The sequence below is a fragment of the Heteronotia binoei genome, chromosome 19 (genome assembly GCF_032191835.1).
Source record: "Heteronotia binoei isolate CCM8104 ecotype False Entrance Well chromosome 19, APGP_CSIRO_Hbin_v1, whole genome shotgun sequence".
NCBI lineage: Eukaryota > Metazoa > Chordata > Lepidosauria > Squamata > Gekkonidae > Heteronotia > Heteronotia binoei.
In genome coordinates this window covers 23424590-23560307 of record NC_083241.1, presented here as the reverse complement: position 1 = coordinate 23560307, position 135718 = coordinate 23424590, and the positions used below count along the sequence as shown (strand labels likewise).

At 42.7% G+C, this 135718-nt stretch overlaps 2 protein-coding genes, 1 long non-coding RNA gene and 1 other non-coding gene across 5 annotated transcripts in view; all 4 read left to right on the top strand.

The window, feature by feature from the left end:
* Window positions 1–7326: 7326 nt before the first annotated feature.
* LOC132587874 (uncharacterized) lies at window positions 7327–11138 on the top strand. Its single transcript, XR_009556474.1, has 2 exons — window positions 7327–7456; window positions 10834–11138. It is a non-coding gene; the product is annotated as an uncharacterized LOC132587874 (long non-coding RNA).
* Window positions 11139–15969: 4831 nt separating this feature from the next.
* On the top strand, window positions 15970–16074 carry LOC132587995 (U6 spliceosomal RNA). The gene has a single exon (XR_009556482.1). It is a non-coding gene; the product is annotated as a U6 spliceosomal RNA (small nuclear RNA).
* Window positions 16075–35050: 18976 nt separating this feature from the next.
* Window positions 35051–127271, top strand: LOC132587966 (transient receptor potential cation channel subfamily M member 7). The gene is made up of 40 exons (XM_060260378.1): window positions 35051–35364; window positions 62077–62156; window positions 63785–63823; window positions 65716–65914; window positions 67499–67712; window positions 70117–70241; window positions 70835–71006; window positions 73292–73466; window positions 73660–73783; window positions 75261–75333; window positions 76915–77015; window positions 77789–77923; window positions 80169–80222; window positions 80908–81048; window positions 81703–81837; window positions 84234–84514; window positions 85834–86062; window positions 88739–88894; window positions 88987–89130; window positions 89787–89915; window positions 91552–91836; window positions 94817–94991; window positions 98344–98476; window positions 98672–98856; window positions 100826–100958; window positions 103059–104155; window positions 105599–105675; window positions 107532–107591; window positions 107735–107831; window positions 108734–108804; window positions 116329–116366; window positions 116577–116602; window positions 117173–117223; window positions 117537–117602; window positions 118190–118473; window positions 120048–120130; window positions 122477–122682; window positions 123823–123874; window positions 124271–124377; window positions 125329–127271. The coding sequence occupies exons 1-40, from the start codon at window positions 35362–35364 to the stop codon at window positions 125457–125459; spliced, it is 6066 nt and encodes a 2021-aa protein (XP_060116361.1). The 5' UTR covers window positions 35051–35361; the 3' UTR covers window positions 125460–127271.
* Window positions 127272–132768: 5497 nt separating this feature from the next.
* Window positions 132769–135718, top strand: part of LOC132587743 (putative ubiquitin carboxyl-terminal hydrolase 50) — a 21501-nt gene continuing 18551 nt past the window's right edge. The window contains exon 1 of one of the 2 annotated variants that reach the window (XM_060260101.1): window positions 132769–132993. In XM_060260101.1, coding sequence (XP_060116084.1) covers window positions 132980–132993 — 14 coding nt within the window. In that variant the 5' untranslated portion in view covers window positions 132769–132979. Of the gene's footprint in view, window positions 133105–135718 lie in introns of both variants that reach the window. The other variant, XM_060260099.1, reaches the window with a different exon arrangement.

Genomic DNA, 135718 nt, shown 5'->3' with positions numbered 1-135718 from the left:
AATGGTGTTAACATCGCAAAAATGATCAGGTAAACTCTTATAACATCTGCTATATATAAAACTTTACTTTTCTTAAAATAACTGATAATAATAATACTTTTCTTAAAGTACGTAATAACTATGTATGAGAAACTCCCTTTGAATGGGGACGATATTAATTATATAAAAATAATAATTAATAAAAAGTTAACAAAAATACTCCCTTAACTGGAGAAATTTCAGAATCCCCCAAATGGGGGGGAAAGGGGAAATGGTTTACTGAACCCCCTATCTGAACCTAGAACCAACAGTGCAGGGCATTGATTTCCAAAAGGTATATTCACTTAATCCTTCTTCCCCTCTATCTTTTCAGGTTTAAATAACCAACAGCCTGCCAGTAGAGTTCAAAAACTAAGATATATACTGTTAACTCACAGTAGGGCTGTCAGTATTGTTTTGTGTATCATAAACTTCAATAGTTTCCTTATAACCAGTTTTTGTATAAAATTCCAAAATATATATAATCTTTACGTTATTACCCAAAAGAGATTAAAATGTGAAAAAAAGTTTTGTTCTTATATAAGCAGTTGAAAATAGGTAATAAAAGTGGGTTGAAGGAAAATTATAAACAAAATTATAAACAAAAAGTTATTACTACCAAATATTAAGTATTAAAGCTGTATAATACAAACTTCAATGACTGATAAGCCCCTTTATGTGTGTTACTATCAATTACTGTCATCTCATATTAAACCAACTGTTATAACTCCTCAGCCTTAGTCATGCATTCATGTTAGAGTTTTTAAATTCTTCTTCTTCTTCTTCTTCTTCTTCTTCTTCTTCTTCTTCTTCTTCTTCTTCTTCTTCTTCTTCTTCTTCTTCTTCTTCTTCTTCTTCTTCTTCTTCTTCTTCTTCTTCTTCTTCTTCTTCTTCTTCTTCTTCTTCTTCTTCTTCTTCTTCTTCTTCTTCTTCTTCTTCTTCTTCTTCTTCTTCTTCTTCTTCTTCTTCTTCTTCTTCTTCTTCTTCTTCTTCTTCTTCTTCTTCTTCTTTCAAAAGCTTTTCCTTCTCTGCAGTAGGTTTAATGTCCAATTAATTAAGCAAAGCATGCCCAAAAGATGTAGTTGCTGCTCTGAGTAGCATTTGGTAGTTATATACATGAGTTTCTGATGTTGTAGTCCAATAGAGCCTTGACCAATTTCACACTAGATCTTTAATCCTGGTTTAGCCCTGTCCCCAAGCTGACATTCTACACTAAAATCATGGAATCATAGAGTTGGGTTTACTGATCCTGTGATTCTAGTGTAGAATGTCAGTTTAGGGACAAAATTAAACCAGGATTAGAGGTCTAGTGCAAAATTGGTCCTTGTCTTGAAATTGTATAGATGTCACACAGCTTAATTTTTTTTTTTTTTACAAGGCTTCCTGTGAGAGATTCAGTAGGATTTGAATCTTTTTGCCAGAATGTACTAAAGATCCTCTCTTGTGTGCTTCCATGAGGATTTGGGCTCTATTTCTAAGATATAGCAGTAATATCAGAACATCTCTGGGTTGGTTTTGACACACACTTGTTAGGGGACCAAGTCTAGAGAACTTACCTAAGCCAAGGCCACCCCATTTTCCAGTTCAAGGGCTTTCTCTAGCCTTGCAAACAACAAGATGCCAAGTCCCCTACAAAATCAGTGTCTTCATCCAGCCCCCTAAATGTTGAATTATAATCCTTCCATCTGTTTTCTAACATTAAAAGTCCATATATTAAGTTGTATTCTGACCTGTGTAGTGGTTGAATTGAATTTTTCCCATCTTAGGAACTTTGATTTCTGTAGCTTGCTCTGCCATCTTAGCTGTTTCCTTCAAACTGTTCACGGTTTTCTTTATCTCCACTTTTATTGGCTGGAGAGCTTCTTCCATTAATTTCTTTAAGGTTTTCTCAAAATAAGAGAGAAGGTCTTGTCTGAAGTCCATAAAGTCTTGCCGACTCAGTAAATCATTGTTCTCTGATCGTTCTCTCTGCGAGTAGTTGTCAACAGGTGCCATTTTATGATCTGCCGGGGAGCCCTGTGCTGAACTTTTCATTACTTTTCCTGACAACATTTACACTTTCACTAAGTCTTTCAGAAATGACTTAAATATGTGTCCTGTAAGTCTTTCCACTACTGGATGCAAGATTCTTTGGCTGCTGTGATTTAAAAGGCTTTTTAGAAGAGAATGCCGGAGAGCTCAACTATTTTCGTCCACCATGAACGCACCATGATGCTCCACCCCGCCCCCAAACATTAGCATTTTGTATATTTTTTTCTTTTTATTTTCTTTGGAGTCAATGCAGCCAGATGAGCAGAATAGATTTTGTTCCCTATTGTGAAAATGAAAAAGGCCTAGATCTCGCTGAGGTGGTGGCCTTTGCAACTTCAGACTGCTGGTGAGGGATCTGTAACTTGTTATATGTGGAGAAATCAGGATGTCTGGAAGACCCTCTAGTAGACAGAGGTTTTTTGTTTGTTTTTTTAAATGAAAGACTTGGATCGTATTGAGCCCTCCGCTGCCAAATCAGACCTTGGCTTATTGTCTGAAGTGAGAATCAGGCCAAAGGATCTGCAGTGTCTTGGGCTGTATTTATAAACAGAATTTGTTTGAAAAAGTAGTAGAATTTTCCTGGTCTCTATTCTGAGTTAATTTTTTATATGCATGTGTCAGTCAAGTGCAGTAGTTGCATGTAAAAGAAGGGGAGAAACATTAACCTCTCTCTAGCTCCATTTTTCCTCTCTCCTCCATTTGCCCAGTCTTTCTTTCTGTTTGTTGGCCCTCCAAGGCAACTGGTATGTGAAACAAGATAGTGGTCTAATCCAGCAAGGCACCTCTCAAGTTCTTTCCCTCTCACAATTGCCCACTGGCTTGATCTTTCTGCCTGATCATATTTCCCTCCAGCCACCCCTCCTCGTTAACACCATTCCACCCTTCCCTTTACTCACCACCTCTTCCTCCTTCTGATGCCATGCCAGTTTTAGCCAGTGTAGTATGTACTCTCAATGGAGCAACACACAATGGCAACTGAGATCTCTTGAGGTGTTCTCATGAGATCTGGATGTGAAAGAACTGTTTTTTCTTTTAGCATTGTCTGTACACGTAGAGATATAACTTTTACATTTTTGGTATCCCCCTCCCCACTTTTTAAGCATTTTTCTGCAAACCTGTGTTGTAGATGTATGTAGTTCTAATGTACAGTTTTAAAAATCTACATTGGGGAGCCATACCTGGCTCCTTAGTTTATAGATTACTCATCAATACAAAATGAGAATTATTTTAGTGAACATTTTGGATTTTTTTAGTCCTATGAGCATATGGCATGTAATGCAGAGAGGGAATGGTTGGTGTGATGTTAGGGCTGCTGACGAGCCACCTCCTTGGCGTAGCGGAAATAAGTAGATGCATCTGATTAGGATTTGGAGAAGTCCCAGTTGATTCATACAGATTTTAATGGCAGCTGAAGAACTGCAATTTCTTCCACTGTGCAATTTGTACTTCTTCTCTGGCTTCTGTGATCACTTTCCGGAGTGCAAGGATGTAAGCCAGCGTGTCTCAGAAACCACTGAAGCATGAAATATTTTAGTTCTGCATAAAGTTTTTGTCTTTGTTTGCTTACCAGAGTTGCTCTAAATACTTCAGTCTTAAGTTTTTGCTAACAAAAGACTACTCATACCTCAAGCGACAAGGTTCATTATTTGCAAGTATTATGTTGCCATGGCAGTTGTTTCATATGCAGTTCTCAATGGTTTCTTTTTTGAAGGATTAAAAATTGCTTTGAACTTTGTACCCTTGTGTCCGCTTTACTTAGTTTGGAATGAAAATTAAAACTCACAAGTTGGGAATATGATTGCACTTCAGATATTGTGCAGAGATTAATTAGATCATTTAAATTCATGCCCAGCTCCAAGAACTGTTCTTTTAATTATACTTTATTCCGTTCTTTTGCACTTATAAATTTTTACAAGACTCAGTATTTTCCTGTGTAAACCCAGTACTACTAATACAATGGATCTTTCAGTCAACCGTGTATTCTTAGGAAGGGTCAACAGTTTTGTTTGGGGAACATCATTTACACTCCGCCTTTCTCCCCATTGACCATCCAAAGTAGCTTACTTTGTTCTCCTTTCCTCCATTTTATCCTCACAACCACTATTTGAGGGTAGGTTAGGCAGAGTGTGTGCAACTGACTCAAGGTCCCCCAGTGAGCTTCCATGGCAGCATTGAGTATCCAGACTTGGATTTCCCAGATTAAAGTCTGACACCCAAACCACTACACTACACTAGTCCTTTTGTCTTTTCACTGACACAGGTTATGAGCAAACAAGATGGATGATTCTAGTATGGAATTTATGTTTTTTAGTGATACTGGTATGTTTTTAAAACTGCTGGTAGCTGCTTTGAGGATCATTGGTCATAAGACAAGATATAACTGGAAATGGCACCGAGAATTTGTCAGCCACACAGCATTGTCTGTTACTGCTCTGCTGTATCCATCTTGTGTTGTTTTGTATATCCCTAGCAGCAGCACCGTTAAGGCTAGTTGAGAGTTTCCTTACATGTTCCTAGCACCAGTCATTTCCGACTCTGGGGTGACGTTGCTTTCATACGTTTTCATGGCAGACTTTTTACGGGGTGATTTGCTATTCCTTTCCCCAGTCATCTACACCTCCCCCCCCCCCCCCCCAGCAAGCTGGGTCCTCATTTTACCGACCTCGGAAGGATGGAAGGCTGAGTCAATCTCGAGCTGGCTACCTGAAAACCCAGCTTCCGCTGGGGATCGGTCTCCGGTCGTGAGCAGAGTTTAGGACTACAGTATTGCAGCTTTAACACTCTGCGCCATGAGGCTCCTTGGATTGGATGTAAAGGAATGTAAAGGATGTAAAGGAATACCGGTGTTACCAGAGGTTTTACTGACAGCTGTTGCTAGAAAACATTTTGGTACTATTCTTGATGCAAAAATGCAAGCCAAACATTACCCCCCCCCCCAATCACATGAACTTCTATGTGTTTGCTAGTCGGTGCTATCATCTAAACAAAAATTATGACCCATCTTAATGTCCAGCTCTCCTGTCTTCATAACTAGCTCACCTTTGTTTGTTTTTGGCCTAAGTTGTCAGCATAACTTTCAGGATGCACCCTGTGCTGCGTCTTGCCAGTAGGAGAGTCCAGTGTCATTAGATAATATGTCAGCGGGGAGCCAGGTTCTGCTTTTCAAACGAAAGCAGAGAAGTATTTATCTCTGGAAGCACTATGCATACTGAACTTGTATAGTATTGTCTCATAGGGCTGTCCTCGCCTTCCAAGTATATCCTCCATCCACAGAGCAGGGAACTCACTTCTGCCAGAAAATGTCTCTCCTCTAGTTACTTTTGTATTATCTTCTTTCTGCACCACTTTAAAATGGCTGTTGTCAGTGGCTTTAGAAGAATGCAGCTCTCCTTAGGATCAGATGCAATATATTTGATTATGCAAATATATTTGGCCAACAGGCAGAGTTTCAAAAAGAGTAACAAATCCATCTGAGCATCTGGGAGGGCTGCAAGCAGAGGGCAAATGGGGGGAAAGCCAGCCTGGGGCCCCTAAAGGTGTGGGGGCCTAGAGGCCAGGGCCTTCTTGGCCTAATTGTTAATCCAGCCCTGAGAGTGATTAGGAGAGGCCATATTTGCCTGCATGTGGCAAGCATGATAGTCAGATACAGGCTTTTATTGTTGGTTTTTTTGTCACCACACAAAAGGATATTAAGTCCTGGCAAGCCAGCCTCCGTTTGTAGCTTTGCCTCTTTAATGCCTCTTTCCACATGGGGGCAGCCTTGTATGGCTTCCCTGTTGTTGCTGCCAATCATGACAGGATTCCCTCAGCTTCCCTGCCCCTGTTCCCTGGCAGAGCCTGACCATGCCACCAAGGCTTTCCCAGAGTTTTTTGGGGGGTGGGGTGGGGTTTAATGTTCTAATTGGCCCTGCAGAATTTCGCAGGATCTATAAGATGGAGATGTTCTGCCAGGCTTTCAAGTAAGGACAGTGACGCTGGCACCTTATTCTACCATCCCTTTGGGCTAACCCCTCCCCACTGTAATGGAACAACAGAATTGAGAAGAATCCATCAGGGTCCCCATAAGAGGTGATATTTTATTCGGGATGGTTTAATGTTTTTAAATCAATGCATTTTTGTTGTTGCACATCGGCCAGAGCCTGGCTTTGGGCAGGATGGGATGATTAATTAAATCTAATAAAATAAATAAATAAAATAATTTGCATATCAGGTTCTCTGAATCCCCAACTTTCATTATTTAAAAATTAAATCTGTATCCTCTTTCATTGCAGAGATATGGTTATAGTTCCACACCAAAAAAGGCTTGAGTCTCACTTTTTATTTTTAAAAAATAAAAGTTGGGGGTTCAAAGAGATTGTTTTAATAGTATTCAGTTACCAGTTAAAAGCTGCACTATAGGGCTGGGGGCAAAGAAAATGGCAACTGGGTGGCCAGAAGCAGGAAAATCCAAACTTTCCTATCCACAGGGGAGCCATCCAGACTTGGCTACAGTCTTTCCCAAAACCTCACAGCAAAGCAGGTTTGGGAAGGATCAGAGAAAAGCTGGGGAAGATCTGAGAGGTGCACAAATGCAACATGATCCTATAGAACTGCATATGGAAAAGGCGATGGTTATCACATGGAAGGAAGCTTCCCAGCACCTGTACTGGCTGCAAGTCCTTAACGCAGCTTACATGCAGCTGTTCTTGTGGATGCCCTTCCAGGACTTTCCTCACCCGCATGGCTTAGACAAGGAGAGACGATGTGTACTCACGGTGTTTAATGCAATGTTATACTGCATTTTGGCAGGGGAAACAAGAAATTCAGCCAACTGGCGATGTTGGTTCTAAACGTAGGGCAAAGATGGGGCTGAAAAATAAGGATTCAAGATGCAGCTGTCTTTACCTGTTTTAGGGCCAGGAGCCACAGTTCGTATTCTGAATGATGCTAAATGTATCCCTCTTTTAGACCAGGGAGTACACTGTGAACCACACAGCTGCAGGCTAAGCCTGTTTACGCTCTGCACTGACCCATGAGATTAGTGTGCTTCGGCCCTGAATGCAGAATATGACACAAGTCCACTCAATTTTTGTACTTTTCTTGTTCAATAATGGTATGAATCACTGTAGGCTGGAAAATGCTGGGCTCATTGAACATACATGCTTGGCTTCCAAAGTAAACAAGGGCTGGCAAACGATACCTTAAAGCATCAGAATTTTATTTTAAAAATTCCAAATGTGAGTAACGTCTTAAATCCCTCCTGTCTCACAAGCGTAGTTAACCTAAACAGCTTTTATTTTTTTGTCAGGAAAACCGCAGTCAGTCAGGTCTATACACTGAAGAAGAGCCCGTGGCAGCAGTGTAACCAAAAGACAGTCAGGGGTCGAGGTCCCAGGAAGCTTTTGAAGATCTAAAGGGCCAGACACAGGTGCGTCGTCTAAATCAGGTAGGGGTAGGAGTCCCCAGGGCAGCAACTGAAAGAGAGGAACAGGAGCTTTAGCCAGGAAACAACATCACCTGAGAGATGGAGTGGAGTAAGCCCTGAAGCTAGTGCTTTATTGGGCCTGATGAGCTCAGGTTGTCCCTTGGGATCTGTTGATAGAGAGCTCAGTCTTGAAGTGCCAGGATCACGCTGCCAGAATGGCAAAGGAATAAGAAGCCAGGCTGCTCAGAGCTCAAATTTACCCTGTGCACGCATGCACAGGGGCACCTTACAATTTCATATTACTATCCAACTACTGAATCTTACCACTTGTTTACTGGGGGAGGCATGTCTGGGGTTGTTTGTTTTTCCTACTTGCTTACAGACTTCCTGGTAAATGTATTAATAGACCATACAGCAGGCCCTTTGCATGAAGTCATTCTTGGTTGTTTTTCTTTTCCCATTAGCTTTGAGCAGACATTTGCCCACTGAAAGAAAAATAATGACCCTTATTTACTCTTAGGGCAGTTGGGAGGTGGTTTAAAAAAAAAGTGTTTTTTTTCCAACTCAGCTCTAAACTATTAGCCACTGACTTGGGGACCAGACAGCCTGATGTGCACCTTTTTGTATTTAATGTCAAACTGAAGGCGATTTAAGCATGATGGCACAATATGTGAACTGCATATTCTGTCTATACTTTAGATCAGGGGTCCCAGTGTGGTGCCTGTGGGCGCCCTGGCACCTGCTGACACCTTTTCTGGCACTCACCAAGAGTTTTTAGAAAGTAGGTGGGGCCAAGTGGGTAGGGGGTTTTGCCTGCCAAGGCTTCTGAATGGCTATTGGAGATTTGATTGGCTGGGCACATTTTTTAAAATGTTGCTTTGGCAACAGCTGCTGCTACAACACAAGAATCTTTACTGTGTGACTGAAGTAAAGCTATGACAATCATTTTGCGGCTGGCTCCGCCTCTGGCAGCAACCATTTCAGCAGCCATTTTGTGGCTGAGCCTACTATGCTGTGTCAGGATTCCAAAAGTAGGGGACCCCTATAGAAAAATCGTGAAAGGCATATGATTATCAGCTGTAAGGAAGGACATCAGAATTTTCTTTTTTTTTTTAATCCGCTTATAGCAAAACCTTATGCATATCATGGGTCTACAATTCTGTGTCCAAAAATAAAAGTTGCCAGAAAGCCCTAGGAGAGCCAGTTTGGTGTAGTGGTAAAGTGTGCGGACTCTTATCTGGGAGAACTGGGTGATTCCCCACTCCTCCACTTCCAGCTGCTGGCATGGCCTTGGGTCAGCCATAGCTCTAGCAGAGGTTGTCCTTGAAAGGGCAGCTGCTGTGGGAGCCCTCTCCAGCCCCACCCACCTCACAGGGTGTCTGTTGTGGGGGAGGAAGGTAAAGGAGATTGTGAGCCACTCTGAGACTCTTTGGAGTGGAGGGCAGGATATAAATCCAATATCATCTTCTTCTAATCTGTAGGATACATTCATTTTCATTTCCTGTTACCTACAGTTCTGGCTCTTCATCGCAACGAATACATGGAAATTATCTGCAAGGATTTTAGGGGAAGTTATTATGTGGGAGCAGGCCCCCACTTCATTAGGATCACAGCCTGTTCTATGCAGTATTACATACAGAGTTCCTGTGCTGGTGTAACTCCTAAAATATGGACTGTCCTATGTTAGTGTACTAACCTATGTTAGTGTACTAGTACTCTCACAATACAGATTTCATTTGCAAAAAGGTAACAGATAGTAAATCAGGCACACTCTTCTGTCTAAAGTAACAGGAATTAAAGGTAAAGGTAATCCCCTGTGCAAGCACCAGTCATTTCTGACTCTGGGATGATGTTGCTTTCACAATGTTTTCATGGCAGACTTTTTACGGGGTGGTTTGCCATTGCCTTCCCCAGTCATCTATACTTGATCCCCAGCAAGTTGGGTACTCATTTTACCGACCTCAGAAGGATAGAAGGCTGAGTCAACCTTGAGCCGCCTACCTGAACCCAGCTTCCGCCAGGATCGAACTCAGGTCAGAGCTTGGACTGCAGTACTGCAGTGTACCACTCTGTGCCGTGGGGCTTCTAATTTCTAACAGAAATTAGAAAGTGTAATTATGGTACTATTTACACCCAGGTGAGCAGTAAGAACAAAGTACTTCAAATTTGCAACCAAGAAAGATATTTAAGACTCTGTCCTCAGAGGAGGGTAATTTCTGCCATTTTTTCATTTTGCTTGGATGGAAGTAGTTGATCTCTTGGCCTTGATCCCTGAGGTTTTTTCACTCATTTGAATGAAAAAATGCCAGAAATTAAATTCTTAAAGTTAGGTTTTCTGATCATTTCAGAGCCTTGTAAAGCCAAAGAAATGGCTGTGATCCTGATCCATGAGTGTATTGGAGGGGGTTTTTTTGTCAGATTCCCTCCATGAAGACTTTTTTGCTTAAAAAAACGAACAAAAAAACCCTCATCAGACTTTCATAGAATCACAGAGTTGGAAGGGACCTCCAGGGTCATCTAGCCCAACCCCCTGCACAATGCAGGAATTTCACAAATACTTCTCCCCCACACCCCCAGTGACACCTGCTCCACACCCAGAAGGTGGCCCAAAAAAACCAACCCTCCAGGATCCCTGGCAAAACTGGCCTAGAGAAAAATTGCTGCCTGACCCCAAAGTGGCAAACATCATTCCCTAGGTATGTAAGAAAGGGAAATGCTGTTCACCACTTTGGGGCCAGAGAGCAAGTTTTATCCAGGGATCCTAGAGGGTTTTTTAGAAACTGTGGGACCTACCTGCACTACACTGTTAACTGGTTTTATGCTATTCTTACTGCCAAGTCTTTTCCCCTAAACTTAAAGAATCCTTCAATCAGACATTGTTTGTGGATACGGTTTTAAGTTGTTACTAATAATTCACTGTTATCTGCTGGCATGCAATGCATTGGTACTACTTGATCTTTATATCTATAAGTGTTTTCAGTGTTTTTATTGTTGTGTTGTTTTGTTAAAAATAAGAAAAACCCAATAAACAGAAATTGAAAAAAAAATCCTTCAGATAGTTAGAAAGGGAGCCGATAACTCTCTCTTGAAGATTCTTGGCTTGCTCACTGAAACGTACCTCCCTCTTCCCCTCCCTCCTAGATTACAGGTTTGACAGAAGAGCTGCTGAAAGCAAAACTCATTGGGGAACACAGTCCAAAAGGCTTGAACAGTTGCTAGCTTTTGTGGGTTTTTTCACGTTGCTGGATTACAGCTTGTGACTGTGGATGTTTTCTTTATGTCATCGAAGCTTACTTTGCTATGTGATCTCTGAACTCATCCTTGTAAGTGGCCTGGCAAGAGTAAACAAAAAAGACTTTAAACTGTTGCTTTCCATTCAGGTGATGGACCCTGCGGATTGTGCTACTACTGAAGAAAACTCCACGCTCTCCAGTGAACGATGTGGAGGAGAGTAACTGGGCACCCAAAATAATCCTATGAAGACTTTTGTATGCAAATAACAGAAAACTTGTTTGATTTTTAAATCTGAGTATTTCTTACAATTTATTACAAAAAAAATTGCCTTGTTTTTACACTTGCACATATATTTTTGTGAAAAGGATACCATTATTGACGCTATCAGAATGCTTAAAATATGCTTGTTTTTCAACTGGTGGGATATATTCCATATACCTGTGCCTTGCCTCACTGTCAAAGAGAGTTGCCTATGAAATAGTGTTTTCACATATCATCTCAGTTGCTGCCATGTATCAGGCTTCTTGACTAATATTTAAAATATTTTTTGCTGCAGGCTGGCAAGATCTAGAAGCCACTCACAGAGTTTCTGGCATTAAATGCAATATTATGCTTTGGAATATAGGCAACGATTCAACTGTATGAAACCCTGGATTGCCAGGAATTCAGAAAATGGAGGAGAGATGGGTGGTTTATTTTGCCATAACTTTGTTTCAACCCAGTTCATACACTCTCCTGTCAAGCAGCTTTATTTTTTTCCTACCCAGTTGCATGAAGACCAAGCACTTTTTATCTATCCATTTGCATACAGACTGAGCAGTTTAATAATAAGCACACACCCAGTAGATGATAACAAAGAAAACAGACATTTGTTTTTGTTTTTAAAAACAGAATTCCGGTGGTAGGGGTTCATAAATGTTGCTATGCTGTTTAGCTCCTACTTTACCAGAGGTGCAGTGAGGTCACCTGTTGCTACAAATAAAGGGCTTCCCTTTTCTGGAATTTGGAGAAAGATTTATTTTTTTTTAATCATAGTAACTCCTGTAAATGAACATATCCATGGAAGCTAAAGCCAGGCCTCCTTTTTACATTTTTCTTGCTATTATTTTGCATGTTCTTGATTACATTTTTAAGCATCTGGTAAAGAAAATAAATTATTATTGTGGATTTAAAAAAGATTTAGTAACTGACAAAATGTTTTCAGGGGTTTTTTTTGGGGGGGGGGGGAATGGAAGTACAGAAAAAGCACAAGGAATTGTGTACCAGATCTTTTAGAGCAGTAACATGTTTTAAGCCAAAGATATTGGGAACATCCTGCAAACAGCTAACTGTTAGTAGTGCCTTAGTCCAACAGCAGCAGCACCTTCCATCCCTGCTTTTTAAAATATATATTTCAGTACTAGTAGCAGAGATAGATCAATAATCCAAAGATCAGATTCCATGAGTGATACTAGTCAGACTCTTAAGTGGACCAGATTGCAAGGTGGCCTCAATTCTGCAATGAGAGGGGAAAGGGGGAGGGATGGGGCATAGTTTTCTAACCTCCTTAAGTATAGGGGCAACCCCTATGTTTTGGTAAGCAGTTTCCAGTGAGGGATCTGTCCTCTGGTGCTCACCAACCTGTACATGTGGGAGATGCCTCTGAAGTAACCACGGCTACGAAGCAGCAGTTAAATCTGGTAGCTGACTGAAAAGTGTTGCATGCCTGAGAAACTTTAAGTGACAGCCATCAAGCTGTCACATCCTAGCACCAAACATGAGGCATCTGTTTCAGGTTATTCTTTAGACAACGCAAACTACTTCAAATGCTGGCAGATAGCAAATCTGTCTAGTTTAATCTTACATTTCTAAGCCATGTCAGATTGTATTTTGGAAGGGATCCAGTGGAGGAAATATTTGGCAAAATGCTTATCAACGTATAAAGGCGTCTGTATTGCTTAAGCTTTGATGAATATTCTGGGAGTTGTACTGTAATTGATTTAGAAGATGGTAAAAAACTACAGCAGTTGCTTGGGTTATTAAAGAAATGTTAAAAGTTCGTTTAGCATCATCTACTGAGAAGCATGCTATTAATATAGTTGACTAGGACTGACTTTGGAGACTTATTAGAAATGATAAATGTTAAAAAATGCAGTTGGCTTTTTCTATTTATGAGCCTTAATAGTAATTCGGTAGTATAATGGTACAATAATTCTGGCGTTAATAATAGTGATCAGTACTGACAGCTACCCCTTTCACCTGTGGAACTTTGTAAAGTATGTTTTTTTTAAAGAATGTTAGAATTTAGAACAATATCTGATATTTAATAAACTTTTCAACAATGCTTGGAGTACTGTCCTTATGTATTCCTAGTGTAGCTTAAATGTAAAAGGCCTTATTCATACAAACAGAAAACAAGTTAGCCAGGGAACTAAACAGATGAAAGATTCTTCTATCACTACATGTTCAAAGCTAGCTTAACTAAACAGCTAGACTCCCCCCCCCCTTCCCTGGCATCTTGTTTTCCATGAGCATGGGTCCCCCCTCATGATAGAATATGACCATAAGATTTCCCCTCCCCCACCCCACCCCGTCTGAAGTGGTACAGCCTGGCAGCAGTTCTGCAGCTTATTACCTATTTGTTAATATTAAAAAGATAGTCCCCGGTGTAAGCACCAAGTCATTACCGACCCATGGGGAGACGTCACATCACAACCTTTTTGTTATGGGGTGGTTTGCCATTGCCTTCCCCAGTCATCTACATATTTCCCCCAGCAAGGTGGATGCTCATTTTACCAACCTTGGAAGGATGGAAGGCTGAGTCAATATATAGGTATACACTTTTAGGTTATATACCAAGGTACCATTCTGTGGAGGGAGCCTGTTTACTGAGGTTTCACAAAATCTGCATGCTCTGAAACAGCACTGCAACTTTATTTTCAATATACATGATTTATTTTTTCATTGTGAGACAGGAATAAACTCACAGATAAAAGTGTATGTAGCACATCGCAAACATTTTAAGAAGGCAATCTTGTTCATGGACGGACAAGATGGGGGTGGGGAATCCAACGTTCAGCCTTCCCCTACTTATACTTCTCATCTAAGGTGCTCTCTGGAAATGAACTAGGTTCATTCGGCATGTGAAGATTGTGCTGTGATTGCTCATCGAGAGTACATCCATCTTCACCAAAGAGTGAAGCACAACAAATAATGGAGCAGATACATTATAGTTCTTGTTATTCTGCAAGCCAGAGTGGTACATTAGAAAAGATACTGTTTCGAACTTGAAATTAGTGTCAGGTTACATACCTGTCACAATATTTAACTGACCTGCCTGTGTTTTGAAACAGGTTCATTTGATTACTACCTGGGCACCACTTGATCATATTGCATTTTTGATCAGGAAGCTGGAGGAGTTGAACAATGCTATTTTATTTCCTCTTTGGATTTCCAATTACAAAATCACTTCACAGGGCAAGGAACAGGTATAAGAGCACTCAACTCAGTAATTCCCAACTTGTCTTTACACAGGACTACAAGCAATACAGCTCTTGGCAGGAATGTGGAACAACTTAAAATGGAAAAAAAAAAAAAACAATTGGTTTCAATGACCTTATCACCACTGCATACCAGACTTTGCAGAACTATTAAGAAAGGCTGCCACCAATGTTCCCTCTAAGCTGCAGAGTCTTGTGAGCAAAAATTCTACTTTGTGAACTACTGCATACATTAGTTTGCTCTGGGGTCATCAATCCTGAGCTAAGACAAAAATGTGTGAGCTGGAGGCTTAAAAAGCTGTGAGCTAGCTCACGCTAATTCAGCTTAGAGGGAACACTGGCTGCTACCCATGTGTTGACTTACAGTGCTGTCTTAAGCAAGGTTACTTCCTTCTAGGCCCATAAGGTGAATGGACTTTAAACGGTGTAATTCTGCTTAGGACTGCACTGTAAAAAATATTCAGGATATGTAATCAAAATTCATTTACCATTTATTCACAAGAAGGAAACCTGCTGCTAGTGGGAATGATTTTCAGAGTATTGGAAGTTGAAAATTAAGGGCAACTGGCAACAGAATTAACACTTCAGGAGATTGCAAACAGAACTAATTTGTACTCTGAAAACTTTCTACTTTAAAAATGGAAACAAATAGCTGGTAATTTGGAAAGCTATACAATATAAAAGTTTTTCCACTCTCCAAGTCGGCTGAACTTATTATTATTTAGTAGTTTTTCCATTAAGTGTTGTGAAACAGTTTTTAAAAAGTCCCATTAAGATTAGTGTGGAAGCCTTGAACAAACGAAAAGGAAGGACTTCTCTAAGATCTTCATTAATCTGAAATTAAAACAAAAAAAACTTAAAAAGACGACAGACGAGGGTTGTTTGAAAATCATTCTCTACTGATGGCCTAGGGAGAATCCAGCTTCTCTTAAAATATCATGCAACAACTATCCTTTCTTTTTAGGGTGGTTTTTTTTCTTTGTATATCTATTTGTGTGTGTGTTTGCGTGTGTCTGCACTTGGAAGTCATGGTGACTTCTGGGGACTGACCCCTACTGGGGGCCTGGAGGATATTTAGAGAGGTGGCTGACTAGAGCCTACCCATGTCCTCTCAACTGGGTATTTCAAGGAGGTCTCCCATCCAAGTACTAACCACAGTTGACCCTGCTTAACTTCTGAGATCTGACAAGAACAGGCTTGCCCTGGCTTTTCTCTTTAGTTTTTTAACTCATCTGAGACTAGGCACATTTAAACTTAAGACATCCTCTTCTTTTGTTCTCCATATATATATGGGACACCTATACTTCTCCTAAGCTCTGAAGAGGAATCAAACTCCAAGGCCAAATCTGACGTAAATGTTACTTTGTTGGGCCAGGCCATGTGGCCATAAATTGTAATGCCAGGTACCTCAGATACAAACTTTATAAATTACACAGGCAATGAATTACGTATATTTTTTATACAAAATAGTAACAAAAACAATTGATTCCTAGGAGTGAAAGCAATGATTTTCTGGGGAACCCACAAAAGCCCCAATAAATATATTTAAACATAAGCAAGACTAGTTTTTTCCCCAAGGGATATCATAAAAGGGATATTGTTCGTTCGATTTTAATACGGTCAATGACCAGCACAAATCAGAACAAGTTAACAAAAGCTAACAGACAAAGCTAAAATACTTACAAAATACTCAAGTATCACTTAAAATGACAACAGAGGAATAGAGTATATAAAATAACAATTAAAAATTAGCTTCAGAACATAATATATCTTTGCAAACTTTACAAGCAATTGGAAAAAACTTCGCTTTGGCAGCACATATACTAAAATTTGAACAATACAGAGAAGATTAGCATGGCCCCTGTGCAAAGATGACATGCAAATTCGTAAAAGGGATATCTTACATTTCCATACAAATTAGTTTGATTTTTGTATATATGGCATTTTTAGGAGACAAGCTATCTTCCTTGCAAGTAAACAAAAGTTAGAGTCCAGTGGCACCTCTAAGACCAACAAAGTTTTATTCAGGGTATGAGCTTTCGTATGAGCGCACACGTCTTCAGCTCCCCACCTGGATCTTCCTTTTAAGTAAATAAGGTCGTTTTTCAGCACCCCCCCCACCTCCACATATATCCAGCCTCAGCAGCTGAGCACTGCTATAATCCATCTCTCGTTCTTTGTTTCCTCTCTTCCTCCATCCTACCCATGATCACACATTGGACTCCGCCCCCCCCCCCCCACGGTCCTCTGAGGTGGTCCAGGCTGTGTGACAAGCCCTGGATGACCCAGATGGCATGGTCCTGGCTCAGGAGGAGGACAGGTCTGAACCTGGCTCTCTTAGATCCTCCCATTCCCAGTTCTCATCCCTCCTGCATTTCCCACAGAAGTGGTGGGGCTGAGGGGAAGGCCTGGTTAAAAGGCTGTTTCTGGAACCTCCAAGGGGTGCTTTGTGTCCTCCTGTGGCCCTGTTTCCTTCATGGGCTGAGGACAGATGGAGAAAGAGGGGGCATGGTGTTTTTTCCCAGCCCTAGGAAAACAACTCTCCAGTTTCCCTAAACTAGTTCACTAGCCTTCAAAGGAAGAAAAAGGAAATTCTGGGTTTCTGTTTACATCAATGCATCTGTTATCTGCAAATCCTTTCTAACCTCCCTTCCAGTCTTTAGGACTTTCATTCACTAATACTTCAGTAACCTTTTAGCCATGTCTTCTATGGGGCTTGTAAGGCAGAGATGTTCCACCAGGCATTTGATTTAGGATAGTGATGGTTGCATCTGTCTGGCACTCCCATCCGCCCTGCTTTCCTGTGGGACAGTGGCACTGCCGTCGTTAACACCATCTTTTTAGGCTAGCTATTGTGTTTTATTAGTTTTGACATTTTAATCCTGTATTATAGTGATCCCTGGCCCGAAAGAGGTCCGGCTGTCCTCAACGAAGGCCAGGGCTTTTTCAGTCCTGGCCTCAACTTGGTGGAACGTTCTGCCAGAAGACATCAGGGCCCTGTGGATCTTCTCATTTCGCAGGGCCTGTAAAGCAGAGATGTCCCGCCAGGCCTTTGCACGAGGACAGCGACGGTTGCCATCCTGGCACCTTTTCCTCCCCACCCTCTCTTGGAGGGATCCCCCCACCCCTGATGTGATCCAATAACTGAATAAGAACACTTTAAAGATGCCATCAGGGTTTGTAATTTTAATGTAATTGATTATATACATGTTGCATGTTAGACCTTTATTGGCATTAATGTAAGAATACAGTATAGTTTAAAACCAACAGTAACACTATAGAATATAATAAAACCTTAAAAACCAGCAAGAGTTAAATGACATAAACTAGCTGTGAGCTATGCATGAGTAAAAGCCTCTCTGATTTGGATCGCAACCTGTAAAAAGCAAGCAACGTGAGTAGTGACAAAGTTGTGTTTCCCGTGGAGTAAAAAGCGGACCTTGGCATTGTCAGAAAAGCCTTGATGGTCGGAGAGCAGTGCATCTAGGTATCTTGCTCGTGGACTGCTATAGAAAGAACAGTCCAGAAGAACATGAGGGACCATTTCAATGAATCCTTGGCTACAAGGGCATCGTCTAAGATTGTGGGGGATTCTGTGGAATCTTCCGAAAAGGATGGCCGATGGTAATGCATTGAATCTAGCCAGCATGAGTGCTCTTCTTTGGTGAGGATCAGTTAAAAAGAGGAAATAGGGAGCTAGAAGCCCAGGAGTCTGGAATAAACCCAGGTGACTTGGGGAGCAAGATTTCTGAGCTGCCTCAGTCAGACGTTGCAACTGGATATCTAGTAGCCTACGTTTGATGGATTGAAATACCGCAGAAGCAGAGGATAGATAAAATGCATCCAAGGAAATTCCTATGGATGTAATTTTCTTTTGGATCAGGGTCAACCATTTTGATGCATTGATTATATATTATTAATAATTATTATTATTACTAATTACTAGTGTTGTACATAGCCCTGAGCCCTGCGTTGGCAGGGGAAGGCAGTTAGTGATATAACGCAATGATATAAATAAATAAATATTCAAATGGGAAAATTGGGAGTGAGGATATCTTCTCTGAAAGCTGTCAGAATACTGCCTTTCCAAGCTACACATGAAAGTGACTCCCCCAAACTATCTGATCTATCTGAAGAGCCAGTTTGGTGTAGTGGTTAAGTGTGCGGACTCTTATCTGGGAGAACCAGGTTTGATTCCCCACTCCTCCACTTGCACCTGCTAGCATGGCCTTGGGTCAGCAATGGCAGAGGTTGTCCTTGAAAGGGCAGATGCTGTGGGAGCCCTCTACAGCCCCACCCACCTCAAAGGGTGTCTGTTGTGGTGGAGGAAGGTAAAGGAGATTGTGAGCCGCTCTGAGACTCTGGAGTGGAGGGCGGGATATAAATCCAATATCTTCATCTTCTTCTTCAAGGAGAACAGAATTCCTGGTTCACAGGGAGGGGCTGTGACACATTGATAGAGCATTTGCTTTGCATATGGCTAGATTCCCAGATTCAGTCTCTGGGATTTCCAGTTAAAGGTAACAGTTGTCATGAAATACCTTTCTCTGCCAATATTGAACTAGGTGGACCAATAGCATGACAATAACAACAATCCAGCAGTAGAGAACATATCAGACGTAGCACAATCAAAACAAAAACAACCCTAAAGGCTCAATAAAATCACTTCCTGCCTATACACAAAAGCCCATCTCGTCTGGATTCAGGTTTAGCTTGTCTCACCTTAGCCACTTGACTTAGCTGCTGAAGACAGTGACCTAGGGCACAGATAGTTGCTTATGGAGGCTTCTGCATGTCATCAATATGCTGGTAATGCAGAACTGGAAGTATAAAATATCCAATAACTATGAAGCCACGTAGGGTTGTTAATTCCCAGTTGGGAAACCAACAAACTGGGATCACAGTTCACATTACAGGCAATACAGGAAACAAACGTTGTGATATACTGGCTAACAATGTTTAGTAAAACCTCTAAGAATCATATAATCTTTTTGTACATTACAACATTACAAGAAAGGTCCATTCAATGAGCACCTGGATATAGGCTCATTTCGTCAATAAACTTCCTCAGGAGTATTCCTTCCTATTTCCTTCAGGGTTATCAGCCTCTTGTTACAATTCAGTGTTAATGCTCTCTGCAACATCTTTATTTTCTTCAAGATCTCTCTCCTGGAATAAACAATGGTAATTACAACGAAATACAACACAAAGCTGAATGGAAGTGGATAAGTCTTTAATTTTTAAATCTTAAAAATTAGTCATTTTAAATTTTAAGAATGGTTAATTGGCTCTTCATAAGCAAAGTATATCCATAACTGTATTGTCGTCTGTAGTCATAAATGTACCTGTAAAGGTAAAAGTGCAAACACCAGTCGTTTCCGACTCGGGTGTGACATTGCATCATGACATTTTCATGGCAGACTTTTTAATGGGGTGGTTTGCCATAGCCTTCCCCAGTTATCTACACTTGCCCCCTAGCAAGCTGGGCACTCATTTTACCGACCTCGGAAGGATGGAAGGCTGAGTCAACCTTCAGTTGGCTACCTGAACCCAGCTTCCACCGGGATCGAACCCAGGTCATGAGCAGAGCTTGGACTGCAGTACTGCAACTTTACCACTCTGCACCATGGGACTCTTACATGTATCTATAAACATATATTAATTCATGACTGTACTAACTCATGCATTGGAATATCAATATTCACTATCCCTAAGACATGCTCCTTGTATTCTTTAAGGTTTTATGTAAAATAGTATTGGTAACAAGACAGACCACAGTGGAGGGAAGCCAGGGCCTAATCTTGTCTCCCGAGTAACAAAAGAATAAGTACCAATGAAAGATGTGTATGAGTCGGAATGCAACTTTAGAGAAAGTACTGCAGCCTGAGAAATAATTCAAAGACTTTTGAGAATTAGGCAGGAGGGGTGGTGGGTCATTAACCTGTAACCTTTATTTGGATTATAAGTTTCCTTTTATATCAGTCTGGCAAGGTCAGTAGTCTTGTGTACACATGCTACAAGTGTTTCCTATATGTGTCTTCATTAAAGCTTCTTCTGCATTTACTCAATAAGTCTTGCGATAGATTCTGGGCAACACCTTACACAGCCAACCCAACGTGTGTCTTTTCACTGCTCTTGCCACCATCATCACCCTCCTCTTCCTTATTCGGGGCTGGGCCAGTTCTGGCCCCTGGGCAGTATGTTTGACCGCCCTGACAGTTTCCAAAGTATCCTCAGAAATAGCCCTGTGTAGAGCACATTACAGTAGTCCAGTCTTGAGGTGACTGTTGTGTGAATTACGGTGGCAAGGTCCACCCCAGACAAATAGATGGCCTGGAGTAGATGGTAAAACACAGTCTTTGTCATTGAGGAGAGCAAAGACTCGAGCTACACCTCCAGACTCCTGAAAGAATTGACCATAGAAACTGGGGACCCATTGCAAGGTAGTAGAAGTAACCACCTCAATGGTCTGGACTTACCCAGCCACAGGGATCAGCTTCAACTAATTCTTCCCTAGCCACTCCACCACCGCAACCAGGAAGGAGGTCAAGACTGGAATTGCAGCTGTACAAATGAACAACAACAACAAAGGGTTTCCCTCACCCAGAATTTCCTCATTTTTTTTCTCCCAGGCTTTCAGTTCTCTACACACAACTCTAAAACTCTGGATGATTTCATATAGCTACTGACAATAAATAATGCAAAGCATCAGGGATAACACTGACCCTTGTGGGAAAAGTAAGTTCCAAGTAGCATATTTGGTGTCATTAATAAGCCCTCTCCGTATACACTCAGAAAAGAGCATCATTCCTCATGCACCCATCCTAATTTGTAAGGGTCCTGGAGATCTCCCATTTTTCCAACTGATTTCCAGCTGGCAGAGATCAGCTCGCCTGGAGAAAATGGCCGCTTTGAAGGGTGGACTCTATGGCATTGGACCATGCTGAGGCCCCTCCCCTCCCCAAACCCCATCCTCTCCTGGATCCACTCCCAAAGTCTCCAGGTATTTTCCAGTACAGACCTGGCAACCCTAATATGTTCATGGGATAAGTCCAGGAGGTTCCCTAAAATCTCATATATATTTAATCTCATCCCAAGGATGTCAAGCATGCAATTTTCAAAAGAACCAGTCCTTGAGTTGAAACAAAGTATGGTTTATTGATAATCCATGTGGCTCTATTAAGCTAGGTATTGGAACTGATACAGAGTAACAGTAGAGTGCATACTTAAAGATGGCACATCAAAGGTTCTCTAAACATTGCTACAAATTCTAAACAAGCCTGCATTCACGTGTGAAAGTTCACACAGTAACTTCCTTATCTCCCCTATGGTCATTCGTCCCGGGTCCAGGACTAGCCTGGGAAGCTGTCCCTGGAGGCCTTATCTTCAAAGAGCATGTGGAGAAATGCCATCTTAGTTAATGGTGGTGCTTGGTTGGGAGGGAACATGAAACTGCTAAGGCAGGCTTTGTGGCCTACCCTTCCCTTCATTCCCTCCTCCCTTCCGGAGTTAAACCATAACCTCTAGGGGGAAAGCCTCCTAGAGGGGCAGGAAGTTCTTTTTTTTTATTGGAGTGAGGTGGGAAAAGTTCAGTTCTCAGCTGGCACTCAAGGAGAAAGGTTGTCAGTCTGTGGGCTCCTGACTGTGGGAGAGGCCTTCTCCTGAGGGAGAGGAGGAGTGGACTCCAGGCAGTCAGACCGAGGAAGTCATTCACAAGGCAGGGCAAGTTTAGACCAGGGACAGGAGGATGCGTTTAAACCCACCTTTTATTTGTCCTTCTGGTTGCTGTTTAGGTGCTGTGCTAAACTTTTACATGCAACTGCTTTTTTTTCCTCTTCTAATTAAATAGTTTTACTGTTTTGAATGCTGGCAGTCAAACTTTGTACCACATAGATCTCCAATCGCTTTAGACCACGCTGTTTTATCAAGGGGGCCCCGGGGAAAGGCATGTAGTTGGATAAGGTGCCAATCCTCCAGGGGTTCCTCGAAGAAGTGCTGTGGCCTCTGTGATACCCAGGTACAGGGTGGCAGAGGACCTTGAGGCCTGGCCTCAGAGCTGGAGAGGGGGATTGGGAGTCCTGTTCCTCTCAATTCGAACCCCTGGGCTGAGCAGATGGTGGCAGCAAGCCCAAGTGGCCGGAGGAGAAATAGCTCCCACCAAAAAGGGGGGGGGGCTCGAGGAACGGGGTCTGGTAGGCAGACTGTGGCCGTTCCGTCACAGAGCAAATTCCCGCATCTGTTAGTGAAAGCGAAATAGGCATGAAAGATCTGTCTCTACTTTTCTACTTTGATGTGCTCAGGTTTAATTCAGAGTTAGTAACATCTTTATAATATATTGGTTTTATTCAAGCAATAAAAGAGAGATTAAACCCCGTTCGGGGTACTAGACAAGGATGTCCATTATCTCCCTTGCTCTTCATTTTAACATTGGAATTCTGAATAACAAAAATAAGGGAGGATGATGGAATTAAAGGTACTAAGATCAAGGGGGGAAAGTACAAAGTACGAGCCTTTGCTGATGACTTGTTACTGATATTAGAAGACCCCATCTTTTCGATAGAACATCTGATGAAGAGATTGGAAGAATATGGAGGAATATCAGGCTTTAATCTCCAGAAAACCAAATTCTTGACCCAAAATATGACCAAGGAGGAATTGCCCAATTAGAAATGAAATCTGGCTTTAGCCATGAAAAGAAGATCAAGTATTTAGGTATTTATTTTTCAAATTACTTTAAAACTTTACAAAGAGATAATTATGACAAGATCTTAAAAGAAATGCAATTAGATTTATACAAATGGAGAGACCTACAAATTTCTTTATTGGGAAGAGTCACATCAATCAAGATGAATATACTACCAAGAATCTTGTACCTATTTCAGACGATACCAATCATTTTGTCCCAAACATTCTTTTATCAACTAAATAAATTGATTACCATTTTTATTTGGCAAAACAAAAAACCAAGAATCAAATTAAAGGTTCTACAAGACAGCAAAACACGAGGAGGGCTAGCTTTGCCTGATTGGAACACATACTATAAGGCGTGCTGTTTAGTATGGTTGACAGACTGGTTTGCACTGGAAAATAAAAGGTTATTGGTACTGGAAGGTGTAGGTTTGGTTAGAGGCTGGCACTCTTATTTGTGGTATCAGCCTCCAACAAGGAATAATATGTTTCTCAGACATGAAGTAAGAAAATCGCTATATAAAGTATGGAATGAAGTGAAAAATATGATTTATTCAAACATACCCTCTTGGCTATCACCAGTAGAAGCTTCTAGCCAACCCAATTTATATTGTTGGGAAAATAATTACAATTACGGATACCTACTAGACAAAGAGAATAACCTAAAACTGGACGACAATGTGAAATTGGATTGGTGGCTGAAGAACCAAGTTAAATCTAAGTATCAATTAGACAAGGAAATAGGATTTGTTAAAAAACCAAATGAATTTGACATGATAATTTGTGACAATCAGAAACTTATTACTAAAATCTATAATTGGCTCTTACAAATTGAAATGCAAAATGAAGTTGTTAAAGAAAGCTGGATAAAATGGTTAAAGGATTTTGGATATAGTATTGAGATGGAGGAATGGGAAAAAATTTGGAATCAAAACTTAAAATTAACCAAATCAGCAGTGTTCAAAGAAAATATATATAAGATGATGTGCTGATGGTACTTAACACCTGAAAGATTGAGTAAAATATACCCTAAGTACTCAAACAAATGTTGGAAATGCAGGAAAGCAAAGGGGTCCCTCTACCACATTTGGTGGCAGTGTGAATATGCAAAAAAATATTGGGCCCAAATTAATTTCTGGGCACAAAAAATTTTAAGAATAAGGCTTCAACATACTCCAGAATTATAATTGTTGAATGTGTATAAAGGGAGTTGATCCAGACAAGAAAAAAAACTGTTGTTGTACATAATAACTGTCACGAGAATTTTGTACGTGAAATACTGGAAAGTCTCTAAATTACCGGACAGAGATGAATTTTTACGAAAACTATTTGAAGCAGCTGAGATGGACACATTAACTGTAAGACTAAGAGGAGGTAATCTACAAGATTGTAGGAAGACTCGGGACTATTTATATGTATGGATAAAAAGCATGGAATTTACTATGAGAAAGTCGGAATTGTGTTATGGTGAAGCCCCTTAAGCTCCTTGGTTTGGAGGGATGGGTGGTGGGTCGAGTATGTTTGTGTATAGTTTATGTTTAGTTTTCTTTGTATATGGAATTGTCAAATAAAGGATTTCTTTATATTAAAAAAAAGAGAGAGATTAAACAATGCTTGACAAAGGACTCAAGACAGTTATAACAAGTAGAACAAAATCATTCTCTTTCCCTACTAAAAACTGATGGGCCTGACAACATATCTGAAATCTATGAATGAGAATAACTGTGACTTCTACAGGATTCCAGAACTCAGAATGGGATGCTGAAATGTAATATTTATATTTTTAATTAAGATGGTCCACTGGTCCACATATAGACATGAGGCATTCTTATGAATTCCCAGTGGGAATTTATTTGCATATTAGGCCACACCCCTGACATCACCATTGTTTTACAATGAGCCTGCCTTTGGCAGGGGAGGGCGGGATATAAGAATATATCCCACTTGTGGGAAGGGCGGGATACAAATCATAAATAAATAAATAAATTTATTATTATTATTATTATTATTATTATTATTATTATTATTATTATTGCACAGAGCTTTGTAGAAAAAGCCCAGCAAGAACTCATTTGCATATTAGGCTACACCCCGACACCAAGCTGGCTGGAACTGTGTTCCTGTGCGTTCCTGCTCAAAAAAAAGCCCTGCATAGTTATATGTACATCAAGGGTTATAAAAAGTCTATTTATACAAAGAGCACTCAGGCACGTAGCCACAGAGGGGGGCGGAGGCCATGGCCCCTCTATTAAGACCCCTCTTCCCCCTGTGGGCACCTCTTTGGAGGGTCTCCAGGGCTGCTGCTTCTCAGTGGGAATTGCATTTGCATGGAGGAAAAAAAAACAGAGGAAAACCCCCCAAGAGATTGTTTAAAAAAATCAAAACAAAAGCAACTCGCTCCAACTGGGGGTGGCTTTTTGCGCTCACTCCTGAAACTGACAAGGCAGCCACAGGTCCCAGCGGAAGAGAGAGGTGTGTGAAATTGACAAGGTCAGCAAAGTGGGAGATTCTCTCCATCCGACAGCGTTTCTCCAAGCGCACAATATGGCCAGCGCCCCGGCAGATGCCAAACCGCTCCAGCTAGCACTGCAGGTGGGAAGTGAAGACTTTTCCTTTGTTTTCATTCGTGTTGGAGTTTGCACAAAGGGCTCCTCAAAAGGAACCCTCCGTGCAAATGGGGCCATCTGGCCCCGTGGCCCCCCACCAAATTTCTTACCTGGGAGGCCCCTCCACCCAAAATTTTCTGGCTATGGGCCTGAGAGCACTTGAACAAGGATCAAAAAAGAAATATTGGAATGCAAACACTGGACAAGTTTTTACAAAACAATTTAGGCTGTAAACCAATTTTTGAAGAGGAGGCAAGGTAGAAGCATCATAAAGCCAGCCATTATCAAGAATAATTTAACATGATTGTAACTGCCATATCATGTAATGACTTATCAGTTTTACCTTTCCCACGTACACACCCTCAGAATTTCTCTTGGCCTTATGTAAGTCTGACACTACAGGAAAGCACACGTAAATATGAAAGATTGGTTTTATAACATTTCAGACTGTAGGTACCTACCCAAGCTATAACCTAGTTACTACTTTGTAACCTTACTGTATTAGGAAACTGCCTGTGTGCCAATCAGATTTAAATTTAAGGTCATTACACTCCCAATATAATCTTACAAGCCTAATCACTTCACAGAAAATGGCTGAAGGCATCTTCAAGAACACAGTCATCTTGTGTCCTACATACAAAATAGTAGGAAGAAATCAGTTGGGTGTCGGTAGTTAAAATGAACAGCACCTCACATAATGATGTAACTCTCACATCTGACCACACTGTAAATTTAAAAAAAACTTTTTAGCAAATGCGTACACCAGGGAACTTGGAAAACTTTGGCTAGTTCAAACAAAGTACATTTTGTTCTTTTGCACTGGTTTGTGGGCTGAAGTGTTAAACTTAATTTAACTATTTGTATGCCAACATTCGCTGGATTATGGAGAAAGCACGAGAATATCAGAAAAAACGTCTATTTCTGTTTCATTGACTATGCTAAAGCCTTTGATTGTGTGGATCACAACAAACTGTGGCAAGTCCTTAAAGAGATGGGAGTACCAGACCACCTCAAATGTCTCCTGAGAAACCTGTATAAGGGTCAAGAAGCAACTGTCAGAACGGGATATGGAACAACTGATGGGTTTAGAATAGGAAAAGGAGTTGGACAAGGATGTATATTGTCACCCTGTTTATTTAATTTACATGCAAAATACATCATGAGGAATGCTGGCCTGGATGAAGCAGAAGTCGGAATTAAGATTGCTGGGAAAAACATCAACAACCTCAGACATGCAGATAACACTACTCTAATGGCAGAAAGTGAGGAGGACCTAAAGAACCTCTTGTTGAGGGTGAAAGAGAGCACAAAAATAGGCTTGAAACTCAACATCAAAAAAACTAAGATCAGGGCATCTGGCCCCATCACACCTTGGCAAATAGAAGGGGAAGACATGGAAGTAGTGACAGACTTCACATTTCTGGGATCCAAGATCACTGCAGATGGTGACTGTAGCCATGAAATTAAAAGACGTTTGCTCCTTGGAAGGACAGCTATGCCGAACCTGGGCAGTATAATAAAAAGTAGAGACATCACCCTGCCAACAAAAGTCCATATAGTCAAAGCGATGGTATTCGCAGTAGTAATGTATGGCTGTGAGAGCTGGACCATAAGGAAGGGTCTGCACAGAAGAATAGATGCTTTTGAGCTGTGGTGCTGGAGAAGAAACTTGAGAGTCCCTTGGACCGCAAGAAGATCAAATCAGTCAGTCCTAAGGGAAATCAACCCAGACTGTTCATTGGAAGGTCAGATGCTGAAGCTGAAGCTCAAATACTTTGGCCACCAAATGAGAAGGGAGCACTCTCTGGAGAAGATCCTGATGCTAGGAAAGACAAAAGGCAAAATAAGAAGGGGACGGCAAAAGATGAGATGGCTGGACAGCATTACTGATATAACAAACACGAATTTGAGCAGACTTCGGAGGATGGTGGAAGACAGGAGGGCCTGGTGTGACTTTGTCCATGAGGTCACAAAGAGTCAGACTCGACTGTGCGACTGAACAACAAATGTATTTACAGAAGCTTCCTTATGCTGTCAGACCTTTGTTGTGTTAGTTTAGTAGTATTTATTTGCATACATTTTAATCTAATTTTTCTAAGAAGCTCCAGGTAATGTATGACTCCCTTCCTCCATTTCGTCCATCCAACAGCAATGTTAGGCTGAGAGAATTACTTGCCCAAAGATGGATGGCAGGAAGGGCTTTGAACCCCCTGTTCCATATGGGCTTGTCCTCTGAAAGGTCTCAGGGTCAAAACAGGTAGGATGGCAAAATAGCCATGAATGGTACTTCCATGGCTTTAAAAATGTTAGTAGTAGCTGCAGGGGAGTGAGGAGGATACTCTCCCTGTAATATTATTTGAGTAATATTTTTATTTGTAAACCCCCTTGCAAAGTCTCAGGTAGTCTCAATAAGACTTATTGACTTATTAAAAAGGAAGGTGGATGAAAAATGGAGTAAAATGGATAATGGAGTAAAATGGATAATAAATGGAGTATAATTGGGGAAAATATATAGGCACTGTATGGCTCAACAAGCAAATGTGTGGCCTCTTCCACTCCTCTTAAGTAGAGATGTCCCAAGCCATTTAAAGAGAGCATCTTCGACAAGCCAAACAACTAGCACCCTATCTGGCCCCTAAGGACTCAGCTACAGTGATCCATGCAACAGTCACTTCCAGGCTAGACTACTGTAACTCGCTCTACGCTGGCTTGCCCTTGAGGCTGATCCGGAAGCTCCAGCTAGTGCAGAATGCGGCAGCACGATTGCTGTCTGAATCGCCTGTACGGATGACCAGTCGGCTGATGTTGCACAGTTTGCACTGGCTACCAATCGAGTACCGGATCCACTTTAGGTTTTAGTACCAACATTCAAAGCCTTGCACGGCCTGGGACCGGCATACCTGTGGGACCATCTCTACCCATATGAGACCCGGAGGTCATTACGATCTGCCAGCCAACATCTTCTGAGCATCCCTGGCCCAAAGGTCGTCCAGCTTGCCTCGACCAGGGCCAGGGCTTTTTCGGCCCTGGCCCCGACCTGGTGGAATCAGCTCCCTATGGAGGTTTGGGCCCTCCAGAATTTGTCACCATTCCAGAGGACCTGTAAGACGGAGCTGTTCCGCCGGGCCTATGGCTGAGGCAGACGGACGTCCTGTCATTTAAATGGGCCCCCCTGCACTGATTCCTTAAAACCGATACAGTTGAGATTTGGACATCTAGGTTGGGACAAGTTCTAATCGATCTGTCCATACCATCTATGCCGCCTTAACTAATGTGAGTTGAGGCTTAATTGTCTTACCTTTAAACTGTTTAAACTGTTTTAATTGTTCTTAAACAGTTTTTGATTGTTTTATTATGTTGGAAGCTGCCCTGAGCCCATTATGGGAAAAGGCGGCCTATAAATCTACGGAAATAAATACAAATAAATAAAATACCGTTATTGGCAGTAAAGAGACTTGAATTTTCAGCATCTAATTTACTTAGTTGACTTCGGTAGGACTAACTGCTTCTGGCATGGGGACCACTTGGAAATATCCCCCCCCCCTCCTCTTAATATTGTACTTTGCAATGTGCTCTTGATCCTCTCCTCTGCATGTACCTTGTTCCTACAGCCACTGGAAACAAAATACTGTTCTTATTAAAGCTCTTAGTTACACACAGCAGCTTCAAAATGTGATATCTGAATTGTTCAGCAACTTTATTGGTATGAAGAAAGCCCCTTTTCCTAATTTTTTTTTCTATGTATGTTTCTAGCACAATTGCCCCTTGTCCTCAAAACATGTTTATGTTAGGGACTTTTTTTTTTTGCTACCAGTGGTTGCTGTATTGCAGCAAGATCAAGTTACAACTGGTTTAGTGAGCTATAAACCCACAAGATAAAGAGATACTCAGGCCTAGGACAATTTGGTTGAGATCAGCTGGAGGAGATTGTGTGTCAGCTTCATTAGCGACACAAGGAAAGCAGCATATGTAATTGCCTGAGATTAGGTGCAGGTCCTATAACCAGCTGCAGCAGGAGTTCTAAAACATTCTACCTTCCAAGAACCCTTTCCCTAATTGAGTCCTTTGCCAACAAATGCATGTTATTGGGGAGGGGGGGGGATGTATGCTTGTGTTGGGGGAGGAATTTCAAGAACCTTAATAGCACTCCCAGGAGAGAGTGGAGAGTTCTGGTGTTCCAGGACAGAGGGAAAAGCTCTATATCCGGTTGTTCTGTATCATGCACAGATCTAAAAAATCTGCTGATACTTTTTACATCATAAAAATAATCAAACATTTTATATATATATATGTTTGTGTAGTGTAAGACTAGGAACTGGGAGAGCCAGGTTTGAATCTCTACCCTCCAGGGCCATAGCCAGGATTTTAAAAGTCAGGGGCCTTTTTTAAAAAGTCAGGGGGCCCCTTTTCCCATCCACTGTAGGGCTTGCCGCTTCTCAGAAGCTTTCTGGGGTAGGGGCAAAAGCTGGAAGCTCTGAAAGTGGCTAAGTCACAGCAGCCAACCCTAAAACTTTGGAGTCAAGAAGGGACTGCACTTTGCATGCAAGCGGGGGGGGGGGGGGGGTTCCTTCCACCTCCCTCTCCCCCACTCCAGCACTTTGCAGTCAGCAGGTCCATCCGTCCCCCCTCCCCAACCCATTCCACTGGGCTTCTGTTTCTCACTCCTCCACCTCTCTCCTCTCCGCCTGATGCTTTTGCTACTGCAGTGCACTGGGCCCTGATCAGCTCTCTGAGCTCTGGCTGCCACTGATGACACTTCAGCAGCTCAACCATGACAAAAAAGAAAAACGCAGGCTGCCCCCCCCCCCCGGAGGTGAGGAGGTCCTGTCTGGAAGTCAGAGGGCAGTGCCCTCACAAGCCCCCCTGTGGCTGCAGGCCTGCTACCCTCTCATGGAAACCTGCTGAGTGACCTTAGGCCCATGACACCGTCTTAGCCTAGCCTACATGGGCTATCCTTGTGATAAGCCTACATGGGCTATCACAAGGATAAAAAGGAGCAAGGAAAATGGCGTGAAACCACTTTGGAGAGAAAGCCAGGATATTAATATAATTAATTAATATCACATACGTCTTCTGGTAGTCTTAAACAAATTGCAGCTCCATTACAAATTGGCAATAAACACGAAAGGGAAGGAGAGTGGTATGGGGCCTATTCAAGAACACCCAACAGAGATACTGGGAGAACGATCCTAATCATGTCTATGCAGAATCATGTTCTAACACTGTTACTACAAGACAATCCTAAACAGAGTTATATCAGTTTATGTTAATGGAATTCAATGGGGTTGGAAGGGCATAGCTCTCCCTAGGGTTGTCTTGCCAATACTGGTTTTGCAAAGCACCAGTGCATGTACTGAGTACAGTGACACTAACAGCCCATGAGTCTTTTCACACCAAGTTGGTATGTCTAGGAATGCAGCCTTACAAGTGTACAGAATGCCCAAAGAACAAGATGCATATAAACCAATAATAAAAAAATGTTGTAAGGCAACTATCCTGATATGACTGTTCGTACAAAAGACCATGAGACCTTGTTCAAGTTGTAACCAACACTGGACAGGATGCTTGAGTAATCTGAAGATTTGTCCTTGGCAGATCTAATCTGCAGAGACACCAAAGGTCAAAAAAGAGTGTGTGAGCTGAACAGCAGCACTTTATGACAAGTGTATTTACAAAAAGCAAACATGCAAGTTGTTAGTAATTGTGACAATTGCAGTAGGAGTAAAATTCTGTTCTGAGGTCAGGCTGACATTTCTTTCATGCCAGGTGTGGAGGGAAGAAAGGCCATCTGGTCTTTGAACTTTCTAACTTCAACCCACCTTCTGCATCGACTCTTTTGTGGAAGAAAGTGGTAGAACAGTGATATTCCTTCAGTACATTTCAAGATTGTTGAAATACAAGTCAGAATGAGCCCGTTTATGGGAAAGGTGGAATATAAATCTGCTAAAATAAAAAAAAAAATGAGCCATACTGTTAATGGTTTATTTTACCAAATATTGCTGTCTGAGGACCCTTGCCAAACTGCATTCTGGCCTCAAGTATTCACACATGCAGTTAAATAAGAATATGGCTGCTTTGCAGGGTGGGTTCTTTGGCACTGTAACCCACTGAGGTCCCTGTTCACCCCTGGCTCCATCCCCAAATATCTAGGCATTTCCTAACCTGGATTTGGCAACCCCCCATCCCCCTCCCATCCCCAGGGCGGGACCTGGAAACCTGAAACAGGAAACAGAACAGAGAGAATACCCTTTCTGTTACATTCACAAGGGATCACATGATCCCTGCATCATGCACCATGCTGACATGTGAAACTAAGGACATATGAACATATGAAGCTGCCTTATACTGAATCAGACCCTTGGTCCATCAAAGTCAGTATTGTCTACTCCGACTGGTAGCGGCTCTCCAGGGTCTCAAGCTGAGGTTTTTCACGCCTCCTTGCCTGGACCCTTTTTAGTTGGAGAGGTCGGGGATTGAACCTGGGACCTTCTGCTTACCAAGCAGATGCTCTACCACTGAGTCACCATCCCTACAGTGGGGACATAGAAAAAAGGATCACCTATAGCAGGGGTGGCCAACGGTAGCTCTCCAGATGTTTTTTGCCTACAACTCCCATCAACCCCAGCCAGCATGGCCAATGGCTGGGGCTGATGGGAGTTGTAGGCAAAAAACATCTGGAGAGCTAATGTTGGCCACCCCTGAGGTATTGCTAACTCTCTTGCTTCTCTAGAAAATGGGAAGCAAAGGAATTTGGTTCTAATTCCAGCATATTATGTCATCCTTATTAAAAGTATGACTGTTGTTTGTATCATGAGGATTAGTCACAAGTTCTGTTGTCTGTTAAGGCAACCTAACTCTAGGTGGAAAACAGACTTTCCCATTCCACTGCCTGCGGATTTACATTTCATCTAATCAGCACAGGAAATTAGCTTGAGTGTACCTGATGGCCTATCTCGTGGGAAAAATTCCAGCAAAGGAGTATGATTTCCCCCTCATTTCCATTTGATTTTTCTTTACTGATGCTGTGTACCTCATTACCCTTCCAGAAGGTCTATCAGTGTGGAACTATCAGTCAACAAAAACTGACACCACAGAATTTGGGCCATAGGCACAACTATGAAAACATTCCATGCCCCCCCCGCCCCACCAAGCAAGATTATGTGGGTTGAAGTCAATTGTATTGTTGGTGCTTACTGGCATGCAGAAAAACTTCCTGGCACATCAGCTTGTTGGAGAATGGACATTATGTTTGTCTTCAATAAAAAGATGGCTGAAATAAACAAACAAACAAATAAAATAATTAATCTGAAATTGTGCATTTATTTATAGTCTGCCCTTCTCACTTTCTTATGGTGGATTACAAAATTAGAAAATAAATGAGAAATACTTTATGAGAAGTCAATGAATTAGAAATAAGGAGCTCTGTGATCCAGATGGCCTCACAGTGACTCCTGTGTCTCTGCATAATTTCCTGCTCTGGTCTTGCTTTCAATTAGTGAGCACATGCAATTGCTGCTTCTGCTGCACCTTTGTGATTGGAGAATCCAGATTGGATAACTGAATTGGATGCAAACAAGGTCTGCTTTCACATGGGCTTATATGAGCCCGTTTGTACATTCTGCTCTACAGGTGAGCCCCCCCCCCCCACTCTGTACTACCCCACCTGCAGTATGGTGGGTAGTCAGCAGTACCTTTTTAATACTGATACTCAGGAGATCCATTGCAACCCCATATATCAGGGGTGGTCAAACTTGCTTTATGTAAGAGCCACACAGAATAAATGTCATGTCTGATCACATTGGAATGTTATGCAATTTACATTTCATCCTATACTTCCTGCTTTTCATGGCCATTTGACCTCGTATTTTTTATGAAGTTGTGAGTTACTGCATAAATTAATTTGCTCTGGGGCTATTTTCCCTGTGCTAAGTTAAAATTGTGGGAGCCGGAAGGTAAAAAATTATGAGCTAGCTCACACTAACTCAGCTTAAAGGGAACGCTGCTCCGACTATTTTTCAGATCTCAAGAGCTGAGCTCTAGCCCAAGAAAACTAGAATAACATTATCGTTGGTCTTTAAAAAAAAGAGCCCCATGGTGCAGAGTGGTAAGTTGCAGTACTGCAGTCCAAGCTCTGTTCACGACCTGAGTTCTAACCTTGCAGAACCTGGGTTCAGGTAGCCAGATCAGGTTGACTCGGCCTTCCATCCTTCTGAGGTCGGTAAAATGAGTACCGGGGTAAAGTATAGATGGTTGGGGAAGGCAATGGAAAACCACCCTGTAAAAAAGTCTACCGTGAAAACGTCGTGATGCGACATCACCCCGGAGTCAGAAATGACTGGTGCTCGCACAGGGGACTACCTTTACCTGGTCTTTAAAGTCCCACTAGAATGTTGTTCAAATTCCAATCCAGTATGTTGCAGCAAAGAACTCCACAAAATCCTAAAAATGAATACTACCATGTATGTTTTGCTGTCGCAAACTAATATGACTGAATTTAAACAAGAATCTTGTGGTACTGTAAAGATTAAGGGTTTTTATGACAGGTTTTTGTGAACTACAGCCTGCTTTGTCAGATCTAAAGAAACAAACAGGACTCTTATGGCTCATGCACAATAATACAACATCTAATTTGAAAATGGACACAGGTAGCAGAGCCTACAATAAACCCAGATGCCCACTTTGCTGCCACATACACCCAGACAATGCAATTGCTGGACCTAACATCAACTACACCGTCTCAATGGCTTCCAAGTCCCGCTGGAAGCATAGGGATGCCATTCTCCAGGTGGGACCTGGAGATCCCCTGGAAGTATAGCTTCTATCCAGACTACAGAGATCAATTCCTTGGAGGACTTTATGGGTGGAGCCAGGAGCAAGGGTGCGACAAGCATAATTGAACTCCAAAGGGATTTCTGGCCATCACATTTAAAGGGACCGCGCATCTTTTAAATGCCTTTCCACCATTGGAAATAATGAAAAGATAGGGGCACCTTATTTTGGGGCTCATAGAATTGGACCCCCCTGATCCAATGCTTTTGAAACTTGGAGGGTCTTTTGAGGAGAGGTATCGGAAGCTATGCAGAAAATCTGGTGCTTCTACCTCAAAAAACAGCCCCCCAGAGCCCCAGATACCCGCGGATCCATTATTCTCTAGCCTCTTGTTCTGTGTGCTGTATCCTAAGCATAGCTTTGAGGTAGGACTTGAGTTTAGCCCAAGAACCTAGTTTAGACTTATCCTTCTCAACCCACATTGTAAAAGCAACAGAGCCTCTGAACATGTGCAGGATGCAACAGAGAATAATGAGTGCCCAGCAGACATCTCCCCCCCCCCCCGTTTTCTGATGACTCTGAAGCCGGGGTGGGGGAGGGCCTCCAAACCGGGGGATCCCCTGCCCCCACCTGGGGATTGGCAACCCTAACGGCGGCCTGCCCCCTCCCTACAACCAACCGCCACGGCCTGGTTCGCTGAGGGGAAGCCGCCCACGTCGGGGCCGGCCGCGCTGAGGGGAGGCGGCGCGAGCTGACGCGCCAACGCCGCTGCGCTCCAGCCGGGCCAGTCGCACAATTATGAGAAAGAGCCGCCAGGCCGCTCCTGCTCCCGCTCCTGCCGCCACTCTCACCGCGGCCGCCCGCTCCGCAGCCCCAGCCGCAGCCGCCTCCTCCTACCTCGCGCCTCCTCACCGCCTGAGGCCAGCCCGGGGCTTGGGCTTCCTTCTTCTTCTCCTTCTTCCCGCCAGGCCCCGCCGCCGCCTAGCTGCCGAGCTCAGCGCCGATAGATGGAGACAGGCCCCGCCACCGCCGAAGCCGAACCACGAGCAGGAGCCGCTGCTGCCCTCATCGCCCGGCGTGAGGAGAACCAGAGCCGCCGGCGCCGAGACCCAGCCGCCGGACCCTGAGGAGAATGGTGAGGGGACAAGGAGGCCAAGGGAGGAAGAGATGGGGCCCACGCACTGTTATCTCCGCAGTCTCTTCCTGGCGAGGGCTTTGTGTCCTTCCCTCCCCGCCTCTGAGAACGTGCAGAGCGCTGCTTGCTTCCCCTCAGTCAGTGTATTGGGGAGGGACGGTGGCTTAGTGGTAGAGCATCTGCTTAGTAAACAGAAGGTCCCAGGGTCAATCCCTGGCATCTCCAACTAAAAAGGGTTCAGGCAAGTACGGTAGGTGTGAAAACCTCAGCTTGAGGCCCTAGAGAGCCGCTGCCAGTCTGAGTGGACAATACTGACTTTGATGGACCAAAGAGGGTCTGATTCAGTATAAGGCAGCTTCATATGTTCTCATTACAGTCATTGACCAGAACATGTGAGTCATTTAGAACAGCCTTAAAAGGACCTTATAAAGAGGCCCACAAAGAGCCTATGTATTAAGGTTTGATGAATTGAGGGTTGTAAAACTAAAAAAGAATATAACAGATTATTATTTAAACCTTTTAAAAAGTCACTTTAAAATTTGTTGAAAGATTTACAGTTTGGCCTGTTTGTCTCACTTTTTGCGTTCTTTATAAACCTGGGAACAGAACCTAGCCACTTGTCTTGTTGTCCGGTGGTTCCTCTCTGACAGAAGATAATCTAATTTGAGTTACTTGCTCCCCCTCTGAGTAGCCAATGACTGCTCTCATGTGCATGGCCTTGAGGGAGGGAAAAGGTTTGGGAACCTGTTTCTCGCCCTGGTTCACCAGGGGCTTGGTGAAAAAGTGCCAGTAGATGGACCAAAGTTCTGACTCTTCGTGTGCCTAGTACCCCCTTTTTTTTGGGGGGGGGGGCACAAGTCATAGGTAATTTATGGCGACCCTGCAGGGTCTTCAGGAGACTTTTGGACATGGTTTGCCCATTGCTTGCTCTGGACTTTGCTGGTGGTCTTCTCTCCAAGTACTAACTGGGACCAGCCCTGCTTAGCATCCAAGATCTGACAAGGTTGGGCTATCCTGGGCCATCCAGGTCAGGGCAGATAGTACCTTAATCAAAGCAACAAAAGGATCCTGCCTCAGAAAGATTGCAGCCTAAATATTGCTCTGGATGCACTGCCCTAACTGTGAGTTTTAGTCAGAGATCATACCTAGAACTTGGCTTAATTCCTAGTAGTGGTCTGGGTCATGGGAATGTGTAGAGTGCAGTTGCCACATCACTGATGAATCATTCTTCGCCTTTATCCACAAGGCATGAAAGGGAAAGGTTTTGGAAACCTGGTCTTCACTCTAAAGGAGTGGAAGCTGCTACTTGTTGGAGGTGACTCATGGTTTACAAAAAAGGGGGGGGGAATAAAGAAAAAAAAAGAAATGACTCCCCTTCCAATGAGTTAACAGTTTAAAGACTGTTCTGTATGCAACATCCTAAGTGTGGATTTGATGGGGGACCACATATAGAATATTTCTTCGCTTGGTGGCCTGAGAATATGCAGGGTGCAGTTGCCTGGCCAGTGAATAACCATTGCTCATCTTCATGTGTATGGCCTTAAGGTGAGAAGTTTGGCAACCTGATTGTCATGCTGAAGGCTATTGGAGAGCAGTGGTGAGAAGAACGTGCCTGAGGGCCACTTCCAGTTAGAGCTGACAATAGTCAGACAGTGGCCTGATTCCCTCTGTAGATAACACCACATGCACACTGTAGTATTTAAGCAATAAAAAGACAGTATTCTGCCCCAAGGAGTTTTACTTGTAGGCTCTGTTTGTGACACCTTCAGCAGGGGTTTGAGTGCAATGTCTCACAGCTGAATAGTCAATGCCCACCTTTATGCAAATGACCTTAAGGGGTAAGATTTGAAAACCTGATATTTGCTATGAAGGATCTTGAAGAACAGGTGTTGGGAATGACCTGTCTTAAAGGCTGCTGCCAGTCAAAGTAGGCAGCAGATAGGCCACGAGTCCCACTGCACAGATAGGATAGTCTACATGCAAAACAGGTGGGCCTCTGCCCCAAAGAGCTTAAAATTTGAGACTGCTATGTATGTGATGCATGGGCTTGAGGTCAATCATTTGCTTAGTCCTGGAACCTTCATAAATTACTAGTATTTGCTTGTGTTGTTAAAGGTGAGAAGCCTCTGGGAATGGGCAGAAGGCAGTTGCCGCACCACAGGCAGCACTGAGGCATATGACATTAAGGGGTAAACAGCTTCTAGGCAGATTTGAATCCTTGAACCTTGCTCTGTAAAGACCATGGTGTATGTTAAGTAACTGTTAGAGCCTATAGACCTTTTCTGCTAACTAATGCACATTCCTCTGGTACTAGAAGCTCTTCCACTGAAGCAAGACCTCTTGTGTTGGAGTTCTATCGATTCCAACCCTATATAGTTGTCTCAGTGTATGCTGCATGTTACAGATTCACATAAGCAAAGCAAAAACATGATTTTTCTCCAATTAACAGAATCTGAAGCTTGTTCTGTGTGCTGTATCCTAAGCATAGCTTTGAGTCAGGACTTGAGTTTAGCCCCAGAACCTAGTTTAGGCTTATCCTTCTCAACCCATATTGTAAAGGCAACAGAGCCTCTGAACATGTGCAGGATGCAATACTATAGGCAGCATTCATATACATGGTATTCATGTGTAAGAGCTTCTAGGCAACTGTTTGTCCCTGAATCTCAGTGTGTAATGTATAGTCTTGTATTATTAGCATAGCAACATAATTATTTATTGGGCTTAATTGTTATTGTTGATCAACATATGTAGACTTGTCTTTCAACAAGTATGTTTATGTGCTGATTTGTACAATGGTAAAACATGTACAAAACCAAGATTTAAATTATTTGAAAACTGTAGTAAAAATATGAGCAACAGATAATTCTCAACCCCCCCCCCCTCCGAGGTGTAACTATGTAAAAGGCAAAAAGATGGGTCCCTGTCTCAAAAGAATTTACAATCTAAAGAAGGGATTTTTTTCATGCCTGACCCATTAAACACATCTCCAACCTTTCCTTGAGCAGGCAGCTTCAAATTAAGACAAAGGAGGAAACTCTTCTTGTAATGGGTCTGCATATTCATATCCTCACAGTACCCTGCTTTGCAGAGAGACCTATTAAACTCACATCTTCTTGTGCCTCCTCTCTTTTGGACACATGATGATGGAGATTTCTTTAGAGAGTGATAAAACAAGCAGTCTCAGACCTCACAGGAACTCTTAGAAGATTCTCTGCGATCATATTTTGTTTGCATCTAAATGACAAATAGACAAAGAATCCTTGAACACACTTCAAAATGGGATCAGCCATAGTACCACAGAAACAAGCATTTCTTAAAGCAGAAATTGGGCAATTATCACATTTTCCTAAAATCAGCTTGATGGAGAAGACATTTCCTTCCTATTTCAGATCCTGTAGAGCAGCCCAAAGTAGAAAATGCATATCTGAAATCCATTTCCAAACCTCACACCTTTCCAAACTAGCTGTAGAGCAAGTAAGTGATGCCTTTCAGCTCTTTAGGACCTCATAGGGCAATAGCCCAACAGCCCTTTAAAATTGGTTGTTGTAGATTTTTTCCGGGCTGTGTGGCTGTTGTCTTGGCATTGTGAGACCTGACGTTTTGCCAGCAACTGTGACTAGCGTCCTCAGAGGTGTGACCCAGAAAACTGGAGTTCTCTCTGGGTCAAATTGAGAAGAAGTTGTTAGGCAGGTAATTTATATCTATCCAGGCAGGTGGGGTAGGGCTAAGTCGTTATCTTGTGCGAGCTTCCTGGGCTGTGACATGCTAATGGAGGAGCTTACCTGAGGGGTTTCTTTTGTATATGGATTGGCTATAGATATTTTAATCTTATCTGTAGTGCTGTTGTGAGCTGTAGGGCATTTTGTGTTTTTCAGGACTGGAAGCCATGGCCTATTCATTTTTAAACATCCTGTTGAAATTGTGTCTATGTTTCTGGATTTCAATGGCTTCTCTGTGTAATCTAACAGGGTAACTGGATGTGTTGTCCAGCATTACAGAGTCTTGGAATAAGATACTGTGTCCTGTTGAATTAGGCTATATTCAGCCACTGCTGATTTTTCAGGTTGGCCAAATCTGCAGTGTCTTTCATGTTCTTTTATTCTTGTCTGGATGCTACGTTGTGTGGTCCTGATGTAAACTTGTCCACAACTGCAGGGTATGCGGTATACTTCTGTAGAAGTGGGTTACACCTCTGAGGATGCCAGTCACAGTTGCTGGCGAAATGTCAGGTCTCACAATGCCAAGACCACAGCCACACAGCTAGGAAAATCTACAACAGCCAATGGACTCCTGCCATGAAAGCCTTCGACAATATATAGTCCTTTAAAATTCTTGTGCATCTCTCTTAATTTGGAAAACTTTATCTAAGCAACTATAGGATTCACTTAGGCAGGAGAAGTGAAGGTTCCACTGAATGCTAAAAACAGCTTTCTCTCTAATCCTAAATATATTTGCTGATAAAAGTGTTGTTAGAATTTGTGATGGGAAAGATTGCTGATGGTCTAAACCCTCACTCCTGTGATGATATGAATAGCATCTTTGTAGGTACCTGGCTCCTGATTCTGCAGTATTTAGCTGAGAATGAGATTATTCCATCTAATATATACTTCCAGGACTGGATAATTTCTGAGTGTATGGTTACTAACAGTTTCTCTGTTGGGGTTATGTACTGACAGGAGCGGCCCTAGGGCACATAGCACCCTAGGCAGATTGGGAGCCTGCCACCCCCTGCCCCCGTGGCACCGCGCCCCCTGCTGCCTCCTCCCTCTCTCCCCCGCCATGTCTATTTCAATGCCAGGGAGCCATGGTCGAACGCTGCTCTCCCTGGCTAACCAAAAGGCCCTCCCCATTGCCAATCAGCTGGATGGGAAAGAAGTGGGGAGGAAGCGGTGGTGCGCTTTCAGGCTTCGTGCTCCTTCCCACTGTTGCTTGCCTGCCCCAGGCACTGACTGTGAGCACGCTGTGGTTTTACCCACTGATCAGCTGATCGGGGGGGGGGTGCCTTTAGATAGCTGGGGAGAACAGCATTCAACCGTGGCTCCCTGGAGTTGAAATAGTCATGATGATGAAGGGAGGAGGAGCTGGGAAGGAGGCAAACTAGGCGTTTGCCTAGGGGGGAGCCCGAATTCGGTGCCCCTGCCCTGCTGGTGCCCTAGGCAGCTGCCTAGTTTGCTTAGTGGGTGAGCTGGCCCTGTGTACAGAATGCCCCTAATAGCAGGAGCATGGTGCTTGCCCTCCTTTTACTATGAAGGTGTTATCATTTCTTTCCTTCACCAGTGTTTCCCCTGATGATGTGTTCTTTAATGAAGTAAAAATCTTACAAACAAAAGTGTTAGAATGACTAAAATTTACTTTTAAGAATATATTTAGAATTGTAGTGTAAGGCTGGCAGTTTATAATGTGTTAGTCATTCTCATGTTAGTTTCAGTTCCTCACATAGGTTTCTTAGATCCAGTGTGATTACACTGTCTTCACAGAGTTCATAATGCAGTTCTTCCAACGTTTGTGATTTTATTAGAAGTAAAATATTTTCTGCTGTATTCTCACAATACATACTTGAAGAGAGGAGATGACATGCAAAGCGCAACTTACTGTCTTACAGAGTTAGGTGCACATAACACCCACTGAAATAATTTCATATAAATCTGTATAGGAGCAGGCCATTAATGTTTTTTCTTTGGGGATGGGGGAACTTGCAAGCCAGAATTAGGAACTGCCCTTCTCTAGATATTTCACAAATAGATCTCCAGCTGTTTTCCATGAGGGGGCGGGGAAAGAGAGAGATAAAAACGTAGGCCTATATAAGGAAATCACCACTAATAACCCAGTATTTGAATGTCCATGTACTTCTCCAGTACAAACTGAAATACCATTTGTTTTTCTCTTTGTACTGAACTGTATATTCAAGGTATGAGCTTTTGTGTGCAGGCACACTTCCTCAGATACATTGAAATGCAGCTGTAGCTAGGGCCAGGCACTTACGAGAGACTTCTTTTTTTCTGTTCTGTCCAAGTGGTGCTCCTGACCAAGGGGATAGCTTGACTGTCTTGGATACGATGCTTCATGCTTTAAACAGAAGATTTAATTATGAACAGTATTTTGTAAATGCCTACTCAAAATTGAGCTTGAACGTCCTTTTGGAGATATTAATTTCCGTCTGCTCTTTTCTACCTGACAGTGGGTCTTGTGTATTCATTCCGAGGTGATTGTAGGTTGCTGTTGGGGGCAGGAGAATATTTCAGCCACTGTCCCCTTTCTATTGGGTCACAGGTCATGGTGCTTGTCTCTGAAACCTTGAATAAGAGAGAACAAGCTTACTTTTGCTCTTATGGTTGCTAATCCTGAGATATAGAGGAGTGAATGGAAGAGCCCCTTATCTTACTAGGGTTTCTTGGTTTTTTCTCATCTCTCTTCAAGCTCTGGTTCAGTCTTTGAACACTTACAGCCTGTTCCTTTTTATGTTTAAGCAGAATTGGATTTAATAGGATTTATGTCTGAATTAGTGTGGTTAGAACTGCAGCCCTGTATAAATCGGTGAATTCAGGGGTTGTTATCGCAGAGTAAGTGATTTCAGCAAACAGGATTTAATAAGCCTTTTTATCCTCTGCAGTGCAAATTGCTAGTTACATTAAAATTGTTAAATGAAACTATGCCAGAAGCAATTTGAGAAGGATGTATAGTTCTAGTTGGTTTCATTCTGCTTAGGTGTGTGTTTGTGTACAACATGATCTCTCTGTTTCAGAATATATCCTTAAACTAGGTATATATTATCTGCCTGATGCTTGCGTACTTTCAAATCTCAAGAATAAGCTAAATATGACAAATAGTTCTCTTCTAAATATTTAGAGTGCCATGTGACTTGTACTAAGCGGTAGTTTTCACTAATTACACTATATCCCCTATGCTAGCATTTAACTAAATTTTTTTTTACGAAAGTATAGTCATAGAACAGATTTTGAGTGCAGTGGCACCTTTAAGACCAACAAAAATTTATTCAGTATATGAGCTTTCGTGTGCAGGCACACTTCCTCAGATATACTGAAATGAGAAGGGCAGATTTTTATTTCACCCTCCCCAAAGAGACTCAGGGCAGATCACAACAACAAAAACAAACTACAATAAATTACATCAATCTAAAATAATTAAAATAATATTCACAGGATAGCAGCAATTTTCAGGACCAACTATTGGACCACATAGATGGAGTTAATAAATACTTTAATGGAGTGGGAATTTGGGAAATTTGAGCAGGAAGGCAAACTAAAATGGATGCCTGCTGCCTCAGCCAAAAGCCTGGCTGAACGGCTCCATTTTACAGGCTTAGCAGAATGATAAAAGGTCCCGCAGGGCCCTAATCTCCAGTGGGAGCTAATTCCACTGGGCTGGAGCTAGGGCAGAAAAAGCTCTGGCCCTGGTCAAGGTTAGGCAGACGTTTTTTGGACCAGAGATAACCAGCAGAGTGCAAAGCTCTTTGGGGCACATACAGAAAGAAGTGGTCCTTCAGATCTGTTGGTTCCAGGCTGTGTAAGGCTTTAAAGGTTAACACCAAAACCTTGAAGCAGATCCAATACTCAATTGGCAGCCAGTGCAAATGGTATAATGCCAGCTGGATGGTTGTCCATATAGGCAATGCTGTCAGCAGGCATGCCGCTGCCTTTTGTACTATCTGGAGTTTCTGAATCAGTCAGGGGCAAGCCCAAGTAAAGCGAGTTACAGAGTAATCAAGCCTCAACATAGGGGAGCAGCAAATCAGCATACAGCTTAATTAAGATGTTTTGACACATGCAAAGACTAAACAGCAATAACAAGCTAAGTTTATAGGTTGCAATATGTTTGGATTTCATTACAGGGGGAAAAACAGTGGAGCAATAAATATGTCTAAGCAGGAGACTAATGTGTAGAAGTATTCTTCTTAATTGTTAAGACTAATTGAGACTCTGTTGTTATCCCCATTTGTCTCAAGCATGGAGTTAGCTAACAGCAACCTGTGTGCCTGTACCTTGAATAAACTTTTGTTGGTCTTAAAGGTGCCACTGGACTCAAAGTTCATTCTGCTGCTTCAGACCAAAATGGCTGCCTATCTGGAAATATAGTCATGTTGCCTTTCAGAGGTTACACATTTTTGTATTATGCTTTCCTTTTAAAAATTCAGCACACTTGTTTTATTTTTTAAAATGTTAGAAATTCATAATTCAAATATGGCAGTGAATTGAATGGAAGTGAATTTGAGTTATATCTCTTTAAGAACTTATTACAGAAGATTGACTGTTGTTACCCTGCAAATAGTAAATCAAATCAATAACTTCCATTGTGTCAGCTGTTTCTCAAAGTCAGTGCAACCATTGCATGACCAAATTTATATTTTCGTCATGCATCTGCAGAATTGTGTGTATCACTTATATACAGGCTCAAAGCTATTACAAGGTTAAACTTTTTTTTTTAGTTTAAATGTCTCTGTTTTCATTGTGGGTGTTGGAAATACTTGGAAACATTTTACAGTGTGACTCCTTGTCCTCTGCATAGATAATTGCCTCTGTGATGGTCTGATAAGACTTGCTTGTTTGAACCCTTTATGTAGCTGACAACTTTAACTGTAATTCATTTTACCTTTTCCTAGTCTGTGCCAAGCTCACAGCATTCAGTGGATTCTTTGATTTGGAAGTGAATCAGCTTGAGGTAGTTTTTTCATGTTGTTTAAATAAGTTATGAAAAATTGTAAACTGTTTTAAAATAAAATCAATTACTCAGGCTTTCTTAGGATAGTTCATCTCTCTGCTATGATTATTAAGTTGATGGCTCCTTTATGTTAGCGTTAAAAGGTAACAACAGCCTTGATGACTGCAGTTTGTCCGAAAGGCCCGCTTTTCTGTTAAGTGTGTAATGCATGATTGATCTTAGAGTTCCCCATAGAAATACATGCGCTGATTAGGCTTCAGTCCAGGGAACTTCACGACTTGTATTGAGCAGTCCACAATAATCTGTAAGCATGCACATTTCCTCTGGATGCTCACAAGTGCTTAACTTGATGTGATATGAATGCAGGCCTTTTTTTGGCAACTTGTTTACAAGCTGTACACTTGGCAAGGAATGGCGGTCTCTCATTGCTTCCTTCACATTATCAGAAACAGTGTAAAATAATCAGTCTTTCCTTTATGAGGGCTAGCCAAGAAGATCCAGCCTGAGGAAGACCTGTGTTGTTCAAACGCTTATGTTAGTGTTTTTCATGTGGATAGATCCAAGTGGGCAGCCGTGTTGGTCTGAAGCAGTAGAACATAGTAGGAGTCAAGTAGCATCTTTCCCCTCATCTGAAGAAGTTTGCATGCATACGGAAGCTTACATTTTGAGTAAAATTTTGTTGGTCTTAAAGGTGCTACTTGGCTCCTACTTTATATATAGTATTGTAAATGTTGGTTGATCTTAATAAAGATGACATATTCCTATTCCTTTGGATTATGTGCTAGTGGACGAACATGGTTACCTGGCTTTAAAACTTAGTTTCTTCCTAAATAGTATTTTAGGGCTGTTCACTCAAGAATTTCAGGGAATGGCAGGACCAAAGAATGCTGAATATTTGGTTAGTGGTGCTTATATAAAATTTCTAGAGAGCAACGTCACTTTGTGATAAATGCATGAATGTAAATACATTGAGGGTGCTTTTTTTAAAACTAGCATTTACTTCAGGTTTACTTTGTTCTTAAGAGCAGTTCTGTAAGATAGGGCATTATTATCATTGGATGGTTTCGATTAGAATGGCGATAAGAACCACTCTTGTTGTGTGCATCTGTTCCTCTGTCCAGTAGTTGTCTCTGCCTGAGCATTTTCAGAATCTTTCGTTAACCTCTGTTTTGGTTATAACACTTGCATTTTGCATTTGTTTAAAGAAACTAATACCTTTTCCTGCTAGTTTGATGAAAAGATTTAATAATGGAAGTTGGCAGTGAAATTGGCTTCCTGCGTATTTCCCAGAATTGGTTATTCAGATTAAATATCATTTTCCAGTTTGAGCACCTTTTATTTGGGAAAGAAGATCTGAGCAGTGAAGTGGGCATTTGTTGAGAAGCACAAGGAAAGATGTACTTAAGGTGATTTAAGATTCTAGTCTAAGAAAACTAAGGAAAAGGAAAGGAAAGGTCCCCTGTGCAAACACCAGTCGTTTCCAACTCTGGGGTGACGTTGCTTTCACAACGTTTTCACGGCAGACTTTTTATGGGGTGGTTTGCCACTGCCTTCTCCAGTCTTTTACACTTTCCCCCCAGCAAGCTGGGTACTCATTTTACCAACCTCGGAAGGATGGAAGACTGAGTCAACCTTGGGCTGGCTTCTGCAGGAATCGAACTCAGGTTGTGAGCAGAGAGTTCAGACTTCAGTATTGCAGTACTGCTGCTTTACCACTCTGTGTCACGGGCCGCTAAGGACTAAACAAAGTACTATATTTTGAGTGGTTGCAATAGTGACTACTCGATTCAGCATCTCATAGGAGAACAGGAAGACTTGAGAGCAAGTTTGGTGTAGTGGTTCAGAGTGGCAGACTCTAATCTGGTTTGATTCCCCACTCTTTCATATGCAACTGCTGGATGACCTTGGGTCAGTCAGTTTTCTCAGCACTCTCTCAGCCTCACCTATCTTACAGGGTGCCTGTTGTGGGAAGAGGAAGGGGAGGGCAGGGTATAAATCCAATCCTCCTCTTCCTCTCCCCTCCCCCTTGAGCAAATAGCCATTACCCTTATTTCCAGATGACAACCTGTCCCTATATATTGTTCCAGTGTTAATGAGTGGTGGAAGTGGGAGGGTGGGCATCAGGGAGATAATTTAAAGAAAGACTGTTAATATTTTAAGCATGTTTGTATTTTGAGTAAAAAAAATACTTTTATAAAGTTTATATCTCTGATACCTGACACAACATTTTATGGCACACATGGCCCAGTCCGACAAAGTGACGCTTATGTCAGATCCAGCCCTTATAACAAATGAGTTTGACACCTCTGTTCTTTATTTTTCTGACACAGATTTGCCATTTACTGGGCATTCTTTTTGGAGTAAGGTTATAAATCCCAGGCCATATTTCCTTGGTTAGTTCCAAATAGGCAGCCGTGTTGGTCTGAAGTAGTAGAACAAAATAGGAGTCAATTGCACCTTTAAGACCAACTTAGTTTTATACAGAACGTAAGCTTTCATGTGCATGCACACTTCTTCAGACGAGGAATGAGGTACAGTAAGCAGAGCCACATATAGCTGGTGGGGTTTGGAATGCAAGGTGGTACAAAGTTAAAATCCAATAGCAGAATAATAAAATTAACAGATTCAGAAAACCTTTGATCTGGGTTGCATTAGCGTGGGAAACCATAAAACAGTAAAATGTCAGAATGTGAGAATGCCTGTTAATTATTCTATTGCTAATAAACCTGGGTCAAAATGAGGGCATTTCTTTCCCAGAAGTTTTTCCTGTCCAACTAATTTACCTTTTAACATGTAGCATAAATATATACATCATTCTAGTTTGCCATTAGGAAAAAATACATTAAAATATAGTGGAAGATGGGTTTAGTATATGTAATGAGATAAACAGCCAATATTGCTTGTTCGAGTATGTCAATACAAAAGCATTATTCTGATACACTATCCTAAAAGAGAAATACATTGGAATACTGTGGATGTATCATTATACTTGGTGAAAGTGGGTTTAGCATATGTAATGAGATTAAAAAAACAAAACAACATCTCTGTTCAGTCCTGGGGAGGTGTTTGTTCCAAATTTCATAATAGTTTGTAATTCAGCAATTCCCCTCCATTCTGTTCTTGAAGTTTTGAGAGTGGGTTTAGCATCTGTAATGAGATAAAAAAACCAATATCCCTGTTCAGTCCTGGGGAGGTGTTTGTTCCAAGTTTCCTTGGTTAGTGTTAGTATTCCACTGGGGCTCTATCCAGGAACATTTTCTGGACCAGAGGCTTCAGATGAGTAATCCATCTTGGATATGTTGCTCAGTGGTAGAAGATCTGCTTGGCATGCAGGAAGTCCCTTGTTTAATACTTGGCAGCTCTAATTAAAAGGATCTGTGAACTGGTTATGTTAAAAGACCTTTGCCTGAGACCTTAGAGAGCTGCCAGCAATCTAGACAAAACTGACCTTGGTGGACCAATTCTCTGATTCAGTATAAGGCAGTATATTGTCAAATTCTAGTTCTGGCCTAGATCATGCTGAAGAAATGGGGAATGTTCCCTCAGAAGGGACCCCTTCTACAGTTGGTGAACAGGTATCATTTTGCACCAAGTAACCATTCTTGGTCAGGGATGGAGGCGGGCGATTGTTAGTTGGTGGTTAGGCATGTAGACGGATCCTTAGGCATGTAGATAGATGGGTTGCAAACTTGCATACTGACCACATGGTGACTTGCCTGCCTGGTGTGAAGGTAGTGGATATTACATGTGGTCTAGATAGGCTGGTAGACAGTGCTGGGGAGGAGCCAGTGATCATGTTGGCACCAGCAATGTGGGGAAATGTAGTTGTGTGGCCCTGGAGAAAAAATTTAGACTGCAAGGCAGGGGACTCAAGACCAGGAGTAGCCTTAGAAGTGCTGCCTGTTCCACATGCAGGGCCAACTAGACAGGCACAAATTAGGAGTCTCAAAGGTCGTTTTCGCACTTAGCGTTTGCTCCCCTTATTCCGCGGCGCAATTATGTCCGGATCATTTTTCTCGTTTTCGCACATTGCCTCTTTTGTGGAGTCGCTTTCCATGAAGCCCCGGCTCAAATCGTTTTCGCACTAGCATCGACTTGAGTTCGATGCCCTGTCAATCATTTTTTTTTAAGCGCAAGTCTGGTTGCGTAACTACGTAACAACGTAACAAGAGCGTCACGTGTGCCGCTTCTGCTTATGGATTGGCTGCAGCTGTAGCATCCTCCACAGCCCTTTATGTGTTAACAGAAGCATTCACAGTGGAGAATCTGGATGTCAACTTCCCGCCACTGATGGTGATTGGCGGGTGCTCAGCGCGCTCCGCGGAGTCGTCTGGGTGTTCCCAGTCGCCTCCGCTGGCTGCGTGGACTAATGCTATTTCGTTATAACGAAATGGTTGCGCCATAATGAAATGGTTATGGCGACACACTACACGTTGTTCAAACTGGAGAAAGCTTTTACATTTAAGCCTCCCAGCACTAGTGTGTGTGAGTTTGGCAGGTTCTTCCCTTCCCAGCCTCGCTCCCTCCCGGGTGGCGAAGCTGGGATTTCCTCCGCACTCTTCCCCCTCCCCGGCTGGCGCTTTCAGCTGCAACGGGGACCTAACGAACTAACGAAATGGTTGCGCCATAATGAAATGGTTGCGTTATAACGAAATGGTTATGGCGATACACTACACGTTGTTCAAACTGGAGAAAGCTTTTACATTTAAGCCTCCCAGCACTAGTGTGTGTGTGTTTGGCAGGTTCTTCCCTTCCCAGCCTCGCTCCCTCCCGGGTGGCGAAGCTGGGATTTCCTCCGCGCTCTGCCCTTTCCCCGGCTGGCGCTTGCAGCTGCAACGGCGACCTAACGAACTAACGAAATGGTTGCGCCATAATGAAATGGTTGCGTTATAACGAAATGGTTATGGCGATACACTACACGTTGTTCAAACTGGAGAAAGCTTTTACATTTAAGCCTCCCAGCACTAGTGTGTGTGTGTGTGGCAGGTTCTTCCCTTCCCAGCCTCGCTCCCTCCCGGGTGGCGAAGCTGGGATTTCCTCCGCGCTCTTCCCCCTCCCTGGCTGGCGCTTGCAGCTGCAACGGGGACCTAACGAACTAACGAAATAACGCAACAGCGGAAAAGCAATAATATCGCTATTACGCAAGAAATATGAAGTTTAAAAAAAAAATGGCCGTGCGGGCACTTTTGGGAAGCGCCGCGAAGGGCTGATGATTGGCCAAGGGGGTGGATGGGGTGGGAGGACGGAAAGGGAGAGGGTGACGCCCACAAAGCAGTCGATCCGGCGTGGATGGATTTCCCACAGCAAACTCCGCAGAGTGGATCCGGAGTGGATCCAGAGGTTTTCAAAAACTCCGGAAGCAGGTGGATCAAGATACTCCGGCGTGAAACCCCTGCAGCACCGGAGCAAACCACAGCGCCGGAGCAACAGGTGCGAAAACCAGGAAAAGATCCGGAGGTAAATGGGGTGCTACGCCGGAGTAAACGCTAGTGCGAAAACGGCCAATGTGTGGATGAGGCAGTGGTGTAGAGAGAAAGGGTTTAAGTTTGTTAGGCTTTGGGATACTTTTTGGAACAAGCAAGATCTGTACAAAAGAGATGGCCTCTACATGTCCCAAGAAGGAACCAGGCTGTTGGCACAAAATCAAAAAGGTGATAGAAAAGTTTTTAAACTAAATCTTGAGTGAAAGCCAACAGGAGATTAAATGTCTCTGGTTAGGAATGGCTTGTCTCTAAGAGATGGAGGGGTAACTGTTCTAGGAGGAAATGGATTCTGACAGCCATTAAGAGTGTGACAAACAAAAATGACTTCCTGACAAGGTCTAGAGGCCACAGGAGGAAGATTCTGGGCTTAATGTGCCTGGAAAATTATAGAGATTTATGTACAAATACTAGAAGTGTCCAGGGTAAAATACGGAAGTTGGAACGCTTAGTGTTAGAGAAGAACATAGAAATTGTGGACCTTTCAGAAACTTAGTGGGAAGAAAATAATCAGTGAGATACAGTAATTCCTGGATATAAATTATATAGGAAGGTTAGGAAGGAAGAGTTGGAGGTGGAATGGCTTTGTATGTCTGCGAGGGTATACAGTCCAGTAAAACTGGAAATGTAAGAGAAGTAGATTCGCTTACAGAAACATTATGCGTGGTAATGAGTTCCCAAAAGGAACCTTAACTTTGGGAATTTGTTATCATCCACAAGTTAAAGGTTGGAGGATGACTTAAAAACAGCAAAAGAATTAATAAAGCAGCCATATGAAACAGCTGTGATGTTGACGTACATTGATTGTGTCAATATGTGTTCAAGTTGGAAGAAAGAGAGTGGGTTTCTAGATGCTAGTTCATATAATCCCCATCTTTAAAAAGGTTCCCGAGGGGATCTGGGAAATTGCAAGCTGGTCAGTCTAACATTGATACCAGTTAAGTTGGTGGAATCTGTTATTAAAGATAGAATTAGCCTGATCCAACATGACTTCCTTTATGTTCTTATGTAAGGCAGCTTCATGTGTTCTGAAGAGATCCAGTAGGAGAGGGGATGGCTAGGATCTGCAGTCAAGCCATATTCACTGAAACCTTATTGACTCTTCATCTGTTTGAAACATAGATGGGGCAAAAGTGGAGCCAACAATATTCCACCCCTTATCAAATTCAGAATGTTGCTTTGATGTTAAATTGCTCTTTGCCTGACAGCTTCCTCTGGGTACTTTCCCATCTTTGCTAAATGTGTAAACCTGTTACTTATGAGTAAATTCCTGAGGGGAATTAATTTTGGGACTTGTTTTCCAAATATTTTTATTGGCTTTGAATATGGATTATAGAAATTCGTGGACAATACTCAGGGTAACTGAAATCTCAATGTTCAAAGGTGGTGTATGTCTGAATAGTAGTTGCTGGGACCAGTAACAGGAGAGATACTTTAGCAAACTTTGTGTCTTGTCTTTAAGGAGTACTTTATTAGTTTTAGTTTGACTTTTATTTTCTGTGCTTGTGTATATCATAATAGGATGTTTGATTAAAGTATTCCTTATTTTCCATCCAAATTCTCATGCTTTCCCATCTTTAAAATGTGGCTGGCCCTTTGTGCTATTGACTGACATGATAATATTTAACACGTGGTTATGCCTGCTTTCCTGGGATCCAAACAAGGATGGTGAAATAATGGGAACAAGGATTTGTTTAGATACTCTGCCCCTTCTCCAGTCCTTTCATAATAACCAGTGTATGGTTTGAGTGGGGTGGGGGTGTTTCTGGTGGCATCACAAAACTGAATTTCTCTGCCTGGGCTTGTCCTGAATGTGTCATCATCTTTCCACCTAATTGTGTTTCCTAATCAGCTACTGTGGACTCCCACAGCAAGCAAAAATTAATGTTGCAGTATCACTTTAAAATGGTCATGTTCACTTGCACAACCAATCATGTAATATAGTGTGCTTTCTTCGGTAAATATTGCCAAACTCTAGTTCTGGCCTAGATCATCTTATCTCTGGCCACTGTAGTCTTTTCTCTAGCTCAGCATTTCTCAAACTTTAGTAACCATTGTTTTGATTTTTACCATTTTCATATATCCCTGAACTTTCCCTATGCTTAAACAGCCCCTCCTCAATTACTTCCTGGCAAGATACATGTGCACCAGGGGAGGATTCCATCCATGGGGAGATTCATCAGGAGGGCTTTAAACTGATACCACTAGGGGAAGGAGACAATTAACAATAAATCAAAAGTAGGTTTGCAACTTATGCACACACACTCTGAATAACACCTGAACAGCACAATTGTTTCCAGATTTTGATGCAATTCATTGCAAGAGGTGTCAGTTATCAGAGACTGTTAAATAAACAAATATTGCAAGAGTGCTAATCTTTTAAGCATGATTTATTTTATGGTTTTTTAAAAAAATTAATTGCGTTTGTCTGTGTCCTTTATAAAGTTTCTATCTCTGCTACCTGGCATTACATTTTATGATATGCATTGTGCGGCCCAACAAGATCTCGTTTATGTCAGTTTCTGGCCCTCATAACAAATGAGTTTGACACCCTTGTTAAATTGTGTTTTTGGCTGCTGATTCATTATATAATGAAGCTGTTTGCTTGCTCTTTGCTGATTGTTTGATTTGATCCAGTTGAAACAATGCACATGTTTCCTTGTACCACCTTCTATAACCTATGGAAAGATTTACTTTTAATTGCTTACCCATCATTAAGCTGCTAGGACTTTTATTTGAATGATAATTTTAATCATTTAAAAACAAATAAACAAGCCTACCTTTTAGTTTGTTCACATAAGTGGAATCCCTTGTAGATGTTCAAGAGCTACATTTCAAAAGAACAACGTTGGAGTCTAGTGGCAACTTTAAGACCAACAAAGTTTTATTCAAGGTATGAGCTTTCGTGTGCACACATGCTTCCTCAGATACATTAAAAAGGAAGTTAACAGTTCATATAGGCAGAGAGTTGGAGTGCGGGAGCGGGGAGGGGAGGATGGGTTGTTTGCTGCTGCTGACTCATTCAGTTGGGAAGTTGCTTAGATATGAGCATGAGGCTTTATGGTGATCTGGAAAATATGCAGAATTTGAATCTTCTACTGCTTTCGGTTTAGCCAGATTATAGGGTTATATCTTAGTAAGCATGACATAGAACAAGGGGCTTCATAGATAATCGCATCTACTTGAACCGCTTCATGCCTCCAGTAAGCTTTGTGTGAAGCTGACTTGCTTCAGTTAAACAAGAGGGTATTAAAGTAAATATTCTGTTCTGCAAGAATGTCATTCATTGCTTAAACATTAGGGGTATATTCATTCTAACTCCTTGTTAGACTTAATGATGGGCGATAGCACCAGAATGACTCAGACTTTCAAACTGATCATGGCTCCTCTGGTTTTCAGATTTCAAAACATTGCTTATGCTTTGAAAAAGGATTTGTATTCTTGGAGATGGGAAGATGATACTTGGTGTAGGGATTTCTGTTCCCATAGCAGCTAAAAAAGAAGATTTAAAAAAAGAAGAAATGCCTAAAAGTAGCATTCAGAGAGTAAATTACAGCTAGTGTAGTCTAGATTTAAACAACTGGTGAAGGATAAATGTGGAGTACCTTTTTTATTATGTCTCCGTAGCTGCTCTGTATATAATATTTTGCATTTAGTTTTTTGCCCCTTCATCTACCTAGTCATCAAAGAGTGGCTTAAGTAAGCAAGACAAGGCAAAATCCAGGTTCACATAACTCTGGATGGTGTTTACAGGTTTCACCTTGTTGCTTAGATTTGACTATCAGCAGGCTTTGGTGAAAGTGATATGCCTACTGAAAAATACTTTATTTGATCACCTGACAATTTTGTTTCAGATTTTATTCGGCTCTTTGATGTAAAGCTCCATTATGTTTCTCCCCTTCCATGGGCTATATTTTGGTCTTTCTTGGATCTCTGTGTTTGGAGAAGAGCTTAAGTATAGCTTGGTGTGTGAGCTTGCTAGCTAGTGCTTCCTTGTCTTCAGGACTTAGTAATTATAGAAATAGGTAACTTTAAAATTGCAGTGAGAGTAAGGAAGCGAGACATCTGTGGGGTTTTCTTGGAGCCTTAAACTAACAACTGAAGAAAACATGAAACTTGAGCATTGTTCCTGTCTATTACTGAACTAAAATAACGTTATTTTATTAGGGTGGTTGTATTTAGGTAAAACTAGAATTTCTCAGTGAAATATTTCTGAAAGTTCGGGATAGCCAATGGCAAGGACACAAGGAGTGTTGAAACAGGAATTCATTACAATTCTGCTGCCCTAGTGTCAGTCTAAAAAAACTGAAGTCCAACTTATATTGGAGTTGATACGTTATTTTGCAGTTGCTTAGCTTTATAAAATATTTATTCGATCAGGGTAGTGTAGGTTGGCCATATGCTTTTTAGGTAGCTTTAGTTTAAACATTTCTGCCTTGTCTCCATCTCTCTTTATTGCTGGCTCTGAGACATCTTATGACATGGAAAACAAAACAACAGTATCCTAAATACTAATAAAACAAGCATCAAATATGTAATAAAACCTACAACTAAAATAGCATGATAAAACAAAGAGAAATATAAAACATTAATATCCTAAAACTAAAATAACCTATAGTTATTATTCCCCAAGTGTGTTTGGGAATAATTAAAGCCACAACTTTAGGTCCAGAGGTTTTGAGAGAACCTTTGCCTGGTGTCTAAAAGAATAAAAACTCAGCAACAGGTAACCATCAGTGAGAGAGGGAGTTCCAGATTCTAGGTGTTACCAACAGAAGCATGATTCCTGGTGCAATCCCACCCAGCACCAGAAACAGGGAAACACAGATTATTCCTTCTGATGACTTTAATTGTTAGGCAAGTGACTTGCATTATATAAACTATATCATTCCCCTTCAGTAATATGAAAAGTAATAACCTACACCTCTCTTCTGATGATTTTGTAAGATTTACTGAAATAAAGTGGGTTGCAGCACTTTGACTCCAGAAAAAGTACTGTTAAAATATTAAGGGCTACAACATATGAAGTGATCTTGACAGTAGCTGCAGGTCATGAGAATGAGGTTCTCCCTCTCCCACCCACTCTTGTCAGGTTCACATCAGTGGCATCTTTAACTAGGATTAACTCAGAGTTAATGATAACCAGAATCAGGGCTTTTTTTTGTAGCAGGAACTCATTTGCATATTAGACCACACACCCCTGATGTAGCCAATCCTCCTGGAGCTTACAGTAGGCCCTGTATTAAGAGCACTGTAAGCTCTTGGAAGATTGGCTAGATCATGGGGGTGTAGCCTAATATGCAAATGATTTCCTACTGCAAAAAAGCCCTGGACTAGAATTATCTATTAGCCAAGATGTTCAAGCTGGTTTAAGAGTTCTGATTTCTAGCAAACCTACTGAGGACCCACCACATTGTATCTGGAAAAAAAAAATCTCTAGATCATGGAATTTTATTCTGGGATAATGTATTTGTAGTCTTTAGGGTGCCCCTAGAGTCCTGTTTGTTTCTGAGAAAGGAAGGCAGCTCATTCAAATGGAAAAAAAATGCATTATGAGGGTATAATGTTCTCATGGGCCATCTTCAGGGTAAAGTTTCCTGGTGGTATCATCATTGTACACAATTAAGAATACTTTAGAAAAAGTTCTGATACTTTGTGCATATCCTTATTTAAAATAAATGGACCTTGTAAGCACTGCTATTCATGTTTGTGTTCTGGCAGGAGAAAGAAAAAGATGTGCTTGTTAACGAGCTACTTTGTATGTGTGAACTTAATGTGCTATAACATCTGCATCAGGTGCTCCATTTCTGAAATGAGATTCATGGGTTCTAAGCGATGATAGGAAGATAATGGAGGTTTATGTTTAGAATTACTGCCTTGCAGCTATTGCTGTAGAAGGCTGTTGAACGTTTGAGGTGTTACAGTCAACTGGGCATGGATCACTGCTAAGTCCCATGATCACCATGTGTTTGACTGGTAAGGGATTTTGTTCTGTTGAGCAATGACTTGTAAATGGAATATATAAAGGTATGGAATATATACCAAAATGTATTTCATTGTGGAGATCTGCAGAAAGTATTTGCTGTTTGCTTTAAAGCATTCAAAGAAGAGCTGGTGTCTGCTACCACACTGTACTTCTGAGGTTGCAAGTTGGCATGGAGCCATAGTAATTAAACCTTTCATGTCTGAAATACATGGTGGTGTTAGACCCTGAAGCTGTAAGGCAACTTTTCAGGCCATGTAATTGTGGATGTTCAGTTTTCTTCACACAATGCCTCTGAGCCCTTTCCTTCGCTTCTCAGGTTGCAGTTGTATCAGCTGTTTGCTCTTAGGCAGAGAGATGGGTGGAGTGCTAGAACAACCATGCTCAAAGAGCTGTTACACACAGTAGAGCTGCTGCTTTTGCTGTATTATGCAGTATATTGAGGCCTCTATATTGTAGTGTCAAGAAAACTGCTTTGGTATAAACATGAGTTCAGTGCCCTTTCCCCTCTTGAAGCAAGGAAATGAGAAAGGCAGAGTAGGAGTTGGCCCACTCATCTTCTTGTTGTACACAGATGTTCACGCAGGGATATGAAAGGGTGGAGAGCAGCATCTAAAGCAGCCTTGTGTTGTATGAGTAGGAACTTGCAAAAGAAGACCAGACAATGAATGGGTTCAGACATTATGTCAGATTATGGTTTGGTGTTACATGAATGAGCCTTGGGTTTTCCCTTCTTTTCTTACTCTTCTCTTTCAAGCTCTGATTTCTTCCTGATTTGTGGCGAATCAGTTAACTATTACATCCAGGCTAGTAATACTGTGGCCTGGGCATGCAAGAGAATGAGGTGGCAGAATTCTGAGGTGGAGGAAATGGCCTTTTCACTTTCACTTGTAGGGAGGCACAGGTTCAATGCTCCTTCTTGCAGATAAAACACAGTATAGCAGACTAAAATTCAAGCCTGGCTCTTTGCAAGCTGTGCTAGTTTTCCACTTAATGGGGGTGGGGGGATTAATATTGGGGAACTCTGAAAAATATATTGTACATGAAGCTGCCTTATCAGCTGCCTTATTGAATCCTTGGTCCATCAAAGTCAGTGTTGTCATGTCAGACTGGCAGCAGCTGTCCAGGGTCTCAGGCAGAGGTCTTTCATGTTACCTACTATGACAGCACCCGCCTCACGGTCCCACTGGATCGCTTCTATGTGCTGTTTATGGCTACCCCAGCCCCTCAGTTTCTCCTCAGTTCTTCCTTTTTAAACTTTCACCTCAGGACCATATAAAGGGGTGGGTATGATATGGATTTCACTCTTCCAGTCTCTTCGGGGTTTTTGTTTTCAGATAGATATATAATTCGTAGGGGACCACAGCAGCTTTGACAGTTTTCCCAGATTAAAGCCACCAGAGAACTTTAACGTAAACCACAGATATTTATTTTAAACACAAAGTCTTAAACTGGGGATATGGGTGATATATATACACGGGCTATAAAGTATCTCACGTAGATAACAAGTTGCTCAGTCACTTCAGTCTTTAGAATATGTTTCCTTTCTTAGGTCTCTCAGGTTCACAGTTCCTAAATAAACACTCTCCAACACTAGCAAAGGCTGGCCTCTTGGGTGTAATGTGCCAAGTCTCTCGACTGGAGCCTCTACTCCCAGCCCTTCAGACTCCTAGACCCACATATATTCTCTCAACCACCTCTCTAGATCTTAAGAGATGTATATAAGTGTTTGTGACCGTTCAGGTCTTCACAGTGACTCTCCTTTTAGTCACACACAGCCCCTTGCTGTTTTTATAGAGCTAGCAGTCAGCTTTGCTTCTCATTAAGACTCTCCACAGCTACTGCCCCAGCTCCTTCTCAAAGACCAACTCTCTCAGACTCTGCTAGGCACCAACTCTCTCTGGCTCTGTCAGGCACTAACTGCCTGCCTCAGCCGTTAGCTGTCACCCTCACCCTGAGAGTTCCAAGCACTCTGGCCCCCACCCTCAGGTCACCTGACGCAGGCTCTATGTGTCCTTGATTTTCCTTGGTTTTCTGTTTAAACCATACCTTACCGTCACACCTACCACTTGGTCCTTTTAACTGGAGATGCTGGGGATTGAATTTGGGACCAGCTTTGTCTAATCAGAGTGGCTGCAGCTTTACAGAATCTCCAGCAGAGGTCTTTCATATCACCTTATGTCTGGTCCTTTTTAATTGGATATGCCAGGGATTGAATCTGGGACCTTCTGCCACTGAGCTACAGCTCCTCCAAGGGGATTGAACCTGGGACCAAAGCAGAGTCTCTACCACTGAGTCACTCCCTCTCCCATAAATCCTTAGTCTGCAGTCTGAAGTGGTGTACTCCATTCTGCTACCTCCATACTACCGTATGCCATCTCAGTCACTACCTCATTGTGCTGCATGTGTAGAGCTGGCCAGGCCTGTTATATGTCCCCAAACAGATATGGTGGAGGAACTTGAAACATGTGATGATTCTGTATGAGGGAGTGCATGAGCTTGATGCTAGCTCACATTACAACGAACTATGATTTGACTTTATAAACCAGTGTTTCTCTTTCAAGTTAATTGTTTGCTGCTTTTCTTCTCCTGAGAGCCAGCGTGGTGTAGTGGTTAAGGGAGGCAGATTCTAATTTGGAGAACTAGGTTTGATTCCCCACTCTTCCATAAGAAGCCGGCTTAGTGACCCTGGGTCAGTCACGGTTCTCTTAGAATGCCTCACCTACCTCACAACATTCCTGTTGTGGGGAGAGGAAACTACTCTGCAACATCTGGCTCATTAACACTGACTGCAATCCTGTGCATGCCTTGTGGATGCTTTCTTGGGAGTTAACCCTATTGAACTGATGGACTGACTTCTGAGTCCCGAGGCTTCTGAATGGACAAGACTGCACTGATTGGAGGATTAACTTTTTGCCCAATGCTGCTTTTCAATCTTCCTCCTCACTTCAGTATCATCTGATTACAGCAAGCTTCATCCTGTGTTGCTTCTTCTGCTCTTGTTTGATCTAGCGCCTACTTTCCTAGATGTGCCTAGAGATATACAGTAGGAGGCATAAGCATTCACAGAGGCACCTCCAGTTTTCCTAACACAGTTCAGAAGTCTGAGTTGTACTAGACAGCCTGTATTGACAAATTATTTGTGGGGCTCATAGCTTGGTTTGCTTGACTATTTTGCTCACCACAAGGCAACTTTTTATTTATTAAATTGCGTCTCTGGATAAATACTAGAGGCAGTGTACAGACTAATATTTCAGTAAGTTCTTTTAAGGCCAGCTTAATAAAGGGGACACATGAAATAAAGTCTTAGAAATGGGTTTGGCATTCAGCACTTCAGTAACCTAATGGTGTACCCCCTTCATATTTGGCATGATATAATTATCAATCAGAAGTGGGTGAAGCTTGGCACTAGAAGTAGGAAGATCCATATGTAATATAGGTGCAGTCTCACCCAAGGGTTTCTGAATCAAACACTGACTTCCAATGCATGATTCATCTGCCTAATTCCACAGTGTGGGCGGGCTCCATCTGGCTGGCCAGCCATTTTGTATTGTCAGCTGTACTTCTTGGCAGCCACCTCACAGGCTCTTAATAGCCAAACATGATTCAGTAATTTTCAGACTTTTGCATATTAAATATTAAGGAACTGATCACCGCAACTTGGAGGGGCTGTAGCTCAATGGCAAAACATCTGCTTTCTATGCAGAAGGTCTCAATTTTTGGCATCTCCAATTAAACAGAGAATGTAGCAGGTGATGTGAAAGACCTTCTCTTGAGACTGTGGAGAGTGTCTGCCCATCATACTAGACAACACTGATCTTGATAGACCAATAGTCTGATTCAGTAGGAAGCAGCTGCAATGCATTCGAACTTTGCCTTTGTTAAAAATGGCAGAAAATGCCCATTAATGTGTTTCACTGATTCTGAGGAACCCATGTACTTTCATAGCAGAGTTACTTTCATGTGCCATAGCTTGAAAATGGAGCAGTGGATATATTATAGAGGATCCCCTGAATATTCATCTTATACAAAGGCAATAATAGGATTGTCCCTCTAATGTAACATTAAATTATTTTTAAGGTCTGATCTCATCCTGCACTTTAGAAGCAGCATGTTGTTATAACCTGTCATCTCCAAAGCCTTAAATTAGAGTAAACCGTGCGGTATAAGATTGATCCTCAAAGGAAACTTGCTAGTAGTTCAGCATGGATTTTTGCAAAGAAAAAATAAGATGGACCTTGTATCTTGAACAGGTATACTTTTTTTAAAAAGCATTCTCTTGCTTCAGATATTGTGATACGCAGAAATAATTATAAAGAACGTCTGAAAAAAAAATGATATATGATGTTTGTCTGTACTCCGTAAAACAGATCTTTACAAGCCTTTTCTTCTTAAGATTAGAAAATTTAGAAAATAGTTCTTCTGCTGTGCTTGGTGTTTAGGATTAATTTTTAAATTTATACTTAAATTTGTAATGCAGTCCTAAGCACACTTACTCAGAAGTGGGACATATATCCAGTTAAATCCGTAGATGGAACAGCCTTTACTAAAATTCACTTCAAACTATATTCTAAAAATTTGTATGAATGCCTTCAGTTCAGATGCCTCTAAACTGGCCATTTATGTTTTAGAATAGATATAGTTCGGGTGGTAAATATGACAAAGTTCATGTAATTATTTTGTATGTTTCATCTTATAGTGTTTGTGTACAGTGGGCATGTGGAAAACTGCCTCATTTTGTATAACCACAAAGATAAATTTGGAAATGTCTTAGTTGAAAGAAAGACTTCCATTGAGCTGAAAGCACTTTAAGTCTCCCTGCATTACCTAGTTAGCTGGCACATTGTAGTTCTGTAAAGATGATGCGAGAAAAATGCACCTCACCATAATATGTTCTAAATGTCTGAAAAATAGGTTCAGTGCTGATGGGAGTATAAGGCGCATCATTGGCATGATGCTGTTTCATGTATCTGTGTGATCTGTGCAGAGATTTTCAGCCTGGACTATTGTATTTCAGTAACTAATGGAATGTTTGTGAGGCTATCATGGACTTCTCATCAGTGGACAGAGGAAAAAGTCTACTTGTTGAACCAAAGGAGTTAATAGATTTGTTTTGAGAACAAATTTTAACAACTTTTTGCACCTGCTCAGAACTTCTTTGAGGAAGGAAGTGGTAAAAAGGGAATAACAGTAATGTTAAGGTTACAGTTTTAAAGTTTCTAGTTTATATTTTCCCTACATTATGACTGAATATTATTTTACTTTAAAATACTGCTTATTTTTATTTTATACTACTGTACTTCATAGAAATATAAACTTCTGCACTGTTCCATTATAAATTTATCTGAAAATGCAAGTATATCTGCTTAGAATAAGAAATCTGTGCTAGATACTAGGCAGTTAGCATTTCAGACTAGGGTCTGAGGGACCCAGTTTGCATCTCCATTCTGTCATGGAAACTTGCTGGGTGACCTTGGGCTAGTCATTCTTCCTCAGGCTAAGCAACATCACAGGGTAGTTGTTATAAGGATAAAACATGGGGCAGCAGGGTGGGAAATTGTAAGCTGCTTTAAGTTTTCTCTGGGCCCATAAATCTAAATAAATAAATATGGTGGTGGAAAATGCTATCAATTTGCAGCTGATTCATGGAGACCCTGTAGTGTTTTAATACAGTAGATAATGGGTGGTCTCAAGTGCTTGTCCTCACATCCATTCATATTGCTGCTGTTTGCTTTCAGTAAGCCATACCGTGGGCTGCCTCCAAAGGTGCCCCTCCATATGTGGAAAGTCTGTCCTGCTGCTAGTAGTATTTTGAAAAGAGACATTTCAAAGAGCAGTCCTGAGCAGGGCTGTTCTGAAACAAATCCCATTTAATTTAGCAGGGTTTATTTCCAGGAAACTGTTTTTTGGGGGATGGCAGGCTAAATCCACAGAACATCTCATGAGAAATGTAATACAGCCTTGTATGGACTCTTGCAAGTTCCTGCTGAAATGTTTATGGGAGAACAGTAGTAGCTGTTTGCCTCTCGCTTATGATTCTTTGGATCAAATCCTGTTGTTATTGCCATATAGCTCTTTGGTGTGTGATCTCTTTCAGTTTTGGCTTTTTTATATCTTCCAAGTGTACAGGGTTGGGTTTTTAAAAATCTTTTAGACAGCTTTTGGGATATTTTCCATGCAATGAAATATTACAGCTGCTAATTTGTGCCTGATACTCTTGGGTTCAGTGAGTGGGGGGGCAACAATGAGAGGGCTTCTAGTTTCCTGACCCCACTGATGGACCTCCTAATGGCACCTGGTTTTTTTGGCCACTGTGTGACACAGTGTTGGACTGGATGGGCCACTGGCCTGATCCAACATGACTTCTCTTATTTTCTTATGTGTGAACTATTGAACCAAAATATTCAGCAGCAGCATAGTTTATTCATCATAGAATATATTTAGCAAAGAATTAACTTGTTACTGAAAAAAAAACCGGATTAATAGTATGAGCGTGTGCTCTGTTAAATACTTTGTTTTTAATGCTACTTGACAATACTTGTGTTTTGACGCTCAGAATATCTTACTTTGCAGTCCCAGAAATCTTGGATAGAAAATACTTTTACCAAGCGAGAATGTGTGTATATTATACCAAGTTCAAAGGATCCTCACAGGTAAATTATAAAGTGGCACAGGGTTTCTCTATAAAGACAATGCAAAAATACGTGTTAATTCTGGGAATACTTGAATTTCAGCTTCTCAGAAACTGCTTATGGGTGAATAGGAAATAGCCATTAATTGTTTTAGTTTGCAAAACATGTTACTGTGAGTTCACTGCATTTCTTGAAGCCATTGAGCCCTGAGAAGGTTTTGCTATGATTGGATTGAAACATACGGAAAACTTTTAAATGCCAATTGGATAACTGGGAAATTGTTGTTGAGAATATTTCCTAGCTAAGAGTTCAGTGTTTTACTTGAGCCCATATGTGCTACAATGCTCTTTTGAATGAATTCGCAAATAAGATTCCTAAATAAAGATGATAGGAATTGCTTTTTTAAAAAGTAACAGTAATTTGTAAATCACATTCATTTATTCTTGGAAGAACCTTGTCCTTTGTGGTTTTGAGAAGCACAATTGTAGGTAGCTTTTTGATTGATATTTTTCTCATTTTCACCTTGCAGAATAAACTCTTCAGCACACATTATTTTTTAAAAAATATGTGTTCCTAAGATTTGAAGCATGTCTCTAAAAGTGTAAATAGTTAATGTGGTAAATACTTACCTCATACAGGGGCATTCATCCATGTGATTGGTTGATACTCCATATGCAAGGTATAATTTGTGGCAACCGTAGGTTTAACACTTCACAGTGGCTTCTTTCAGACATCATGAAAAGTCTGTTTGCCTGCGAGACGCAGGGATGTACCTTGTTACGCTCATGTAAACCTCTCTTCAGTTGTCTCATGTATGGAACACAACTGAATTTTCCCACGTTTGGGAAGCCTTCACTCCAACACCATTTTACTATAATATCCACATTCAGGTGTGTAGGTAAATAGAGTTTTGTTTCTTCCCCACAAAAAAACCCCCTGGGATTCTGAATTAAGGTATAATCCCGGTTTCTGCAGAAGAAAAGAGCTTCAGTTTTACCTCTCCTCGTATTTCATGGCATACAGGAGTTTGAAGGGTTCTGAAGACAGGAAATGTTCTCTTGTGTTCCAAATATGTGGGGAAGAAGGAGGAACAAGTTGTGAGGGACCATACAAGTGTAGCAACAGGCTTTTTTGGAGCCTCCCATGAACAAATGGATGTTTCCTGTGATGCCTAAATGTGACCAATATTTTGAGGGATTTACTGTCAATACAAATTCAGTGTAAAACATGGCCTGCCAAACGGAAGGTGCTTATTCATTATCTATCATGACTGCATCATGTGTGCTTGTTACTTTTGCTTGTGGTGCAGTTCTAAACAAAGTTATACCATTGACGTTAGTAGGGGATAATTCTGTTTATGAATGTGCTGTTAGAGACATAGTGTTGCTTATTATTTGTCAGGATCAGCTGCCATGTTACTTCTGGAACACTTTTCCAAAATCACACCAATAAACAATTAGTACTTTTCACTTGCTAGCTATGTCCCAAAACTAACCATTTAAAACTGAGCTATAAACAATCTTGTGTAAGCCATAAGAAGTGGAGACATGAATATTTAAGGATAGTCTTCTTCATATTAAGGCATAAATTCTTGGGTGTGAAGATGAGATGGGCAGAGTGTTAAGATACTGTATTGTATTCTTTAACAGATGCCTTCCAGGATGTCAGATTTGTCAGCAACTTGTCAGGTAAGTAGAACTCTGTTCCATTTACCCCTTGGATTTTTTCTCTAAAACATACAGCTTTGATTTAATATTAGTAAAATGTTTGAAAATTGGCTATGGTATTTAAAAGTAACTGGAAACAAAAGGTAAGGGGAAATATAAAATAGGTTTAAACAAGCATGCTTATATGCCAGAAATAGACTTGGGAAACTAGACCTAATATTTTAGTCATTTACTGATGCCGATCATTAGGGATGGATAGGAACTGAACTAGGAGTCGTGATTTGTGCTAAAAATGGCTGGTTCGTGATTTGTTCCGAACAGTTTTGTTTGAGCCCGCTGCACCCAAACACAAAAACAAACCAGCCTTTTTTCTTGGCATGTGGTTTGGTTTGTGTTTGGTTCATTTTTCCAGACAGCCTGGCATGATTCCCCAGCCTCCTGTGTTTGTGGTCAGTTTCCAGTGAAACTGACTAAATGGGGGGCACCTGCTTTGGGGGGCTGTAGCTCAGCCCCCTGAAATCCATTTTGCACCAAACTTGGCAAGCAGGTAGAGGATAGTCTGCTGAAGAGTTTGCCACAAGTTTGGCATCTCTAGCCCACTCAGGGGCCATTCTACACCTCCCTGAACTGAATGAACTAATGAACCAGGAATCATTTGGGAAATTGAAAAAAAACACAAACCAAACCACTGAATCAGGCAATCCAGTGAATCACAAAATGAAACGAGCCACAATTTTGGATTCCATGCCCATCCCTACTGATCATCTGGGTCTTTGGAGTATATTGATCACCCACTCCACAGTTTTTATTCTCATTTTCTAGTATTCTGGTTTTTATTATTTTTCTCTTGCATGATTATTATGAATGTTATGCAGATCTCTGATCTAATTATTTTTAACCAGAAGAAAAATTAGAGCCATCTCTCTGAGAATGGGGGGAGGGGTATTTGTACCGTAAATCTCCTGCATTGTGCAGGGGGTTGAACTAGATGACTCTGGAGATCCCTTCTAACTATGATTCTGTGAATGGGCTTTAAGGCAGCATGGCACTTCCCTCTTAAGGAGGAAGTTTTCTGCTTGTGGGGTTTTCTTGATCAGACCCTATGGCTAGATGCTAAAAAGACATTGGTTTCTCATAATGCCTTTTACAAACTATGTTTGATAGTAAATGTAGTAAAATCTTGTAGCATGTAGTAAATGTAGTAAAATCTACTGCGTCTTTCCCTGTTTTGATTGCATGAAGACTTTCACTGTTGTAATGCTCTCTGTATAGGGATGCCTTTTAATAACTGCTGGGAATAATACATGGCCTAAAATACTATGGTAAGGAGGTTGATAGGGAAGCGCCTCAAAAACTGTTTTGTAAGTTTTGCGTTGACTCCTAGTTTGTCTCCAGGTCTAATTCAAAGTGCTAGATTTGATTTTTATAGCCCTGCTTTGTCTGGGCCTATTATATCTGAAGGGCCATTTCCATTAGTATGAATCTGCCTGTTCGCTTCTTTAGAGGTCTTCTCTAGATGCCCCCCCCCCAAATGGAAGTGAGACAGGTGGTGACCAGGGACAGGGCTTTTTCAGTGGTGGTCCTGTATCTCTGGAACACCCATCGCTGAGAGGTCCTCCTGGCATCTTCATTGCCTGCTTTCAGGTTCCAGGTGAAGACCTTTCTGTTTCATCCTTCTTTTGGTTGAATTTTATTTTTTGGCTGTCTTTTGGTGGTGATTTATCGGTTGTTTTGTGTATTTTTTAATTTGAGATTTTTACTTGCTGTGTTTAAGATTCTATTCTGCTCATTAATTTTATTGCGTATTGTTGTTTTGATGTGAGCCACGTGGAGCAACTAAAATTGACAAAGCAGCATTGTGATATTTTAAAATAGATAATATTAATTCTCTGGCTTGTGTTGATACTCTGCAGGTGCTGCTGTGGCCGTTTGGTCCGGCAACATGCTTGTTTCACAGCGAGTCTTGCCATGAAATATTCAGATGTGAAACTGGGTGAAAATTTTAATCAGGAAATAGAAGAGTGGTCAGTGGAAAAACATACAGAACAGAGTCCAACAGATGCGTATGGTGTCATTAACTTCCAAGGAGGCTCTCATTCTTATCGAGCTAAGGTACGTTTCAAATGTCCCAACATCCCACTCCTGTTTGTCATTTAACCCCAGGCTTGATGGGTGCTTTTGGAATAATGTGCAGGTGACGCACCCAGTCACAGAGTCGACAACATATAGAAAAATCAAGTTCTCACGTGACTGAACTGCACTTTAAGGAAAATCAATGGCTGCTCAAGATTGAAGCCATATTTATTATTGAAACCCATTTTCTGTCCAAATTATATGCAATTTTTGATGTGAATTGAGTTAAACAACACTATTTGTGTTCTGTCTTTTGAAGAGAGTTTAGTGCTGATAAGCAAAAATAACAGCATGATTAACAGCACTTCAGATTTTTGTCATCTCTCTTCTACAAATTGGAATTCTCTTTTTCAAAAGGTCTCTCTTCTACGAATCAAGTCTTGCTTATGTGTGTTTTGGTCTTTTAGTTGTTAGGCTTGCCAGGTCCCAGCGGGGGTTCTTCCGCTTTCCCAGACTCCTTCCTGCCCGCAGTCAGCTGGGGCGGGGGGAAGCCCCGCCCCCAAAGCCACCATGTGATTTTTTTCCTCTCCAGAGGCTCTAGTCTCCGATTGGAAAGGCTTCCTCTTGGGATGGGGTGTCTGTGTTACTTGGAAGAAATTGGCTGCAACTCGTGAGTAGAGAGGACAATACCTCACTTCAGAGTCGCCAGAAAACGGGGGCGGGGGAGGAGAGAGGGGAGGAACATCTGCTGAGCACTTCATTATTCCCTATGTGGAGATCGATTCTCATAGGGTATAATGGGGAATTGATCTGGAGGTTTCGGGGGCTCTGGGGGAGCTGTTTTTTGAGGTAGAGGCACCAAATTTTCAGTATAGTATCTAGTGCCTCTCCCCAAAGTACCCCCCAAGTTTCAAAATGATTGGACCAGGGGGTCCAATTCTATGAGCCCCAAAAGAAGGTGCCCCTATCCTTCATTATTTCCTATGGAAGGAAGACATTTACAAAGGTGTGCTGTCCCTTTAAATGTGATGGCTAGAACTCCCTTGGAGTTCAATTATGCTTGTCACACCCTTGTTCCTGGCTCCACCCCCAAAGTCCCTAGATATTTCTTGAATTGGACTTGGCAACCCTATTAGTTGTATAGTTGTTTCATATTTTGTTACAGGAAAATTGACAGTGTGCCACAGAGACTGTGGCCAGTTTCAAGTGTCATGCCCAAACTTTTCTTTTGCCTACTGAATGTGTCCCACCCTCACTTGCTCCCTTCTTTACTTCCTGGTTTGCAGAAGCCATAATTTGTCTCTGAACCATTCTGTATGTGGCTATGCTCCAGTGAGTGTAATAAATTCTGTTTTAATAAATGCACTTTGGATTTTTAGTGTTTATACAATATTGACAGACAGAATGATGTGATGGAGTGGACAAGCCATTAAAACACAAGTTTTTGAAAAATTATTACTGTGGAGATATATATTCGAAATCTTACATCAGTTCTGAAATTTCCATTAATAATGATGAATTTGAGAAGAATGCATGTTTACTTCTTGCACATCACTCTTAAAAAGTGTGAGCTATATTATGCATGTTAAAGCGGCTAACCCTTCCCAATTCTTCCATTCTTAGTATGTGCGGTTGTCCTATGATACAAAACCTGAAGCCATTCTCCAGCTTATGCTTAAAGAATGGCAGATGGAACTGCCCAAGCTGGTTATTTCCGTTCATGGAGGGATGCAGAAATTTGAGCTTCACCCACGCATTAAACAGTTGCTTGGTAAAGGCCTTATAAAAGCAGCAGTGACAACAGGAGCCTGGATTATAACTGGAGGAGTGAACACAGGTAATATTTTGACTCCATATATACCTTCTGGATATCATAGGTGCATATAAATTGGTCTAGTCTCCTTTCTGTAGGATGGGGGTAGCCAAACTCTGGCTCGGGAGCCACATGTGGCTCTTTCACACATATTGTGTGGCTCTTGAAGCCCCCACCAACACATCAACTGGCATGGAGAAGGCATTTGTCTCTTTAAATCACTTTTCCAAGCCAAGCCAAATCAGCTGGTGGCTTGGAGAATACACTTAAAATTCAAGTTGCTTTCTTCCACCTCTCTCTCCCTCCTCCCTCCACATTTATTTTCCTTCCTTCCTTCCTTCCTTCCTTCCTTCCTTCCTTCCTTCCTTCCTTCCTTCCTTCCTTCCTTCCTTCCTTCCTTCCTTCCTTCCTTCCTTCCTTCCTTCCTTCCTTCCTTCCTTCCTTCCTTCCTTCCTCCCTTCCTCCCTCCCTCCCTCCCTCCCTCCCTCCCTCCCTCCCTCCCCTGTATTGTGGCTCTCAAACATTTGATGTTTGTTGTATGTGGCTCTTACATAAAGCAGTTTTGGCCATCCCTGCTGTAGGATATGTTTTCTCCACAGTGATATTGTGCAGGGCCTGGGAGGCAGCAGCCTTGGAATTTCCATGGGTCATAAATGGAATATTAGAGCTTGGTGTGATAGTATGTGTCCACCATACAAAGATTTGGCCCTCCATGTAATAAAGTTGCAACAGTTGTTCACTGTCTTCCCACAGGATAAAAGACCCCACGGGAGTTAATATCAATAAAACAGGGATGCCAGCCTCCAGGTGGGACCTGGAATTACAGCTTATCTCCAGCCTACAGATATAAGATCCTCTGGAGAAAATGGAGGCTTTGGAGGGTAGACTCTATGGCATTGTACCCCACTGAGGTCCCTGTCCTCCTTTGGCGCCATCCCCAAATCTCCAGGAGTTTCCCAGCTTGATCTACTTCCCCATCCCCCGCTGGTAGCTAGGAGAGACCCAGCAGCCCTAAAACCAGCTTCAGACTACAGTGTAACATATGAGTTTGTGTCCTAGTTGAAAACTGTAGGAGCCAAGGAGGCAAAGAATTTCAGACAGGCAAGCTATTGTCACAGCCGTTTCAGGCAAAAAAGGGTTTGAATCTCTTGATAGAATTAGAACATTATGGATTCCTGAGTTAAATACTCTCTTCAGGAGTTGGGGAGGTCAGAATAAATGACTGATGAGAAGAGGGAGAGTAAGGTCCTTCTGTCCGCTAGCCTTCCTGGCTCATGTGCCACTCCCCCCTTTCCTTGTGGGCTCCGTTAGCAAACCATGCTTCAAGAGAAGGGGAGAGAGAGAGGACAAGATCCTTCCATTGACCTGATTTCTCTAATTTATGTTCATGTTCATTAGCCACTTTGAGGGTTTTTTCCTCTTGCGAAACATACCTATATCGATCTATCTATCTGTCTGTCTATCTTTTCTTCTTTTTTTTGCCGTTAAGTCACAGCTTACATATGGTGACCCTGTGAGGTTTTCAAAAATGGTTTGCCATTGCCTACCTCTGCGTAGCAACCCTGTACTTCCTTGGTGGTCTCCCATTGAAGTACTGACCAGGGCTGACCCTGCTTAGCTTCCAGTTCTGACTGGGCTATCCAGGTGAGGGCAGAATTTAAATACTTAATGTAGAAATTCTGGATCTACCTATGGAAGATTCTGTTCATGTTCTTTTGAATGCCTCACAAATAGAAAAACTCCTATCTTAACCTCAGTATTTCTGTATTTATGTCTTCACACAAAGCCAGTGCGTTCAGTATTTCAAAATCAGCTAAAATGTGTTGTTTTTTTACAGTTTTAGATTATCAGTAGATACCTTTTAACTGAGCATGGGTGTTGCTGCTGCGGCTAAAAATAGCATGCAATATTTGGCACAATATTCTGGTGTTTTTCTTGCAAAGAACATCACTTTGTGTAATGCCTTAATTGATATGCGTCATGACCACATAAGCTTCCAGTCAAACTTTTTAGAAGGGGTTTGTTTTTTAAAAAAAAAAAGTCTGAAAGAACAGTGTGTGATTAGGTAAGGAAATTAAGGTCAAAAGGGGTCATGTTGGCAGGGTTTCCCCCAAAGTATTTTAAAGGAAGAAAATAAGTGCTTATCATACACAGCAATAGTAGAAGTAATGGAGTTAAATTACAAGAAACATGTTCACAAAAGAGTTATGACTGGCTAGGGAAATTTGGCCAGAATTGGAATTAACTGTCAGAAGGGAGATTCTCTAATCTTCCAAGGAAGTTTTTACAGAAAGCCTGGTCAGAAATATTTTTAAGACAGTTTAAATAGACATTTGTGGTTTTTAAGAGGGTGGGTTTGTCTATTATTATTATATGATGTTTGCGCTGGTAGAACATTATTTTAGCGATATTCCTTGTTCTTGGACAGGAGTTGCAAAACATGTTGGCGATGTCCTCAAGGAACACGCCTCTCGATCATCTCGCAAGATTTGCACTATTGGAATAGCTTCATGGGGAGTGATTGAAAACAGAAATGACCTCGTTGGGAGAGATGTAAGCTGGTCCATATGTTGTGCTCTTAATTGATTGTGAAGAATTAATTATGGTGAATCCTTCATAACTGCATTCATAGTGCTGTCCTAAGCAGGTCTGCCCAGAATACTACTATGGTCTGTTTGATGGAACTTAGTTCCAGGACACTGTTCTTAGAATTGCACTATAAGACTTTGGTCTCAATATAAGTCTAATTGTGTAGCGTACAGGGCTTGATGTTGTAAAGATTCTTGTTGTAATGGGTGTACCTTCCACAGTAAGAGAACTCATACATCCTGTGCCAAGGGCCTATCCCAACTGGCTGTGGGCATACCAGAATCAAACAGTCTACTTTGCCTTCATTGAGATATTGTAGAAATAGTATTCCACCTGGTGTGTGTGTGTGTGGGGGGGATAACTTTTTAGTAGTGCAGCAGCTTTTCTAAAGGAACAGAGCAGAGAACCATTGCTGGCAGATAAACAAAATGGGCATTAAGCAAGCACGGGGCCTTTTAAAGCCTGATAAATCTTGGAAGCAGTTATGATTTATTTCCACCTTATCCTTTCCTGAAGGTTAGATTTTTACAGGGGTTTGTTTGTGTTTTGACCTTTAGGTGGTTGCTCCATATCAAACCCTGCTAAATCCTTTAAGTAAATTAAATGTCCTAAATAATCTTCATTCCCATTTCATACTGGTGGATGATGGAACTGTTGGAAAATATGGGGCAGAAGTTAAACTTCGACGAGAACTGGAAAAAACTATCAATTTGCAAAGAATCCATGCAAGTATGTGGGTGTGAAGCTGGGCTGTGCATGTTGCCTTGCGTTGTTGTTGTTGAAATGTGAAAGACATGTGGCTGAGAAATGGATGGTAAAATGGTGAAGCTGTGGGGTGGAGGGGTTAAATGTTTGACTTCTACCTGTAGAGTAGTCCCTGTACCTAGAAAAATAGTCACCTAGAGAAGGGGTCTGGCTAGTCTTGCTCATGATACGCTATTTTTCATTGTGTTGAATTTTATTTGAGGAGGAGCATCCACATAGCAACCATTCCTTCACCAACTGCAGGATGTGGAAAAGTTCATGAAAAGCTTTCGTTCTACTGAATGTAGAAACTCTAATTTAACTCTTTGAGGTGGCCCCAGCCATTAAGAAGATATACAGGGATCATGAAGGGTCATGACTGGTTCTTATTGTCCTGTGCAGGGCCTTTTTTCCTGGGAGAATGTGGTGGAATGCAGTTCTAGAACCTCTATGTGGAAACAAAATTCTCCAAAAATGTTTAAAAGTTCATGAGGGGCATGTGGGTTTCTCCTTCATTTCCCTCTTTAGAGTTTTGGAACCCCTTTTTCCAGAAAAAAAGCTCTTGTCCTATGTAATGCCTGATGCTCCCTCTCTTTTTGGGGAAGGTGGTGGTGATAGAAGTAATTGTGAATTTGAACCTGTATGTGACTGATGGGAAGCTCTGACTTCTTTCAGAGCTTTTTGTCATCTGTAGAAGTTTAGAGTTTAGGGCATCGTTTTGTGCTATATTGTTAACAAGTGATAGTGTATGTTTGTCCATTTACTGCTTACTGTTCTTTAAAAAAAATGATCTGTTTTGATGAAGAAGGTGGCAAGGAGAAGGTGTACAGCTCTGACATCTTCTGTGTTTATTGTACCTATGGGCTACATTTTACTGTGCAATGTTGTGACATGTTTGCAGTTTCTGTGTTCCGTTTGTGTGTCTGCTGACTTAGTTGGCTGCATTTTAATTATGTCTTCATCAGGCATAAACCACACTTCAGGCCTCGTGTATGATTAGCTGTATTTAAAATGTTGCTCAGCAGTTTAACTTGTTTTTGCAACTGAAGGGGTTATGTTGAGCTTGGTATTACAGTAAGGTTGCCAACCTCCAGATGGGGCCTGAAGATCTCCCAGAATTACAACTGATCTTCAGAGATCTGTTCTCCTGGAGATAATGGCTGCTTTGGAGAGTGGGCTCTGTGGCATTATAGCCCGTTGAGGTCTCTCTCCAAACCCTGCCCTTCCCAGGCTCCACCCCCAAATCTTCATGAATTTCCCAATCCAGAGTTGGTAACCCTATATTATATTGTAAATATTAGGTTTCTGATTTCTGTTTTACCTATATAGGTTTTGATGAAGAAGGGAGGTTAAAACAGTGAAGTAATTTCTGAGTAAAATTTGCTCATCCTGAACTAAAAATTGTCACTTTTATTTCATACCAGTTATTTGTGAAAAGCTATTCCACATTCACTCTACTTTTTAGTGGGAATTGATGAGTTTTTCATCTACCTCTGTCTGTGTTAGTCTATTATTTGTCCTGGTTCTAGGGTACCTTCTGGAGGTCTCTGTTGGGGGCAGTGTACTTTAAAATTGGTCATTCACAGTAGTTCGCATACACACAGCTCTGGTTGCTGTGATTCCACAAGAATCCTCAAAAGCCACAGAATGTGGTATTGGCCATAGATTTTAGTTTCCTAAGTATCTGAGCTTTCACAGAGAAAGGAAATATGAGCGGAGCTGTGCTTTCCCCCCCTTGCTTCTTCCTCCTGAAGCCTCTTTTGATCCATGAAAACGTCGCTCTGGAGACTCTCAGGAATGATACAGGCAGTAGTGCTGGAGGGGAGGGGGCAGGTGACACGTCTTATGCTCTCACAAGGAGTTCTTTGGATCTCTCCCACCAACTGTGGGCAGCAATAAGAATCCCAGTGGTCTGAGAGCAGCTTTTCAGTGACCAGCATGTCCCTTCCTCAGTTACAAGCAGCAATGGAACAATCTGTGCAAAATGATAGAAACTGCAGAATAAGTGATTATGAGAAACCATCTGCATTTTCTTCGTTTGGATGCACTCTAAGCTGCAGTTCTGTTTTTGTTGTCCTAGAATTTAGCTTAGCTTGAATGTAAGTTTTTAACCGCAGGGCATATGCAGCCTTGATAGTAACTCTGGTTCATTTAATGTGCTGAGCACAAAAGATTGATAATTGGCTGTTAAATAGTGGGATTTTAATTTTGTAAAAAATCTGTGTACGCATAATAGATCTACATAATTTTCTTTTACTTGTCTGGTTTAGGAATTGGCCAGGGTGTCCCTGTGGTGGCACTCATATTTGAAGGGGGTCCCAATGTTATCCTCACTGTTCTGGAATACCTGCAGGAAAGTCCTCCGGTGCCAGTGGTGGTTTGCGAGGGCACTGGCAGAGCTGCAGACATCCTGGCTTACGTCCATAAGCAAACAGAAGAAGGAGGGTAAGCCTGTGAAAACATCCCATGTTGCAAATACTCCACACTGTAAAGTGAAGAGCACTTCCCTGAGGGATGTTTTTGGATGAGAATCCCATTCTCTGAAAGACAAGGCTTTGTTTTCAAGCTGCTTTGAGCCAAACCCCAAACGATATACTGCATTTCTATGAATAAAACCGTGCTTTCTGGTTTTTTTCAGAATTATTCCTGATGGGGCAGAACCTGAAATAATTTCAACCATCAAAAAGACATTTAATTTTGGCCAGAGTGAGGCAGTTCACTTGTTCCAGACGCTGCTGGAGTGCATGAAGAAAAAAGAACTTGTAAGTCCTACTCTGCTTTGTCACTTTGCAGGAAGCACTTTCAGAGTATTACACAGTCCCATAGTAATTGAGGAGGAATCCTGCCAGCTATTAGGGGGGTGGGGGTGGAATAACAGCTGCAACTTGGCTTTTTTTTGCTTTGACTTATTTCTGGGCCCACAGCAAATTTTGCGTTGCCAGTTTGTCTGCAGGTCAAATGTACTCCTTTTTAAAAAATGCTTACCTTATCTCTTTTTGTAATTGATTTTCATTTTGGTTCTCTGTCAACTGCAGATATTTGGTTTTTGTACTTCTTACTTTGGATTATGTCCAGCATCTAAAAGATCTGCTCAATTTGATTTATGAACTCAAGCATGGCTCGGGCTGCTGTTTCTTGAGTAGCAGTCCCCATGTTGAATGGCAGCCCCCTCCCCTTCTTTTTGACAAACCAGCCAGAGTAGTTTTTCAAAAGTGATGTGTGATACAGCATGTTGATCGGGGTGTGTGTGTTTGTGTGTTAAATTTTTGCTAGTTGGATGAAAGCCCTTGGCCTGACCCAAGGAAGCTGTTTAGATCTCCAAGTGTCTTCCTTACCAATATTCGTAAAACCTGATTTTTCTGATCAGTTGTGGAATAACTGTCTAGCTGCATGTCTTAATTGAAGCTATAGAACTAGTATTCGGTTTTCCCACTTTGTAATCCCAAGTACACAAGACAAGGACTTCAGTTACAATTTAGAAACAGTTGAGCATGTTTTATTTCTGTTTATCTGTAGGGCGTAAGTGCTTAACTGAGTGAAGGGTTTATTGATTTAAACTGTGTACATAACCTACCCATCATTTGTGATCATCATCCTCATTGGAGGGCTTCCTCCATCAACCTCCAGTAATTGAAGTAAGGTGGTTTGATACAAAGAAGCTGCGCCTTCTAAGTTGTTACCCTTCTTACCTGGAATGCTGTCTTCTTGGCTGCTCTCACCTGGGGCTGAGTTACTTGAGCTCCTGGCATCAGGCAAAGATGTATTTGCTTTGCTCGAGCTGTTTGTAAATTCCTCATCCATTCCCACAATTCTATATTTATTTCATATACTTTTGTATATATTTTTGCCATTTGGTTTTTGTGAGTTCTTATTAATGCTCGCTTGCTTTAATATTTGCCATACTATATGTGCACAATGTGATTTATGGTTAATGCTGCTGCTGTTTCTCTTCTGCTCTTCTAAATCCTGTTGTTTTCATTTATATGCTGTTTTTGTTAGGTGTACGTTTCTGCTGCCACCATTACTTTTAGTTTGTGACTTAATATTTTATAAAGTATTTTATTGTTTATTTTTTGTTAGCCGCTCAAGAGCTTTTAAGTATCCTAAATAAAATAAAACAGGTTGTTTCTACTTCTTAGATTCCAATTTATTCACCTTTTTAAAAGGTTATTTTGTTGGAGACATATAATAGTTGTTAAAATATTCAAAAATGCTAATATGAAACACGTTTCAATGCAGATCACTGTATTCCATATTGGGTCCGATGAGCATCAAGATATTGATGTTGCAATCCTCACAGCACTACTAAAAGGTCAGTTTAAAAACAACTTTAAAAGCATATAAAGAATTAGGACTGCCCTGAATGTGGCCCTATGAATGTGTTTGTAGCAGCAGCGGAACTGCCAAGTGAAGCAGGGGGTGGGGGTGGGGGGCAACTTGCTCACTTTTTTTGCTGCTGCTTCATTTCCCATCCAGTGTCTGCTGCTAATTTTGTTCTTTGTTTTAATAGCAACTTTTTGTTGCTGAGAACACTCATCCCAACTTTTTTTGCTCTCATGTGATGAGCGCAATAAATGCTGTGTTGCCAGTGCCAGAAAGCTTTGAGGCTGATAACAAATGCTTTGGTTCCCTTTCTCTGGGCTGTCTGAAATGCTGCTGAAAAGGAGGGAACTTTTTAACTTGACAAGATGCCTTATTAGTGTGGACGCTCACACATACCCTGTAGCTCATCCTTAATCATATTGCCAAAATCAGTTTAAATTAGGAAGAAAATATGTATTGTTCCTTTAATATTTTCAAATACAAATATTTTTCTGCAATGTTTAAGGGGTACATTTCAAGATGGATGTGTAAATGTTGGTTAAATAAAAATCATAATTAAACAATAAAAAATATAGGATGAGCTAGCTTTGTCCTGACAGTGGTACTTGCAAAAAGGATCTAGGGGTCTTAGTTGGCCATATATGAGCTAGCAGTGCTGTGCGGTAGCTAAAAAGGCAAATGTGATTTTGAGCTGCATCAACAGCAATATAGTGTCTAAATCACACAAAGTGATAATATCACTTTACTCTACTCTGGACTTGGAGTACTGTGTTCATTTTAGGACACCACAGTTTAAGAAGGATGTTGACAAGCTGAAATGTATCCAAAGGAGAGCAGTGAAGGCAGTGAGGGGTCTGGAGACCAAGTCCTGTGAGTAGAGGTTGAAGGATCTGGGTATGTTTAGCCTAGAGAGGAGACAGCTGAGAGATGATATGATATCATCTTCAAGGATTTAAAGGGCTGTCATATACAGGATGGAGTAGCATTATTTTTTGTTGCCCTAGAAGATCGGACCAGAACCAGTGGATTGAAATGAAATCAAAAGAGCTTTCAGCTTAACATTAGGAAGAACTTCCTGACAGAGCATTTCCTCGGTGGAACAGGCTTCCTTGTGAGGTGGTGGGCTGTCCTTCTTTGGATGGTTTTAAGCAGAGGCTAGATGATCATCTGATAGCAATGCTTATTCTGTGAATTTAGGCAGATGGTGAGAGGGAGGACAGGAAGAGGTGAGCCAGTCCTTCGGCACTTGTGCCACTCTCTTATTGCCCAGAGTAATGCTGTTCACCACTTTTGGGTCAGGAAGCAATTTTCTTCTAGGCCAGCTTGGCCCAGGGATCCTGGAGAATCCTCTGGGCATAGAACAAGGTCACTGGAGGAGGTGAGGAGTGTAGTTGTGGATTCCTGCATTGTGCCAGGGGGTAGGAGTAGATTATCCTTGAGATCCCTTCTAGCTCTGCGTCTCTGCTTCTGTCTTAGAGCTGAGATGAATAAATTTGTCACTTGTGAAAACGGTTGTTTAGATGAGCTATTTGAAATACAGATCTGCTTTCTGTATTTTGTTTTATTTTAGGGACAAACGCCTCTGCATTTGACCAGCTTGTGCTTACTCTTGCATGGGACAGAGTTGATGTTGCCAAAAATCATGTTTTTGTTTATGGACAGCAGTGGCTGGTAAGTGAATGAAATGAAAAGAACAAAATGACTCTTAAGAAACAGTCTGTTGATATTGTAGAAATAACTTGGTGTAATAATTGGACTTCTTATACAGTTCTAGTATGTATTGCAGTTTTACTTGTTTTTATCTTGCCCTTCCTCCAAGGAACTCAAGGCAGTATACAAGGGCCTCCTACCCCTTTTATCTTCCCAGCAACCCTTTGAGGTAGGTTAGGGTGAGAACAGTGACTGGGTCCAGGTCACCCAGAGAGCTTCAACACCGAGGGGGGAATTTGAACAACTTACAATTACGACCTGGGCAGAATGAATGCTGCTGTATTGTAACCATGTGGATATACAAATGTCCCCCACTCCTTCCTTTTTTGGAGTAATTTTTTTCCTAACTAATTGAAGTTAAGGAGGACATACAGTAATGTTTGCACCAGATAATGATGAGAGTGCATCTGAGAAGAATGGAATTGTGTGTTCCACTTCACAGTTTGCTCTCTGAATGACTGTATTTTTTTCAAATATCTTAGAAAAATAATTTAGTAGAAATTATAGAATCTTCCACAGTGATAGAATTTCATATTTGGAGATAATGGCATTTTTGCTTCCACGCTTCCTTACTTAGTTTTCATGCCTTGATTTTTTAATTGGCATCTTTCCATTCATTCAGTTCCAAAGATTCAAGGAGCGCTTAGGTTTTCAGAAGAGGGGGCAGGGATCTTTATGGCAGACTCAACGTGTCATTTAATTTTAATATAAAGATTATGGTCTCATGTCTTCAGGTTGGATCTTTAGAGCAGGCTATGTTAGATGCCCTTGTGATGGACCGAGTTGCCTTCGTGAAACTACTTATTGAGAATGGAGTAAGCATGCACAAATTTCTTACAATTCCCAGACTGGAAGAACTTTACAACACTGTAAGTTGACAGTAATTCTGTTGAAAGATATCCTTTCGCCAGGGTCGTGTATCTAATTTTGGTTATATAGACATTCTTATGTTGTTAGGGCATTCATGGCCGGGGGGAGTTGCTTTACAGGTAAAATACTACTTGAAACTGATTTGGGTAATTATATGGAAAAATAGTATGTGAGAAAGGTTGTATTTTGAAACAATAATATAATCAGGGCTTTTTCTACCAAAAACGCCCAGCAGGAATGCATTTGCATATTGGGCCATACCCCCTGACATCACCATTGTTTCACACAGGGTTTTTTTGTAGAAAAAGCTCAGTAGGAACTCTTTTGCATATTAGGCCACACCCCTGACACCAAGCCAGATGGAAGTGCATTCCTGTGTGTTGCTGCTGAAAAAAACTGCCCTGAATATAATTAATGGGACATCATGTGAGTTGTAAAATGTCATCCACCAGAAACTCAGCAGCCATTCTGATGGATCAGGAATTGGAAGTTAATGTTTTTGTCCTACATTCAAAAAATTGATGATGACCTTGTATAATCTGTACAGGAAGTCTCAAACATGTTTCTATGTGACTCAGATCACATAAGAATATAAGAGTACTGCTGGATCAGAGCAATGGTCCATCTAGTCCAACATCCTGTTTTACATAGTGTTGAACCAGTTGCCCTGAAGAGCCAGCAAATGAGAACAGGAGGCTAAGGTTGTACTTCGAAACAATAATATAATCAGGGCTTTTTCTACCAAAAAAGCCCAGCAGGAATGCTATCTCTTAGCACTGGTATATGGAAGTTTCCTTTGCTGGCCATGGCTAGTAGCCATTGATGGACCTCTCCTCCATGAATCTACCTAACCATCTATGCTTCTGGCCCTGACTACATCCACTGGCAGTGAATTTCATGTTAACCTTTAATTGAAGTCAGAAGCTTAAGTGGAATAAATTATTTAAGACATTTCAATTAATATTGCTGTACATCTTGTTGGTCTCTCTCTTATAGATTCTGCAATTAGTTGTTGCTCCTCTTTTGAGAGGCTGAACAGTTGAAGAATGAAAAGGGAACAGAATTTAATGGGGAAATAAATACAACAAAGCAAAAGAGTTGGAAATGAAATTCAAGCTAAGATAGACTGATTAGGATGGAATGGGGAGGCATGAGTTTGCAGATGTTACTCAAGTGTCAGGAGGTTGCTGTCAGAATGATTAAAGAAAAGTCTAAAGTGGGGGGAGAGAATCTGTTTCTGGAGCTTTTCCTGCTAGAGGCTAGGTTGCTCCTTACTTATGTCTTCTCCTAGATTACCTCTCTTACATGACTGAGAAAGGTGGGATCATAGAATCATAGAGCTGGAAGGTACCTCCAGGGTTATCTAGTCCAACCCCCTGCACAATGCAGGAAACTCACAAATATCTCCGCCTAAAGGAAATTGTTTTGAACTCCCCAGAAGATACACCACAGAGGTTAATATTAATCTAAAAGACTAGTTTTTGTCATGTTTACATAGGACCTTTTTCATATAATACTTGTTGCTGTGAGGTCTTGAAGTTTTACTTCTGAAAACTTCAGCTAGGCAGTGCAGTACTTAAAAACCAAGGGGTACAGTACTAAAAGAGAGCACCTCTATTTAATAGGTGTTGTTATGGATAGTTTAGAGTAGGGGTCCCCAACACTTTTGAGCCTGTGGGCACCTTTGTAATTTTGAGAGCCCCAAATGGCTTCTACAGCAGGTGGAGCCCAAACCAAAATGGTTGCCTAGGGAGCCACAATACCTTCCTCCTTCCTTTGCCCAAGAATTTCTGAAGGGCAATAAAAAGAAAGGGAGGAAAGTGGGATGAGGAGGGAGAAAGACACTGGGGAATAAAAAGAAAGGAAGGAAAGCAGCATGGTGAAGAAGGAAGAAAGAGAAGGGGAACTGGAACCATGTAATAACTACGGAAAGCTTGGGTGCCTCCTGATCCTCCAGGGGCTGCGGGTGCTATTGTAGAGGAAAGTCCTTTTATTTAAATGAGGACTGTCAATAACAAGCTTTACCTTACAGTAGCTCCACCCACTTTCTTAAAAGCTTGGCAGTCGCCAAGGGAAATAATGGCAGGCACCATGGTACCTGAAGGCACAGTGTTGGTGATCCCTCATTTAGAATCTTGAAACTTTAATACAATCTGCAATACGATATTCTATTTATAGTGCTGAGGTTTTTTTGTGAGATGTCTCAAACTATCTAAAAGTCTGCATTCTTCTCTTTGCATCAAGAAACAAGGCCCAACTAATCCAGCGCTGTTTCACCTTGTTCGAGATGTTAAACAGGTATGGTTTTTGGTGACTAAAATACTTCAGTGGTTTTAGACACATTTAAACAAAAAATAATGGTTAATATATCTTCTCCCCCCCTCCCTCATATGATGATGCTGGTGGTGTAAGGTGTTGTCAAGTCACAGCTGACTTATGGCAACCCCGTAGAATTTTCAAAGAAAGAGATGTTCAGAGGTGGTTTGCTATAGTCTGGTTCCACATCATGGCCCTCAAAGTCTCCCATCCAAATACTAGCCAGGGCTGACCAGACAGAGCTAGTGTGAGCTGTCCAGCTCAAGATATAATGATGTCAGCAAAAGGGTTTTAATTACTCTTTGCAGTAACCATGATGGAAGACTTCAGAGTAGTTTAATTCCCTTTCTTCTTTCCTCAAAGTGCTGTTTGGCATAACTTAAATTTTAAATGTACTCTGAAAATTATGAATACCTGTTGCTTTATGATCCAATATGGATCAAGTCTGCAATCTCATGTACATGTACCCGGCAGTATATTCCATTTTAGTTGGGGGAAGAGGCTCACATTTGAAATCTGTAAAATTATTTGGATAAAATTTGTTTGTGGTGCCCCGAGGCTATGTAACCTTGATTTCCCTTGCTCTTCCTGATAATATACATGTGAAAGTGATGAGTAGAGGCTGAGGGGTTTTGGGTATTCTAAATTAATAATCTCTTGCTCCCAGGGCAACCTTCCTCCAGGTTACAAACTCACTTTGATTGATGTGGGGCTCATTATTGAATATTTGATGGGAGGAACGTACAGATGCACCTACACACGAAAACGCTTCAGAGCAGTATACAACAGTCTCAGCGGCAGCAATCGGGTAGGTGGTTTTTCTCAGTCTAAAGGAACAGAAGCACAATGTATTGTTTCACAGTCTCAAATGTGTTTAAAACTTCCAACAATCCAGATCGCATATCGTAACAAGTTGATTTCTGAAAAGAGTATTTCCCTCAAAATCTCTAGAAGGGTTTTTTGAGTGCAAGTTGTACTAAATTGCTGTTTAGTAGTAATAGCAGTTATTAGGAAACATGCAGTATAAATATGCAGGGCCAATCCCGCCAAATATAAGCATTTAAAGTCCTGTTGCTTTTAACAGGAGAAACATGTGTGTGTTTAACTCTCACAACAGTCAGTGGGATGTTTCTCAAAACATTTGGCATTCGCTGTCTCGACAAACCTGACACCAGCCCTGTAATGTGTCAGCCACCCTCATGTTACAGAATGAGGGCTTAGACAAGGAGAGTTTTCCAAGGTCAGGCAGTGAACACATAGTTGATGTGAAATTTGAACTGGGTACTTTGCCAGCTCACAGCCCTTAACCCTTGTCTATCTATCAGCCTTTACCAAGTAATTTCTGTTTAATTTTTCATTTATTGTTTTTCATCTTGGTTTAACATTAGAATTAAGATTTAGCAAATGGAAGTAATGTAAAGGATTTTGGGATATGTCTCCCCTCCCCTTCTCTAATTTTTAGCGGTCTGGCCGAAATGCTTCAAGCAGCACCCCTCAGTTACGTAAAAACCACGAACCTTTTGGTAACAGGGCAGATAAAAAAGAGAAAATGCGGCATAACCACTTCATCAAAACTGCACAGCCTTACAAACCAAAGGTATGAGTACACACCATATTGTAGCTTTTTTGGGGGGAAGATAAATTAAGGAATAGGGGGCCCAGGGCTTTTGCCTTTTCAGGATTTTCTTGGCAGTGTTCAGAGTCTTCCTTAAATAGCACATTATAGTTCAAAGTACAGAAAAGGCAAATGTTCTGATATAACAGTTTGATCAATTCATTTTGCCATCACTGAATCTACTTTTCCAGAGTTCAGTAGATTCACTTTTCCATGCATTTCTGTGGTTCCTTTCATAGTAAAACCATTTTTGTTAATGAAACCACAAGCCAGGTTCTATTAGATCAGTCCTTGACCAATGGTGAGAACGGCGATTTCAATTCTTGTGTTTCACACATCCTTGCTGCCAGTGAAAGAGCTGCAGTTAACTCCTAATCAGGGCTTCCAGTCATATTCTTCAAATATCTCAAGTGCTGTTTCTGGATTGTATGGAGGTAATTTATCCTGTCGTTACATGGATATTTGCAAAATACATGAAATACATCTACGACAATACTGCCAGTCCACACTGGCCAGTCTGTAAATACACTTCAGCCAGAGATGGGTCGGATAACATTAAATGCACATCATGCTTTCTATAAATGAGGAGTGGAAGCAGCATTGTGTTCCACTCTAGCTGAAAGCACAGAAAGTGGGGTGGCTGAATAAAATGGGGGACTGCCCTTCAGTGCTACCCCTTATGAATAGTGGGAATGAATGATGGCAAAAAGAAATAAAGATACATGCATCTGCTTATTTTGCAAAACTTTTAACAAGCCACAGACATAAGCTTTCCTTGGTGGATAATTTCAGTTACCTCGGTGAAATAATTGTAACTTTAGCACAGAATATGTATAGAACTGCTGTGCTTGGCCACTATCACAAATTCATTATATGTGCCAGAGAGCAGTGGGGTTGTGGAGGGTTCGTATTGCAGTCACAGAGAACCAACTTTGAGGGCAGAAAGTTCCAGGTGTAGTTACAGAATCCTAGGGAGCAGCATTGGGAAAGACCTTTTTTAATCCATGTTGGATGGTTGGAAGTTAGCATACACTATTGATCTAATTTGGCTAACGGTCTGACTTTGACATATGGCAGTTTCAGATGTTCATGTATTTTTTAATCAACAAATTTTAAGACAGAAAAACAAAAATATTCTCTGTGTTGTTTCTGTTTTCAATTTCTGGACCCTAATTGCCACATTAAACTGTGCCATAACAGTCTTTTTAAACCAGCTTTCCTCATTCTGCAGCACATGGAGAGCCAGCTTCACAAATACCATCATCCTAAAGAACTGCATTTATTTCCATGCCTTGTATAACACCTGGCAGTGGCTGTTTCAACACAAACAGAGTGCCACGCCCCAAACTGTGCTTACTCACGAGTAGACCTTCTGGCGAGAGTGCTTACTCTCCTGCAGACCACGCTGGGCCCATAACCGATGTCAGTAGTGCGTAGAAGTCCTGCAGTATGAGTGTGCTGATAAGAGCAGCCTCTAGTAAATAGTCTATAAATACACAACTCAGTAAGCCGGTTGAAAACAGTTGTATTGGGGTTACAGCATAAGAGTGGTTAAAGGCAGTCCAAAGTAGTCAACATACAGGAAGTCAGTCCATCCAGGTCAGAGGTACACAGTCACAAATCCAAGTCTTAGTCTACACATACCAGGGTCATTGCCATCATCAGTCAAACGGACAGAGTAACAGTCTCTGTAATCAAATAGCTCAACACGTCTCCAACACTCCTTCCTCCTCATCAACCCAAGGCAAAGTCTAAGGACTAGGTTGTTGGTTCTTATGGTAGAGCTGGCCTATCATGTTCCACCCTACTTAATTGGCTTCACATGCCTCAATTAGCTTCACATGCTTCTCATTGAGCTAGTATAGTTGGAGTTACATAATGTAGCATCAGCAGTTTCTATCTTAAAGTGCCTGGTGCTAACAGTGGGAACTGCCTGCCATCATAGTCCCTTCCAGACAAGGACTTTGTCCCCTGAAAAATGGCACAGGTACCACATTGGAGACACTGAAGAACCACAGGTGGCATGCCAAATAGCTGCATGTGGCTCTTTAACTACTGAGCAGCAACTGCTTGAAACTATGAGCCATTAGGGTTGCCAGCCTCTAGATGACAGATGGCGATCTCCCACTATTACAACTGATCTCCAGGCTACAGAAATCAGTTCTCCTCGGAGAAAAATCGCTGCCTTGGAGGGTGGGCTCTATGGCTTTATACCCCGCTGAGGTTCCTTGCCTCCCCAAACCCTATCCTCCCCAGGCTCCGCCCCCAAAATCTCCAGGAATTTCCAAACCCGGAGCTGGCAACCCTAGCCACTATGATTCAACATTTCTTTATTCCCTATAACCCTTAATTTTCTTTCAATTTAATTTTTTTTAAAGGTCGATACTGTTATAGAAGAAGGAAAAAAGAAAAAAACCAAAGATGACATAGTAGATATCGATGACCCGGAGACACGGCGGTTTCCTTATCCTCTGAATGAGCTGCTACTTTGGGCGGTGCTAATGAAAAGGCAAAAAATGGCCCTCTTCTTCTGGCAACATGGGGAGGAGTCCATGGCCAAAGCCTTAGTGGCCTGCAGGCTGTATCGGTCGATGGCCTATGAAGCAAAACAAAGTGACCTTGTTGACGATACCTCGGAAGAACTCAAACAGTATTGCGAGTAAACAGCCTTCTGTCTTTTTAAAGATTTTCTGAGCTATCAGTTTAAAATGCCCATTTTAAAAAGAAAGTATACTTTCTCCAAATTTTAAATTTGATCCTGGGGAAAGACACTTTCTAAAAATTATGTATTAATACTCCTACTGTGCTCTTCCTCCAGAGGATTCAGAGTTGCTTTTGACATAGTTTCCCATCCTGGTAGTTTTCTGCTTCTGAACTGCTAACATTGATAGCAAACTTACATTGTTTGGTGGCTTGGATTGAGGAGACCAGATTCAAATCTCTGCTCTTGTAATTCTTAGGATGACTTTTGCCCAGTTTACTCTCAGCATAAAGTACTATGTAGGGTTGTTGTAGGGAGCAAGGATATAATGGCTGGACTCTTTTTCTAGCAGAAGGTCCTCTTCATATTAGGCCACGCCCTCCTGATGTAGCCAATCCTCCTGGAACTTACAGTAGGCTAACCGAACTTGGTGCCATAGAACGTGCCAACAGCTTTCTTGATGCCTGCCAAGTGTTTTAAGAAAATGGGCAGGGCCAGGTTGGGCTTTTACCTAGTAATGCTTCTGATTGGCCATCAGAAGTTTGATGGGCTGTGCAGATCTTGCAAAACATTATAGCTGCCACCATAGCACAAGGATATATATTGTGTAATTGATGGCAAGCTGTGCCAGTCATTTTGTGTCTGTGTCCACTATGCTGTGTCAGAATTCCAAAGATGCCCGCAGGCTCAAAAAGGTTAGGGACCTTTGAGGTCAGCCATCCAAGCTGCTTGGGAAAATATAAAGATAAAAATAAGAGACCCCTTCATATTGAAAATCAAAGTGCAGTGCATGTAAAAATTCACATGTATCCGGATCCTATACAAACATTCTTTCAACAAGAATAAAATAGCCAATTCAAATTACTATCCAACTTACACCTACTTTAATAAATTACACTCTTTGATGTTTTGTGGATATAGGTTGGATACCCATTTCATTTGAGTTGGATAGTTTATCCTTGTTGAAAGATTTTTTTTTGTAGATTATATTGTATTTGGGACCTTATATCATAACATTGCATATAAAATTCTGGTGCCCTGGTATATCATTAGCTACTAATGGCGTTGTCAAAATAATTTTAAGCATTGTCAGAATATAGTCCTTATTTATTATTTGTGGGCTCTAGGTGGTTCATTTGAGAATAGCTCACCTGTATTTTGCACCCTTCTGTATCTTGTATTTTGTTTTTTAAGATAAAAACAGTACAGGCAAAAATAACCATGGTTGTGTATCCTTTGTATCCTCTAACTTGTGTGGGTGTGTGTTTACTTCCCAGTGAGTTTGGACAACTGGCTGTTGAGCTGTTAGAACAGTCGTTCCGGCAAGATGAAACAATGGCTATGAAGTTGCTAACTTACGAGTTAAAAAACTGGAGTAATTCCACCTGCCTTAAGCTAGCAGTGTCTTCACGGCTTCGCCCTTTTGTTGCTCATACATGCACACAAATGTTGTTGTCTGATATGTGGATGGGAAGACTAAACATGAGGAAGAATTCATGGTACAAGGTATTCAGTCTTGCCAATTTGCCTTCAGTGGGCTCTGCCATATGTTTCCTTTATTATTGTAGCTAGCAATACTTAGGGGAAAGCATGTTTTTGAGTACATAACCTTGCCAAGTCTTCATCACTGTATTCTTCATTTAAGATTAAATAAACTGCTTTTTTAACATGATCAAAGCTGGAGGTGGTATTGGGAATGCAACAATAACTCTTCTTATGATGCTTTATTATCTTTTTGAAAAAGGTACAGAAAGGTAGAAGGCAGAAACCAGGCAAGTAAGCCTTTAACCACAGGTGGATCTCTAGCTCTTCATGAGAAACTAATCTACTACTAAAAAAAAATTAGTGGTGAAACATTAACAGACTGAAAACGCCTTATTTAAAATTGAAACACCATTATGCTTTTCTTCAGGTAGTAAAGTAAAACACAATGTAGAAAACTTCATATTTGTATTTTAGTTGCACAAGCATGCACAAGTTGGAGGGCTAGTGGAAGGCAGACAAGCCAGCAGGATGTGAGTGGGTGTAAGTTTTCAGGAGGGTGTGCATAAAGCAAGCCATGTAGCCTTGATTAACCATAGCAGGAGCAGCATTGCTCTTTGGACACTGAACTGAAAATTTACCCCTCTCTGTATCAGACTGCAGAAAAGAATTCTGCGAAAACGTCTGTGTCATCCTCAAGCATCATTTTAAAGCATGATGTGCTTTTGTCTGTAGTGTGTACTAACTTGTCCTCTCTCACTTGGCTTGCTAGTGAACTAATTTTACCACTTAGAGAGACAGAATTTTTGATTTCTAAATGGATATAGCAAGACTGATTCCAGTAAATGCACGTTGGCTGAAGAAGACAGCAAGCAGTACTGGGAAAAAATCCAGGACAGCAAAAAACAATTTAAAATGGAGATATTTTCTCTTTTTGATATTTTGGAGTTCTATATGTACTCACTGAATTAAAAAAAAAAGAACACATGCACAAAAACAACAGAAATATAATGTTTATTAGGACCAGAGAAAATACTGTAAAATAATGAGCAAGCCTTAAAAATCCCCTTGAACTCTTCATAAGGCTGGATGGGGGGTGGGGCGGGGAGAGTTGGGTAGTAGGAGAACAGAAAAGATGTTGGTAAACATGATGGAAAACCCAGGTCTGCAGATTGTTAACAGTCTTGAGATGGAGCATTGGAGGTGTGATGAAGGCTTATAGTAATCTTCTCTGCATGTTTACTTAGAAGTAATTCCCACTGAATCAAATGGTAATTACTGTATAAGATTATAACCTTGATTAAATTAGATGGTGTTAGGTTCTAAATAGATCTTGGGTTTCACCAAAAATTTCTGAAACAAAGATACAAAGGAAAGAAATGTATATACTTATTTCATTTATTTATACTCCACCTTTCCCTCAATGGGTAGCCTGAATAGCATATGTTGTTGTCCTCTCAGTTTTATCCTCACAACCACCCTGTGAGTAGATTAGTCTGAGAGAGTGTGACTGAAACTGTTGGTGTTGATACTTTCAGTGCAAGAATTGCCCTAATTTCACTGTCCCAGTAGCCTTTATTGAATCCTGAGATTGTTCGTCTTTGTTTTGAACCCAGTGTCCTTGTGCCCAGGCATGTACAACCTTTTTGAGCCAGTGGGCACCATTGGAATTTTGAGGTGGGGTAGTGGCTGCTGCCACATAATGGCTGTCAAAGGAAATGGAGCCAAGTACAAAATAGCTGTCACAGGAGGTATAGCGATGCACCATCTCCACTGCTCTGGTGCTGCCTGGCCCCGGCCACCTCACAACCGATCTACAGAGTCCTGCTCCAGTGAGCAGTGAGGGGAGATGAAGGCGGCCATCCATTCATTGACCCAGCCCTCAAAATGGCCCAGCCTGCTATCCAGAAGCTCACCACCTTGGGCAGCCTGGGTCTAACCTTACACTGTAGCATACATATTTATTGAACATATTTAATTAGCCACCTTTCTACGTTATCTTACCCAAAGCAAATAAAAAACATAAACACCGCAAGTTAAAACCAACAATTTAAAACTGCCAGTAGGCAGAAGAACTAAAACCAAACACTTGCCTTTGTAACTTCCAGCTCTGTTCCATCCTAATAATCTGCAGAGTAGGGTTCTCTATTGTGGCTAGGGTTGCCAGCCTCCAGGTGAGACTTGGAATTCTCTGAGAATGACGGCTGATTCCCAAATAGATCAGTCCCCCTGGAGAAAATGGCAGCTTTGGAGGGTGGACTCTTTGGCTTCACATCTCTGCTGAGCTCCCTCCCCAGGCTGTGGAGTTGGCAACCCTAATTGTAGCCAACAGCATTCCTTTCCCTCTCCCTTTTTGCTTACCATCCAGCCTGCATAAGAGTTTTAGGGTACTTGAAAGCTTGCTCACTGCTTTGTGATGCTCCGGTACTTTGTTCTAATAAACATTATTGCTCTATTGTGTTTTGGATTTTTTTTCTCAAGTTAAACGATATGGCTAACTGCAATTTCTGTCTTTACAAAAACATCCCTACCACACTGATTGTTCCTCTACATCTTTTACTTGCTACCTGACAGGCAGATATCAAGATATTTCTGGGAGGGTGTTCTATGTGTGCAGTGTGTATTTCCTGAAGTTTTTAGTACATCAACATCAAGTGTGAGTAGGCTTTTGAAAAATAACTTGGGATTTGCAATTTACAGGTGATATTGAGCATCTTGGTCCCCCCTGCCATACTAATGCTGGAATACAAAACCAAGGCAGAAATGTCCCATATTCCACAGTCTCAAGATGCACACCAAATGACCATGGAAGACAGTGAGAACAACTTCCAGACCATAGCAGAAGAAATACCAATGGTAACTCATTTGTTCATGCAGTGTTTTTGCACAAAGAATACTAATGCTATTGTCATACAACATGATTTTTACAATGTGTTTTTTTATGTTAGGAAGTGTTTAAAGAAGTAAAAGTCCTAGATGGTAACGAAGGGAAGCATGACATGGAGACAGCTGTAAAGCCCAAGAGACTTCCAGTGACACGGAAATTTTATGCCTTTTATCATGCACCAATAGTGAAATTCTGGTTCAATACGGTATGTGTTTTCTTTTTTACAACAAATTATTTTATTTCTTGTCCAGTGTGCACTTTGTAAAATCATTTTACTTTCTTATTTTTAATTTGTTTTTGTAAATTAATTTATGAAAAATTGCAAATACACATAAACAATACATATAAACCATGTAAACTTTAATTAATCTGTCTGATCTGACATTTGTCACTAAATATTTTTGTCTCTGAATACCAGCTTTTTAGACCTTTTCTTTTAAAATAAGCAGTCAGTTTCATCATGCACTATGTGTCATTCAGTTTCTCTTTGACTTTGGAGGGAATTTTCCCTCCAGTATGTGTCACAGATAAAATGCGTAGTTGTTACTGCGGACAGAACCAACTCTTGAAAAGGTACTACACTTGATCTTAGCCAAAAGGCCAAGAAGGAGACAGAATACATAGGATGAAATTTAATAATAACAGTTCTGGCATACTAGCAGTCTTAAAATCTGTGCAACTGAAATGTTTGCCACAATCATTTTCCAACAGCTTATGAACAACTCCCATCATACATGAAAGCAGATAGTGTTGAAATTGCCACAGAACTAACAGTTCTTTGTGGCTTTATAATTTTTGAAGAGTCTGTTTGATGACAGGTACTACCATTTTAATTACACCTTGTTTTGTTTCTTTTTATAGTTGGCCTACTTAGGATTTTTGATGCTTTATACTTTTGTCGTTCTTGTGAGAATGGAAGAGCTGCCTTCCATTCAGGAATGGATTGTCATTGCTTACATTTTCACATTGGCTGTTGAGAAGATTCGTGAGGTATGTTGGCATTTTGCATAATTTTGTGTTCTGTGTAACTTGCTGAAATGCAGAGTCAGCTTTGTGTCTGTATCAAAGGGCTAGTTAAGATGAATTGTGCAGCAACTTACCTGTTACAGGAAAACAAGACAGCAGGTGCTCCTGGGTCTTATGGGCATCCAGACATGGGCATGATGTTTACCTACACAGATACTGTTGTACATGTTGCTAATAATTTGGGAATCAGTTGTGCAATCAGGGTTTGTGCATATCTTGTATGTACATAAATTCCATGCCAAAGTCATAGTCTTCTGGTGAGCCCAGAAATGAGACAGGTGTATAGGCTGAGCTGAAAAGCACACATTTACTTACACATTACACACAGCTTCTCTGTGTTTAGAAATTTATCCAAATGAGCAGATTCATAAATTCTAACGAAGTTGTTTACACTTAATGCACTTGCATTCTTACTGCATGTGTAGTGTAACTTGCCACAACAACATAGTCTGGATTCCTCCCAAAGGAATTAATAGATGTTAGAAGCGTGCTGTGCTTGCAGACCTTGTTCTTGAAAACAGTCATTTGTCCAAGATATCCTCCCACCCAAGGCTTTTTTTGTAGCAGGAACTCCTTTGCATATTAGACTACAACCCCTGATGTAGCCAATCCTCCAAGAACTTACAGGGCTCTTAGTACAGGGCCTACTGTAAGCTCCAGGAGGATTGGCTACATCAGGGGTGTGTGAGCCTAATATGCAAAGGAGTTCCTGCTACAAAAAAAGTCCTGCTTCCACCCTAGGGAAAAGTGTTCTGAAAGTAAATTCATGCATCAAGGGAAATAACCCTATGTAGTCATACTTGACTATTGTTTATTTTCTTCAGTTATACCCCAGCCTTTCTCCCCAGTGGGGACTTGAAGGCAGTTTACATTGTTCTCTTCTCAGATTTTTGTAATCCTCACAACAACCCTGTGAAGTAGGTTAAGCAGAGATTGTGTGACTGTTCCAAGGTCACCCAGCAAGCTTCTATGGCAGAGCAGGGATTCAAACCTGGATCTCTCAAGTCATAATCCAATGGAGGATGGGGTGGGCTTCCATTTCCTACGGGCAAGGTGTTCTGAAATGAAGAATGAGGCTAATTCTGACACATAGCATAGACTGGATTGGGGTTTTATATTTGCGTAACTTTGGAGAGGCTGTGAGATCATGGGAAGATGCAACACTGCCTGCCTGGAAACTGTGGCTTATTAAACAGGAGCCTTCCGTGGGGACCTGTACTCTGTCCCTTCCATTCTCCTACTCAGATACCCCCCCACACACACTCCCTTGTCTTACAGTGCAGTCCTAAGAACATTTTCTCTAAGAACATAAGAGAAGTCCTAAGAACATAAATAGATGTGTGTGGGATCCTGAGTAAAAGCTGCTTAAGATTTCTGTCTTAGCTGAGCCTTAACGGTAGTTTCCTGTTACATGTGTCCCAGCTGTAAGCAATGCTGAAAATAAGCCAAAGTTGGCAATATGCACAAACCTCTTTAAAACCTAGTTCAAACCCAGGTTTGATTTGTGTTAACCATAGTTTGTGTGCCTTTGTAATTGTCACATATCCTTTGAAATAAGTTGAAATTGACTGTGCCCAATTGCTCGTTGTTTTTAAAACAGATCTTCATGTCGGAGGCTGGGAAGGTTAGTCAGAAGATAAAAGTGTGGTTCAACGATTACTTCAATGTCAGCGATACAATAGCCATCATCACTTTCTTTATTGGTTTTGCACTAAGATTTGGAGCAAAAGGGAATTTTAATGAAGATACTTATTCATTAAATCACATTTTTGTTGCTGGAAGAGTAACTTACTGTCTGAATATAATCTTCTGGTATGTGAGGCTACTGGATTTCCTAGCTGTAAACCAACAGGCTGGCCCTTACGTCATGATGATTGGGAAAATGGTAAGCCTTTTTCTTTGGTCTTGGATTCAGATGCTTGCACAGTATTTGTTGTTATATCTTTACAGCCATGTGAAACAGATCTACAAATGAAAGCAAAAGGCAAATTCCATCTTGTTGAATTGTTCATTGCAGCCAAAGAATCTATATGTCAGGACCCCCAAAGTTCAAAGAGCACAAATGATCAACTTTATAAATGGTTGTTTATTGACTCTCGACAGCAGATTACAACCATGATGGTCTTTGCGAAGACTGGCAATGATGGGCTGTCTGGCCCCTTGTATAGGCTACCCCAAACCATTACATGTTTAAAGAAAAGCGGGAAGCATCATCCCTCCCTCCAGCATCCCTGTCCCTTTCGCAGGTGCTTCTTGGCTGGCAACGTGACTTTGCTCTCCCTTAGCAACCCCGTTGGCCAGTGTAAGGAATTTGGATAACTGTTCCAAGGAGATAAGCATAGGGAGGCAGCGATGAGCAGACAGTAAGACTTATTCATGATTAAAAATGGCAAGGCACTTGACACTGTGGATATGAATCAGGTTACCAGTGCAGTCCTAAGCAGAGTCTACATCCTTATAGGCTCAGTGAAGTCAGTGGGTTTAGAAGGGATTATTTTTTTCTTAGGATTGCTTTATGCATGTTGTGCTAATGTGGGTGCTAGGTTGATTGAGAAAACTGTACGTGACAGGACTGGGATTGCATATGCTCATTTGCGTAGCTCTCACGCATACATATGGGGTGCATATGGTGTGTGCAGTCCAGTGTTGTGTTGTGCAGGTCAGCATTGATTATGACTAGCATGCAAACATGTTGAACAATGCACAGGTATCTGGGGCGAGGACAAGACAGTCAAGGTTCCTCACTGTGTGTACATTCCAAATTAATTTTATTTATAAAATTTGTGTCCCACCTTTTTGCCTAGTCAGGGTCACCAAGGCAGCTGACAGTTAAAACAAAACATAAAAATGCATCATAAAAATCATTAAAAGCAAAAAAGGAAATGCTTATTTAAAAGCACATAAAACTAATTTAACGGAGGAGTAGTTGAGAGAATGCCAAATGAAGCAAAGAAGTGCTCACCCGTGAGTTGAAGACTGAAAAAGAAGGGGGCAGATGAATGTCCATGGGGAGAGAGTTCCATAGTCTAGTGCCACAACTAAGAAGACTGTCACTTGGGTTGCCATGCACCTAATCCAAGAGAGTGGGATACACAAAGCAAAGCTTTGGAAAATGACCATAGTGATTGAGTAGGTTCATATGGTATGCTGATCCCAAGCAGTGTTCCCTCTAAGCTGAGTTAGTGTGAACTAGCTCATAATTTTTTAGCCTCCAGCTCACACCTTTTTGTCTTAGCTCAGGAAAAATGACCCCAATGCAAACTAATTTTATGCATTAGCTCACAACTTTAATCCAGTAGCTCACAGAGTAGAATTTTGTGCTCACAGGAGTCCACAGCTTAGAGGGAGTATTGGTCCCAAGCCATATAGAGCTTGAATTGAGCCCAGAAACATATTGGGAGCAGTGTTCCCTCTAAGCTGAGTTAGCGTGAGCTAGCTCACAGATTTTTAGCTTCCAGCTCACACATTTTTGTCTCAGGAAAGATGACCCTAGAGCTCACTAATTTATGCAGTAGCTCGCAGTTTTAATGCCAGTAGCTCACAACTTTAATACCATAACTCACAAAGTTGCATTTTTGCTCACAAGACTCTGCAGCTTAGAGGGAACATTGATTGAGAGCCAGTATAGATGGGCCAAGACTGGATGTGATTCCTATCAACTGCTCCAGTCAACAAGCCAACTGCAGCATTCTGTATCAATTAAAGTTTCTGAAACACGTTTCAGTGGCTGCCCCACACAGAAGACATTGCAATAATCTAGAGGTTATGCTGGTGTGCACCACAGTGGAGGTATCTTTTCTGAAGCTGGTTAACCAGTCAAACTTAGAAAAAGGCACTCCTGGCCAATGTTCCCTCTAAGCTGAAGAGTCTTGTGAGCCAAAATTCTACTTCGTGAGCTACTGGCATTAAAGTTGTGAGCTACTGCATATATTAGTGTGCTCTGGGGTCATCCTTCCTGAGCTAAGACAAAAATGTGTGAGCTGGAGGATAAAAATCTGTGAGCTAGCTCACACTAACTCAGCTTAGAGGGAACACTGCTCCTGGCCACAGCTGCCATCAGCTTATCCAGCAGCAGGTCCAGAATTGTTCCTTTAATGGGAAGGCAGCCCCATCCAGAGTAGGTGACATCTTAAACCCCAGATCAGACCTTCCAACCTCTGGTAGCACTTCTGTTTTATTGGGTTGAAGCTTCAGTTTATTCGCCCACATCCATCCCAAAGCTGCCTCCAGGCAACAATTAAAGGTTGCCTGGGATTGGGAACTGAGCCGAGTATCACCACCATACCGGTGACTGTCCAGATAAATGGCTTGCATAAGACTATTGTTGCTGTGTACATATATGTGCTATATGCATGTAAAAATAGCAGGAATCACAGGGGGTTCCCTCCTCCACACACTCAGGTTCCATTGACACAAATAGACAGAGCACATATATTTAACTCTGATTTTTTTCTTCATTTCCAAGTGAACTGGCCCAGTGGTGATTTTGACTGTGTGCATGAATTAGCTTCAGACATTAGAGTGGTGACTCGAATTAGGAAGTTAAAAATAAAATTATGTACTGTAACAAAATTATTCCTTGACTTGCATATGAAACAGATCCTCAGTTCGAAGTCTTGGGAGTATTACGTGTTCCACAGTGGGAAAGTCCTAGCATCGGTAGAGATACTTTGCTGTTGAATTACAGTTGTTACTACATAGTAAACATTTTTTGTGTTCTGACGTCCAAGAAGGATTTCATGTCAGAAAAATCAGTCAATTGCTTGAACAAGCCAATTACAATGAGTAGTAATTTAGAAGAAGTGCTCTCGTGACTTTTAAGAGGTTATTTCAGTTTCTTTGACTTTGCCTCTGTATTTTAATAGGTGGCCAACATGTTTTACATTGTAGTGATCATGGCTGTTGTCCTGCTCAGTTTTGGAGTCCCCAGGAAGGCAATACTTTACCCTAATGAAGAACCATCCTGGGTTCTGGCAAAAGATATTGTGTTTCAACCCTACTGGATGATCTTTGGTGAAGTTTATGCTTATGAAATAGATGGTAAGAAGAGATTTCCTGGAATTGGGGGTCTGTCTTGTTTGAAATGTTGCTGAGATGTACAGATGGAAAGGGATGTCAGCCTTTCACAGGCTATATATTGAGTCCTCTCACTGTGCTCTGTATAGACAATGAGAAGCATTTAAGAGACAATGGACTGAGAGTGGTTTTTACTGGGAAGATGAAAGCAGTGTGGGAAACAGAACACGCTTCTAATGCAGATAACAGTTTCTTCCTTGCAGTTAACCTTGTGGGACCTAATTAGTCCTATTTGGATGGGGAAGCAGAAGCCAGAATATGGACTCTCCCCATGTAAATTGGAGGGCATTTAGGCCAGAGGAAGTCCTGTCCCTTGGACTGTGTAAGCAGGTCTGAGGAATGCTTCCTTGAGAAGGTGTGGCCAGGGCTGGTGCGGGGGAGTAGGCCAAGTAGGCGGCCACCTCCAGCGCACTTGGCTTAGAGGCGCCATGAGGTGTCCCCTCTCCCCGCATCCACTGCCTCCTCTGCCCGCTGCCGCTCCCTGTGCTTGCCACTGCTGCCCGCCTGCTGTGCTCACCGCCGCCTCCCCCCGCATGCCCCTCCGACTCTTCCGAAGCTTCCAGAGGCTTTGGAAGAGTCCGAGCCGACTGGCTTGTAGCATGCCCGCCTCACTCCCGACTCTTCCAAAGCTTCCAGAGGCTTTGGAAGAGTCCGAGCCGACTGGCTTGTAGCATGCCCACCTCACTCCCGACTCTTCCGAAGCTTCCAGAGGCTTCAGAAGAGTCCGAGCCGACTGGCTTGTAGCGCGCCGCTTCGCCCCCAACTCTTCAGAAGCTTCGAGAGGCTTCGGAAGAGTCCAAGCCGACTGGCTTGTAGAGTGCCTGCCTCGCCCCCGACGCTTCCAAAACTTCCCAAGGCTTCAGAAGAGTCTGGGGGGCGGGGCAGTGACATTATGGTGATGTCATCTGGGTGCGCACAAGAATACAAACACTTGGGGGGCGGAAATTGGAGACTCAACCTAGGGGCATGGGCCCCCCTAGTGCCAGGCCTGGGTGTGACTTTTTTCCTAGTGGTCTCCCTACCTTTGTCAGGGAAGAGCTCCTTTGAGCTGAGAAATGCATACAGAAACAGAACAAGAAAAGTCAGAAGCAGTAGATTAGTGAGAGAACAGAAGGGCTTTAAGCCATAACTCAGCCAGAGGTCTTTTTCCATTCCCCCACCCCACCTCAGGCATAATTCATAGGGGACGAGAAGTTGTAAGTGGGGTGACCATACAAGTGTTTACTCCCTGTGCATCACTGCAGAGCCCCCCTCCCACAAGTTTAGGTGAATGGGTACAGTTTTCCCCTTGCTTGACTGTACATGTTCCTGAGCTGCAGTAGTTCTTTTTTGCTTCTAAGTTATAATTATTTCATGCATGGTATCTATAAATTGAGTCCTCTCCTTCTGAATACTATTGCATTTAATGCAAGTCTTGTACAGGGGTGGCCAAACTGTGGCTCAGGAGTCACATGTGGTTTTTTCACATATATTATGTGGCTCCTGCTGGTCAAGGAGGAACTTGCAGGATTACTCTCAAGCAAGTGTGCTTAGCATTGGGAATTCAGTTAGCCCCTGAGTGCTGACCCATAGGTAGGTGACTATTTCACTGTGTTGAAGAGGGGAAGGAGGGGGAAATAGGCAGGCTTGCAAGCTCTTCTCCACCACAGAGGTTGACTGAGGCCTAGAACGGGGAAAGACAGCACAAGAGCTGGGGGAGCCACTGGAAGGAGGGATGAAATTAAAGAGGGTGGCACGCAGCATTCCCCCTTAGTTTCATAGTTCCTGTAGGAGTAGAATTTACTAAACTTGGTGTCAGGCAAAGAGAGATGCATAATGGTGCAAATGGTGGTCAGTGTTTATGTGGTACATGTGTGTTCCTTTCTTCCGGACCTTTCCCTGTGCTGGTCTTATGGGGACTGTTATTTCCAGCTTTTGTTGTTGTTTTTTAAGTGTCTCCTAGTATAGTCACAGTACAAAGAAATTAAGAGTTTTAATAAAGATGCATATGTAATATTTGTTCATGTAGTTCTCAAACATCTGACATTTATTCTGTGTGGCTCTTACTTTATGCAAGTTTGGACAACCCTGGTCTTGTCTCTCCTAATGCTTGTGGGATTTCTGCAAGCAATATCCTTAGGAAGCACCACTTTCTGTGATGGAACATTTGGTTGTGGTCCGGTGTGAATTATCAGGCATATATCCTTCTAGAAACAGCCTCCTGAAAGATAGGAAGCTTCTACAAATTTCTCCAGGCCCTTCCTTTACACTCATCAAGTGTTTGTGTGTGAGTCCCTCTTGGTAGACAAGAACTGCTTCTTCTCAAAGGATAATATTAAGTTATTTGTTTACTCCCATTTATACCACACCTTTTTCCTTTACAGAGATCCAAAAGGCTTTGCTTCATTCTCCTTTCCTCCATTTTATCCTTACAGGAACCCTAAATTAGATTAGGCTGAGAGGGTAAGGCTGGCCTAAGCACACTTTCATGGAAGAGTCATAACTGAAACCTAAATCTCCTGGATTCTATTCCAGCACTTCAACTACTGCACCTTAATTGCAGCATTCATTCTATAGCTCAGGTTGACCCCTCAGTGTAGGAGCTGATGAACTTGAAGTTTGGTTTAGAGCAGGGGTGGCCAATCTTGCTTAATGTAAGAGACGCACAGAAGAAACATCAGATGTTTGAGAGCTACAATATATGAACAAATGTTTGAGAGCCACAAGATAGGAAGGCAGGCAGGCAGGCAGGCAAATTGAAGGGGAGGGAGAGGTGGAAAAAAAGCAACTTTATTTTTGAATATATTTTCCAAGCTGCTGGATGGCTTGACTTGGAGAAATTACTTAAAGAGAGAAAGGCCTTCTCCAAGCCAGCTGATGGAGTGGTGGGGGCTTTGAGAGCCAAGAGCCACAGTTTGGCCATCCCTGGTTTAGGGTTTTGGATTCAGTTCTAACCAGTCATGAGTGTAGTTTTCGGTATTTTATGTTGCATTTAGATTTTTTGTAAGCAATACTTTATGTAAATGTGTTTTGAAAAATCTGTCTTTTTCCCTTTAAAAGAAATTGTTTAGACATATTTGTTCAAAACCTGACATATGCAGTACACACTAATTTCTTATTGGTTGAGTTTGAAGATGAATGGCTTTGATGCACCCACATTTACCTGCCTGCCTCTCTAGCTGTTGTTCCAAATTTTTAAAAGTATGCAGTGAGTGCTTCTTGTTAAATAGTGACTGGTAGCAGTTTATTGTTGATTTTGTTTACAAAGAGCTTTGTTTTAGAACTGCTAGATTTGACTGCAGAATTTTCTAATCATTTCTGTTTGTTATTGGTTGAGTGTGTGCAAACAATTCTGACCAAAATGTTAAAGAGCTCTGCGTGATGGGATCATGGCTCACTCCGTTTCTTCAATCAGTCTATCTCTTTGTCCAGTACATAATTATGGTCAATCTCCTCATCGCCTTTTTCAAGTACGTATATACATCAGTTTGTTTACTATATAAACATTTCAAAAGGTGGCTAGCTTGCTGATTTGTTCTAGCTTGCAATAGTTTTCTTACTCATGGGTTGATGTTGTAATATCATCATCGCTAATATATAGATCTGAATGTGTCTGGGGTATTGTACTAAAACATTTACTTTTTTGTTTTTTGTTCTTTCTTTAGCAATGTATACTTGCAAGTGAAAGCAATTTCCAACATTGTATGGAAATACCAGCGTTATCATTTTATTATGGCTTATCATGAGAAACCTGTCCTGCCCCCTCCTCTTATCATCCTTAGTCATATGGCTTCCCTGTTCTGTTGCGTATGCAAGCGAAGAAAGACCGATAAAGCTTCAGATGGACCAAGTAAGAACATGGCAGAGAATGTACAATGTTGTTCTTCTTTTATATAATGTCAAATACTGTGTGTATGTGTAAGGAAACTGCTTATCTCCACTCTTCTTAACAGACATGCACAACTTAATTTTAAAAACCTAGGAACTACTCATATCCAAATCTCAGTTTGTATACTAGGGTTGCCAGCCTCCATATCTTTCTCCAGGGCTAGTGCTGTGTGAAGTGTTTCGTGATGTTGTGATGAGTGGGGTACGTCTCTTTGATAAAGGTGTATATGGAAACAGTAACATAGGTGAGCTTTACTGTTGGCTACCCACTTTTAAAAAGCTGTTCACAAACAGTGAAGCTTCTAGTTTGGCAACTTTGGAAAAAGAACTGAAGAAATGCCAATGAAAAATAAGAACTGATTGCACGCAGAATTAGTTATAGCACCGGAACTTTAATTTACCCGTGGATGCGGGCGAACGGTTTACAAGCGTTTGAAGTCGGAAATTGACATGTTGAATGAAAAAACAACTTTGAAACTTTATTCTTCTCACAACGGACTTTTGAATATGTGACATTTTGTATGTTGCGAAGTGATATGTATTTTTGCAAAAGGTGGTTCAGAATAATATTGTCTACATTCATAATTTTTAAAAATATATATTAGAATTTTTCATTAATTTTCCACAGTTTTTTGGTGTTTGTATAATTAGCCTCCAGGTAGGGCCTGGAGATCTCCTGCTTTTACAACTAATCTCCATCTGGCAGAGATCAGTTCCCCTGGAGAAAATGGCAGCTTTGAAGGATGGACTCTATGGCAGGGGGTGGCCAATGGTAGTTCTCCAGATGTTTTTTGCCTACAACTCCCATCAGCCCCAGCCATTGGCCATGCTGGCTGGGGCTGATGGGAGTTGTAGGCAAAAAAACATCTGGAGAGCTACCGTTGGCCACCCTTGCTCTATGGCATTCTGCCATGCTGAGGCCCCTCCCCTCCTCAGACCCCACCCTCTCCCAGATCCATCCCCAAAATCTCCAGGCAATTTTAATTAATTGGACAGAGTGAGCTTGGAGGCACAGGGTTTTTTATTTTATTTTATTACATTTATATCGCGCCCTCCCCTAGAGGGCTCAGGGTGGCTAGCAACAGTTAAAACAGCATAATGTTAAAATAAAGGTACAATAAAATCTAAAACATTTCAAACAGTTCATACAGTTTAAAACATGTAATACAGTTTCAGGTTCACTCACTAGGATCCAAGATGGTGGATTTTTTTTCTTATTGAGTGCTACATGTGGATGTGGAAATATGTAGTGGGGATGTATCGGTTCTTTAAAGGACTCTGCAGTTGAAACTGTATTGTTGAAATTGGTATTGTCAGCCCAGTTTCTTAATTATAATGGGAGCTATTTGTACTGTTAGGTGTGATTTGATGGTGAACTTGGTTTGTAGAGATTGGGGTACTGCTAAAGATCAGCATATGATCAGTACTTGAGTTCTGTTTTTACTATCACGTGAGTGCCATTTTGGATTTTCTGTCCCCAGGATGGCGTTACCAGCCCTAAGATGGGAAATTGCAAAATATTTGGGGGATGGAGCCTGGGGAGGGGGCAGAGTTGGGGAGGGAGGGCCCTCAGTGGTGTATAATGCCATAGAGTCCACCTCCCAGAGCAGCCATTTTTTTCCAGGGGACCTGATTTCTCTAGACTGGAGGTCACTTGTAATTCCAGGAGTTCTACAGGACCCAGTTGGAGGTTGGCAGCCCTAAGCATCATATTGCCTATGCCCTGGAATTTTTTAGGGGGAAGGGAGTTATATAGATGAATAAAATACACAAGTTTATATATAAATGGTAGTGTTGCCACTTTTACATTTGGATTACTTCTATTTGGATAGGCTGTGTGTATGATAGTGTCTACTCCTTTATCCCATGCTTTTCTGTACCCATTGGCCTTTTCTTAAGACTGTTCTTTTCACTTTGTTCCTGTTCTCCAGAACTGTTTTTAACAGAAGAGGATCAGAAGAAACTACATGATTTTGAAGAATTATGTGTTGAAATGTATTTCAATGAAAAAGATGACAAGTTCCATACGGGGAGTGAAGAAAGAATTAGAGTAACTTCTGAACGGTAGAAAACTTTAATGAATAAGCATTTTAAAATGTATTTTGTTTGGTTTGAAAGCCGTAGCCACCTTTTAAGAAGTGCATCCATTCCTTTTCAGATATTCAAGAGTGATTGAAGCTTCTAACTGAATAACTGTTGCACTTCTCAGACAGATCTAAATATGTATGGTCATTTATCATTGGGCTTAGACTAGAGTAAGGAACCCCATGGCGCAGAGTGGTAAAGCTGCAGTACTGCTGTCCAAGCTCTGCTCACAACCTGAGTTTGATCCTGGTGGAAGCTAGGTTCAGGTAGCCAGCTCAAAGTTGACTCAGCCTTCCATCCTTCCGAGGTCGGTAAAATGAGTACCCAGCTTGCTGGGGAGAAAGTGTAGATGACTGGGGAAGACAGTGGCAAACCACCCCATAAAAAGTCTGCCATAAAAATGTCATGATGTAACGACTTGGTGCTTGCACCTTTACCTTTTACCTTAGATTAGAATAACACTGTGTAGGATTGTTCTGGTAGAGTAGTAGTATTTCTGTAGCCTGTTTGGAGGTTATGCTTTTGAGTGCCAGAGTCTGTTCAAATTTTCTAATTCTAGAAGAATAATTTTGCCCTGACCTGGATGGCCCAGGCTAGCCTGATCCCATCAGGTCTCAGAAGCTAAGCAGGGTTGGCTCTGGTTCCGTATAAAATGTAAGACAACCCTCTCTGTTTCTTGAAGGCACACCCACAAAAAAACCCTGGGCATCTTTTGATTCATATTCAAAAATCCATGCCACCTTCCTATTTAAGACTTACATTGTCAATTTGTCATCATTCTGTTTTTACTTTGTAATGCATTGTATACTTTGCGTAGAAATGTGAGAGGCATTTGACAGACTTCTTGCATTTCATGGCCTTTTGGCCTCACTGTTTCCTTTTGTGTGTGTGTGAGTTTGGCATGTTTTCTTCAGTTGGCAAAGTGTGATCTGGCCTACAGAATCTTACGTCTTCTAAACCTGTTGCCCTTTAAGGTATCACACAAAATTCCCTTTGACAGCTTCAGTCTCTCAGGCTGTTGAACCAAAGCAGCGCTTAGCAGCCCGCTAGGCACTTGAAATTCCTTACGTGTTCAGGAACTAAAGCAGGCAGCAAAATTGTGAAACTTCTTATGGGCAGCATTCAGGCAGACCAGTTGCGTGCCTGCATGACCATTTATTTTTGCTGCCTGCCCCAGCTTCCAGGCCACTTGTCTGCAGCAACAGGATTGCATTTATTTGGGCAGTCACAAGATGGCTTTTAAATCTGCACTCACCTAATCCAGGAACTATTTGGATTTCCTCATCTAGTTTTGTGGAAGTATAGCCCCACGTATTTAAAACTCTGCAGGATTAGATAGAGAAGCACTTATCTGAGCAGGGAAGCTCTGTATGAACGTCTCTGCCCTTGCCTCTGCATGGGATTGGGACTTGTTGATCTATCCCAGAGAATCTGAATCAGGACGTGTTGCTGTCTATATCAAGGGGCAATAAGGTGTGTGTTGTCACGCTAAAACCAGAGGAAACGTATGATTGTAAGATATTTTGGATCCTGCTGTTGAAAAGCGAGGTAATGATGGGGGGGGGGGGGTTTGAGGGGGGGGAGAGAATGTACAGCCATGTTTGCCATATTTCTTATTATAGAATCATAACTGGGGGAAATGCTTAAGGCTTATGGAGAGCGGGGATCACATAGCCATAGAGGAATGCCTCCTTGTATCACTGCCTGAATCTCCATTCTGAGTAATTCAGGGGTTGGGAGGAAGGCACTCCAAAGCAGTGATTCATGCAGCAAATTGTTTCCCAGGACGAGTAATTCTTCCAGGTCCTGCACTGAGACTGAATCACTGATTCATTCCTATCCAATGTCAAGTCTGATTGGAAGAAGGCAAAAGAAAAGGGGGGAAATTCTGTTGTAGGCACTCCCCTCCATAATTAGGTGCTTTTAAGATCACAGAACCGTTTAATTATTTCTTGTATCCAACTAGTTAGCAGCAGGCTGCCCATGGCATGCAATTGTGGCATTACTAGCACATGGCTAAAGCAAGCCTAACTTCCTCTACCTTGTCTTTTTAAAACGGTGCATCTTTTTCCCCTCCAGGGTGGAGCAAATGTGCATTCAGATCAAGGAAGTTGGTGACCGAGTCAACTATATCAAGCGCTCATTACACTCTCTAGATACTCAGATTGGCCACTTGCAGGATCTTTCGGCACTCACGGTGGACACTTTGAAAACATTAACAGCACAGAAGGCTTCAGAAGCAAGCAAGGTCCATAATGAAATTACACGTGAACTGAGCATTTCTAAACATCTGGCGCAGAACCTCGTTGATGACGGTCCCCTAAGATCTTCCATGTGGAGGAAGCACAGTATTGGCAATGTATTTGGTTCCTCTTTCCCCCAAGGAGGCCTTGAAAGTAATAATGCTGTACTGTGCAACATTTCTATGCAAGATGAAAGAGATTCTGGACATAAGATGACTGATTTCCCCAACAGGAATGAACTCAACTTTCCAGAGGCAGGTTCCTCTGGCAGTGCCTTAATCCCAAGAGCTCTTTCTCCTCCAGAACTTCGTCAAAGAATACAGGGTACAGACTCAGCAAAGAGCAGTAATAAAAGTAAAAAGGTGGGCAGTTCCTCAAAAAGCATGCCGCATCAAACGTCCCCAACAGCTAAATTTTTTGTTAGCACTCCTTCTCGACCCAGTTGCAAAAGCCAGTTAGAAACTGCAGCCAAGGATGAGAAGGCCGCCGACACAGATAACACTGTCGAATTTGGTGCATTTGTGGGTAAGTATAGCCGACTCAAGCAGGAACTTCCTAAACTTGCCGTTGGTTGCTGTAGTTGTCCTGCTTCGCATTCTGTATGTCTTGCTGTCAGCTCCCAAGCTTGCGTTGGAGTAGAGGGATACGTTAACCATGCTTTTGTCGATAATGAAAGTGACGATGTCGCAGATGGCTGCATGGACAAATGGAATCTCTACGTCTCTTCCGACACAATGAAGAATAGTGCCACCAATAAGTTACAGCGGTCTTCTACTAATGAGAACAGGAATGAGATGAGTGAACATCTGAAAGGAGCACTGAGTGTTGAAGGACTCCCCTACAGCACTCAAGAAACTGCACGAAAGAACCAAGCTTTATGTTCCAGGACCTTTACACGAGTCCAGAAACTGTGGATCAAATCTAAATTGCAAGGTTTGATTTGTCAAGGATTGTGTGGTACCTTGGGTGGATTCGGGCTGCAGGTGGCCCTATGGGGACTACTGTGGTGCTTTTTAACTCTTCAGTTCCTTCAAACTATACGAATGGTCTCTTCTTTATTTAAAGTGTAATTTCTTTTATCAATCTGTCTCAATGGATATTTTTTTTCGGGCTTGGTTATTGAAGAACAAAGAGATCTTAATCATAAAATTTGCAGGTCAGTGTTTGTAATTCAGAGGAATCCTACTCTAGAAACTGATTTTGGAAACACATTTCCTCTACTGTCTATTCCATTCACGTGTAATATTTAGCATGTGGATATTAGGAGGGTCTAGGAATACCTCATGAGAACAGTCCCTCTTTCCCCTGCTGTGCACAGGCCTTGACCAGGCTTTCAGCAGCTTGTTCAATGGTCCACCACAAACAAATGCACATATATCTACATTGTGGTTATGGCTAATATTTCTCCCTTCCAGTGTTTGTCAGTTTTACCCGTAATCTGCTTTTAATCTTTCAATGCAAAGAATTCAGGATCACTAACCAGAGAGATGAATAAACAGTACCTTGTCGTGGAAGAAATGATTTGGTGTTGGGATACAATGTCTTGTTTTCTAATATAATCTTCATCCTTTGGCCTAATAGAATGTTTGGTTCAGGAAAGCAACAGCAGTGTGTTTTGAGATGTGCACACAGTGAGGGATCATGCTGGCTCAGCAAATTCTCTTGGTGTGTTCACCCACTTGCTATTTGCATGTTGAAATTTGATGCTTGTGTAGGGCCCAGTGCAACTGCACCGTCACACGGTGAGTAGGTTCTTGGGTCTGGGCCAACAATCTTTCGGCTCTGTGCTCCAATTCAAATCGGGCATCCGACATGCAAAAAAAATACAGGGGGCCAGCTATATGTGGGGATGGGAAGCTTTAGCATGGCAGACCAGCAGAATCCCAATTCCCCACGGTGTATATCTCTATAAACTTGAGGCTTATGTATTTTATGGTGGATCAGTGTGTCAGAGAGAGAGAGTGCAGATCCCATGTTCCATGGTACTCAGAAATTTGTTTTCCATGTATATAGGGGTGAAGATTATATATTTAAAATACTGTCATATTGAACTGTGCTTTTTCTACTAGCTATTTAAAATTCTAGTATCCATGCCATAAGTCAAATATTCATATTTGGAGCCTTGAAGTTTGTTTGTTTGTTTGTTCTTTCACCCATCTAATTCACCCACCCTCAGTGGGTGGTTTCGCTTCAGGACATCACTGCACATGTTTATGTAGGAAAAGCAATAGTTCTTAAATCTAATCTGCCATAAATACATTTCCTTTGTAGTTGTTTTCTGGTTTTTTTCAAATTCCAACAAAGTGCTGTTGGGAGTTAAATGTTTAGGTGCTTTTCTCTAAAATCTGTATTATTATTATTATTTTTTAACAAAAGGTCACAGAGACAGCATGGAATTACAGAGATTTAAGGACACCGAACTTAAGAGCAAAGAAAAAAGTGATACAATTGAGGTAAGCCAATTCTGCTTTGCCAATAAATAGGAAGTCTTTAGTTAGCTATGGCAGGCAAAGCAGCTGGGTTGGGGGGGAGGCGGGGGGTGTTGTGAGAGCAAGCCTGAAGCTCTTTTTGGGCTCCTTGACATGCTTGTAGATCAGACAACACTCCAGCAGCCAACGTATTGTGCAGGTTAATTACTGTGTTATGGATAAATTTGAATAGTAGTGTGATTGTTTCTGTCACACTACTGTTGAGTCCAAGTCTAATGATATGACTATAAATTGCTTCTCACGCCTTTGAAAATTGTCTGCTGAAGTACTGTAATCTTTTAAGTCTATTGTAGAACTGGAGGAGTTGAAAAGTTCCTTGGTTTTCCCATTTGTAATGTCTGATCTGTGCCCATTCATTCTTTTGTGTAGGGACTGTCTTAACTAGCAGAGGCTTTTCGGAATGCTACAGTATGGGTTATAGGCTGGTATACACAGTGTGTATGTGCAGAGCTGTCTGGATGTTGTAGTTTGTGAAAGCAACAGGAACCTTGGTCAAGGAAGAGCTTCTAGATCAGGGTTAAAAACCTTCAAATGCCTGCTCAAAAATGTTGTTTTCAAATCTAGGGCATTGCTAACATCTAGGGTAGAGATTCCCAACCTTTTCTTTCTTTGCTTTTTGATCCTGAGGGCACCTTTAGAAGAGTGACACAAGGTGGTGGGCACAAAATCAAAATGGCTGCCTCAGAAGGTGGAACCAGCCACTAAGGAGACAAATTTGTATAACTCTAATAGTAAGGGATATATGCAACCTGGCTGATGAACTGAAGTTTGTCATGAATTTTGGCCAGTTCATGGTTCACAAAGCAATGTTCATGAGGTTTCCAAAGAACCTCCATGAACTTCCACAAATTTTGATGTGGTTCATGGCAATTCATGAGCAGAAAGCTGCAGTTTACTCTTTCCTTCTGCTCTTCACAAAAAACAGCTGAGCGGTAGAGGCTCAGCTGTTTGGTTTAAGTGGCTTGGAGCAGTGGTCACTGTTGCTACTGTTTTTGAAACCCCTGCTTTCTGCTTCCCGTGGCTTTTCACAGAGAGCAGAAAGCAGGGGTTTAAACCTTAAATCAAGGATGTCAAACTCATTTGTTATGAGGGACGGATCTGACATAAATGAGATCTTGTCAGGCCAGGCCATGTTGGGCTGGGCCATTTGTGTACCTTTTTAAGATTAGGTAGCAGAGATATAAACTTTATAAAGGACATAGACAAACACAATTAAAGTTTTGTAATTTTTTTAAATTTAAAACATGCTTAAAACATTAGCACACATTGGTCTTAAAGGTGCTTTCTTTGTATCTCTCCCATGGGATTCATGGAACTGGGCAAAGGAAGCTCTAACTCTTTCCTTCCTTTCCCAAGGGAACAGGAGGGGCAGGAGCTTCAGCCAATAGAAGGAAGAGAGACTTGGCTCAGTAGCTCTGCTGTGCGATTGAGAGAGTCTGGCAAAGCAAGCTATCCCTCCTCCCTCCCTCTCCAAGGGAGGAGCCTCAGCCAATGGAGAAAATAGAGGCTTTGTTCTGTAGCTCCTGTGCGATTGAGCAAGCCTTGCAAAGCAATCTGTGATGCAGAAAGAAGCAAGAGAGAGGGAAGAAGGATCTCCAGTAGCCCATCAGAAGGCCCTATTGGGCAAAAGCTCCACCTGGCTCCATCCCCTTCCCGCAGGTGCCATGTTGGGGACCCTGATCTAGTGTCTCTCGTTTGTGGGGAAAGTACATTTTGCATTTTTAAAATTTGTCCGTCACAAATGACAATGAAATGAAGTTTCATTTCAAGAAGAAATAAATTCTGAGAAGTCCTTGATTGTACTTTTTTTTTTTAAATAGGAGCAACAGGAGGATTTCAGAAAAGCAATTTTAGAAGGCATGGAGACAACAAGGCAGCAGGTAGAACCATGGCATTTGGGATTCTTATGCACCATGTCCGTGAGCATAGGCAACACTATTCACATGTCACCTCTGAAAAGAATCTCTCTTGAATACTTCGATAGAGTGATGGCTGATAACATTTTTGTCTGTCTAACATGCAGGGCAGTAGCGGCACTGAAGGCAGCCTGAGACAGGTCAGTTCATGTGGCGGCTTCACTGAATACCATCGAAGCTTGATAGCCGGCCGTTCAGAGCAATGTGAGTATTTGCAGGAGCTCTTTTAGTTTTTAATCTCTGGATTTTGTAAACTGGGTTCTAGTGTAACAGTAATTCTTGAGCAGAAATGCAAGCTCTTCCTGTGTCATGTGTGCTTATGATGATTGGTTTGGGGTTTTTTTTAATTTTTAAAGTAGGGGTAAAGTCATCTTCTTTCTTGAAATATTTTTCCTCCTTAATACAGTGCTAGGTTTCTCCCATGTCCTGTCCTCTTCATTTCTTAAAATAATACCTTGCTCTGCAGGATCCTTTGAGCTCTGTCACCGTAATAAAATTGCACTGTGTTTATTTCAGAAACAAGCATGCTTTTCTGGAATGCACAATGAATTATGAATAGTGTTGCAAGGCTATATCACACACACCTTTCTCCCAGAAAATTGGGACCCCAGACAGATAATAATAAAACCAATACATCATTTAAAATATTTTTAAAACCTTTAAAATAGTCAGCAGTAATACATTTTTAAAATTCTAAGCAAAGCCCCTCTGTATGTTTAAAGAGGGAGGCTTGCGGGGGGGGGGGGTGGTGGTGGTGGTTCATTAATGCTTTAACTAAAGAGGTTGCATTCTCTTTCCAGCATTAGCCACCCATGCATATCTGAGCCATTGCTTCTCTCTTCCTGATGCTCCCATCAGTTTTAGAACAGGTTTGCCAGGAGACAAGGGGGGAGGTGTCTCAAGTGAAAATGTGTGCAGTTTTTTGGCTCTTGGCGTTATTCTTAAATAAAAGCGTTTTGTCTGACACTTTCTTCAGTGTTTACTGGAGCACTGGTAACATGCAAATTTATTCAAATGAAATTGATCTACTAAAAAGCTAATTCATCAGTTTTTTTAAATTTTTTTCTAATTGCATAGCAATCCTAATTCCGAATTCAATTTCCTAGTGCACAGTAAGAGCAGAAAGACATCAGTTGAAGAGTCTCCTCAGGCAGATTCTAAGGCAGCCTTACTCACGGTGAGAAACATGTAATATTACTTCTGTGGTGCTCCTTTTGCATGTTCAGTGTGAAATCAGGAACCTACAAAGTTGAAGCGGTGGTAATGGAAAGAAAACAGTAGGTGGAGTCACATAGTGTTGCATGTTGCACCTTTGTACAAATAAGTTGCCCTGCAGAGAAGGCCATCTCCAAAGTGGCATGTCTCTTTTGTTCATCCTGAAATTCCTCTGAAGAATTTGTTGGGCACATCTTTTGTGTCCATTTCTTACTGCCTAATAGGAGTGTGGTTCTAAGCAAATTGTATCATGATTCAAAATGGCAGCAGTTTGCACCTTCTCTTCTTGGTTTTGAATGCTAATGGAGTGGTGTTAGGGTTACTCCACCAGCAGTCTGTGTTGAGCCTGGGATTGCTGGCTTCCTTCTTTGCATTTCAGTCAGGAAACTGGTCAGGTGGGCCATTCATGTGATATGCAGTAGTTTAGGGTAGGACAGAAATCTTAATGGACTACATGATGATTGCAGTTTTAAGGATTATTAACTCATATTCTTGCTCAGATCTTCTTCGTGGTCTCTGTGCATCACACCAATGGGAGAGGCGCCGGCGCCGATCACGATCGGTAACTTCAAAGCCGCGGATTTCCGCGCCCCCGTCCCGGTGCGCATGCGCAGGCACCCCCCCCCCCCCACTGCGCATGCCCAACGGGACAGGAGCGGACATCCCGCCAGTTCTCTTCTGACCGCCGTTGAGATCAGTCGATCTTTCCTACGGTCGGTGGATTACATACTTCAGCCTTGCTGGTTTTTCCAGTGCGGACTCTTCTAGCGTTATCGCCTTCTTCGTCTTCGTGAGTGGGGTGGAGTGTGATTTTGTTATTTTCTTCCTGATTCTAGTACCCCTTTTCCTTCCCTTCCCTTCCTCCCCCCCTCACCCCCACGCTTTTCGCGTATGGAAAAGCGCTGGGGCTTCTTCAAGCGGTGCAGACGGTGTGGCAGCAAAATCGCCCCTCCGGACGGCCACACTCTTTGTTTGTTGTGTCTGGGTGAAACACACAAACCGGACTCCTGCACCCACTGCGCGAGATTTTCTCGGCAGACCCGCAAAAACCGAGCGGCTCGTCTTGCTGCGGCCCTGGTCGAAAAGGCGCTGTCTCCGAGGAACATGGCGTCATCGGAAAGCGCGCCAAAATCCTCGATGTCGGTGGCCGATACCGACAAAACCTCCCTCGATACCGATCGCCCCCTGAAAAGAGCGGGCTCGGCATCGTTATCGGAGACCTCTACGCCGGCGAAGAGGCCCAAGGAGGATACGGGAGCCTCCGCGGGATCAAAGAAGAAATCTGATAAGCAGAAGCATAAGAAGGTCCCTGTGACTCCTTCACCAACGTCACCGCCTGACCTTTCGGCCCCGATCCTGCCACCCTTAAAATTGCTGGCCTCTCCTATCCGCCATCGACCGAACCTGCCGCTCGAGTCGATGTCGACGCAGATTGCGATCTCCTCCGACCGAGATCTGGATTCGGCGCAGTGCTTGGTGAGAGACGACAGTCCTTCGGACCTCACCCAGGAATATAATAATAATAATAATAATAATAATAATAATAATAATAATAATAATAATAATAATAATAATAATAATAATAATAATAATAATAATTTTTTATTTCTATCCCGCCCTCCCCGCCGGGGCAGGCTCAGGGCGGCTCACAACATAAAACACACATTACATCAGTTATACTTATAAAATAGTTAAAACAATTACAGAATATTAAAATTAACATAACAGTATGGCGTTAAAACAGGTTTCAATAAATTTCAGAAGTAAAAACATTTCAGGAATAAAAGCATTTCTAGCAGCATATCTAGATTTGTCACAGTTTTTCGCTAGTTGAAGGCCATCTTGAAAAAGTGGGTCTTACAGGCCCTACGGAATCCCTCTAAACATCGTAGGGCCCTCACCTCCTCAGGGAGTTGGTTCCACAGTAATGGAGCAGTAATAGAGAAGGCCCGGTCCCGGGTGGCTTTCAGTCTGGCCTCCCTTGGCCCAGGGATATTCAACTGGTTTTTCGCAGATGACGTCAGTGCCCTCTGGGGCTCATATGGGGAGAGACGGTCCCTTAGGTAGGTAGGTCCTCGGCCATATAGGGCTTTAAAGGTAATAACCAGCACCTTGTAGCGAACTCGGTATGCCACTGGCAACCAGTGCAGTCCGCGCAGCCCCGGCTGTATGTGCTCCCACCTTGGGAGCCCCAACAACAGCCTAGCCGCCGCGTTCTGCACCAGCTGTAGCCGCCGAATTCGGCACAAGGGCAGCCCCATGTAGAGGGCGTTGCAGTAGTCCAGTCTCGAGGAAGAGAAGGAGGGCTCTCGGGATCGATCTGAGAGGGCTCGTCGAGAGCGATCCCGCAGCGCACAGAGAGTCTCCCCGTTAACACTGAGACGGGTGCCGCAGCTGGACCAACCCAAGCCCCAAAGGGACCGATCCCGGAGTTCTCGGTACCGACGGGACCGTCGCCCTTCGAAAGAAAGATCCCCGGAGGACCGGTCTCCTCGGGGACACCGAGACACCTCCCCACGACAGAGAACACCGCCACGGCTGTCATGGGACCAAAGGCAGTGGCAATACCTCTACGGGTCTTGCCCGATGCCATCTGTCTTCCCTTGGTTCCCCCCTCGGCACTCCAAATGGGACCAGCGCTCGGAATCCTCATACCGATCGAGGACATCGTATCGCCCTCCCAAACGCAAGCCATCGGCGTCGGTATCGAAGCCTCCGGTCGAGGAACCAGCCAGAAGGAAGAAGTCTTCCCCCTCTGATGAAGCCGTGACCCCGGTACCGATTCGAGACCGATCCACCCAATCGGACCAGTCGGAGTCCCCGGAATCACCGAGATCCTCGGAGGGTTCGATACAGGAGGAACAGCTGTCCTCAGAGGAGCTTTCCCCCCCCAATAAGGTTGGGGAAGACCAGCCGATCTCCCCTTCGGAAGACTTAAAGTCCTACGGAGACCTGATAAAGAGGATGGCTCAGTCCATAGCGTTATCAACAGTTCAACCCGCACCTGTCGTTACCGATAGTGTATTCGACATCGTTCAAATGGATACATCTACAGCTGTAGCGCTTCCATTGACCACGGTGATGTTAAACACCGCGAAAGCTTCATGGGACAAGCCTGCCTCCACCCCTATTACATCGCGCAGGCTTGATCACATGTACCGCGGACTTCCTCAGCGGACTTCCTTTTTAACCACCCTAGGCCAAATTCAGTAGTGGTGGCTTCTTCCTCCAAGGCCAGAAAGACCCACGCTACCCCTCCTGACAAGGAGGGCAAGAAACTAGATGGTCTGGGGCGAAGATTCTACAGTCATCGTCCAGGCAGCAATCCAAGCGTCCATGGTCAAAAGCGTGGAGCAAGAAACCCTTCCTGATACAATCAGGGGATCAACAATGGAGGCCCAAGACCACGGCCCCCTTTACCAAGTCCCAATATGGCGCAAAGGCCAAATATTCCCCTACCTTCTCTCAGTCCTCCAGGCAGAAGGGGAATAGACCGCCCAAACAGGGCCTTTGACTGCCCCCCCTCCCCTTGTTGCACCCCCACCTTTTCTTCAGACCCTACCTGCCTGTGGCCCTTCTTCCGAGCATGGTCTTCCATAACATCAGACCATTGGGTACTATCGATAGTCCGGCTGGGCTACCTAATCGAATTTCAACAAGAACCACAGTTTCCAACATTCGTCTACACTACTCCATCTTCTACCCTCCAAGAGGAGGTCAGGACTTTGCTCGAGAAAGAGGCCATAGAACCGGTCCCTCCGGACCAGGTACGGCTGGGGTTCTACTCCCGCTATTTCACTGTCCCCAAGCGGGATGGGGGCCTGCGACCCATAATGGACCTTCGGGGACTCAACGACTTCATACCGCACCAAAAGTTTCGTATGACGTCCCTATCCAGCATACTCCCGCTGCTGAACCCGGGAGATTGGATGGCCACGTTAGACCTCCAGGATGCATATTTCCACATAAGCATCCACCCGGCCCACAGAAAATTTCTAAGGTTCGCCATTGGGACTTCACATTTCCAGTACCGTGCGCTCCCTTTCGGCTTGTCAACAGCTCCAAGGGTGTTCACAAAGACTATGATAGTGGTGGCAGCCCACCTCAGGTTACAGGGCATAGCAATATACCCGTACATCGACGACTGGCTGCTGGTGGCGGGCTCCGAAAGCAACCTTCTACAACATATTTCCACCACCCTCGACCTCCTCCAACAGTTGGGGCTGCGGGTGAATGTAAAGAAGTCCTTCCTCCATCCATCCCAAAGGATCCAATTCAGTGGAGCGATTCTGGACACTCAACAGTGCAAGGCATTCCTCCCAGAAAAGAGGGCACGGGACATTGTGAACTTAATCTGCACCTTCCAGTCCAGCCGGACCGTTACGGCCCTCCAGATTCTGCGTCTCCTAGGACTAATGGTGGCAACGACTGCGGTTCTGACATTTGCCAAACTTCGCATGAGAAACCTCCAGTTGTGGTTCCTGCAGCGCTTCCGCTGCGGGGTGGACTCACTGCGACGCAGGTTCTCCATTCCTCCGGAGGTTCTGGCGTCATTGACGTGGTGGTCTTGCAAGCACGACCTGCTGCAGGGGGCACCGTTCCACAGGCCACAGCCTACTGTGACTCTGACCACAGATGCATCCCTATGGGGGTGGGGTGCACATGTCAACGGTCTTTGCGTGGGCAACAGATGGCCCAGGGACCACGGGCACTACCACATCAACTTCTTGGAGCTTCTGGCGATTCACCATGCCATCCTTTCCTTCAGGCCTCTGCTGGCGAATCGGGCAGTGGTGATTCTCACAGACAACACCACAGCACTAGCCTATATCAACAGGCAGGGCGGCACGGTGTCTCGCAAGCTGTGTTTCCTGGCGTTGCAGGTGTGGCAGATCTGCATGGAGATGAACACTTACCTCATTGCAGCTCATCTTCCGGGCGAGCAGAATGTGTGCGCAGACTTCCTCAGCAGGGGAGGTGCGTCCCTGCATGAATGGGAACTGAACTGGACCTTCCTCCAGCCGGTCTTCCAAGAGTGGGGGACCCCGGAGATAGATGTCTTTGCTACCCACGACAACAGAAAGTGCGAGAACTTTTGCTGCCGGGGTGGGAGAGATCCCTTGTCGTTGGGGGACGGCCTGCTGCTTCGCTGGGACCGTCTTCACCTGTACCTGTTTCCCCCAATTCCGCTCATCACGCGGGTGGTGCAGAAACTATACACGGAGCGCCCGCGGGGAATTCTGATCACCCCCTGGTGGCCCAGACAGCACTGGTTTGCCCCTGTGCTTCAGCTCTCCGAGGGCAGATTCCATCATTTTCCAGGGGTGCCGGATCTACTCTCCTCCCAACAAGGCAGGATAGTTCACCACGACGTCCCGCATCTGAAACTGACGGCGTGGAAGCTCGGATGAGCGAGCTGTCAGACAGGGTGCAGCACGTCATCCTTAATTGCAGAAGGGAGTCCACAAGGAGGTCCTATGCCTACAAATGGGCGCAGTTTTCTAAGTTTGCCTCAGAAGGGGGCAGAGACGCAAAGAAGGCGGGCCTTCCTAGCGTCCTTGACTTCCTACTCTCCCTACTGGACAAGGGTCTTACTGTCTCCTCCGTCAGGGTCTACCTTGCGGCCATCTCAGCCAATCATGAGCAGGTCGAAGGCCGGTCGGTGTTTTCTCACCCCACCACTAAGAGTTTCTTAAAGGGTCTGGTGCGGCTGTACCCTTCCGTTAGGGCTCCTACGCCACTCTGGGACCTACCGGGGGTTTTGGAGGCTCTTGTGGGAAAGCCCTTCGAGCCTATGGCTACGTGCTCCATGCAGCTGCTTTCTTGGAAAGTGGCATTCCTGGTGGCCATCACGTCAGCACGCAGGGTTGGAGAATTGACGGCTTTGCGCTGTGACCACCCCTATTTGCAGATCAGTCCAGAGGGGGTACGCTTACGACCAGATGTGACCTTCCTGCCGAAGGTAGTGTCTACCTTCCATCTGAACAGAGAAATCTATCTTCCAGTCTATTTCCCGAACCCGGCCTCGGATTTGGAAAGACGTCTTCATGCCCTTGATGTGAAACGGGCAATCTCTTTTTATCTGCACAGGGTTAAATCTGTGCACAAGGACTCTAGACTCTTTGTCTCATATGCCAAGGCCTCTATAGGGAGGAGGATATCCTCACAGAGGCTTTCCAGGTGGTTGACAGAGACAATTAAATTGTGCTACTTGCTAAGGAAGCGACCTCTGCCAGGGCCTATCAGAGCTCACTCCACGAGGGCAATGGCCACCTCAGCTGCGTTTATGAAAGGGGTGCCCTTGCGAGACATTTGCAAAGCAGCTACCTGGTCCTCCCCGCATACGTTCATCAAGCACTATGCGTTGGACCTTCAGCGGAGACAGAGTTCATCGGTGGGCAGTGCAGTCCTGCAGTCGCTCGCCTGTTGACGGACCACGCAACCCTCCTCCAGGTATGCGATGAGCTTGCTATTCTCCCATTGGTGTGATGCACAGAGACCACGAAGAAGATAAACAGGTTTCCTACCTGTAACTGATGATCTTCGAGTGGTCATCTGTGCAGTCACACTACCCGCCCACCTTCCCCACTGCTGCGGGTCCGTCTCCAGGGCTCCTGCAGCGGTCAGAAGGAACTGGCGGGATGTCCGCTCCTGTCCCATTGGGCATGTGCAGTAGGGGGGGTGCCTGCGCATGCGCACCGGGACGGGGGCGCGGAAATCCGCGGCTTTGAAGTTACCGATCGTGATCGGCGCCGGCGCCTCTCCCATTGGTGTGACTGCACAGATGACCACTCGAAGATCATCAGTTACAGGTAGGAAACCTGTTTTTTCACTAAAATGATTATGTTGACGTACTTGATCTCTGCAGTCACTTTGGGTGAGGAACACAATGATTTCTTTTGATCAACAGATTTTTTTTCATGATTAAGGGGTTTTTTCCCATCAAGAAAAGGTGGGGTACAGAAGGGGGAAAAAGAGGTAGGGACCAATACATTTATCAGAAATTTTCAAATAATATGAATAATTACATGCAACAAGTAAAATCAACTGTATTAGTAAAAGTACATGTTGTCAAATGCAGAAACAGATAATAAAATATCATTATTACAATATTCTGAGGTGAGTTCTGTTTTTAAAGGAATAGGCAAAAACTTTCAAAATAGCAATGATTACATCTTTAATATCTTTAACAATTAAACAAACTCCTGCACTAAGTCTGAATCATCCTCAAAACCTGGAAATTATTTTAAACATTTGTCAGTTTTAAGGTCTTATTCTTGCTAAGTATTTAAATGCTGGTGAAATGCTGAATAAAAAGATTAAAACTATAATTATTATCTACATTGCCTTTAATAGATCAACAGAGCAATGTTGAGAACAACTTGAGGAAAAATACCACCACCAAAATGGTGGCACTGTAGTTCTAAACCTAACAGTTAGGCAATGGACTGCATAGATGTAAAACTTCAGGTTTTTTTTCTTATAGGACTGGGTACAAGGCCGACCTTCATACAGCAATCAGATGTAAGTAAGACCCCTTGATATTGCAACTGACTGTGTTTGTTCAGACCATTCTGCCACCTTTACTGTGCCTAAGATTACCACATCGGTAACTTTGAATTCTTTTGTTAACACACACAAATTGTGAGAGAGAGAGCACAAAAACAGAACTTAAACATTAGAATCTGCTAGTTTTTGATTAAAAATGATATTTGAAATTTCTGTCATTGACAGGTCTTCTGAAGAAGATGCTCTGAATGGTAAGCAGTTTGGTAGTAAGGTGACACATTTATTACATTTATGTGAAGTTATTCAGTGCTTTGTTGTAAAGCAGATGTTCTTGGAGCTTTTTGTAATGTATTTAGATAGGATAGTTCTGTCCAGTAAACTTACAATCGTTAAAGCATTCTGTATTTTGTGAACAAGTCTGTATTTGTTAATTGTAAACACAGAATGGCTGTTTCCTTTTTAGACATACTATATCATTTTTCTATACATAGAATCATAGAGTTGAAAGCGACCTCAAGGGTCATCTAGTCCAACCTCCTGCATAATGCAGGAGATTCACAAGTACCTCCCCCCCACACATACATCCCCAGTGACCCTTCTCCTAGCTCAGAAGATGGGGGGGGGGCGGGGTGGAGGAAACCTCTCCAGGTTCCCTGGCCAAATAGGCCTGGAGAAAAATTGTTGCCTGACCCCAAAGTGGCGAACAGCATTTCCCTGGGCGTGTAAGAAAGGGCCACGAGAACTAAGCACTGATGCAACATCTTAGAAATGTAATCAGAACGTGTATGTAACTATATAATAGTTGCTTGGTCTTCTTTTAGGTATTGCTTCCCCTTTCAAGCCCATCATGGATTCCACCTACTACTATTCAGGTCAGTATCCTTAAGAAGCTACAAGTCATGATAATAAGTGGAAACAGCACATTTCTGTAAGGTAGCAAAAATAATAATCACAGTGAAATAGCACTTTCATCGTTTCACATGTATTGCCTTGTTGCAACCTTGACAACAGCCCTGAAAAACAGGCCAGTATTGTTATGAGCAACAATGAAAGCAGCTCACCAAAGTCCATATAGTAGGTTTGCTGCAGAAACAAGATTTGAACCAGGGAGCCTGCCGGATCACTGTTGTGGTAGCTGCTTCACTAACCCAGTGCTCTGCAACATTTTCTTTCTCCTTTCTGCAGCTGTTGAAAGAAATAATCTGATGAGGTTGTCACAGAGCATCCCATTCACCCCTGTGCCTCCAAGAGGTAAGACGGCTAACTGTAAACACTGGCTTTCAAAGGTCAGGAAGATTAGCTCCTTGACTGCGAAAGCCAAACATGAAAGACTTGTTCTTCACAGCTTCTAAAAATAGTCTGTGGGTTGCCAGAGAATACCAGGAATATATTATGAAAAGACCCACTGGAAATGGTTTCTTCTACATCTTGTCTTCTCACCTGCTTGTCCATAACTGCCCTAAAACACCCTGATGACAGTATACTCTGAAAGTATTTTATATCAATTGTGACAAAAGCATCCATTAACAAAATGGTCACTGGAAGAGGTGGAATTCTAGCAGGAGCTCCTTTGCATATTAGTCCACATCCACCTGATATAGCCAATCCTCCAAGAGCTTACAGGGCTCTTTTTTGTAAGCTCTTGGAGGATTGGCTACATCAGGGGTGTGTGGCCTCATGTGCAAAGGCGCTCCTGCTAGAATTCCACCCCTGGTCACTGGTATGGTGTCTAGGGTAGAAAGTTGCATTTTGACAGCTCTAATTATTGAATCACATGGTACACCCTCTTCCCACTTTCAGGTAGCTGTGTCTGATATTTGTGTCCTCTGCCATTACAGGAGAACCAGTCACTGTGTATCGTCTTGAAGAAAGTTCTCCCAACATCTTGAACAACAGCATGTCTTCCTGGTCTCAACTGGGTCTTTGTGCCAAGATTGAATTCCTGAGCAAGGAGGAGATGGGAGGAGGTTTGCGACGAGCCCTCAAAGTGGTCTGCACCTGGTCAGAGTATGACATTTTGAAGTCGGGCCATCTTTATATCATCAAATCTTTTCTACCTGAAGTTATCAATACTTGGTCAAGTATTTACAAAGAAGAGACAGTGTTACATCTCTGTTTAAGAGTAAGTTGCTTTCTTGCCATCAGAGGGATCAGGCACAATTCATCTGCTTGTTGGTTTCTTAAAGTGCTACTGAACTCAAATCTAACAATTATCTGCTAGAAGTTTTTGTGTCAGTTTCTTTTCTTGCAAGAGAGAGAGAGTGAGTGTGTATATACATCTCTGTAGCAGAATGAGGCAACTACCTGTATCTTCAAGGGCTAGTATTTTCGTCAGGGCCAAAAGCAAATTTTGGTGTGCAAACTGACTCTCTTCCACATGATAATAGTAGTAACTGCTTCCCAGTTATGAAGGAGACACACTTCACTATAGCATCATGTACAGATGCACAAACATTACAATGTACAGCATGAGCGCTTTCACACACTTTCAATCCACTTCAGCAATTGTTTGCAAGTGGATGTTGCCGTTTCACACAGTAAAATCCAGTTGCAAAGTGGATGGGATATGGATTTGAACGTACACTATTCAGCATGTGTGAGAGCATCTTATTTTTTACCTATGTATCTAAATTTGGAATGCAGCCCAGAGTGTGGATCAGACAGTCTCCACAATGATGCCATATACAAATAGTGGAGTTCCTTACAAAACTGGAGGAAACCTCCCCCCAGGTTTTCAGTTAAAAAAAAAAAATCCAACCCCAAGTTGCGACTTGAGAAGCAGTGGTTGCTTGGCCACAGAAGTGTCTTACACAAAAATGTAAAAGAAGAGTAGTCCCAGAGAAGGTAGTCCCTGTAAGATGGAAAAATTACTGCTGCAAGTAAATCCTTTTTTGCCAAGTGCAGATTAAAATTTGGCAGGGATGTCTGAGGCCAATTGAAGTAATTTTAGCAGAAGTCTCTGGTCCATGAGCTTTTACTTTGCGCTCCTCCCTCCCCCCACAAATCTCATAGCCTCAACCTTTTGTATGCATGAAGATGGAAATACAAACATTGTAATTATGTAGAACAGCGTTCCCCAACCAACCTATGAAATGCCACCCAGAAGTAGGTTGCAGACCAGCCCTCCTTAATAGCTGCCCTTTCCCTTTCCATTGCTCAATTTTGTTTTTTGAAAATCAAGATGTGACCCTGGAAACAGTATCTTCCATGCTGTATCTTACTTGCTATTCTTTTCTTCACTGCCTGTGCATGTTGATAAAGTAAAATGTGTCCTGATGGTTGTAGTTTGAGTTCCTTAGACCGTTGGGGGTTGGGCGGAGTAATGGAGAAGCAGAGGGTGGTCAAAGTCTGGAATGGAACCACCACATGCAAAGGCTGGGTTTGTCAGAGTGCCACTTGCTGGGGGTTCATTTGGAGGCTGCTGTGGCCTTTGTGCAATGTTTGTGGGTTTATGTAGAAAATGGAATGTTGAACTAGATGGGTGCCAAGGTCATAGTTCACCCAAGAGTGCCTGTATGGGTGCTAAGAAACCTGAACTAGATGTGTACCAAGACACCTTGAGCAGATGTGGACTTGCGGATCCCTATACTGAAAAGGCTGCTATAGAAGAAGTTAACATAGCTCAGTTCTCCTTATTTGGAGTTAGCTTCGTTCTCCTTGTTTGAAGGCCTGTGGGTTTTTTCCCTTTATCCCCAGGAAATTCAGCAACAGAGGGCTGCACAGAAACTCACATTTGCGTTCAATCAGATGAAGCCAAAGTCAATTCCATATTCCCCAAGGTAAGTGCCATAAAATCTTTGACAGTGGATCAGAACAAGGATCAATCAGCCTAAGTATTGTAAAAATCCAGACAGTGATGTTTCAGTAACGACATTCTCATTTTGTTCAACCACTTCGCTGTGTATATTGGTAGGGATGTGCAGCTCAAAAAAAATATTACTTTTTGGATTCAGGGAGCTGAAAAATATCAGTATTCCTGGTTTCCCAGGTTACAAATACCAGTTTGGTATTAGAATCCATTTGGGGGCAGGGGGAGAATCCAGTATTTTCCAGCTATTTTCCCCTATGGGGAATCTTTCTCGGGGGCTGATTTTAAAGCGACTGGCATCAGAATTGCGGCACAGCTGCTGATGTGTGTCTTTAAATAAATCCCAGATTTCCAGTGAATTGGATGAAGAGGCCATCTTCCATTGATTTCTGTAGGGATAAAATGTAGAACCCAAGAATCAATGCTACAATGCAACCCAAGAATTGCCCAAGGCAAAACTGAAAGGACTTCTGTCGCAAGCCTAGCAGATGTAAAATCAGAGGATTGGCTGTCCTGGGGCTCATTGTTTGTATAAAGGAGCCAGAGTTCAACATAAGAGATACCACACTCCAGCCAGTGGTGTTTTAGAATTACCAAAGCAGTCAGTAATCTGCTTGCCTGTGAGTAAGTTCTTCCTAATGTTGAGCTGGAAACTCTTTTGATTTAATTTCAACCCATTGGTTCTGGTCCTACCTTCTGGGGCCACAGAAAACAATTCTGCACCATCCTCTATATGACAGCCCTTCAAGTACTGAAGATGGTGATCGTATCACCTCTCAGCCGCCTCCTCTCCAGGCTAAATAGGCCCAGCTCCTTCAACCTTTCCTCATAGGACTTGGTCTCCAGACCCCTCACCATCTTTGTTGCTGAAACTTCATGTTTGCTGAAATTTTGTAGGGCAGCAGAAAACCTAGAATGGTTTTACTAGGCACAGAATTTGAATTCCTGAGAATCTCCCAACATTGTTCTTGAAAATGTGCAGGCAACACCTGCTGAAAAGTCTCAGAAGCCAGTGTCATGTCTTTGCTCTTCCCCAGACCAGACCAAATTTTGTAAAATAATAAAGTGATAGAAGAAGCTATGCACAGTAAGAGGAAATGTATAGACATGTTTAATTTATACAATTCTTACAACTTGCAGAACCAAGCTCTTCTTTGGATTGGTATTTGGAGTAACCTGATGCAAAACTTGGTCATCATGAATAGATCTGAGTAAAACCTTGACCATCATTAATAGATTTGCTGTGATAGACACAAATAAAGTAAAATAAATATATCTGGCTTTTTCTACCTGGCTTTCTTTTTGGGCAAGGAAGAAAAAGCTATGATATAGCAGACTTATCTGAAAAAAATATGAAATGGCAACCTATTAAAATTGCTAGACTTCATTGCATAGGACTACTCTAGCAGGATTTTGCATTGTGTTCTCAAATTATCATCAAGAAACTAGATGGTCGTAAAATGTTAGCTGATGCAAAACACAGAACAACTTAGCTGGCGAAATGTTCAATTGATCCAGGGGGCTGGGGAAGGGGGCATGGAGAAGCCATTGACCAGGATAGGGCCTGAGATGTGTGAAGTCCATGGTGTGATTTGCAGGGTATTTATTTATTTAATTTCTACCCCGCCTTTCTCCTCACTGGGGACCCAAAGTGGCTTGCATTGTTCTCTTCCTCTCAGCCCTTTGAGCTAGGTAAGACTGAGAGACTATGACTGGCCCAAGGGTGCCCAGCAAATTTCCATGACAGAGTGGAGATTCAAACCTGGGCTTCCCAGATGCTACTTTTAACTACTACACCCTTTTAACTACTGAGCCACCAAAAGCCCTTCAGAAATGGGAGTTTCCAGATGCTGTTTAGTTGACTCAGTTCTGAAGTTCTCTCTGGAACTGTGGACCAGTCTGATGCAGGAATGGCTGTGGCGAAATGCATGAGCACAAGTGATTTGTAAAAGCCTCGTTAGACTCCATCTCTAAGTACGTGCAAATTTTCCAGTGTTTCAACCCCACCTCCCGCCGCCACACAAACATTTAGCAAAAGAAGCATAGACTAATTCACCATATTCCAATTCATACAAACATTAAGCAATATTTCCTTACTGGATTTTTCATCTTAGACCTTCACCTCCTCCCATTTGCTCTAAGATGGGACATATGGTCACACACACACCCCCTCCATTTCATCCATATAAAAACCTCTGATGCAGTTGCTTAGGGACAGCAGCTGGCCCCAGATAAAAAAAATTAACAAAAATTTATTCCCGTGTGAGCTCTTGTGAGTCACAACTCCTTACCTTGTTGTGATACGTTTTCTCATCAGATTCCTGGAAGTGTTTCTCTTATATTGCCATTCAGCTGGGCAGTGGTTTGCAGTGGAGGAGTGCATGACAGGGGAATTCAGGAAGTACAATAACAACAACGGGGATGAGATCATCCCAACCAACATGCTGGAAGAGATGATGCTGGCCTTCAGCCATTGGACCTACGAATACACTCGAGGAGAGCTGCTGGTCCTGGATCTTCAAGGTAAACAGAGGCTTTGAGGGATGTAGCCACATCTTTTTTTTTTTTTGCGAACTGGAGTAGACACTACTGGGAAGCAGGGCATAAGGCACCCTGCATATTTTTCATAGCCAAAAAAAAAAATCCTGTAATGGTCGTAAGTTTTCTAGAGCAAGTCAAGAGCTGTAAAGCTTTGCCTCTTCAACAGAGCACCTGCTTTGCATGCCGAAGTTCCCATGTTCAGTCCCTGGCATATCCAGGTGAAGCATCCCCAGGTACTGGGAAAGACCTTTCTTTACTGCTGCCTCCAGAGAGCTGTTGCCCATCAGAACTGGCAATACTGAGATAGATGAACAAGCAGTCTTCACTGTCTGTCTAACTGTCTGTAAACCTTTATTAGGCATTTGTTCATAAGAATCCGGATAATAACAAGTAGGAGACAATACAATTATATTATAAAAGAAAATGCCATTTAAAACTATAAACATCTAAATTTAGTCTAAAAATCAAGGAACGTTCTATCAGTACTTTGTTTCTTCCCTAACTCGATAAACCCAGAGCACCAGACCACTCAGTTGGATTATTGTCCACCAGTAGAAGCAGACAAGGAAATATTAGCATTAGTTGGAACAGGCATGCAAGCAGAGTGAAGACATGATGGTTTTAAAATTTAAACAGCGCAGATATTACTTTTACAGCCTCAGTTAGTACCAATACTGGGGGAGGGGAGAATATACTGAAAGGCAAAGATGGGATGGGATGGGAAGAGAAAAACTGAAGGGGAAGGCAAGGATAAGGCAAGGGAAAGAGAGAAGTAAAGGAGGGAAGGGTAGTCTAACTGGGTGTAAGGCAGTTTCATATGTATCATGTGTTCATAATAGGAGTTATGAACCGACTATCTGAGTGAACTGGCGTCAGCTGTTGAGCTGCCCAAAACTGTGATCACACTGAGGCAATAAGCATGTCATATTAGAGCGCAAAGAAAGGGAGTGGACCAAAAACCTCTGTGCCCTTTAGAAGTCTCCGCACAAAAAATGCATGCCTCAGGGAGACGCAAATGATGCATGAACAATGTTAACCGCCCTTCCTTTATGTATTAGATTTGTTCATGACCATTAAGATCTGTTGCTGATCATTAACTCACGGGTTTTGTTCCTTGTGAAGGTGTCGGTGAAAATTTGACAGACCCCTCTGTGATAAAAGCTGGAGAAAAAAGGTAAGCAATTCTAGTTTTTTTTTTCCTACCGCCCCAGAAGTCGTGAGACCATGCGCCCCTGTGACATGCACCAAGGTCACCCACCCTTCAATTTTAGCCCTCATATAGGTAATCAGGTGGCAGATGGGGCGTGTGTGAGATTTTTAGCTGATTTAAAGCTTCATAAGCCACTAAATTTAGCCTACTGTTAGCGTTGATGAAATGAGGGCAGTCATGCCTTACGCTGGGAACAACCACTATTGCATTCCTCTGGGCTACTTTGATTATAACCTCATTTTCTTCTCACTAGTAACAGGAAAAGAGGCAACCATATATAGTGTTATGTAGAAGACCATATAAGGTATTTTGCATAGCTGGCTGGCTACAGAATTCTTAAACTCCTGCTTTCCTCTAAAGGTCAAGTGACATGGTATTTGGGCCTGCGAATCTAGGAGAAGACGCCATCAAAAACTTCAGAGCAAAGCACCACTGCAATTCGTGCTGCAGGAAGCTAAAGCTCCCAGGTAACACCAGCAGGGCTGTGCTTAAGGAAGAGAAGTCTTGTCTTTTTGTAGCTCCATTTTGTAATGAAACAATTATTGTCTGTACATTCTCTCCATATAAAAGGTATTCAGGTTTTGCCAGGCCCCGGTTTTTCTTTACCTTTTCAGTCATTCAGGGGTGGTTGGGTGGGGTGGAAGGAGCCCCGTGGCGCAGAGTGGTCAGCTGCAGTACTGCAGTCCAAGCTCCGTTCACGACGTGAGTTCGATCCCAGCGGAAGCAGGGTTCAGGTAGCCAGTTCAAGGTTGACTCAGCTTTCCATCCTTCTGAGGTTGGTAAAATGGGGAGAAAGTATAGATGACTGGAGAAGGCAATGGGCAAACCACCCCATAACAAAAAGTCTGTCAAGAAAACGTCATGACATGGCGTCACCTCATGGGTCAGTAATGACTCAGTGCTTGCACAAGGGAGGGGTCCAAGTATGTTCTTAGTCTGCATGGAGCTAAGTCAGGCCATGCCACAGTCAGCTGGAAGGCAGCCAGCTTTGCAAAGGTTAGTTCCAGCCCAGACACTTCCCCAACAAATGAAGACTAGATGCACCCCTTATGAGTCAGGCAAAAGATCGCAGAGCAGCTGCCAGGGAAACCCTGCCTTTTGTCTTGACATTGACTCCTGGCTACACACAATGATGGAGTTCCTGTAGTGATGGCTTAGGAGTCAGAAGGTTCAAATCCCCACTGGGCCATGTTGCTTACGGAATGACCTTGCCCTAGTAACCATCTCTCCCCCCCTAATCTAATCTCTCTGGGGTTGTAATGGGTGCAAGATCCAGGGGAGAGAAAATTACAGTATGCTCCTTGGAGAGAAGAATTGGGTGGAATGGTGAGAGCTGAGATTCAGACAACCATTCATCCCTCGCTTCTGATGGGGTTTTTTTCCGTTATAATAATCCTCCCCTCTTTTCCTTTTGATAGATTTGAAGAGGAACGATTACACCCCTGACAAAATCCTACTGCCTCAGGACGATTCTCCAGAACTGACCATTCAGCCTGGGAGCTGCACCAAAGAATCAGGCTCAGCGAGTTCAAGTCACCTGATGCTGTAGCAAAACACACAGCTCTTTCAACTTCAACCAGACACTTGCGGAAGTCTTCACTGGGTTCTCTTGCCCATCTTTCCCTGCACTGTTGGCTTGACGAATGAGTTCATCGAAGTGGAAACCACACAAACACGGAATGGAATTTTGTGATGGCTCCAGTACAGTGAGCTGTCCAATACCTGGGTAGACATAGCCAAACTGCAGGAAGCCACCTCTGGAGGGGTAGTTGGTGATTTTTCTTTAAAAGGCTGGATGAAATTAAGTATTTATGAAAATAGCTTTTTAAAGAAACATTTTAGCAGAAGGTTAAACTTGACAATTTTACCGTGGTCCTTGGAGGGGGATCTTTTTGCCCCTCTCCCCTCCGTTCTGTAGTGCAATATGCCCTTGACCAAATGATTATTTTTGTTTTGTTTTTTGCATCTGATGGTTTTAAGGCAGATCAGCAGGGTTTTGTGACAGCTGGTTTCTGTCATCTGGCAAGGACAATGGAAGAGAGATCCCCTCCTTCCTTCCTCTTCAGCTTCGCAGATACCGAAGGATTCTCTGACCCTCTTGCGGGGGTGTCTTCGAGATGTGCTCTCTCTGTTTGGTGCCATGTATGTTTCTTTTATGCGGCCCATGGGAACACTGCTGCTCCTAAGGGAATCTGCCCACGCTCAGTGCCAGTTCCGTTGTGAAGCTGCAGGGGCAGGAAGCGCCAGTTCCCCGACGTGAAGAGGTAGAAGAGAGCCTGTCTCCTGTATCAGGATTCAGCCTCAAAAGCGTGGAGCCAGCTCCCATGGGGATGAATTGTGCTCCCTTACGGATATGTGTGTATGTTTTTTAAAAAAAAAAATACATTTCAGTTTTTTCAAGTCACTGTCGTGTAGTAGCAAAGCCTCAAGAGGAGATGTGGAGGGGAGAAATAATCACATTGTATAGAACAAAAAATAGCACAGAGGCTGGTCCAGAATACAGAGCAAGGGGAGGGGGGGAACCAGGTGTTAGGGAGGAGCTATTTCTTGTTACAATAGTGGCTGCTTCAGAAATTTTGCCTTCCAAAGATCTCCTAAAAACCAGTATATGAAAGCTGAATGTACACACGAACTTTTTTTGGGGAGAGGGGGGTCCTTTGAGATGCTGCTTTTGCAGTGTGGACGCTGCTGCTGGTTCCTTCCCCTGCCTCTCAGGTAATGTTAGGCACCCCGGGGGTTTGCAGGAGGAGTCCAGGCCGCGTCATGTCTCTGCCATGGCAACACTGCCACAGTTCGCAGAAAGAACGGTGCTGTCGTGGATTTTTCCTGGGCATCTTTTAATGTGAATCTTGGTGGCGCTGGAAAAAGCTGTAAAAGAAATGTCCAAAGGGCCCCTTAGTAGTATTTAAGATGGCGTGGGAAACGCCTTTTAATGTAATGTTATGTATGGTACTTATTTAAGAAAAAAGAAACTAGGGATGGATTTACATGATGTCACATACGGGAGATTGCAATGCAACTTTTAAGCCAATAACATGTAATTTCCCTGTCCCAGATTTGTTGAATATTCAACAAGAAGAACCTGTTGTCCAACTGAAGTTTTATGCTGCGTTTTTGTTTTGCTACATAGGTACTAATTGTAATTTTTAATTGAAGGGCACCGTAAAGCTCAGTAATTTTTTTTTATTCCGTAGTGTATCTCATAGATACAGACGATAAGGCACGAACACAATAGCTGTTTAAATGGTGGTTCATGTTGCTGGGGAAGGAATAGCATAGTGAATTAAAGATACAAAACTGTATACATTTTGTATATCAATAAATCTTTAAACAATCCCAAATAAATTTATTCTTGTTTAGACCGCTGAGCCCCTTTCTTTATTTGATTTGGTTAATTTTTAAAAAGGAAGAGGAGGGGGCAATTCAGGTGTATGTGATGGTTGAAGAGCTCTTTAAATCCTGATGCTTGGTCTTAGTAGCAGCATATCAATACTGGCCAGAATTCCTTCTGAATTAGTAAGAAGCTCATATATGGCTACAGGATTATTATTGTCTGTTCAGTTCAGCTGCATTGTGTACAGCCAGTGGCCATTACAAACAAGAACAGACATGAATTAACAGCAGGTAAACAAAACAATAAAACTGGTTTGCCGCTGTAACTGTTAAAAGTCATGTTTCCATAACAATTAAGATTCATTTAATAAAAGCAACCCTCAGATGTTGTCCCTCTAGCTATAGAAAGGAACAACAGTCTTTAAACCCCACCTTGGATTGAATTTTCTTGGCAGCTAAAGCAGAAAAGGGCAACTTCGTAGGAGGCCTGCTGGTTCCTCCTCAGAGAGGAGAAATAAAACTTCCCCCCCATGGTGCTTGGGTCTGAGCTAACCAGAATAGTGTCTAAGAAATTTTTCCTGGGAGTTGAATAATACATAATAAATAAAATAAAGTGGACAGGACAAGTAATCACACATGCAGCTGGAAAACTGTACTGTGACTGGTAGACCATGCAGAATCTTTTTGAAATAGAGTGGAGCAAATGCAGTTAATTAGGGCTATGTACACACAAGCCTGAATGGATAGGAGGCCCAGTTCAGCTCTCAGTAGGGCAGCTGGGGAATGTGGCTGTTCCCTCTAAGCTGAGTTAGCGTGAGCTAGCTCACAGTTTTTTACCCTCCGGCTCACACATTTTTGTCTTAGCTCAGAAAGGATAGCCCCAGAGCAGACTTAATTTATGTAGTACCCAAGCAGAACCCCTTTGTGTCAGCAGCAGCCTCCGGGGTAAGTCGGGGGCTGCCACAGCCACATTCGCACTGGCTTGGCGTTCCAGTGTGAGGCTGTGTGGCGTTCCAGTGTGAGGCTGCATGCCTCTCCGCTTGGCCTAAAGTGCTGGGAATGGTGTCCTGGATGTCCACAGGGATCAGAGTCTGCATGTAGGGGGGGGGGGGGGAGGCACAGATGATCCTCTGCTGGAGCCTGCTGGTGGCCAGTGCTGCAGCCATATTCACCCACCCACCCATGCATGCAGCCATATTCACCCCCACCCACCCATGCAGCGGCTGTGCTTCAGCCTATGGGGCTTGTTCTTAGGGTAGCCAAGTCCCATCTCTGTTTTTTTGTCTAAAAACCAGAGCATCACTGTGTGACATCGGTGACACAATCACGGCATTTCCAAGTGACATCACATCAGGAACATTGTGTGACAATGTCCTTGTTTGGCGGTAGGGTTTCCCCAATGGTGGCTGGTGATGGATTGGAGCTCCGAAGACCACGGGATCCCCTGGCTGGATCAGGGGTCTGGCAACCCTAGGTGTTCTTCAGCAGTTTCTCCCACACACAGATAGTCTAGTCCTTCTGCCAAGCATGTGACTCAACGGCCAGATTTCCTTCCCCAGTGGGCCACCCAGGGGCATTCAGCTGTATGTGGCCGCCTATGGTGCTGCCCATCTCCAGTTATCCTGGTCTCTGGGGCCTTCACCAAATGCATGGACTTGTGCATACAGTGCCTGCCCCATGGAATTATTCAGTGGCCTTTGGCCTGGGGCAGCTGTCGCTGTACAGGAGTAGTGCAGCTTGCTGGCAATGTCTGGCTTGAATATCTGACATCCCCCTGCCCCACCCCCCGAGATCACCTGATGGCTGCTACTGCCACATGGGCATCACTGGCTTATCAGGCTCTGCTCAGCCTGGATCCCAGTGTGCACACAGCCTTGTACTTGGGCAGGACCTAAGGTTGCCAGGTCCAAATCAAGAAATATCTGAGGACTTTGGGGGTGGATCCAGGAGCAAGGTTGTGACAAGCATAACTGAACTCCAAAGAGTTATGGCCATCACATTTAAAGGGACCACACACCTTTTAAATGCCATCCCTCCATTAGAAATAATGAAGGATAGGGGCACCTTCTTTTGGGACTCATAGAATTGGACCCCCTCGTTCAATCCTTTTGAGACTTGGAAGATGTTTTGAGGGGAGACACCAGATGCTATGTTACCAATTTGGTGCATCTACCTCAAAAAAAATCCCCCCAAAGCCCCAGACACTCATGGGTCTCCATAGGGAATAATAATCGAGTGCCCAGTAGACATTTCCCTCCCCTCCCCCTGCTTTCTAATGACCCTGAAGCAGGGGGGGGGCCTCCAAACTGGGGGAATCCCTTCAACCACCTGGGGATTGGCAACCCTAGCGCCACCACCCCACTTCTATGGTGGGGGGATTAGAATCATAGAGTTGGAAGGTACCTCTAGGGTCATCTAGTCCAACCCCCTGCACAGTGCAGGAAACTCACAAACACCTCCCCCAAAATTCACAGGATCTTCATTGCTGTCAGATGGCCATCTAGCCTTTGTTTAAAAACCACCAAGAAAGGAGAGCCCGCCACTAGGGGTGTGCATTCGGTTCGGCCGAACCAAATCAACCGCCGAATCACCCCTGATTCGGCTGTATACGGAATCGCATACAGCCGAATCCAATTGGGGCCCATTATGCGGGAGCAGAGTATGGCTCCCCATATACTTCCGTATAGATATTCGGAAGTATACAGAATTCAATGCAAAAGGCTGGGGGAGGGGGCCTGGGGTGGGGGTTTTTTTTGCCAATTTGCCCATATCTTACTTTAGTGAGAGGACTTTTAAAAGTGCAGTGTCCTTTTACTTTTCCTGATTTGGGTGGCTTGGATTTCTTGGGGTTAGGGTGAAGGTTTTTTTTGGGGGGGAGGGATTGGTAAAGGTCCTGTATTGTTAAAAGTTTTTTACTGTTTTGAAAGGATTCTGTGTTTGATTTGTTGCTGCTGTGCTGTGCTGCTGTTGTTCCTTTTCTCTTCTGGTTCTGGTTCTTGGGGGGGCTGTTTGGCCTAATTTTCATTGTTTAAAAGGCCACTTTTTAACAATTGAGTTTCTTGGCCTTCTCCTGTTGTCCCTTTTCCTGGTTCTGGTTTTTTTTTTTTGGGGGGGGGAGGAAACTGGCACCTGGGTGAGAGACCCAGAACCAGCAGGCTTGTTGTGCTTGGCCAGCTCTCTCCATGTTGTTTGGGGCAGGGCCGGAGAGCTGGCATCTGTGGATTGTGTGTTCTGTGGCAGGGAAGCTGGCACCTGGGTGAGAGACCCAGAGCCAGCAGGCTTGTTGTGCTTGGCCAGCTCTCCCCATGTTGTTTGGGGCAGGGCTGGAGAGCTGGCATCTGTGGATTGTGTGTTCTGTGGCAGGGAAGCTGACACCTGGGTGAGAGACCCAGAGCCAGCAGGCTTGTTGTGCTTGGCCAGCTCTCCCCGCGTTATTGGGGCAGGGCTGGAGAGCTGGCATCTGGGTTTGCTGCAGCCAGGTCTGCTGAGCAGACCTTGAGCAGATTGTGTTTTGTGTGGCAGGGTTCATAGAGTAGATAGATGTATATAGTGCATTTGGGTCCTACAGAGATTCTCTGGTGTGAAGTTAGGTTTGGCTTTGGGTGCCCCACGAATTGGACCCCCTGGATCTTTTGGGGACTTGGGGGGTTTGTAGGGGAGAGTCCCCTGCAGGTCCCCTGCAAATTTGGGGGCTCTCCCTCAAACCCCCTCCCCTCCAGGCGGCTTCAAATATACCCTATTTGCCATTGATTTCAATGGCCTACAGGGTATAATGGGGCTGTATATTCGGAAATAGCCGCGCATCTACCGTATATGCGGCTATTCTGACTGCGGAATTCAGAAATATACGTATTCCCCCCCGCCCGTATATTTCCAAATCTGTGTACTACTGAATTATTTTTTTTTGCACATCCCTACCCACCACCTCCCGAGAAAGCCTGTTCCACTGAGGAATCGCTCTAATGGTCAGGAAGTTCTTCCTAATGTTGAGCCAGAAACTTTTAATTTCAACCCATTGGTTCTGGTCCTACCTTCTGGGGCCACAGAAAACAATTCCATACTATCCTCTATATGGCAGCCTTTCAAGTACTTGAAGATGGTGATCATATCACCTCTCAGCTGCCTCCTCTCCAGGCTAAACATCCCCAACTCCTTCAACCTTTCCTCATAGGACTTGGTCTCCAGACTCCTCACCATCTTCGTCGCCCTCCTCTGGACCTGTTCCAGCTTGTCTATATCCTTCTTAAAATGTGGTGCCCAAAACTGAACACAATGCTCCAGGTGAGGTCTTACCAGAGCAGAGTAAAGCGATACCATCACTTCACGTGATCTGGACATGCCTTTCAACTCATTTTCCTGGTCCCCTTCTGGAGTGGCTGGGGGTGGGGGGCTCACAATGCATGCTTTACATTTTTACCCTGGGGTTCTGGCTCACAGCATTGGCAGCAGGAGTGAGCTGGGGGCATGTGCCCAGCACTACTGCTGGCTCTCCAGTTCACCCAGGCAGGTTTTCCTCCATCTCTCATGATGAGGACAAACCAACTCAGAGCTTACCAGCTGCTGTCCTTCATCAAGTTAATATCTCCGGCGGTACCTGGCATTACATTTTATGGCACACATGGCCTGGCCCAACAAAGTTACATTTATGTCACTGGCCTTTGTAACAAATGAGTTCAACGCCGCTGGAGAGTAGTTTACATTTTCATGGAATCATAGAGCTGGAAGGGATCTCCAGGGTAATCTAATAAAATCCTGCACAATGCAGGGAATTCACAAATACCTCCCACACACCAGTGACCCCTGCTCCTTGCCCAGAAGATGACAAAAAACCTGCCTAAAAATTAAAATATTTTAAAAGTTTTTAAAACCTCCCTAAGAATTAAAGAAATTTCTAACACTTCCAAGCATAAACAGGCTTTTACTGATTAGCCACTAGGTTGGATCCTCTCTCTCTCTGACACCCCCCCCCCCACACAGAATTCCACCCAGGACCAGCCCTATATTGTCTGGCACCCTAGACAAGGCTGGTGCCCCCCATGCACTGGTAACATCAATGAGTCACATGGGGGTGCCCAATTTCGTGCCCCAGAAGGCCAGTGCCCTGGGCAATTGCCAAGTTTGCCTAGTGGTAGGGCCAGTCCTGATTTCACCTGCACCAGTCTGCCCTTTTCCAAGAGTCAGACAAAAGGGCACAAGATCTGCTCGTTGCCAGAGACAGGCTTAACAACTGGGTAGTCTGTTTTCTGTCAGAAGAGTCAAGCCAGTCTACCACATTACCAAGCAGAACTACCCTTCACTCTGTCTGCTCTTTTCCTGAGCTAGACCGGAGCTCTCCCTGCTCTCTCCCTGAGGCAAATCTGAACTCATCTCCTGCTGTGGTTCTCTCCAACATTCCACCCCTTTCTCAAAGGTAATTGGATGCAGGAAGAGCACTCCCATTGGATCAAGCGAGTGGCTGTTTTCCCCTTCAGGATCAGAACAACCTCCTGTCCATCACACTAGCATCTTCTCCAAATGAGGTGTTGAGTTCTGGAACTTCTTTGCCTTCTTATCTTGTTCACAAAATCCCAACGCCGCTGCCTAGCAACCTAGTAAAAGTCCATTTATGATGCCAGAAGAATCCACCTTGGAACACCTGGAAGAAGTGTGAAGAGCCCATCTGTTTGGGGTCATCTGAAGAAGGAACAAGATGAAGCGATGTGATTGCACGAGAGAGCAGACACAGCAAGCATCAGAATGAAGAGGCGGAGGTAAACCGGTGCCCCCAAACCAGTTAAGACTTCACGTTGTCTCCTTGCAAGCCAGCAGATGGCTTCTAGGTCAATGAAGATGCCCGATGACTTCAATATATTTTATCTTCTGTGAGTTTGTTTTTATTTTTTTTAAATAACCATTTAATTAACTTTCCAGTGATTGGGATGAGGTGGGGAGACATACCTGTATGTATTCTGTTTCTTGTCACTATTAGGATCAGAGAGAGAAAAACTGATGCATTTTTAATAGGGAAGTTTTCTTCTTTATTTGGCGCTGGGAAGTGCTGTCGATTTGTAGGCAGCTTATGGCTACCTCACAGGGTTTCCAAGGCCAGTGTTGTATATGTGCTTAGAATTGTATCTATAAGCTGGAGTTCTTGCCTGGCTCGCTGGGGCCTGAAGGACAGAGCTTGGGGGACTCGGGAACAATAGGCAGCAGGATCCAAATCCAATCAAGAGCCCCCGACTGGTTTGAATGGTCCAGTCACAGGCAGCGCGGGAACTTTGGGGGTGTATATAAAGAGGACCTTGAAGCCATAGCAGTCAGTCTTCATAGGTAGGGCTATACCATGCTGTATTCAATAAAAGAGCTATGTTCACTACCCCCTTGCCTCATTACTGTATGGAACCCACTATATTATAGCCAGATATAACTTGCCACTGCCTATCTCTGCACAGCAACCTTGGACTTCCTTGATGATTTCCCAGTACTTACCAGGGATGACCCTGCCTAGCATTTGAGATCTGATGAGATCCCAGTAGCTTCGGCTGTGCTGGTCAGGGTTCTTAATTCTTTGTCTGCTTAAATATTCTGCAAAACAAGACTCGAGGCAGCTTACAAACAATATTATCCATGACCATCATGTTTGGAAATCTTTAGTACTAGAGTTGGAAAGCTTCTAAAGTTGACCTTAAAACCAATGTTCCCTCTAAGCTGTAGAGTCTTGTAAGCATGAATGGAAGATTGGTGTCACTTACCGTGAAGCTTCCTTCTCGGTGGACTGGCAGTGGGTTGGTCCGGCTACTGGGTATAGGCTCCTCCTCCTGTGGAGGAGGAGGAGCCTATACCCAGTAATCGGATCGACCCACTGTCCAGACCACCGGAGAATTCTTCTTTGTGAGCTACTGCCATTAAAGTTGTGAGCTCCTGCATAAATTACCGTGCTCTGGGGTCATCCTTCCTGAGTGAAGCCAAAATGTTTGGGCTGGAGGCTAAAAATATGTGAGCTAGCAAACACTAAATCAGCTTAGAGGGGACACTGCTTAAAACTTGTTTCCCTCAATTCTTCCTAACGTGAGTCGTTCATCTGTGAGCAGATGCTCTGGCCTGTAGCCACCCACCCCATGAAGCCAAGTTTGAAATGTTCCTCCCACCAAAGGAGACTTCTGCCATCTTTAGGTGGTCCTCCTTCAAGACCTAGGCTGGAGGAAGTTCCTTCATCCCTTGGGCAGGATGCATGCCCCTCAGTGTAGGCAGATGCTTAACTACGTTGCTTGATTGTGCAATGAAACCACAATGCCTAGAGGGAAAACTTGTCCTCGTCACTCCAGCACTTGAACATCTTGTTGAAGAATGGTGTTTGCATGTGCTGCTTCCAAAGTATATTCCTAGAATCATAGAGTTGGAAGGCACCTCTAGGGTCATCTAGTCCAACCCCCTGCGCAATGCAGGAAACTCACAAACACCCCCCCCCCCCTAAATTCACAGGATCTTCATTGCTGTTAGATGGCCATCTAGCCTCTGTTTAAAAACCGCCAAGGAAGGAGAGCCCACCACCTCCCAAGAAAGCCTGTTTCACTGAGGAATCGCTCTAACCATCAAGAAGTTCTTCCTAATGTTGAGCCGGAAACTCTTTTGATTTAATTTCAACCCATTGGGGCCACAGAAAACAATTCCACACCATCCTCTCTATGACAGCCCTTCAAGTACTTGAAGATGGTGATCCTATCACCTCTCAGCCGCCTCCTCTCCAGGCTAAACATCCCCAGCTCCTTCAACCTTTCCTCATAGAACTTGGTCTCCAGACCCCTCACCATCTTCGTCGCCCTCCTCTAGAACCGTTCCAGCTAGTCTATATTCTTCTTAAAATGTGGTGCCCAAAACTGACACAATACTCCAGGTGAGGTCTTACCAAAGCAGAGTAAAGTGATACCATCACTTAATGTTGTCCGGACACTATACTTCTGTTACTACAGCCCAAAATTGCATTTGTTTTTTTAGCCACCGCATCACACTGTTGACTCATTTTCAGTGTATAATCCACTAAGACCCCTTGATCCTTTTCGCACATACTATTGCTAAGACAAGTCTCCCCCATCCTATAACCATGCATTGGATTTTTCCTACCTAAATGGAGAACTTTACATTTATTCCTGTTAAAATTCATTTTATTGGTTTTAGTCCAGTTTTCCAGCCTGTCAAGGTCATCCTGTATCCTGTTTCTGTCTTCTGTGTTTGCAACCCCTCCTAATTTAGTATCACTTGCAAATTTAATAAGCATTCCCTCTATTCTTTCATCCAAATCATTGACAAAGATGTTGAACAAAACAAGTCCCAGGACAGATCCTTGAGGCACTCCACTTGTTATTCCTTTCCAAGAGGATGAGGAACCATTCACAAGCACTCTTTGGGTGCGATCTGTCAACCAGTTACAGATCCACCTAATGGTAACAGGATCCAAACCACATTTTACCAACTTGTCAACAAGGATAGTATGTGGAA

Excerpts from the sequence above, each read along its gene's own strand:
- LOC132587966 (XM_060260378.1), top strand. Across the intron at positions 67,713-70,116 it reads AACTGGAGGAGTGAACACAG|GAGTTGCAAAACATGTTGGC; the intron begins GTAATATTTTGA and ends GTTCTTGGACAG. Across the intron at positions 77,924-80,168 it reads TGGAAGAACTTTACAACACT|AAACAAGGCCCAACTAATCC; the intron begins GTAAGTTGACAG and ends CTTTGCATCAAG.